General features: G+C 46.9%; 1 protein-coding gene across 1 annotated transcript; it reads left to right on the top strand.

Moving 5' to 3' along the window:
- The first annotated feature begins 26,358 nt into the window (after positions 1-26,358).
- Positions 26,359-138,736, top strand: LOC147122127 (cytosolic carboxypeptidase 6-like). The gene is made up of 5 exons (XM_085978222.1): positions 26,359-26,416; positions 28,797-28,911; positions 103,825-103,936; positions 125,882-126,034; positions 137,101-138,736. The coding sequence occupies exons 1-5, from the start codon at positions 26,359-26,361 to the stop codon at positions 137,287-137,289; spliced, it is 627 nt and encodes a 208-aa protein (XP_085834348.1). The 3' UTR covers positions 137,290-138,736.
- Positions 138,737-144,179: the final 5,443 nt, after the last annotated feature.

Raw genomic sequence — 144,179 nt, 5'->3', positions numbered from 1 at the left:
ACAGCATGGGAATGCTGACGGTTTATCGCGCCTACCGTTGCCAACGGTAGAAGAGGCACCTACAGTAGACCCAGTAGAGATGTTCCACTCTACCATAGTGGAATGTCTACCAGTAACAAATTCTGCCATTGAAAGGGAGACAAGAAATGACCCGACTCTCTCATGGGTCTATGATTTAACAGTGAAGGGATGGCCAGCACATGGCGAACCACTGTTGCCAGCATTCTCGCAAAGAAGAGAACAGCTGCCAGTGTGCCGAGGAACCTTGATGTGTGGATCCAGAGTGGTGATTCCACCCAAACTCCAGGATAAAGTGCTAAAGGAGCTTCACGAGGGGCATCTGGGTGGAGTGAAAATGAAGAACCTAGCCAGGGCGTTTGTATGGTGGCCAGGTATCGATGGAGACATCGAAGAAATGACCAAGGGCTGCCTAGGATGCCACAAGGTCCAAAACGCTCCACCACAAGCCCCTCTACATCCATGGGAGTGGCCCTCATCTCCCTGGCAAAGGGTACACATCGACTTTGCTGGTCCATTTATGGACTCAATCTTCTTAATCGCGGTTGATGCACACTCCAAGTGGCTGGAGGTAATGAAGATGTCCTCCACCACCACGGAAAAAACCATCACAGTATTAAGGACCATATTTGCCAGGAATGGGCTGCCAGAACAGATCTGTTCTGATAATGGACCGCAATTTGTGTCCGAAGAATTCAGGAAGTTCTTAAAAAACAATGGGGTTAAGCACTACACGTCCGCCCCATACCATCCCGCCACCAATGGATTGGCTGAAAGGTTTGTTCAGACCTTCAAGAAGGCCATAAAGGCCATGGGTAATGAAGACATAAAACTTCAGCACAAGGTGGATAACTTCTTGTTCGCATACAAGAATGCAACACATATGGTTGCACCAACCAAACTCCCGCCATGATGTTCTTCAATAGAAACCTAAGATGCCGGCTGGATTTGGTCAAGCCCAACATCAGAAGGGACGTGGAGAACCGGCAGTTTCAAGGCATGAATGAAAGGCCAACTAGAACCTTCCAGATAGGTCAACAAGTTTTGGCCCGGGACTACCGTACCGAGAAATGGCAGCCTGGAACTATCTGCACACGACTAGGACCACTGATGTATACCGTGGACATCGGAGAAAGCATAATAAGGCGCCATGCTGACCAAATCATAGAGTCATCCGAAAAGGGACAACCTGCACCACAACTCTATACGCCTAACGACGAAGTAGAGATACCCATATCTACCTCCGATCCAGTGATACTGGAACCCGATGAACCCGACACTGGCATTCAAGCCGAATCAGCCTTGCCAAAGGAACCTACTACACCACCAGAAACTACTACACCACCGAGTCGTTATCCGGACCGAGTCAGGAAGCCTCCTGAGAGACTGACTTATAATTAATTAACTACAGCAATGTGTATATTATTTTTCTTATAACATGTAATTAATAATTACTTAAAATATGATGTACTGATTAGCTAAAAGGGGAGGAATTGTAGTGTATGTGCCTTTAAGAGCCCCATGTGTGCTGTAATGCCGGTAATGGCCACTCAGGCTATATAAGCCTGTATATTGTGTTATATCCGTTAGTACCCCCCCAGACTTTGCTTAGTAAACACCTATGAACCAACTCCTGTCTTCAGTGTCTCTATCAACACACGGACACTCCAGCTATGACTCTATGATTAACCTCTTAGCTTTTCTCTGTCTCCGGTGCTTCTTTCTTGGCAACCAAAATTGGATGCAATATTTAAAGGCCTAGAAATTCAGTTGGGCGCGGCAGCCGTTAGCGCCTTAGGAGGAGTAGATTTTGAGCGATAGGCGCTTAGCGGCCGGGCGCAGCGCGATCTGCGCCTCGCCCCAACTTCAGTACACATTTAATGCCGGCGCAAAGTCTTAGCGCGCGCCCTGCTGCGCGCGCACATCATGACATCATTTGCTAGTGCAACGCCTTTTGTGCGCCCCGAACCGGAACTTCACTCGCAGCGGCCCATTGTGCGCCGGGCGGCCCGAGCGACTGTGAAGTGGAACGGTACACAGCCCAGCCGGGCTGCGGGGAGCGCAAATTAAAGGGCACTTACCCAGCAGTATAAAGGCCAGCCATTTTGCAGCATTCACTCTTGTGCAACGGTTTTTTGGACAGAGACCAAGGAGGAGAGTTTACTGGTTTGGACCAACACTTGGACAGGTATTTTTGGCTCAGGCCAGAGCTTACCAATTATCTTTGCCTTCATTCAGAGCTCAGTGTTTGCCAGCATATAATGGGGGCTGCATTGGGTGGCAACGCTGAATTTCAGCCTTATGCCAGAAGGGCTTACAGACGCCGTGAGAGAGTGGCAGCCCTGGCTAGATGCAGAGGGGGCAACAGGCGTCGCCAACTGAGGCCTTACCCATGCAGGGTATACCGCCAGCAGACCTCCTATCTGACCATGTCTGCCGCGATGTGTGTTAGGAGGCTGCGATTCCGAAGGGAGGTGGTTGCAGACATCTGCCGGCTGCTTCAGAGAGATCTGCAGCCACAGCTGATGCGCAGGACGTCTCTGTCGGTGGCAGTGAAGGTGACGGTGGCTCTCAACTTCTATGCCTCCGGCTCCTTCCAATCCGCTACTGGGGACATCGCTAACATCTCCCAGTTCGCCGTGCATTGCTGCATCCGCCAGGTGACCGAAGCCCTTTTCAGAAGGGGACATCAATTCATCTCCTTCCCCATGACCCTGGACAAGCAGCAGCAGCGTGCAGTGGGGTTTGCAAGAATAGCGGGCTTCCCCATGGTGCAGGGCGCCATTGACTGCACGCATGTGGCTTTGCGGGCACCTCTTGAGCATGACGAGGATTAGCACAACCGGAAGGGCTACCATTCCCTCAATGTACAGCTGGTGTGTGACCACAGGCAGCGCATCCTAGCTGTCAATGCCCGCTTTCCAGGCAGCAGCCACGATGCCTTTATCCTGCGACAGACAACTGTGGCTGACATGTCCCAGGCACAGCCTCCCCCAAGAGGGTGGCTTATCGGGGACAAAGGCTATCCTTTGTATACCTGGCTCATGACCCCGCTCCGCGCGCCCACGACCCCTGCTGAAGAGGCATACAACGAGAGCCATCAAGCGACGAGGAACCTCATAGAACAAACAATCGGTGTGCTCAAGCAACGGTTCCGCTGTCTCAATCGCTCCGGGGGAGCCCTCCAGTATTCGCAGGATCGAGTCTCCCAATTCGTCGTCGTTTGCTGCATGCTGCACAACCTGGCTATCCGCAGGACTCAGGCACTGCCACCTCACGTTGGACCACCACCTCAGCAGGAGGAGCAGGAGGAGCATGAGGACGACGAGGACGAGGAGTACCAGCCCAGGAGGGAGGCACAAGGTCCAAGGGCCGCCCGTCGGCGGCTTATTGAACGTCACTTCTAGGCCCCCTGTCAGGGAATGGCTTGTGCCAATGATAGAACATGATTGCAGCCGCTCCACAAGCCCTCAGCCGGTTAAGGCAACAAACACTTCAAAGATCAAACATGGACAATGTGAATAAATAAAATGGTTTATTGTACAAACTCTGGGCCCTTCCCACATGAAAACCAAAAACAGACGAAACCCCCAAAAAACACTCAAACACATTACTCGCTCCCACAACCTGGAGAGGATTAACAAAATAGGGCAACTAAAATGGCCGTCATTCTCGGCCTTCGTCAAAAACAAACATCACATCATCGGCCTTCAAAAAACAAACATCCAATTCTCGGCCTCAAGAAACAAACACAAATGGCCACACATTCGGCTATTTGGCCCGCTAGGGCGATGCCTTGGCCATCTTTGGGTGGCCCCTGCCCGCCCTGCTGCTCCGCCTCAAAGTAAGGCCATTGGCTGCTGCAAGGCTGGGGGCAGGCTCCAGAGGGGCACATGTCGTGACGGCAGATGCCCTTGGGGGTCGGCCTAGCCGAGGTCTGGCCGTCGAGCGGGCGGCTGTTGATTGCTGCAGCTGTGGCTGGCCAACATCAGTCGCTGCAGCAGCTTCTGGCAGCTCCACTGGGGGACTGGCTGTGGCGGCTGGAGGATTGGCGGCAAGCTGGCGGATGGCAGGCGCTCGCTGGTCACCTGAGACACTGGCACTCGCCCTGGCCAGCACTGCAGCATGCGCACCAATCTGCTGAGGGACAGACCGCTGTGCTGCTGCAGCGCGCCGGGTGCCGTGGCGATGCCTGGCTGACACAGCGAGTGTGGCAGCAGTGAGTGCCCGTGTTGACCTGTTCACTGACCGCATCAGAGCAGCCAGTGACTGGATGGCACCACTGATCACCTGGCCAGTCGCTGACAGAGCTGCCCCGAATTCCGCCCGACTCGCTGCCTGATCTGCCCGGTATTCTGCCCGACTGGTGGCCTCTGAGGGCCCGAACTCGGCCACACTCCGAGAGAGGGAATCGATGGACTCAGGCAACCGTGCCACTGCCGCCATGAGCTCCGTGTGCCGGCGCTCCGAGTCCGCGGACAAGTCTTCGAGGCGTTCCATCTCCTCAGCGAAGAGCATCTCTTGACTGGAGGCCGGACTCTCCCTCTGGGGAGAAGGCCGCCGAGCTGGCCGACCCTTCCTGCGTTGCTGGAGGCCGCTGGGCCCAGCAATTGGACTCCCCTCCGACGCTTCCCCCCTCTGGGGAGAAGGCCGCCGAGCTTCCACCCCCCTCCCGCCTTTCTGCAGCCCGCAGGTCCCAGGAGCTCCCCTCCCCTTCGACACCTCCGCCACGCTGCCCTCCAGGGAAGACGTGTCCCCTACATTGGCCTGGGTGGCCGCGGCTGAGGGTTCCCCTGATGGGCCGCCTTCCTCTTGCTCCTCCTCCTGCTCCTCTTCGGAGGGTCTGTCACTGGCAAGTTCAGGGACCTCCTCTTCACCATCTGAAAGCAGGAAGGCACAAGAGTAGCTTTAGAGTGAGGAGAGGGCGTCAGTGCGGGATGCATGAGTGGTGGCATTCAGCGCATTGGTCGGACAGTGGCAAAGGATGTAGATCTGATGCGCAAGTGGGACGAGAGAGGTGCAAAAGGTGATGTCCTTACCATTGCTGCCCAGAACAGGGTCGGCATCTCCACATGCAACGGGCCCAATCACCCGGCCACCCATGAGGCGCTCCACGCGATGTTGCAGGTCGGTGAGTGGCTGGATATGGGGTCGGCCTCCCCCGGTCGCAGTCCGGCTCTTGCGATTATTCGCCAGCTTGGCCTGTAAGAGAAAGGACGGCCTCTAAGTACAGTGTGTCGCCGTGATCTTGTGTGCATTGCCTCCCATGGTGGAATAGCTTGGCCAGTGTGTCGCCATGATCTGGTGTGCACTGCCTCCCATGGTGGAATAGCCTGGCCAGTGATGTCGCCATGATCTGGTGTGCACTGCCTCCCATGGTGGAATAGCCTGACCAGTGTGTCGCCATGATCTGGTGTGCACTGCCTCCCATGGTGGAATAGCCTGGCCAGTGTGTCGCCATGATCTGGTGTGCAATGCCTCCCATGGTGGAATAGCTTGGCCAGTGTGTTAAGTGCAGAATGTGCAATTGATGCTCATGTCTGTCCCATAGCTGCTGGATGAAGGCTGGCCATTAGAGCTTTCAGGTCCCTTTGCCCATAATGTGAGGTGCACATGCAAGGATGAGGAGGTCACTGGAAAGGGTACTCACCCTGACAATGCGTGTGAGGTCATTTAACTTTTTGCGGCATTGGGCACCGCTCCTGGGGACGTCGCTGTTGGCTGACAGCTTGGTGGCGACATGCCTCCAGGCTCTCCTGTAGACGCGGACCGTCGCCTTCTTGCCAATGTCCGGGTACAAAACATGGCGCCTCTTCTCCACAGCAGCAAGCAGCACACTCAGATCACGCTCTGAGAAGCGCTGCGCACGTTCACGGGCCTTCTCCATGTCTTCAGGCGCTATTTGGGTCCAGCAGCAGTGTTCAGGCCTAGCTGGAGGGCTCCACTATCCAGGGCGTGGCAGCAGACACAGTCGACCCTTCCCCCTTAAGAGCTGGCCGGCGCCAGGGTGTCTGCTGTCAATCACGAGATGGCCGCACCTGCGCTGCGCCCGGCCTCGGCGCTATCGATCACCACCTCCGGCTTAGCGCCCAAAGAGAGGCGTCCAGCAGCAGTTTTAGCGCTCGCCCGAACTCCTAGGGCGAAGCTAATGAATATCGGAGAAGTGGCATCGATTTGGCGGCGGCCGCAAACTTTAGCGGACGCCCCACTTTAGCGCCCCAAAAGTGGCGTCAATGAATTTCTAGGCCAAAGTGTGGTTTGACCAGGAACTATAGTTTGATCATAGAATTATAGGATCATAGAAATGTATGGCACAGAAGGAGGCCATTCGGCCCATCGTTTTTGTGCTGGCTGAGAAAAAGTTATCTAGCCTAATCCACTTTCCAGCTCTTGGTCCGTAGCCTTGTAGGTTATGGCACTTCAAGTGCATATCTAAGTACTTTTTAAATGCGATGAGGGTATCTGCCTCTACCACCCTTTCAGGTCGTGAGTTCCAGACCCCCACCATCCTCTGGGTGAAAAATTTTTCCTCAACTCCCCTCTAATCCTTCTACCAATTACTTTAAATCTATGCCCTCTGGTTATTGACCTCTCTGCTAAGGGAAATAAATCCTTCCTATCCACTCAATCTAGGCCCCTCATAATTTTATCTCTTCTTAGGCAGTCCCTCGTGTTGTGTATGTAACCTGTTCCACCTTAAGAGAGCTTAAGCCTGTTCCACCTTAAGAGATGTACTACTTTCTCAGGCTGCTGTAGACGTAATACCGGGGGTGAACACACCAGTATATAAGCACTGTGCAGTAATCTTGTATTCAGTATAGTCCCTACCTCCAACCAGTAAAGACCTGTTTTTATTGTTACTCATTAGTCTGTGTCTTAATTAACTAAATAATTCACAGACTTAACACTGGCGACGAGTCAGGTTCTTACCCTGCGGCAGTTATTCCACGGCGGTTGAAGAGAGGTTTCAAACCACACCACCCCACTGGAAGCGACAGGCATTAGGGCCCTCAAGCCTCCATCAGCTTGTGAACCGGAGTAGAAGACAGGGCTGGGGAAGACAGAGGTACAGGGCGATAGCGATCGGCAGATAAGGGCCGGGCCGCTTTGAAGTGAGGGGCGCAGCTGGGCCATCGATCGCAACCACCGATAAGGGCTGCACTCGGGCTGAAAGGGCAGCAGCTGCAGAAATTGAAGGCGCGAGAGCCGCGGTGCACAGCGCGGGCCATCGATCGCGATCGGGAGATAAGGGCTTTGGAGTGCGAGGCGCAGCCGGGCCATCGATCGCAAGCACTGATAAGGGCCGGGCCACTTTCAAGTGCGAGGCGCAGCCGGGCCATCGATCGCATCCGCTGATAAGGGCCGCACTCGGGCGATCGCGGCGAAGATAAGGGCCGCACTCGGGGGCTGAAGGGAGACGGTGTCGGGGGACGGGTGAAGACCGCCAAGCGCGGGAAAACCGCCATTTTGTGGGCGGAGGACGACGGCAAGAGCGGGAAGCCGCCATCTTTGATAACAAGTAAAGAAAAGAAAATCTGAGAAATTGCAAATCTACAATGCCTAAACACGGGAATATTAGCACCTTTGATAGTGACCTCGAAGATTGGGCCATATATGTTGAAAGAGTAAAAAATTATTGTAAGGCCAATAAAATTCGTGACCAAGATAAAGCTCTAACATTATTAAATTTAATGGGTGCGAAGACATACGGGCAATTGAAACACCTGTTATCACCAGATGAACCGGCGGATAAGACGTTCGATGAGATTGTTACTGTCCTGAAAGATCATCTAAACCCCACGCCGCTGATGCTAGCGGAACGATTTAAATTTTACGACAGAAGGCAGCTACAGCATGAAAGCAATGCTGAATATTTGCTGGAATTGCGTAAATTAGCGAAATATTGCCAGTTTGGAATGGGACTGACAGATGCACTACGAGACAAATTTGTGTGTGGTTTATTTAAACAGGATACACAAAAGCGACTACTCGAGGAGAATGAGCTGACGCTTGAGAAGGCGGTCACTATGGCAGCAGCACACGAAGCCGCAGCGAGAGGCACGGCAGTAATGCAGCTACGGTCACCGGAGCTCAGTGCACACAAATTGGGTGTGAGTTCTGGCAAATGTTATTGTTGTGGAAAGACAACGCATGATCAGAACCAGTGTTGGTTTAAAAACCAAGAATGTAGAACTTGTGGTAGGCTTGGACACATAGCTAGAGTATGCAGGTCAGGGAAGAAGACCAGCAACAAGAAGTCACCGCAAGGAAAATACGCAAAAGTACACAAGGTGGCCGAACAGGAGTCCGATTCAGACGCTAGCAGTAATGAACTGGCTGGCTTAAGCAGTATTGAACTGGCTAGCTTAAGGGTACTCAACATTGGTAAGGGTGCAGACCTCCAGACAATTTGGGTTACTCTTCAGATAGAAGGAGTCCAAGTAAAAATGGAATTGGACACTGGATCGGCATTGTCGGTCATGAATAAGAAAGATTACAGAAGGTTATTCCAACATATTCCCCTACAGGATACGGAGATTATATTGACAACCTACACGGGGCAGAGAGTGTACCCCATCGGGACAATAAAGGTTGCAGTGGCCAACAAGGGCGAAGGAAGTCAAATAATGGACTTATATGTGCTACCGGAGGGAGGTCCACCACTACTAGGCCGGGAGTGGTTTAGAAACATAAATATGGACTGGCATTCGCTAAAAGCCATAAAGAGTGAGAACTCGGTGCAGATAATCAGCCCAGACTCTAGAACTGATGATGGTAAGACCAACCCATGTGCAAAAGACAAAGTTTCAGCACAGAATTCCACTGAGCAACAACAACATAGTTTAACAGAGAATTCTGAGTCTGTCAAGTCTACTGATATGCACATTTTTGAGGGACACTGGGCTCGAACTCAACTCCATTTCAAACTACAACAGCAATTAGAACAAATGATTCGCCGTTTTGAGCAAGAGATGAATGAAATAAAAAAGTTCTTTGTTACAGAGTGGGAGAATCTGGAAAGGCAACAGAAGCAACTGATGGAGAAAATGGAGCAGGAGCACACCAACCATCTGCGCGAGGAGGCTGAACGAATCAAAGCTGATTCCGGTTCTGAAGGTGCGTGCCATAATCTGGTGTCAGAAGAGTTAACGGTCAGCCAACTCCTTCATATGCTGAGGGACAAGACTCTGAAATGGGAAAAACTTGAACACGAGCTGCGATCTTCAAAGGAAAAGGGTTCGGAGCTCTCAAAAGTCATTGAGATGGCTGATGTGACGACACACACTGAAACGACTGCAACAGAGCAGCCATTGGATGCCAAAAGTACGCTGACTCACGTCAATGTAGAACAACAGACCGCTGAAACAGCTGCTCCGGTAGAGGGATTGCATAGTCCGATCAATCAATCTCCAAAGGAAGTTAAAGTATTAAAATCACAAATGAGGTCACTAGTAAACGACTTGCTGAAAGCCCAGAAAAAGCTGGATGCAGAGGTACACGTGAAGAAGTCTCTTCAAGAAAGATGTCTGGATTTGGAACAAGAGCTGGCTAACGTCCAGCTGGGTATGGAGGAAATAGACGACTCTCTCACTGGTCTAGCTCAGGACGACACCGAATATTACCATGACCTGGTGGACGACACCGAATATTACGATGTCCTGTCCTGCCCAGCTTGTAACTTCGACTCCCAAAGTGCAGAAATCATGGAGGAGCACCAAAAGTCTACGGAACATCGGGAGAAGCTGGCTCTACGACGGAAACAGGAGGAAGAGAAGGAGGAACTGCGCATGCAGCTGGCAGCTGTGGCAGCTGACAATGGAGCCCAGAGAGTCTCCAAGAAGCAGAAAAGGAAAAGTAAAAACAGAAGATGACCCATCTGAACCATTATCACCTCTACCAGATCACACACGTGGTCCCTCCGAACGGAGCCAAATCAGTTCGGAAGTTCAAGCTGTTAAATCCATGAAAGGACTATTGAATGAGTAACGTGAACCGACTACACCACAGAGATTGAATCTGTGAACTGTTTTCCGCAGAGACTGAATCTGTGATATGTTACGTTAAACATGAAGTTATATATGTATATATGTTATTACGTTATGTTAAATGGGGGGATGACTATAAAGCTAAGAAGGGAGGAGTGTTGTGTATGTAACCTGTTCCACCTTAAGAGAGCTTAAGCCTGTTCCACCTTAAGAGATGTACTACTTTCTCAGGCTGCTGTAGACGTAATACCGGGGGTGAACACACCGGTATATAAGCACTGTGCAGTAATCTTGTATTCAGTATAGTCCCTACCTCCAACCAGTAAAGACCTGTTTTTATTGTTACTCATTAGTCTGTGTCTTAATTAACTAAATAATTCACAGACTTAACACCTCGGAACCAAGGATGACTTGCTTCCACACTAAAAATGAGTTCTCAGGTAACTGATGAGTCCAATGCGGGACCTACAGTCTCTGTCACAGGTGGGGCAGACGATGGTTGAAGGGGCGGGTGGGTGGGATGCTTGGGTTGACGTGCGCTCCTTCTGCTGTTTTCCCCTCTATCTAGGCCCCTCATAATTTTATACACCTCAATTAAGTCTCCCCTCAGCCTCCTCTGTTCCAAAGAAAACAACCCCAGCCTATCCAATCTTTTATTCATAGCTAAAATTCTCCAGTCCTGGCAACATCCTCGAAAATCTCCTCTGTACCCTCTCGAGTGCAATCACATCTTTCCTGTAATGTGATGACCAGAACTGTATGCAGTACTCTAGCTGTGGCCTAACTAGTGTTTCATACAGTTCAAGCATAACCTTCCTGCTTGTGATGAAATATTCCATTCATCACTGCCTGTGACTGTGGTTGGTTTCAGGTTCCCCCTTACCATTGTATTGCCTGTGACTGTGGTTGGTTTCAGGTTTCTCCTCACCATTGTATTGTGTATTGGAATGTATGGAATGTGTTGTGTGTAGGGCTCCGCCCATACCTGGCCTCTATGTAAGCCAGCTCAGTCTGGCCTCACAGCCAGTACTGCAGACCTCCAGGGAAGATATCTCTCTCCACTGCGTGTGATCTTCTAAGTTAATAAAAGCCTTGTTTTGTTTCGCTAACATCGAGTCTCGGGATTATTGAGGCACATCAATCCATTTCAACACTATGGATCAACTCCTGAAACCCGAACGTTTGGATTTGGATCAGCATGCTCCGGACGCATCAGCACGCTTCGGACACTGGTTTATGTGTATGGAATTCTTCCTGGACAATTCCGCAGCCGCCAAAGACGCTACGGACGCTGCGAGTATGAAACTCGGAATTCTGCGGAATTGGGTAAGCCACCGGGTTTACCCCCTCATCCAAGACGCCGACACGTACCTGGCCGCCTGCGACATCTTAAAGGCGCATTACCAGCAGCCTACGAATGAGGTGTATGCTAGGCATCTGCTCGCCACTCGCGCACAGCGACCTGGGGAATCGGTGGAGGAGTTCCTAGGCACCCTGAAAATGCTTGGCAAAGACTGCAAGTGCCGAGATGTAAAAGCCGCAGTGTACACCGACGAGCTTGTTCGCGATGCCTTTATCACAGGCCTCAGCTCCACTTACATCCGGCAAAGACTGCTGGAAAAAACAGGATTGGACCTGAAACAGGCTGCGGACACCGCGCGATCCCTGGATGTGGCCCAGAGAAACTCTGACGCCTACTCTTCAGCCCGCGCCGTCCACGCCGCCACGTGTGCACCAAGGGCGCCGCCATCTTGGAAGGCATCTTCCCCGCCCGGCAGCCCGACACCGTCGGGGCCCCGCTCTCCCCCCAGAAGCCCTACGACAGCCGCGACGCGGCGGGGACCCAACTGCTACTTCTGCGGGCAGCCAAAGCACACCAGAAACCTGTGCCCGGCGAAAGGCACCACCTGCTTTAAGTGCGGTAAGAAGGGGCACTTTGGGAAGGTGTGCAGAGGGAACCCCGCTGGAAAACCAAAACCCGCCACCGCCGCGTGTGCGCCGTGGGAGCGGCCATCTTGGACGCCATCTTGCCCGACCTCGTGGGGTCCGCCATCTTGTGAGCAGACAGCGCGGACGCCATCTTGTCTCGATCAGGGCCCTACAGTGGCATCGGTCACAGTGGGCCAGACCAGGCCTCACCCGCTATCCAAATCAATGGTGGACATCGAGGTAAACGGGTGCGGGGTTAAATGTTTAATTGACAGTGGAAGCACGGAGAGTTTTATCCACCCGGAACTGGCACGACAACTCTCCCTAAAGGTGGTCCCTACTCGGGGTACCATCTCTATGGCTGATAAAACCCAGACATCGACCATTCTGGGTTACTGCACGGTACAATTGTCCGTTAATGGGACTGTATACGATAATTTTAAAGTATTAATCATGAAGAATCTATGCGCGAGCGTGATCTTGGGCCTGGATTTCCAGTGCAACCACCAAAGCATCACGCTCAAGTACGGTGGGTCCCAGCCGCCCCTCACAGTGTGCGGCCTGGCTACCCTGAAGGTAAAGCCGCCTTCGCTATTCGCGAACCTTACCCCTAACTGCCGGCCAATAGCGACCAAAAGCAGGAGGTACAGCTGGGAGGACAGGCGGTTTATCGCAACCGAGGTAGACAGGCTCCTGAAAGAGCGCATTATTGAATGCAGCAATAGCCCGTGGCGCGCCCAAGTGGTGGTGGTAAGGGGTAGCGAGAAGAAACGGATGGTGATCGACTATAGCCAAACGATCAACAGGTACACCCAACTAGACGCCTACCCGCTACCCCGCATATCAGAAATGGTGAACCAAATCGCCCAATACCGGGTGTTCTCCACCATCGACCTCAAGTCAGCATACCACCAGCTCCCTATCAGACCAGAGGACCGCCCGTACACCGCCTTCGAGGCGAACGGACGCCTCTACCAATTCCTCAGAGTCCCCTTTGGGGTGACGAATGGGGTCTCGGTCTTCCAGAGGGAGATGGACCGCATGGTCGATGACCACCACTTGCAGGCAACCTTCCCCTACCTCGACAACGTCACCATCTGCGGTCACAACCAGCAGGATCACGACTCGAACCTCGAGAGGTTCCTGAAAACCGCACAAAAACTCAACCTCACCTACAACGAGGACAAGTGCGTTTTCAACACCACGCGCCTCTGCATACTAGGCAGCGTGGTGGAGAATGGGGAAATCGGACCAGACCCCGACCGATTGCGCCCCCTACGGGAGCTGCCCCTGCCCAACACTCCCAAAGCCCTGAAAAGGTGCCTGGGGTTATTTTCTTATTATTCCCAATGGGTCCCCAACTACTCCGACAAAGCCCGCCCCCTCTTGAAAGCATCCTCTTTTCCGCTCTCTGCTGAGGCCCACGCCGCCTTCAAAAGCATTAAGCAGGATATTGAGCGGGCCACGCTACAGGCAGTGGACGAGAACACTCCATTCCAAGTGGAAAGTGATGCGTCTGACTTTGCCTTGGCGGCCACCCTCAACCAGGCGGGGCGGCCCGTAGCTTTCTTCTCGAGGACCCTCCAAGGGCCCGAGATCAGACACTCCTCCATGGAAAAGGAGGCCCAAGCCATCGTGGAGGCAGTGCGCCACTGGCGCCACTACCTAGCCGGCAAACGCTTCACCCTACTTACCGACCAGCGGTCGGTAGCGTTTATGTTCAATAATAAACAGAGGGGGAAGATCAAAAATGATAAGATTCTTAGGTGGCGGATCGAGCTCTCCACCTTCGAGTATGACATCATTTACCGGCCAGGGGCCCTTAACGAATCCCCAGATGCCCTCTCACGAGGGATGTGTGCCAGCGCCACCGGGGATCGGCTACAGACCCTCCACAACGACCTCTGCCACCCAGGGGTCACGCGGCTGTTCCACTTCATAAAGTCCCGCAACTTACCCTACTCGATTGAGGAAGTTCGGTCTCTGACCAGGAACTGCCGCACTTGCGCTGAGTGCAAGCCTCGGTTCTACCACCCTGATAGAGCCCACTTAATCAAAGCTACACGGCCCTTTGAGCGGCTCAGCTTAGATTTCAAGGGCCCCCTCCCGTCCGTCGACCGCAATGTTTACTTCCTGAACATTGTGGACGAATACTCCCGGTTCCCATTCGCCTTCCCCTGCCCAGACATGACCAGCGCCACGGTCATTAAATGCCTCAACAGCCTGTTCTGCCTGTTCGGTATGCCGAGCTACATCCACACGGATAGGGGGGCGTCCTTCATGAGTGAAGAGCTACGCCAGTACATGCTGTCCAGGGGTATCGCCACGAGCCGTACCACCAGCTACAACCCCCGGGGTAACGGTCAAGTGGAGCGAGAGAACGGGACAGTATGGAAAGCAGTCACTCTAGCTCTAAGGACCAAGGGCCTCCCTATCTCCCGCTGGCAGGAAGTCCTCACAGATATGCTCCATTCGATACGGTCGCTATTGTGTACTGCCACTAATGCCACGCCTCATGAACGAATGTTTAGCTTCCCCCGGAAATCCACCTCAGGCGTATCCATGCCGTCATGGCTCTCCACCCCGGGTCCGGTATTCGTGCGAAGGCATGTGAGGGGCCATAAGACGGACCCTCTCGTGGAGCCAGTGCACCTACTCCATGCCAACCCCCAATACGCGTATGTCCGGCACGCCGACGGAAGGGAGGACACCGTGTCAATAAAAGATGTCGCCCCAGCCGGTAACGACAACAACCACGGCAATAGCAGCAACAACGACCACAGCAACTCTTACCCACCCACTACTCTTTCATCACCCCCGGAAGAACATCGACCAACGGCACCCCCACCAACTACCCCTTCAACAACCCTGGCGGCACCCCCGGCAGAGACCCAGGAGGCCACCGGGGACACCCAGCCGACACCCGCGACACCACAACAGCCACGTCGGTCGCAGAGGACTACCAAACCCCCGAACAGACTAAATCTATAGAAGGGGTGAATGTGATGAAATATTCCATTCATCACTGCCTGTGACTGTGGTTGGTTTCAGGTTCCCCCTTACCATTGTATTGCCTGTGACTGTGGTTGGTTTCAGGTTTCTCCTCACCATTGTATTGTGTATTGGAATGTATGGAATGTGTTGTGTGTAGGGCTCCGCCCATACCTGGCCTCTATGTAAGCCAGCTCAGTCTGGCCTCACAGCCAGTACTGCAGACCTCCAGAGAAGATATCTCTCTCCACTGCGTGTGATCTTCTAAGTTAATAAAAGCCTTGTTTTGTTTCGCTAACATCGAGTCTCGGGATTATTGAGGCACATCACTGCTCTTATATTCTGTGCCTCCGCTAATAAAGGCAAGTATTCTGTATGCCTTCTTAACCATCTTATCTACCTGTTCTGCTACTTTCAGGGATCTATGGACATGTACTCCAAGGTCCCTCTGTTCCTCTACATTTCTCAGTGTCAGCTGTGGCTCAGTTGGTAGCACATTCGCCTCTGAGTCAGAAGGTTGTGGGTTATAGTCCCACTCCAGGAACTTGAGCACATAAAGCTAGGCTTTCAAAGAAAAGTAGGGGAGTTATCCCCGGTGTCCTGGCCAATATTTATCCCTCAACCAACATAACAAAAACAGATAATCTGGTTATTATCACATTGCTGTTTGTGGGAGCTTGCTGTGTGTAAAATGGCTGCCACGTTTCCCACATTATAACAGTGACTATACTTCATTGGCTGTAAAGCGCTTTGAGATGTCTGGTAGTCATGAAAAGTGCTATATAAGTGCAAGGCTTTCTTTTTTTCTTTTTTTTAGTATCCTACCATTTATTGGGGCAGTAAATCCTTCCCAAACGCGTGAGTACGGAAGGGGTACTCACGCATCTGGCCGGAGGAAATGCCAGTTTTCAGCATGCACAGCGCATGCGCTGAAAACCGGCATTTCCTCTCCTCTAACCCAAGAGGTGAAGAGGCTAGCGCGTGCGCTGTACGGGGCAGCGCGTGCGTCTTGGATTTCCTCTGTTTTGGGGGATTTGCGCATGTGTAAAGGCCTCCGGTCTTTACGCTTGTAAAAAGCACACGTAAGTATTTATTTTTACAGGTAAGTGGTGTTTTAGTGCAATTTAGAATTTTTTTTCCCACAGGTTTATTATTTTAAAGAATCTACAATAAGGTAAGTTTAGTTTTAGACCCTTTTTATTAAAAATTTATTTTTTTCAAAAAGGAAAATTATTGTTTAAATTATTTTTTTAAACTTATTTATACTTAATTTAATGATTGGGATGTTTTTTAAAATTTTATTTAAAGTTTAAGTAGTGTTTTGGGGTGCAGTACTTCTCATGAGTTTGACAGTTCTTACTCTCAAACTTATGAATTAAGTTTCCCCTCCCCTGATTGGCTGAACAATGCTAACCTGATCCCAGCCGGCACATCGCACTAACTACGCCGCTGGTTCAGGTTAGCACAGCGCGCCGACATCAGAACCGGGCCACTGACAGGAAATCCACTGCGGGCCAGGTTTCAGATGTCGGCGCGCCAGGTAAGTGCACATCGGGGGCTTGCATGCGCGGCAAGCCCCCGACACCAAGTTCTGGGCCATTGTGTATCCCCTTGCCTTGTTAGCCATTCCTAAATGCATTACCTCACACTTATCCGGATTGAATTCCATTTGTCACTTTTCTTACAACCTGACCAGTCCATTGATATCTTCCTGCAATCTACAGCTTTCTTCCTCACTGTCAACCACACGGCCAATTTTTGTATCATCTGCAAACTTCTTAATCATGCCCCCTACATTGAAGTCTAAATCATTGATATATACCACAAAAAGCAAGGGACCTGGTACTGAGCCCTGCGGAACCCCACTGGAAACAGCCTTCCAGTCACTAAACCACCCGTCGACCATTACCCTTTGCTTTCTGCCACTGAACCAATTTTGGATCCAACTTGCCACATTCCCTTGGATCCCATGAGCTTTTACTTTCCTGACCAGTCTGCCATGTGGGACCTTGTCAAAGGCCTTGCTAAAATCCATGTAGACTACATAAGACGTGCTACTCTCATCGACACTTCTTGTTACCTCCTCAAAAAATTCAACCAAGTTAGTCAGACACGACCTTCCCTTAACAAATCCATGCTGACTGTCCTTGATTAATCTGATAGCAAAATACTGCGGATGCTGGAAATCCGAAATAACAACAAAAAATGCTGGAAAAACTCAGCAGGCCAGGGCAGCATCTGTGGAGAGAGAAACGGAGTTACCGTTTCAGGTCGAAGACCCTTCGTCAGAACTGGGAAAAAAAGCAGGAAAAGGGATAGATTTTAAAGCAAGTGAGGGCTGGGAAAAGGGGGAGGGGATGAAAGAACAACAGGGAAGGTCAGTGATAGGATAGAAAGCAGGAGAGATTAAGAGACATTAATCTGTGCCTTTCTAAATAACAATTAATACTGTCTCTCAGAATTTTTTCCAATAATTTGCCCGCCACTGACGTTAGGCTGACAGACCTCTAATTAATCGGTCTATCCCTTTCTCCCTTTTTAATCAACGGTACAATGTTAGCAGTCCTCCAGCCCTTCAGCACCACACCTGTAGCCAGAGGGGATAGGAAAATGATGGTCAGAGCCTCCGCTATTTCGTCCCTTGCTGCTCTTAACAGCCTGGGATACATTTCAGCCGGCCTGGCGATTTATCTACTTTCAAAGACACTAAGCCCCTTAATATTTCCTCACTCACTATGTTTATCTCATCTAATATTTCACACTCCTCCTCCTTAACTACAATGTCCACATTGTCCCTCTCTTCTGTGAAGACAGACGCAAAGTATTCATTAAGAACCATGCCTGCGTCTTCCGCCTCCACACACAGGTTACATTTTTGGTCTCTAATAGGCCCCACTCATTCTTTAGTTATCCTCTTGCTCTTTATGTATTTATAAAACATCTTTGAGCTTTCCTTGATTTTACTTGCCAATATTTTTTCATGCCATCTATTTGCTTTCCTAATTTCCTTTTAAATTTCACCCCTGCAATTTCTATACTCCTCTAAGCTTTCTGCAGTATTTAGCTCTTGGTATCTGACATAAGCTTCCCTTTTTTGCTTTCTCCTACCCTGTATGCTCCATGACATCCAGGGGATTCTAGATTTGGGAGTACAACCCTTTCTCTTTGTGTGAACGTATTTGCTCTGAACCCTCACTATTTCCTCCTTGAATGCCTCCCACTGTTCTGACAATAACTGTTTCCAGTCCACATTTACTAAATCACATCTCAACTTAGTAAAATTGGCTTTTCCCCAGTTCAGAACTTTTACTCCTGGTTTATATTTGTGCTTTTCCATAACTACACTAAATCTAACTGAATTATGATCACTACCACCAAAATGCTCTCCCACTGATACCCCTTCCGCCTGCCCAGCTTCATTCCCTAAAACCAGAACCGGCTCCATCTCTTGTTGGGCTTGCTACGTACTGGCTAAAAATGTTCTCCTAAATGCATTGTAAGAATTCTGCACGCTCTATACCTTTTACACTGATTCTATCCCAGTTAATATTAGGGTAGTTGAAATCCCTTACTATTACTGCCCTATTGTTTTTGCACTTCTCAGAAATTTGCCCACATATTTGCTCTTCTATCTCCCTCTGACTATGTGAGGGTCTATAGTACACTCGCAACAATGGGATTGCCCCTTTTTTTTCTTCAGTTCAATCCATATGCCCTCATTTGATGACCCTTCTAACATCATCCCTCCTCACAGCTATAATTGTTTCTTTAACCAATATTGCGAGCCCTCCCCTTTTTATCCCCCTCTCAATCTCGTCTGAAAACCCTGAAACCAGGAATGTTGAGCTGCCCTTTCAACCATGTTTCAGTAATAGCTATGATATCATACTTCCATGTGTCTATCTGTGCCCTCAGCTCATCTGCCTTATTTACTGGACTCCTTGCATTGAAGTATATACCAGTCAGCACTGCCAAACCCCTTTGTTGTCTATTTTCTAGCTTTTATTTCCTCTGTCTTCCAAGTTCACTTACTAATTTTCTGCCTTCCATTTCCAGTTTTGCTTCTCTCCCTTCTGAATCTACGTTCAGGTTCCCATCCCCCTGCCAAGCTAGTTTAAACGCTCCCCAACAGTAGTAGCGTACCTCCCCGTGAGGATTTTGGTCCTGGCCCTGTTAAGGTGCAACCCGTCCGCTTGTACAAGTCCCACTTCCCCCAGAACTGGTCCCAATGCCCCAGGAATCTAAAGATCTAAAGCCCCCCCTCCTGCACCATCTCTCCAGCCATGCATTCATCTGCTCTATCCTCCTATTTCTGTACTCACTAGCGCGTGGCACCAGGAGTAATCCAGAGATTACTATCTTTGAAGTCCTCCTTATTAATTGCTTTTCTAGCTCCCTGAATAACTCCTCTGACTTGTATTCTATTGTTTTGGTTATGTAGTTCAACATTCTGTTAGCTGTGTTGAATACTGCTCTCCATTGCAAAAACAAAATACCTGTGGATGCTGGAAATATGAAATAAAATCAGATAATGTTGGAAATACTCAGCAGGTCAGGCAGCATCTGTGGAGAGAGAAACAGAGTTAACGTTTCAGGTCTGTGACCTTTTGTCAGAACGGAAAAAGTTAGGGATATAACAGGGTTTAAGCAAGTACAGAGGCTGGGAAAGGGCGGTGGGGAGGAAAGAAGAAAAGGAAGGTCTGTGATGGGGTGGAAGGCAGGAGAGATTCAAACATGAGAAGGGAAACAGAAAGCAATGAAGGTGAACAAGATAAAAGAGATGAACAGAAATCCCGTCGGAGAAATTGGTTGGACATATTTAGTGTCAAGTCTACGACGACTGCTGGATCGCCTTCAACTTTATCCTTGGCTATTACAACTTCATTGGAGTATACATGTTGTCTATTTTTCCTTCTTATGTGTAAACTTGTTTGCATTAAATTAGATCTGCCATTTTTCTTTACCCTTACATATTTTGCCCAACTCATTCTGTAATTTCTGCACTGCCTCGTTCGATTCCGCATCCCCATCTAATTTGGTATCATTTGCAAATTTGACTACTTTGTAATGTATTTTTGAATCTAGGTCATTGATATAAATTAGAAATGTAGTGGGCCCAGCACCAAGTCCTGAGGGACTCCACTCAGTATTCCCCCACCCCCAATTTTAACATAACTGCTCTAACGAATGTTCATTGTTTCCTACCTTTCAACCATTCAACCAGTTTTAAAAAAATCTATTCCCATTGTTTATCATGAATCTGCTCAGCTTTGAGTTTAATTCATAGCCTCTCATTTGGAATTTTATCAACAACATTTTGGAAGTCGAGGTAAGCCATGTCTTAGGTTTACCACAGTACACATAGGTTGTCGCTTCCTCAAAGAAGTCGAAGAGGATCTTCCCCTTCAGTTTCCATGCTGACTGCTATTAACTAGGTTATTGTTGTTCAGATGATCCTCACGTTTACTCTGGATAATCAATTTCATTACTTTACACGAAATGGAAGTAAAAAAATAATGTGTCTCTAGTTGCCTGTGTCTGTTTTGTCATTCTTTTGCTACATGTCACCACTTTACCCAGTTTTCAATTTACTGGTACCTCCTGTAAGACATTTAAATTCACCCTTGTCCTTTAACCCGTCCAACAGTTTCCAAAGTTCAGACCCTTGGAGCACAAAACACAAAACACAAGAATTCGAGAATAACTTTCTTTATACTTAAATTCAGCAAGAGGTTACAAGTAAGCTCACACAAAACTGTTGCATATAATACTCCTGATTACAGTAAACTCTTGTTTAAATGACACTTAATCATCCGGAATTCTTTAATAACCAGCAAAATAGATAACCGGTAATCTTGCTGAACCCATCCATTTTTTGTTTTTCCGAGTCCAAGTTTCCCGCGGTGGCTGAGTTAGTCCGTGGTTTAAATTTTTTTTGTGTTAAAAATTGTCTACCTCTCTGTTATCCGGAATTTTTCATCAACTGGCACCATTCCGGTCCCGTAGGTGCCGGATATGAAAGAATTTACTGTATATCTAAGCATACACAGGTTTATTCCCTTACTTTAAAATCAAGCGAAAATAAGTTACTTAAAATCAGCAAGAGGTTACAAGTAAGCTCACACAAAACTGTTGCATATAATACCCTTGATTATATCTAAGCATACACAGGTTTATTCCCTTACTTTAAACTCAAACGATTATAAGCCAACACTACATACATACTAACACTAGCGAGTGGTCAGTTCGGCGATGGCTAGAGGTAGGACTTTAGCTGGCAACTGACCAAGTTGCCTTCCCCGACTGCAGCAGACCCGAGTGTCTTAGAATAGCCCTAACAACCTGGGCAGACTCCTCAATGCATATGTGTTCCAAACTGTGACAAATGGTTGGCAGTTGTTATCCTCTTCTTATTAGTGGGCCCCAAAGCCATTCACACCTTTTGCCTGAAGATGTTCTTGTCTTTGTAACGCCCAACCATTTGTTCTTGCTCAGGGTCTGTCGCTTCCATATCTGATTAACAGCTTTCGTACAAAGTTCCCACAGGAACCAACCTCTCAACCTCCCGAAACATGCTAGGATATTAAATTTGGTCAACTTTTTAAGTTTGGTCAACTTTTTGCAAATTCTTACAGCAAATGGCTTATTCTTACACTCCCCAGAGTCTATTGAAACCCTCATAATAATCATCAGAGCCTCACAAACCTACTCCCTAGCTTTTCTCAGCACTCTGGCGTAAATACTATCTATCCCTAGGGATTTATTTGTTTTGAGCCCATTTAACTTGTTTTTTTATTTAGTTCCTGGGATGTGGGCATCACTGGCAAGGCCAGCATTTATTGCCCATCCTTAATTGCCCATGAGAAGGTGGTGGTGAGCCGCCTTCTTGAGCCGTTGCAGTCCTTGTGGTGAAGGTACTCCCACAGTGCTGTTAGGCAGGGATTTTGACCCAGTCACGATGAAGGAACGACGATATATTTCCAATTGAGGATGGTGTGTAACTTGGAGGGGAACTTGCAGGTAATGGTGCTCCCAAGCACTTCTAGATGGTAGAGGTCGCAGGTTTTGGAGGTGCTGCTGAAGAAGCCTTGGCGAGTTGCTGCAGTGCATCTTGTGGAAGGTGTGCTGGTGGTGGAGTGAATGTTTAAGGTGGTGGATGGGGTGCCAATCAAGCGGGCTGCTTTATCCTGGATGGTGTTGAGCTTCTTGAGTGTTGTTGGAGCTGCACTCATCCAGGCAAGTGGACAGTATTCCATCATACTCCTGACTTGTGCCTTGTAGATGGTGGAAAGGCTTTGGGGAGTCAGGAGGTGAGACACTCGTCGCAGAATACCCAGCCTCTGACCCGCTCTTGTTGCCACAGTATTTATGTGGCTGGTCCAGTTAAGTTTCTGGTCAATGGTGAACCCCAGGATGTTAATGGTGGGGGAATTCGGCGATGGTAATGTCGTTGAATGTCAAGGGGTGGTGGTTGGACTCTGGCTTGTTGGAGATGGTCATTGCCTGAATGTTGTCCAGGTCTTGCTGCATGCGGACATGGACTTCTTCATTATCTGAGGAGCTGCGAATGGAACTGAACACTGTGCAATCATCAGCGAACATCCCCACTTCTGACCTTATGATGGAGGGAAGGTCATTAATGAAGCAGCTGAAGATGGTTTGGCCTAGGATACTGCCCCAAAGAACTCCTGCAGCGATGGCCTGGGGGCTGAAAGGATTGACCTCCAACAACCACAACCATCTTTCTTTGTGCTAGGTATGACTTCAGCCAGTGGAAAGCTTTCCCTTTGATTCCCACTGACTTCAATTTTACTAGGGCTCCTTGATGCCACACTTGGTCAAATGCTGCCTTGATATCAAGGGCAGTCACTCTCACCTCACCTCTGGAATTCAGCTCTTTTGTCCATATTTGGACCAAGGCTGTAATGAGATCTGGAACCGAGTGGTCCTGCCGGAACCAAAACTGAGCATCGGTGAGCAGGTTATTGGTTATTGTTCAGTACTTCTACCTGTCTTATAGTAAAGTAATTGATTATACTTGGAATATACTTTGTTTGGAGAGAGCACATTGCTCATGTTTTCCCCTGACACAGATTTGAGGTGATTGGCAAAAGAACCAGATACACTGTGAGGAAAAAGAATTTACGCATTAAGTTGTGATCTGGAATGCATTACCTGAAAGGGTGGTGGAAGCAGATTCAATAGTAAGTTTCAAAATGGAACTGGATAAATACTTGAAGGGGAAAAAAAAGTACAGGAAACTTTGGTTTATCCGGAGGTTGTATGGCCGGAAACCTCGATCTAACGGCAGAAATCAGCAGCCATTTTGTTAGGTTTTTTTTCGTTTTTTTTCTTCTCCTAGCATTTTTTTAAACAGTCAGTCTCTGGAAAGCCTCTCTGAAGCTGTTGCTAAGCTACAGAGACGCTTGGGCTGACTGTTTACAAGCTGTTGCTAAGCAACAGTGTTTGTTGTCAGATACGGAGATGAAAACCTCCGTATCCTTCAACATTAGCGCTGGTCTGTCCGGAAGTTTTCATAGATCGGCATCACGCCGGTCCCGTCGGTGCCGGATATCGCGAAGTTTCCTGTACAGGGCTATGGGGAAAGAGCAGGGGAGTGGGCTGAATAACCTCCTTCTGTGCTGTAAGTTTTCTATGGGGGTAATTTTAACCCCCAAAAAAGGGTGGGTTTGGTTCGGGTGGGATGTTAAAAAGCTTATAAATCTGAAACAGGAACCAAACCCACCTTGACCCCGTCCACATCTGGTTCAAATGGAGGCGGGACAAAGAGTGGGTGACCAATGCACTCTCAGGAGGCAGGTTGATCATTTAAATATTTTAATGAGGCTACGTTCCTTCATTTTAACAGTACAGGAAACTCTCTTTTAACCGGCAAAATTCGGGAGTAGTTTCAGGTAAGTTTTACTATATATTAGTGGCCGTGTAACCAGGGTTCCTGCACCTGTGGCCATGTAACCAGGGTTCCTGCACCTGTGGCTGTGCAACAGGGACTCCTGGATCTGTGGCCGTGTAACCGGGACTCCTGCACAAGTGCCGTGTAACCATAGAAACATAGAAACATAGAAGATAGGAGCAGGAGTAGGCCATTCGGCCCCTCGAGCCTGCTCCACCATTCAATGCGATCATGGCTGATCATCCAAACCGGGGCTCCTGCACCTGTGGCCGTGTACGGGGCTCTTGTACCTTGGTAGGTATACCTCTCTGTAATCCGGACTTTTTGATCAACCGGCACCACGCCGGTCCCGTTGGTGCCGGATAAGAAAGAGTTTCCTGTAATTCTATTTTTAACCATAACGGGTTTCCCTAACCTCGGGAAACCTGGCAGGTAAAAGGAGGCAAGGAAGGCTGGATCCATGAGACAACAGCAATGCTTGTGGGCCAGGAGGAGCAGGAATGTTTCCTCCAAACCCAAAAAGTTTACCAGTAACGCTCCTCACCCACCCCACCGCACCACCCCCCCCCACCCCGCCACCCCACTTTCTAATGAAGTGATGTTGAACAACCTTCCCCAATTTATTTGTTTTGCTTGTTCCCCCATATGATTGAATTTAGCCCTTTTAGTCTTAGGTATTTTTGACTTCCAAATCATGTTAAACTTTATAATTTCTGTCCTTCAGGGATGACTTCCATGTCTTGTACGTGTTATGAGTTATTAACATGTCAAGTTGAGCATTTGTTTTGTGGATTCCTTGACACATGGGCTGAATCTTTAACTCCCTTGGCCCAGTGTAATTGGAGCGGTATCGCCCAAAAATACCGCCCTGTTTAGATTCGCACTCTGGCAGCTGCCATTTTGGATAGGGTCCAGAGTTGGGGGGCCAAAGAGCCTTCCAGTTTCAGGCAGGAGACCACTTGCAATATGCAAATTGAGGTCCTAGAAGCTCCAATGCATGGCCTATAAACCACTAAATATTGTATGAATCAGATATTTTTGTCCTCTAAACCATCAGATGGTTTGGACAAATCAGGAGGCCTCCGCAAAAAAAATTGGTTTGGACACAGCGGTCGATTTTCCAGCCATTACCATCACATTTGTACCAATTCAGCAGGTGTCACATTGTGGAAGCAGGGGCATAAACATATACCGACCTGAAACATTAACTCTGTTTCTCTCTCCACAGATGCTGCCTGACCTGCTGAGTATTTCCAGCATTTTCTGTTTTTATTTCAGATTTCCAGCATCCGCAGTATTTTGCTTTCATAAACATATAGGGCTGGATTTTCTGAATGGGAAGTTTTTGGAGGCGGGACTCCCACTTGTCGGGTTTCAGTCCCGCCTCCATCAGCTTCTAGCCAACCAGCGGGATTTTCCCCTGATTGACCTTGTTAAGCCTGCCGGCGGGCTCCACAGGCCAATTAGGGGGAAATCAGTGACAGAGCGCGTATGACGTGTCATCTGTCAAGAACTTTTGAAAGAAGATATGTCATCATTTGACAGCTCTGTGAAGCTGTCAAACACTGACATTCAGTGTAGTTTGATGAGTCCTTGGGCAGGATTTTCATTGGGCCGTGGAGGCGGGGTTGGAGGCGTGTGGGGGGTTAAAATCTCAAAATCGGGGGGCACGAACCCATCCCGTCCCCAACCCACCTCCATGCCAGTTTCAAAGGAGGCGGATACCCAACCTGTGCTGGGACCCGCCTCCCCGAGGTGGGAAGGGGATTAGTGCCAATTAACTGCCTGTTAACAGGTAGTTAACAGGCAGTTTTCAGCCGAATCTCTATTTTTATTGCTGAAGTGTGGGATTCCCGACGGCTCCAAACCACGCCAAGTTAGCGAGGCGGGCCGTCGGGCTGAAGGACTTGGAGGGTTCGAGATGTCCGGTGTTCAGGTGAGTGATGGGTGCATGAGTGAAGAGGTAAGTGTGTTTGGTGTGTGTAAAGTGTTTAAAGAAGTTTTACTTACCTTTACTTACCTTTACAGCCTTCCTTCCTTCAGGTCTCGGGAGTCCCTCATCTCACCGGCACAGAAAGCAGAATGGCTGCGAGCTGTCAAAAGTTGCAGTATTCAGCTTTCTGTTCTGGAGAGATCTCTAAATCAGCCTGAGAGGAAGGAATTAATTTAGTGTACAGATTGTCAGTGTTTGACAGCTTCAAAGAGCTGTCAAATGCTGATATTTCATCTGTCAAAAGTTCTTGACAGATGAAATGGCAATCTGTGACGTCACCTGTTGCCGGGTGGCCCTTAATTGGCCTGCTGAGCCCACTGGGCGGGCTCAACAAGGTCAATCAAGTGAAAATCGCGTGGGTTGGCCACAACTCGATGGAGGCGGGACTACAACCCCGAAAGTTGTAGTCCTGCCTCCAGAATCAAAATCCAGCCCCAAGTGTTCAGGACTCATCAAACCTTTCTACTTTGCAAAAATCAGCTGGCTGTTGGATTGGAGGATGCATCAGCCAGTCTGTGATCTCTACAATGGAGATGTCGGGGGCTCAGGCTCCATGGTGGCTGTTGGATGTAGGTAGAAACAAAGGTAAGTTAACATTTTCTAACACTTTACACTCACCTCACATACTTACCACTCCACACTTGCACCCATTACTCACCTCTACGTCGCACTTTCAGACCCCTCCGACTCCCGCAGACCTCCAACTCACCTCCTACACCCCGGCAAGGTTCCCCCAAGTCGGGAAGCTCGCACTTCAGGACGAAAAATGGGGATAATCCTATTTTCTGCCTGTTAACTCCCTGTTAACAGGCAGTTAATAGGCTTTAATCCCTTCCTGCCTCCAAGGAGATGGGACCCGGGGCAGCACGGCTTCCCACCTCCTGGCAAGAGGGCACGGAGGCGGGTTGGGGGCGGGTTTGCCACCCGCCCCCAAATTCTGCAACTTTCCCGGCAGTCCCGCCTCCATACCTGCCTCCTCGGGGCTGAGAAAATCCAGTCCATACTGTTGGGTCTGCACCACTTTTGTGTATGATTCACATTTCCAGTGGTTGAATAGGAAGCTCCCACCTGAAATAGGATTAAGCTTATAAATCATGATAATGCCACAAAAGTGATCTGGTAATGTCTTGTGTGTCATTTTGCACCCTTTACACTGAGCACTCAACACTTTTAATTGCTGCCTAATAAATGAGCACCCACGGTTGCTAGGTGGTAAACAAATCCATTTAATCATTTCTAGACCAGTTTTGGCCTCTTAATTTTTTGTCTTTTCTTGCTGAGACCCAGGCTTTGACTTTTAAAAGGGGGCGGGACAATGCGTGCGAGCCCCAAAGCGGCGGCGACCCAGAGTTTTTGGGATGTAGAGGCCCCGATGATCTTAACAGCAGAGTCTGATGTAAATAAATGCTCCTGGAATGTCACCCGAACCCAGCCAGAATCATTACCTGGTCGGCAGGCAAGAGTGAGAATTTTGCGGCAGGAGGCTGCAGTCAGGGACCCATACGAATGGTCCCTGGGAATCTGGAGGGGAGGGGCAGTTGGGAGGCGTCCATGGTTTAAATGAGGCCCAGTGGTTAAAATCACACAAATTAAAATGTGTCTTGTTGCCACTGGTGGACAGGAAATAAACTCGCACCAGAAACACGCTCCAAGTTCAAGCTCACTCCGCTTTTACCTGCCCCCCCACCCCAGTAAGTCTGTAGCGACTTTGAGTGGTATACTTCTGGTTTGTGTGCTCTGTGAAATGACACTGATGACTTCTGAATGTACTGTCTACTAGGTGCACTTCTGAAGCAGAGCTATCTGATCAGCTGATATATCTCTGCAACTGTGCCCCAGTACTACTATAAAGCACATTTATTCTCCAGTCAGTGCATACAATTCTTGTATTTCACAATTGAACCATTCAAAAATGAAAGAAAAGAAGACATTGAAAAGTGAAAGAAGGATCAAAGCTGTTATCTGTTTACTGAAAGAGAATTTTTTGTTATGGGTACTTGATCTTAGCAAAGGACCACGTACTCAGTATTTTGATATAAAATGATGGAGTGATTCTGTTGTATTATTTTGCTATCATTCTTAAGTTACATTAAACTAGTTTGAATAAAAGTGTTGCGTGTCTAAATGTAAAAGAAGTGCATCACTCATCTAGAATCCATCTGTTATTGCAGCTAGATTTTTTTTACATTGTGTGCAGTACAGTATTTCATTTTAAATAGAATAAAGAAGAGCTTCATATACAGTACAAGATTTAAAACTATAGTTCTGTTAATGTCTTAGAAGTGTGAGAAGAACTTTTTAAATATACAAGCGAGTGAAAGGATCCTAATAAAATAATAGAATAATTCTAATTTTAAACATTTTAGTTTAATTTTAGCCAGTTTCTAATTGTGTAAAAGAATGATATGAATTTTTAGTATTGCTGATTAACAGGAAAGATGAGGGCTACAATACACCACAAATGATCTGTTGCAGCAGAGAAGCAAAGAAAGAAGCCAAAAATTAAAGATAGAGGAATAAACACTAATGTAATTTGCAAGCTGGAAATTTGCTTTGTTTTTCAGCTGAAAAGTAACTCACTGTTGGCTCAGTGGTATTTTCCAGCTCTCTGTTGAACTCTATATTTGATAGATTTCAATTGCAAGGCAGGTTAAGTTTTCAGTCAGCATACCTTGCCACCACTAACACAGCTGAAATATTTAAAATCTCTTGCTACATGACTTTTCTTTCAAGGACTGATTCCCATGGGTCTGTTAGGTTAGAAATTGTGCAACTTAATGTGGATAGTGTATTCCTCATGAATTTCAGTCTGCAGCAAGGTCAATCCTTTATCTGAAAAAAAAGCAATAACTTTCCAGATTAGTCAGTAATCTCAGAAAAGGTCTGATATCAGAAATTTGTGTACAGTGATAAGGGCCATTGTTACAATACTGTGAAAAATATTATACTTTTTTGTTCCTTCTAGGTTTTATTGATTTTCTTGTCAGTCAGCACTCAGTAGCCAAGGGTCTACGGGATGTTCTGGTCTTTAAAATAGTACCTATGCTCAATCCTGATGGAGTATTTTTAGGCAACTATAGGTGAGTAAAAATCATTACATTGCATATTTTAAACAAAACACTTCTCATTTTAACATTTTACTGCTAAGTTTCTGTGTTGGAAGTTAGAAGAAAATGTATATTTTAGGTGACATTCACACTCCACAAGTTTAATATTGGTGCAAAGCTGAAACCACTCCACACTGGCTAGTCAAGGGTGGACAGCTTTAAGTTCCTCAGAGTCCACATCACGGAAGACCTCTCCTGGTCCCTCAATACCTCCTCTCTGGTGAAGAAGGCCCAGCAGCGCCTATATTTCCTAAGGAGGCTGAAGGGATGTAACCTGTCACCCCTGATCCTCTCTAACTTTTACCGCTGCACAATAGAGGGCATCCTGACGAACTGTATCACAGTATGGTATGGCAGCTGTAGCTACTATGACCGGAAAACCCTGCAACGGGTAGTCAAAACTGCCCAACGCATTACCGGCACCCGGCTACCGACCATAGAGCACATATACCAGAAACGCTGTTTACGGAGGTCACGGACCATCATCAAAGACCCTACCCACCCCAGCCACAGTCTGTTCACCCTCCTGCCATCTGGGAGACGCTACAGATGCATTCGCACCCGAACGGCCAGATTTAGGAACAGCTTCTTTCCCAGGGCTGTCATCCTACTGAACTCCACAAATAAACTCTAAAGCCTGCACATCTGCCAATGCACTTTATTATGGTTATGTTTATGTTAATGTATTACAAGCCAAATGAATGTTGAATGTTTAAATGTCTTAATCTAAATGTACACTCTCGGGAGCCGCAAGCCTACATTTCGTTGTACTGCACTTGTGCACTAACAATGACAATAAAGTTAATTATTATTATTATAGTCTTTGAGTGTAAATCAGCTACCAAGGCCCAAACTGACTCTGAAGGGAAGTAGAATGATACTATTTCCTCCAGGTAGTCTCATTCAACTTGTTTTAGGTATCTAATTGAACACTGATGCCAGGGCTGCATTTACTCTGTGACTCTAGAGTTGGTGCAAAGGAAAACTGATTTGCAGTGACGCTACAGTTGTAGCGTGAATGAATTCTTAGATGTATGGCTTTCATTTTTAACCCTTCATATACTTATGTTAGAAATGATTAATCATAAAGGTGCTGTAAAAAGCAAGCCAGTACATAAACAACTTCTGAATTGTTAAACTGTGCTAATTTGTCTTAATTCCAAGAATTCCCCAAACATTTACATCCAGTAATTGATGTAAAATGCTTCATTCTAGCTGTTAAATTATAAAGCAGGAAATAGTAAACTGTACTAAACAATTCATTTGTTCTCATAAGTTACCATTTGGTCAATAACTGATACTGAAAGAAACAATTGCCCAGAATTTCCTCATTATTTTCGGCGCAACTATGGCGTAAGACTGCATTGAACTGGTTATTACTGAGGAAATTTGCATGAAAGTGACTTGTGCTGGAACCTTACATGCAAATTTCCTCAATCATTTGTGCCGCTCCCAAGTTATGTTTACACCCATACTATTGCCACTTTTGATGCCGCTGCATATGTGCTTGTATAACGCCAGTTTTTATGTTACAACGTAGGCAAATAAGTTCTATAGGAAAGTTAAGTGTATGTTACCATGGACAAGATCGGCATAGAAACTGGCGTAAATTTCAGCGTAATTTCGGTGTAAATGGGATTGATGAAATTTCGGGCTAATGTTCCCTTTCTCAGCAACTAGCTCTAAGGCTGTTCCAAATACTGATGCCATAACTTTTAACATCCAGTGGATTCAAAGCTGTTGAAAATTTCTTGATGATTGAATACATAAAGTTATTAAAATCTCATAATATGAGAAAACAAAAACATCTGGACTGCACTGAATCACAGCATATGTGGACAGTAATTATTTTAATGCTGAGCCTAATTTAACATTGTTCCCCCTTTAAACAGATTTATTTTTTGATTCTGGATGATCAAGAACTGGCAGCTTTAAATGTTCAGCTGAATCATATCCTTATAGGAGCAGTAGTGTTTATAATGGAACGGAAATTATGGCCGGAGGCTTGCCGCGGGCGAATGCCTCTGAATTGCAAGTAAGATCCGTACTTACCTGATGGCCCTGGACCTATGAAGACTCGCACTCCTGGGCCTGCAGGCATACGCCTGCGTAAAGGCCCACATATCCCAGGAGTGCATGCGTTTCGCAAGCGTCCCTGGGATCACGTGGGCCGGCCCAACCAATCAAAAAGGGGGATTCCCATTATGCTTATGGCGATTGCATTTACGTACAGAATCCCTATAAGCATAATAGGAATCACATAAAAAATACATTTTCACACAACCTAAATAAAAGTAAATCATCACATGTTTAAAATTAATTAAAATACAATTTAATTAAACATTTAAAACAAATTTAATTTTTTGAAAAATAAATTTAAACATCCTTAAAGGGGCCAAAAATAACCTAAAGTATTTTTAAAGGCTTTTGAATGTTTAAATGATTTTTTAAAAATTATTTTAATATTTATTTAAACCCTTAGACTGGAAAAAGAGGGCCTTATGCTTGCTTTTACCAGGCGTAAGAATTTCTTGGGCATTTGCTGGACAGTAGTTGGGCAAATAGCCCAACGCTGCGCTAGTGAATGTCCATTTCCTTCGGATTTGTATGACCTGTCAAGCTGAAACTTGACAGATCGCAGGTTCTGGGTTTTCGTGCATCTGGATCGCATGTGGAAACCCGAAACTTGCGGGGCACTTATGACTGCGTACACGGTCATAGGCCCCAGAAAATCCAGACCAATAAAATTAATGTTGCAGCTATAGTATATATAATTTTATCTTGCTTTGTTTAGTGTATGCTTAATTATTTATGCATAAGAAGCCCATATTAAATGTGTTTGCCTTTTTTGAAAGAATTAATTGATTAACAATACAAATAATTTTCAAGAACAATTTAGTGTCTGCATTGGTTTGCCAAACAGTAGCTACCGTTGACAAGCTCGTCTTTGATTGTAGCCTGCAGTTGAACGGCCATGAGATTAGCCTATGACTGGCAGAACTGACTATAGGATGTTTGTCATTCTTTGACATAATTGCTAGCAGATATGTTGGATTCTGTGCCATTGACACAAATGATCAGATAATGCCACAACCAATCTGTTGGGTTTAACTCTGGATACTGAGCAGACTGTTTAACTACACTGATCTATTTCTTCTCTCTGATGTTCTCCACAAGCAGTAGGGTTTGTTTGATGTCATTGTCATGTTGTATTATGAAGTAGTTCCCCAGATGCAATTGTGTGGTTCTGGTAAATGTGCTTGTGTTTGTCTGTAAAGTGAAGGTGGCATAGTGGTTAGCACTGTTGCCTCACAGTGCCAGGGATCCGGGTTCAAATCTGTCCTCGGGCGACTGTCTGTGTGGAGTTTGCACATTCTCCCTGTGTCTGCGTGGGTTTCCTCCAGGTGCTCTGGTTTCCTCCCACAGTCCAAAGATGTGCAGGTTAGGTTGATTTGGCTATGATAAATTGACCCTTAGTGTTAGGGGATTAAATACGTGGGGTTATGGGGATAGGGTGGTGATGTGTCTCAATTATTCCGAGACTCGAAGTTAGCAGAACAAAAGTAAGGCTTTTATTAACTTAGAACATAACACACGTAAACTAGAGAGATGCCTTCCTTCAGGAGGCTGATGCCCGACTGACTTAGATTACAAAGGAGCCAGGTATGGGCGGAGCCCTGCACACAACCAATTCCAGCACATTCCAATACATAATACATGAGGACTGGGGGAAGGGAAAAGACACAGAAAGCAGGCAGTTACAAGACACAGCAAACAGGCAGTGATGAATGGAATATATTTCATCACATTCACCCCTTCTATAGATTTAGTCTGTTCGGGGGTTTGATAGTCCTCTGCGACCGACGTGGCTGTTGTGGTGCCGCGGGTGTCGGCTGGGTGTCCCCGGTAGCCTCCTGGGTCTCTGCCGGGGGTGCCGCCGGGGTTGTTGAAGGGGTAGTTGGTGGGGGTGCCGTTGGTCGATGTTCTTCCGGGGGTGATGAAAGAGTAGTGGGTGGGTAAGGGTTGCTGTGATCGTCGTCGCTGCTATTGCCGTGGTTGTTGTCGATGCCGGCTGGGGCGACGTCTTTTATGGACACGGTGTCCTCCCTTCCGTCGGCGTGCCGGACATATGCGTATTGGGGGTTGGCGTGGAGTAGGTGTACTGGCTCCACGAGAGGGTCCGTCTTGTGGCCCCTCACATGCCTTCGCACGAGTACCGGACCTGGGGTGGAGAGCCATGACGGCATGGATACGCCTGAGGTGGATTTCCGAGGAAAGACAAACATTCGTTCATGAGGCGTGGCATTAGTGGCCGTACACAATTGCGACCGTATCGAATGGAGCACATCCGAGAGGACTTCCTGCCAGCGGGAGATAGGGAGGCCCTTGGTCCTTAGAGCTAGAGTGACTGCTTTCCACACTGTCCCGTTCTCTCGCTCCACCTGGCCATTACCCCGGGGGTTGTAGCTGGTGGTACGGCTCGTGGCGATCCCCTTGGACAGCATGTACTGGCGTAGCTCCTCACTCATGAAGGACGCCCCCCTATCCGTGTGGATATAGCTCGGCATACCGAACAGGCAGAACAGGCTGTTGAGGCATTTAATGACCGTGGCACTGGTCATGTCTGGGCAGGGGAAGGCGAATGGGAAACGGGAGTATTCGTCCACAATGTTCAGGAAGTAAACGTTGCGGTCGACGGACGGGAGGGGGCCCTTGAAATCTAAGCTGAGCCGCTCGAAGGGCCGTGTAGCTTTGATTATGTGGGCTCTATCTGGGCGGCAGAACCGAGGCTTGCACTCAGCGCAAGTGCGGCAGTTCCTGGTCAGAGACCGAACTTCCTCAATCGAGTAGGGTAAGTTACGGGACTTTATGAAGTGGAACAGCCGCGTGACCCCTGGGTGGCAGAGGTCGTTGTGGAGGGTCTGTAGCCGATCCTCGGTGGCGCTGGCACACATCCCTCGTGAGAGGGCGTCAGGGGATTCGTTAAGGGCCCCTGGCCGGTAAATGATGTCGTACTCGAAAGTGGAGAGCTCGATCCGCCACCTAAGAATCTTATCATTTTTAATCTTCCCCCTCTGTTTATTGTTGAACATAAACGCTACCGACCGCTGGTCGGTAAGTAGGGTGAAGCGTTTGCCGGCTAGGTAGTGGCGCCAGTGGCGCACTGCCTCCACGATGGCTTGGGCCTCCTTTTCCACGGAGGAGTGTCTGATCTCGGGCCCTTGGAGGGTCCTCGAGAAGAAAGCTACGGGCCGCCCTGCCTGGTTGAGTGTGGCCGCCAAGGCAAAGTCGGACGCATCACTTTCCACTTGAAATGGAGTGTTCTCGACCACTGCCTGTAGCGTGGCCCGCTCAATATCCTGCTTAATGCTTTTGAAGGCGGCGTGGGCCTCAGCAGAGAGCGGAAAAGAGGATGCTTTCAAGAGGGGGCGGGCTTTGTCGGAGTAGTTGGGGACCCATTGGGAATAGTAAGAAAATAACCCCAGGCACCTTTTCAGGGCTTTGGGAGTGTTGGGCAGGGGCAGCTCCCGTAGGGGGCGCAATCGGTCGGGGTCTGGTCCGATTTCCCCATTCTCCACCACGCTGCCCAGTATGCAGAGGCGCGTGGTGTTGAAAACGCACTTGTCCTCGTTATAGGTGAGGTTGAGTTTTTGTGCGGTTTTCAGGAACCTCTCGAGGTTCGAGTCGTGATCCTGCTGGTTGTGACCGCAGATGGTGACGTTGTCGAGGTAGGGGACGGTTGCCTGCAAGTGGTGGTCATCGACCATGCGATCCATCTCCCTCTGAAGGACCGAGACCCCGTTCGTCACCCCAAAGGGGACTCTGAGGAATTGGTAGAGGCGTCCGTTCGCCTCGAAGGCGGTGTACGGGCGGTCCTCTGGTCTGATAGGGAGCTGGTGGTACGCTGACTTGAGGTCGATGGTGGAGAACACCCGGTATTGGGCGATTTGGTTCACCATTTCTGATATGCGGGGTAGCGGGTAGGCGTCTAGTAGGGTGTACCTGTTGATCGTTTGACTATAGTCGATCACCATCCGTTTCTTCTCGCTACCCCTTACCACTACCACTTGGGCGCGCCACGGGCTGTTGCTGCGTTCAATAATGCGCTCTTTCAGGAGCCTGTCTACCTCGGTTGCGATAAACCGCCTGTCCTCCCAACTGTACCTCCTGCTTTTGGTCGCTATTGGCCGGCAGTTAGGGGTAAGGTTCGCGAATAGCGAAGGCGGCTTTACCTTCAGGGTAGCCAGACCGCACACTGTGAGGGGCGGCTGGGACCCACCGTACTTGAGCGTGATGCTTTGGTGGTTGCACTGGAAATCCAAACCCAAGATCACGCTCGCACATAGATTCTTCATGATTAATACTTTAAAATTATCATACACAGTTCCGTTAATGCACAATTGTACCGTGCAGTAACCCAGAATGGTCGAGATGGTACCCTGAGCAGGGACCACCTTTAGGGAGAGTTGTTGTGCCAGTTCAGGGTGGATAAAACTCTCCGTGCTTCCACTGTCAATTAATCATTTAACCCGGCACCCGTTTACCTCGATGTCCACCATTGATTTGGATAGCGGGTGCGGCCTGGTCTGGTCCACTGTGACCGATGCCACTGTAGGGCCCTGATCGAGACAAGATGGCGTCCACGCTGTCTGCTCATAAGATGGCGGACCCCACGAGGTCGGGCAAGATGGCGTCCAAGATGGCCGCTCCCACGGCGCACACGCGGCGGTGGCGGGTTTTCCGGCGGTTGGTTTTCCGGCGGGGTTCCCTCTGCACACCTTCCCGAAGTGCCCCTTCTTACCGCACTTAAAGCAGGTGGTGCCTTTCGCCGGGCACAGGTTTCTGGTGTGCTTTGGCTGCCCGCAGAAGTAGCAGTTGGGTCCTTGACGCGTCGCGGCTGTCGTAGGGCTTCTGGGGGGAGAGCTGGGCCCCGCCGGTGTCGGGCTGCCGGGCGGGGAAGATGCCTTCCAAGATGGCGGCGCCCTCGGCGCACACGTGGCGGCGTGGGCGGCGCGGGCTGAAGAGTAGGCGTCCGAGTTTCTCTGGGCCATCTCCAGGGACCGCGCGGTGTCCGCAGCCTGTTTCAGGTCCAACTCCGTTTTTTCCAGCAGTCTTTGCCGGATGTGAGTGGAGCTGAGGCCTGTGATAAAGGCATCGCGAACAAGCTCGTCGGTGTACACTGCGGCTTTTACATCTCGGCACTTACAGTCCTTGCCAAGCTTTTTCAGGATGCTTAGGAACTCCTCCACCGATTCCCCAGGTCGCTGTGCACGAGTAGCGAGTAGATGCCTAGCATACACCTCATTCGTAGGCTGCTGGTAATGCGCCTTTAAGATGTTGCAGGCGGCCAGGTACGTATCGGCGTCTTGGATGAGGGGGTAAACCCGGTGGCTTACCCAATTCCGTAGCATTCCGAGTCTCATCTTCGCAGTGTCCGTAGCGTCTTTGACGGCTGCGGAATTGTCCAGGAAGAATTCCATACAGTCAAACCAGTGTCCGAAGCGTGCTGATGCGTCCGGAGCATGTTGATCCAAATCCAAACGTTCGGGTTTCAGGAGTTGATCCATAGTGTTGAAAATTTAAGTTAATAATATTGATGTGCCTCAATTATTCCGAGACTCGAAGTTAGCAGAACAAAAGTAAGGCTTTTATTAACTTAGAACATAACACACGTAAACTAGAGAGATGCCTTCCTTCAGGAGGCTGATGCCCGACTGACTTAGATTACAAAGGAGCCAGGTATGGGCGGAGCCCTGCACACAACCAATTCCAGCACATTCCAATACATAATACATGAGGACTGGGGGAAGGGAAAAGACACAGAAAGCAGGCAGTTACAAGACACAGAAAACAGGCAGTGATGAATGGAATATATTTCATCACAGGTGGGATATGTGTCGGTGCAGGCTCGATGGGCCGAAATGGCCTCTATCTGCACTGTGAAGATTCTGTGATATGAACATATGGGGCCTTGATGGTAATAAATACTGGCTACTATCACAAGGCCATAACCGAAAAAGAAGGTTCATTTTGAATTTTCTGCTGTACCAGAATTCGATGAATCATTGCACATCTTCTCTTATCAACTTAACTCTTAAGGGAGAATTTTTCGGGGGTTCAGTGGGCACGTTCGGTGGCGGGTTGGGTGGGAATTTTTTTTTATTGACAGCGGGTCAGGACCCTGCTGTCAACACGCTGCCATGCAACTTTTCCAGATATCGGGTCTGTCAGGGTTGAACAGACCCAACACGCAGCTGCGGGTGTGGCAATTCAGGCCATTATGACCTTGTTAAAGCCCATTATAAAGTATTTTGAGCTCACCTTACCATTTCACAAGGTCACTCACAGGGTCCATGCTGATCGAGGATCACGTCAGGTAAGGAGATCGAGAGTTGTATGACCATGGAACCATCTATTTACTTGACAGCTGAAAATGTGCTATAACAGCTCCCATCTCACAGCTGTTCACTTCCCAAGCTCAGAAGATGTTGCTTGCTGCATTTGGAAGACAGATTGAGCTTTATGCAGGTAGCAAGTGTTTGGAGCAAACTCTCTATCCAGTGTCACCTCATTGGAACAATCTCTCTCACCATTGACAGATCGCTTTTGTCATCTCAAGTTCACCTGCCATCTATTACATCAGCATCAGTGCCCTTGAAACTATCTCACCTTGGTCCTGAGAATCCCACCACAATCAGCCCCAACACCAGCAGCACCAACAACAACACCAACCTTCTCCACAATCAACTGATGCCACACAGGACAGAGGGCACCAGCACCTGACCCCTTTGATGCCCAGGATGCCAGGGATGGCCTCGCCATGGCCAGATTTACTTCAATTGACGCTGTACGCCACATGATGCGCCAGGTTGACACCACCCCACACCAACACCATAAAGCATCCCTACAATGCCCAAGCCATTCCTTTCATACTCATGACCATTGCGGGGGTACCGTTATGTCTCATCATTCACTGCAACTCACTAAGCCACTTCCAAAGGTGCACACAGATCTGTAAAAGAACACAACATGTTGAAAATAAAAGTTTCAATGTTTGACACCACATTAACAGAAACTTTACATGAACATTGGCTAAAACACAAGTGCCTACCCTTGTGTGTTGTTAGTTGGTATGATTGGACTAGGATGAGGGTGCGTGTGGAGGGTGGCTAGTGTGATGGGGAAATGATAATGTAGATAGAGAGGGATGAGTGGAGGTGCAAGATAAGTTGGTGTGAGTAAGAATGTGCAGGAGTAGGGTAGGGAAGGCAGCGTGATGGGGTGTGATGAGTGGCTTTGCAGTAACGTTTCGTGATCTACTGAGATCATTGAAAGGTTTGCGCCACTGCAGCTAGGTCCTCCTTATGACATCCCTCCTTGTATCCTCCTGTGCAATGTGCAACCAGGCTGCCTTGGTCTCCTGGGGAGGTCTCTTCCACCCATTGCAAGGGAAAAGAACCTCCCTGCATGCAGTGACTCCCTCCATAAGCATATGGAGGGAGTCACCGGAGAACCTGGGTGCAGCTGTGCACCTCTGTGCAGTGCTTGTCAGTGCTTGCAGCACCTCAATGCTGTAGAACACTGACAGCACAACTGTCAAAATAAATTTGTGCATGGTTCCTTTAAGGAAACCGGCTGATGACGCGTCATTAAATGACATCATCAGACCTACTTCCTTTAATTGGCCGGCAAACGCGCTGGGCTGGCTAAACAAGCCCAATCAACGTAAAATCATTCTACACAGTGGGCTGGAGCCAGCAGCGCGGTCAGGACCCGCCACTGGCGTCGCCCGCTGATTTTAGGGGAAATCGCGGCCTTAGAGTTTGTAACATTGACGCGCGATAACCAGACCTTATTGACACTCCTCATGCATCTTTTGCCTCACTGTCTACACATTGATCTTAGTTATCCTATAATTGTTTAGCAATCTGCGTTCGAAAAGGTGTCCATTTTTATTAAGCATGCACTTTATCATTCAATCAGTGACCACAGTGTCACTAAGCCAGGTCACAAAGCCAACATAGAACTATAGTGACATTACACTGGATGATCTAATTGCCATTAGGGTTCTGCAGCTCAACTCTATAAGCTCTTACACCCTGAGACAGTCTTGAGCACTTATAACAAATGAACCTGACTTCTTTTGACTTCCAGTTGAAAGCAAAAAAAACAAAATTCAGAGGTGACTCTTGTTTCTAACAGACATTCTAAAATATCTTGTATCTGTAAGTTGAAAAATTATATCTGAAAAGCTGACAGTGACCAAGTCACAAATGAGCAAATATGTTTGTCGGTGCAGTCACTGCAGCCTCTGCAGCTGATTGCTCTGTGTAACATTTAACTAAAAATTGAGTGCAAAGTAGCTGATGCAGAAATTATTACTGAAAGATCACATATTGTATTGTGCACTGAACAAGTGGCACTTAATTTGACTTTGATGTCCATTTCTTAAAATAGATTGTCTATCTGTCAGTGGCCAAATACTTCTGTGACTCATAGTTCACATCCCAGTTGTTTTAATTTATTTTGATCTAACAAAATCATTTTTATATAATATTCAGACATATAAAATAAAAGGTAGAAAAAACACTGTCGCAATGCTGTCAAATAATATTTGTTACCAATAACAAAAGAAGATGATGATGTGGTAAACCACTTTTATCGTTCACTATCGTTACACTATAGTTATCACTGTTGTATTGTTCTCACTGTTCTCACTGTTGTATCACTATACGAGGTCGCCTCTTGTCGCGCTGTTATACCTGGGCTGACCACCTCCGACTCCGCCCATGGCTCCACCTACCTGCCCAGGTATAAAGGTAGTCGACTGGCTGGTATTCCTCCTTGTTGGACCCGATCACCCACGAGGGTGGGCTCTGTTATTTAGTCAATAAAAACCTTTAGTTACGTTCCTAACTCGTCGCTTTTTATTGGACGAATTGATAGGTATATCAATTTTATTGACTAAATTTTAAAGATGTCTACTACTGGCCAGCCAGAAGCCCTCCCAGAAGCACAGCCACAGCAGCTTTCAGACACCGGGCTACACCAGCCACACCAGCCGGCTTGGCTACAAGCCCTCAAACCACCGTACCTGGATCTAAACCCACAGGCAGCAAACTCAGCCCTCGACTTCAAACACTGGCTGGGCTGCTTCGAATCCTACCTGGAAGAATCCGGCGTCCCTCAGAGATCCAAACTAAGAGTTCTGAACGCCCAAGCGAGCCCGAGAGTATACGCACTCATCCAGGACACGACTACATACGAGGCCGCTATCAACCTACTGAAACAGCAGTACCGGAGCCCGGTAAATTACATGTACACCAGGCACCTCCTAAGATCCCGCCCGCAACAGCCAGGAGAGTCTGTAGCTGAATTTTTACGGGCGCTAAGAGCACTCGGCAGGAACTGTGACTTTAAAGCGGTGACGGCTGTTGAAAATACGGAAGATAATATCCGCGATGCCTTTGTGAAAGGCCTACGGTCCGACCACTCACGGCAAAGACTGCTTGAAGCTAAAGACCTCGACCTGGACAAAGCTGAAGCCCTCGCTCTCTCCCTAGAGGTGGCCCATCAGGACCAGGAGGCGTTTTCCAGGTACTGCTCGCGACCCTGGGACTCGGGCCCGACCCCTACCGCAATACCCTTCGCAGCACCGCCCCCGGGACCTACCTCAGCGTCGGCGTCCCGGACCCGACCGGGACCGCCACCCCCGGTACCGGCTCCGACATCGGGCACCCGCGATCGGGCCGCCGGCTGCTTCTTCTGCGGCCAGGAGAAGCACCCGAGGTCGCGCTGCTCAGCCAGGAACTCTACCTGCTCAACCTGCAGGAAGAAAGGCCACTTCTCTAAGGCCTGCAGGAGCGGATCTTCAGAGGCCAGCAGTGCCTCATGCGAACTGTGGGGGCGGCCATCTTCTTTCAAGGCAACTGAGGCCAGCATCCCCACACGTGAGCCATGGGGGTGGCCATCTTTGATCAAGGCAACCGACCCCAATAGTGCCTCATGTGAGTTATGGGAGCAGCCATCTTCTCCGCCATTTTGTCCTACCTCGTGGGAGACGCCATTTTACCCACCACGCCCGACTGCCACCGGGCCTCCGGACCCGACGACCGCCTCGCCCGCAGACGACAACGACTCACTTACCTACACACTAGCCTCCGTCACTCTGGATCAAGCCCGCCCACACCACCTGTCCAAGTCGATGATGGACATCAAAGTAAACGGCCACGCCACGACCTGCCTGTTCGACAGCGGAAGCACGGAGAGCTTCATCCACCCAGACACGGTGAGCCACTACTCCCTCCCTGTCCTGCCAACGCGCAACCGAATCTCGATGGCATCGAGGTCCCACGCCACGGACATTAGCGGCTACTGTGTTGTGACCTTGTCGGTTAAGGGTACGGAGTATAAAAATTTTAAACTCCTCGTCCTCCCCCAGCTCTGCGCTGCCGTCCTACTAGGGCTGGACTTCCAATCCCACCTCCAAAGTGTAACCCTAGCATACGGTGGACCCCTCCCCCCACTCACAGTCGACAACCAGCGAATGTTAAACCGCCCACCGCGTAACACCTGCAGCCTATCCACCCTCAAGGTGCCGCCACCTTCCCTGTTCGCTAACCTCACCCCCGACTGCAAACCCGTCGCTACCAAGAGCAGGCGGTACAGCGCTGGGGACAGAGCCTTCATTAGCTCTGAGGTGCGGCGCCTCCTGAAAGAGGGCATTATCGAGGGGAGCAACAGCCCCTGGCGTGCCCAGGTCGTGGTCGTTAAGACCGGCGATAAAAATCGCCTGGTCATCGACTACAGCCAGACCATAAACAGATACACCCAGCTGGACGCATACCCCCTTCCCCGCATATCTGACATGGTCAATCAGATTGCACAATACCGCGTATTCTCGACCATCGACCTTAAGTCGGCCTACCACCAACTCCCTATCCACCCCGAGGACCGCCAGTACACCGCCTTCGAGGCGAATGGGCGCCTATACCACTTCCTTAGGGTCCCCTTCGGTGTCACCAATGGGGTCTCGGTCTTCCAAAGGGAGATGGACCGGATGGTTGACCAGAACGGACTGCAGGCCACATTCCCCTATCTAGATAACGTCACCATCTGCGGCCGCGACCGGCAGGACCATGACGTGAATCTGGAGAAATTCCTCCGTACGGCCCAACGGCTGAACCTCACCTACAATAAGGAGAAATGTGTGTTTAACACCTCGCGCCTTGCCATCCTTGGCTGTGTAGTAGAGAACGGACTCATCGGCCCCGACCCCGAAAGAATGCGCCCCCTCATGGAGCTACCCCTCCCCCACTGCCCTAAGGCACTTAAGAGAACCCTGGGGCTCTTCGCCTACTATGCCCAATGGGTGCCCAATTATGCGGACAAAGCCAGACCCCTCATGAAGTCCACATCCTTCCCCCTCATGGAGGAAGCGTGCGCGGCCTTCTCCCTCATCAAGGGAGACATAGCCAAGGCCACAATGCACGCAGTGGATGAGTCCATCCCCTTCCAAGTGGAGAGCGATGCATCCGACTTCGCCCTAGCCGCTACCCTTAACCAGGAGGGGAGGCCGGTGGCCTTCTTCTCAAGGACCCTACAGGGCCCCGAGATCCAACACTCGTCGGTCGAGAAAGAAGCCCAGGCAATTGTGGAGGCGGTACGGCGCTGGAGGCATTACCTGGCAGGCAAACGATTTACCCTCCTCACCGACCAACGTTCGGTTGCTTTCATGTTTAATAACAAGCTGAGGGGCAAAATCAAGAATGACAAGATCTGGAGGTGGAGAATCGAGCTATCCACCTACGATTATGATATCTTGTACCGGCCAGGTAAGCTGAACGAACCCCCTGATGCTCTTTCACGAATTACATGCGCCAGCGCGCATATTGATAGACTTCAGACCCTCCACAACGACCTCTGCCACCCCGGGGTCACCAGACTTTACCATTTCATTAAGGCCCGCAACCTGACCTACTCCATCGAGGAGGTCAGGACCATGACCAGGAACTGCCAGACCTGCGCCGAGTGCAAACCGCAGTTCTATAGGCTGGACAGAGCAAGCCTGATCAAGGCCATCCGCCCCTTCGAGCGCCTGAGCATCGACTTTAAGGGGCCTCTACCGTCATCTGACCGCAATGTGTACTTCCTCAACATCGTTGATGAGTACTCCCGTTTCCCTTTTGCCTTCCCCTGCCCAGACATGACCAGTACCACGGTCATCAAGTGCCTGAACGACCTATTCGTTCCCGAACTATATACATAGTGACCGGGGCTCCTCCTTCATGAGCGAGGAACTCCGTCAGTTCCTACTAGCGAGAGGTATTGCAGCAAGTAGGACCACCAGCTACAACCCCCGAGGGAACGGCCAGGTGGAAAGAGAGAACGCGATGGTATGGAAGGCCGTCCTCTTAGCCTTAAAGTCTAAGGGCCTCCCAACCTCCCGCTGGCAGGAAGTCCTCCCGACAGCGCTGCACTCCATCCGGTCACTACTTTGCACTGCCGTTAACGCCACCCCCCATGAACGAATGTTTGTTTTCCCCAGGAAGTCGACTACGGGAACCACTCTACCAACCTGGCTGACCTCTCCGGGGCCCGTCTTGCTGCGAAAGCACGTGAGGGCCCATAAAATGGACCCCCTGGTCGAGAGGGTGAACCTCCTGCACGCCAACTCCCAGTACGCCTACGTGGCATACCCAGACGGGCGGGAGGACTCTGTCTCCTTACGAGACCTCGCACCCTCGGGCACTCCGGAGACACCACCTTTACCCCCCCCCACCACCCCCCCAATTCCAGCCCAGGTAGACGGCATGCCGGAACCCCACGAGCCTTCGCCGACCACGCAGACACCAGCATTAACACCGGATAATGCAGCACTGCTGCTGCGACGATCGGAGAGGCTTACGAGGCCTCCGGACAGACTGACATACCAGAACTGGTAGTACACTTCACCCCGCCGGACTCAAATCTAAACAAGGGGTGAATGTGGTAAACCACTTTTATCGTTCACTATCATTACACTATAGTTATCACTGTTGTATTGTTATCACTGTTCTCACTGTTGTATCACTGTACGAGGTCGCCTCTTGTCGCGCTGTTATACCTGGGCTGACCACCTCCAACTCCGCCCATGGCTCCACCTACCTGCCCAGGTATAAAGGTAGTCGACTGGCTGGTATTCCTCCTTGTTGGACCCGATCACCCACGAGGGTGGGCTCTGTTATTTAGTCAATAAAAACCTTTAGTTACGTTCCTAACTCGTCGCTTTTTATTGGACGAATTGATAGGTATATCAGATGACAAAACACAAACTGTGTGTTCCACTGAAGAAGTTACCTGTTCGTGAGTAAAACTCAGCAGTGTTATTGATTTAATCTTATCTGTGTTATATTGGGGGAGAAATTCAGCGGGGCGCTAACTTTTGAAAGCTGTAAAAATTAGCGCCAGACCCTAATGATTCTCAGCTTTCTCTAAATTTGGTTTTAGCACTCCAGGAAGGAAGTGGAGCACTAAATCAAGCGCTTCACTTCCTTCCTGGAGCGCTAAAGGGGCGGTAGTGATGCAGTGCTGCACAATGTCCCGTGCAGTGCTGCCGAGATCCGAGGCTCCTTCCCTCCCTTAAAGGGAAGGGCCATCGCTGCAGGCTTTGCATTGGGACCAGTTAGCTGGTCCCCGACGACAGCCGCAATCCGGCCCAATCAGCTCCATGCACTCCAGCTGATCGATCGTGGCCGAAGAAAAATGGAAAAAATTGAAATAATGCATTGCAACAATTTTTACACTTACCGCGGCAACATCCCCTTTAACTTGCACCCCCGAAGCGCCCGGCCTCCCGAACAACATTTCCTGCAGCTGTCGGTGTTGTTGCCCGGCGATGCTGCAGGGGGCAGAGCCGAAGTTCGGGTTCGGGGCAATACGCAGAACAATAATGTCATGATCTCTGGGCGCAGGAGATCGTGGCACAATGTGTTACTGCCGTCGCAAACCTCTCGGCCAATTTAGCAGGAGTCATTCATTTCGCCACGCCTGGTCCGTAAGTCGTTAGCGCCCCATTATCGCCCCCGGAGGCGATAATGGGAGGTGCTAAGGAGGCCAATTTTTAGGCCTATGTTTTTAAAACCTAAAGCTACCAAATTATTGGCACTGTTTGAAAGTCACTGCCACACATTCCCCAATTCAAAATCAGCTGACATGCACCTTTCTGAAATCAATCACGATAAACAGACCATTGGCGAAACCCTTCTTCCATTACACAATTTACTGCTAAGCTTCAGTTCAAGTCTGGGCCTTTTCTAATCTACTTCCTTGTTGTCAATGCTTCTCTCAGATTAACGATCATATGTCATGGGCAAAATAAAGTTGGACAGACAATAGCAAAGGGAGAAACTGTTGGAGATAAAATATAAAAGAAGAAAGTAAAACAAATATACAAACTGAAGAGATAAACTCCAGAAGAGGAAACGATTTAGAGAATGGGATGGGCGGGCCAACCTGTATTGGTGCTGTCAATGTCATTCATTGGTCAGCTACAGGAAGCTCATTTCAGTGGTACAAGAAGGAATCTTTTCTAGATAAAATCTCAGTAATGAAAAAGTATTTTACTTTCATCTTCCACCAAATGATCAAGTAAAGACTGTAGGGGGTTTTGCACAGGCATGTTCGGGTCAGTCGGCTTTGCCTCTGACTACCTTCTTTGAGCGGTTCGAATCGCTCGCCCCCTGGGTTCTGGACACCGGACTTAGATACAGGCAGCGATGCAGAGAAGACTTGAGTAGACAGGTGGTTGGATGCAAACAAAACCAAGATTTTTATTGAAGAGGAAAACTTGAAACAATCTTATGGAAAATCACTAGTGTATACTTCTACAGGCAAAAATTACAAGAGAGCCATAATAATACTAATACTTATACAGAGAAATGGGGAACACACGGCGCATTGAGGGAAAACAATTATCTTAACAATCCCCTTATCCTTATCCCACCCCCTATACCTAACTAGGTTAAGCTATGAGGGGTCAGAATTCATGCTCACCAATCAAAAGGGTTTTTTTAGACTCAAAACAGCAGTTCGGTTCGGGGTTCGCTCTTGGTGCTTTCTGGAGCCTGCCGTCATCACGTGGGCTCCGGGTGCTGCAAGGGTGTTGTCCAGGTTTGAGTACCCCAAAGTTAAAGTCTCTGCTTGGGTACTTTACCTTGCAGGGATGGTCCTTCGTCGACAGCTTGAGTTTGCATGAAGGTAGTCGCAGGTCAGCTGGGGCTGAAGGCCCGATGATTCGAAGCCTACCCTCAGTTGGCCTTCCCTCCGGTGGTCTACCCTCCTCCTCCCCTCATCGCGTCCCGCTTCACCTGTCCTGAATTGCCCGTGTTCACCCGACCCGGTGCCGGGGCGAGTCCAGATAGAGTGGGAGAGGGCACGGGCAAAGGCCAGGGGGTAAGCGCGGGACGGGAGAAGAGCAGCAGCCATGAGGGCGAGGGGCCGAAGAGCCGGGGAGCGGCAGTACCGACACCAGCACAGCAGCAGAGCAGCAGGAGAGCAGAGCAGGAGTTCACCGATTGCTACCTGGGGGCCTTCAATTATACCTTCATCGAAAAACCCTTATCTGCACGCCAAATCAGGTTAGTTCTTTGTTTTAATTTTGGCGGGCTAGTTAAAATAATGGTAGCAATCTATACTGACGGTTTTCAGATGGCCGGTAATTGCATCTACCGGTGCGATAATTGACTCGTATTGTCCTGAAAGTCCTTGATGGGCTTGTCCAGCCTCGATGGATGTGCTTAATCTGTTTCCGATTATGTATGCAGACTGTTTGATTGCTTTAACTGTAGGCCTCATTGAATTTAGATCTGTCTCCAATTCGGTCTAATACATAATTCACAGTTCTGTCTGGGTCCCATAACACAAAGGGCTAGATTTTCAGTTGCTTGCGCCAGCAGTTAGCGCCTTAAGAGAAGTGATTTTCGGGCGCTATGCGTGTAGCGCCCGGGCGCAGCGCAGTTTGCGCCCCGCCCCAAATTAAGTTGCCCGTTAGCGCCGGCGCAAAGTTTAGCGGCCGCCCGGATGCGCGCGCAGAAAATGACGTCACATCCTCATGCAACGCCCTTTGGCCGCCCCGAATCCAAACTTCAGTCGGATCGCCCCATTGTGCGGCTGGCGTCCAGAGCGTTTGTAAAATGGAACGCAACACACCCTGGGGAGCGCAAATTAAAGGGCACTCCTCCTGCACTATAAAAGGCAGTCTGCATGTGTTGTGTGGAAGGATCCAGTGTGTTGTTGTGAACGGTGTATTTATGTTTCCGGCCACCACCACCACCACCACCACCACCTCCTCCTCCTCCTCCTCCTCCTCCTCCTCCTCCTCCTCCTCCTCCTGTTTTCCCCCCCAGACTCTGCCTTTGAAAAAAACACATGCACCCTTCCCCTTTAAGAGCTCACTGGCACCAGAGTGTCTGCCGTGCGCTGCGCCCAAGCTCGGGTGTTGCGCTCTGCACCGCCGGCTTAGCGCCTAAAGATAGTGGTGGAACGCCTCTTTTAGCGCTCCACCAACCTCTTAGGGCGAAGCCACTGAATTTCCGGCAACGGGGCGCTACTTTGGGGCGGGCGCTAACTTCGGGCGGGCGCTAAGGTTAGCGCCCCAAAACTGTCTATACTGAAAATCTAGCCCAAAGTTCTTTTCACAGGAAACCTGCAGACTTAGTTTCGATTTCCCCCAAGCTGTCTGCGCTGCAGAATCCATTTTGGAGACTCATAAGCTTTCTGCCACGAGGCACGGACGCCATCTTGGGTACTCTTTTTAATTCAAAAATGTCCTCGCAGGGTCCCTTTTACCGATAATAACCTTCGGGGAGATGCACAAATTTTGCAAATCTTACAAGACTGACAAATTGACCCGTAGGAAAGACAAAAGGCAGGATTTTCATTGGGCCGTGGAGGCGGGATTGGAGGCATGTGGGGGTTAAAATTGCATAAACTGGCGGGCAGGCCCAAGCCCGCCTCCATCCCGCCTCCAAGCATTTTTAAATAATTCATGTCTAGTGGTCCCATCTCCGTCCCGCCTCCAAGAGGCGGGATAGGCCGTTAAGGCCCTTAACAACCACTAAATTGGCTCTATAATGCCATTTTAAAAGGCCTTTGTGAGTTTAACCCTTTTCCCACGTGAAGCTTGCCTGTTCTGAAACACGACGGTGAAACCTGGCGGGAGCACAAATGGATTGCTGACTATCAGCTGCAGCTCAAACATTAAAGAGGAGATTTGATCAGCCATCATTTGCAGGTGGCAGGACTTAGTTGTCTCAAGTCTGGGGGAACTTTTAGAAGGCATAACCACAGCTGTGGCAGTTTGGAGCCTGACACCAATCTCCAGTGTGACCTCCTGGGAAACCCCTCTCGCCACCTTCACTCAGAGCTTCCTCAACTGAGGCATATACCAGAAGCATGGGAGCCATTTATTTCCTTCCCTTCTGGGCATTAGATGAGGAAGAAGACCAGCCACGGCACCGGCAGAACCAAGAACAACAGCAGCACCAACAACAGCAGCACCAACAACAGCAGCACCAACAGGAGCGCCATGCTGCTGCTCACCCAACTGAAGCTGCACAGGCCAGAAGGGGCCATTGCATGGAAGCCCGTCGGCGCAGGAGATACCCCCCAAACAGGGTCTACAGACACAGGGTCAGCTACATCAACATGTCTGAGCAGCAGCACCAAAGGCGGCTCCATCTTTCGCGAGAGGTAGTGGGTGACATCTGCGCAATGCTGCAACAACATCTGCAGCCCAGAAGACAACCCTTACCAGTGGCCGTCAAAGTCACCACCGCACTCAACTTTTTTGCCTCAGGCTCATTCCAGGGATCAGCAGCAGACACCAGCGGCATCTCCCAGGTGGCTGCACACACTTGCATCACGCAGATAACCAATGCCCTCTTTGCCATCACGCACAATCACATCCATTTCACCAAGGATCGAGCAAGTGTCACGGCGCGTGTGGTTGGATTAGCTAATCTGGCAGGCATTCCAAGGGTGCAGGGCATCATTGACTGCACACATGTGGCCCTTAAGGCACCCCATCGCAATCCAGGTATTTTTGTCAACCGCAAGAGCTTCCACTCCCTTAACGTTCAGCTGGTGTGTGACCACAAGAAGCAAATTTTGCATGTTTGTGCCAAGTACCCTGGCAGTTGCCATGACTCCTTCATACTGTGCCAGTATAGTGTGCCTCTGCTCTTCAGTCCGCCAGACCAACTTAACAGATGGCTACTTGGAGACAGAGGCTATCCCCTGAGGACGTGGCTAATGACGCCATTGAGGAGGCCAGCCAACGAAGCTGAGGAGCGCTACAACTCCAGCCACATGTCCACCAGATCCATTATCGAGCAAACCATTGGTTTGCTGAAGATGCACTTCAGATGCCTGGATAGATCAGGTGGAGCCCTGCAGTACTCAGCAGCCAGGGTCTCCAGAATTGTTGTGGTTTGCTGTGCACTTCACAACATGGCACAGCGTCGTGGCTTGCAGATTCCTGAGGACCAAATGGCTCCTCAGATGAGGAGGAGGAGGAGAGCGAAAATGAACATCTTGCAGAGGCCCATCAACCAGCGGCAGCAGTACGCGAGAACATAGCTGCCCGGGATGCAAGGAACGCACTCATCTTTACCAGATTTGCTTAGCCTAGCCACTCAAGGACTTTTGCCTCGCATCTTCTTATCTGAGCATCGACAATAAGAACATAAGAACATAAGAACATAAGAAATAGGAGCAGGAGTAGGCCAATTGGCCCCTCGAGCCTGCTCCACCATTCAATAAGATCATGGCTGATCTGATCCTAAGCTCAAATCTTCTATCACTCTGCATCCACCCGAACCCATGTGATCTCCCGGGAGAGGCGAAAAACCAGATAAAGACCCAATGGCCAATTTGGGAGAAAAAAATCTGGGAAATTCCTCTCCGACCCATCTAGGCGATCGAAATTCTTCCAGGAGATCACTCTGTCCCTATATTTTCTACAGTACTTACCTTCTGTAAAGGCGATCTCCACACCAGCCAGGAACAGGAATAAAACCATCTCCTGAAATCTAACACAGAATTAGAACACAGTAGGAGCAGAACCAGGCTACACGGCCCCTGGGCCCACTCCACTACCCACAGGGCCATGACCATTCCGAACCTAGACTCATGTCCAATTTCCTGCTCGCTCCCCGTAACCCTTAATTCCCTTTACTTCTAGGAAACTATCTATTTCTGCTTTAAATTTATTTAATGATGTAGCTTCCACAGCTTTCTGGGGCAGCAAATTCCACAAACCTACCACCCTCTGAGTGAAGAAGTTTCTCCTCATCTCAGTTTTGAAAGAGCAGGCCCTTATTCTAAGATTATGCCCCCTAGTTCTAGTTTCACCCTTCATTGGGAACATCCTCACTGCATCCACCCGATCAAGCCCCTTCACAATCTTATATGTTTCAATAAGATCGCCTCTCATTCTTCTGAACTCCAATGAGTAGAGTCCCAATCTACTCAACCTCTCCTCATATGACCACCCCGTCATCCCCGGGATTAACCGAGTGAACCTTCTTTGTACTGACTAATGGCCAAGAACCAGCTGACTCCTAGCAATTTGACCACCATAATGACAATTCTAAGTAATCCTAAGCCCTCAATGTGAAAGTCCCATTCGCGAAATGACACACGCCACAACTACAGCAGTAGCCATCAGATTTTTTATTAACATTATTGATCTGATGGCTTTTTCACATAAAACATCAAATTTCACCCAAGTGACTACCCTTGTGACTATTTGTGCAGTATCTTTCTCTTACGCGTGCTCCTATGTGTGCTTCCCCTGTGGCTTCAGCAGATGTAGAGGCCCCTTGCTCACTTTCCTGCTGCTCCTGTCTCAACACCTTTGGCGGGCATCCTCTGGGGTTGCGAACTTGTGAGGGCTCGTCAACAGTCTGCTGCTCCTGCGGCTGTGCAGGGGTTGAGACACCGATCTCAGCTGGGTGTGGACACTGGTGGGGCTCTGACCGAGGGCTCTGCAGTGGCATGGAAGTGTGAGCGCTTGGAGATGAGCCCCCACTTCCTTGATGTCTGCCACCAACTTCCCTCTCATGGGTCAGGTCCCCCTCAGCGCTTGCAAGTGGCTTGAGAGCGCCTTGCTGCACATCAGGGGGGCCATGGGGACCCGTATCTGCACTGGCAGTCCTACTCAGAAGGACTTGCATGAAGGTCTGGTTTCTCTGCTCAATAGATGCCCATCGCTCCTCCAGAGATGTCATTCTATTCTGAGCACTCACCATGTTTTCTGCACTCTGGCGGCTTATCACCTCCATGGAGGTAGCCATCCTTTCCATGGTGATGCGTTCATGCACCAATGACTCCACAAAGGCTCTGCTCATGTTCGCTATGGACTCCTCCATTTGCCCAACACTCGCAGCGACCCTGGAGAAAAAACCTGCCAGAGACTCCTGCATCTGTTCCTGGAGTTCAAGCACCGCTGATCTTGTGGATGGACCCAGTGGCAGAGGGTCGACATGCAGCTGAGCCGAGCTGGCAGCGTCCTGCGCCCTCCGAGGACTCTCCACTGCTGTCCCTGACTCCACAATCTGCTGATGCTCACTTGTGAGCTGCGATACACCAGGTGACAACACTACTCTATGTCCCGAAGGTCCCACCAAGGTGTGAGTGTCTGCGCTGGTGCTGGGTGCGGTGAATTCTGCTGACGCTGCGCCCTCAGAGGTTGCAGCTTCCTCTGAGGAGTCTGGAAGCTCAGGCTCTTCCTCCTGGATGGTGGGGACGGGTGCTTGCGATGGTCCTGTGGGGGAGTAAAGGAAAGAGTTAGAGATGTGAGGTCAAGGTTACATGCACATTACATATTGCAGATGATCATAAGCCCATCTGTTAGAGCTTCAGAATCATTATCAGCAACTCATGCAATGTCAATGAGAGAGATGTAAAACTATTTTGTCACCAGCTTGCTGTGATGCACCCTTCTGTCCGTCCTCCACTTGCGCATCATCTTCCACTCCGACGATTTCCATAGAAACATAGAAGATAGGAGCAGGAGTAGGCCATTCAGCCCTTCGAGCCTGCTCCGCCATTCAATGCAATCATAGCTGATCATCCAAGTTCAGTACCCGGTCCCTGCTTTCTCCCCATACCCCTTGATCCCTTTAGCCTTAAGAAATATATGCAACTCTTTCTTGAATATATTTAATGAATTGGCCTCTACTGCCTTCTGTGGTAGAGAATTCCACAGGTTCACCACTCTCTGGGTGTCAGGGTCCCAGCTACACGTTCCTCTGCTGGCCGCCAGAGGGTGGTTTAGGATGCCTCAGTACACTACTGCCATGTCTCTGTACCTCTCTCCTCACCTGTGTCTCATTAGAGTAATTGTCTCATTACAGTAATCAGGCCTGTTATTTAAGCTGACTATTTCCAGCCCCAGTCACTCAGTCTTGAGTTCTCATGCCTGCAAGTCACAGGTTAGTTTATAGTCCTTGTCCTGCATTTGGTATACTCGCTTTTGTTTCTTTGAATTGTTACTTTGATCTTTTGTTTGAAGTATTCTCTATACGTCCTGTATTTGAAGAGCCTTCTAGTAAAGCATCTTTTGAGTTTTACTCCATCTAAGGTCTCTGGCTGTCTGTCTGCATTTGGGTCCACTACCACACCCGTAACACTGGGTGAAGAAATTCCTCCTCATTTCTGTCCTAAAAAGCCTATCCCTTATCCTTAGACTGTGACCCCTGGTTCTGGATTCCCCGACCATCGAGAACATCCTCCCTGCATCTAGTCTGTCCAGTCCTGCCAGAATTTTATAAGTTTCAATGAGATCCCCTCTCATTCTTCTAAACTCCAGCGAGTACAAGCCCAATCGACCCAATCTCTCCTCATACGTCATTCCTGCCACCCCAGGTATCAGCCTGGTAAATCTTCTCTGAACTCCTTCCATGGCAAGAATATCCTTCCTCAGATAAGGCGACCAAAACTGCACACAATACTCAAGCTGTGGTCTCACCAAGGCCCTGTTCAACTGCAGCAAGACATCCTTGTTCTTTTACTCAAACCCTCTCGCTATGAAGGCCAACATACCATTTGCCTTCTTAACCGCCTGCTGCACCTGCATGCTTACCTTCAGCGACTGGTGCACAAGGACACCCAGGTCTCATTGCACTTCCCCCTCTCCCAATCTATTGCCATTCAGATAATAATCTGCCTTCCTGTTTTTGACACCAAAGTGGATAACCTCACATTTATCCATGTTATATTGCATCTGTCATGCTTCTGCCCAATCACCCAACCTGTCCAAATCATCCTGTAGTTTCTCGGCATCCTCCTCACAGCACACACGCCCACCCAGCTTTGTATCGTCTGCAAATTTGGAGATATTACATCTAGTTCCCTTGTCTAGATCATTAATATATATTGTGAATAGGTGGGGTCCAAGGACCGAACCCTGCGGTACCCCACTAGTCACTGCCTGCCACTCTGAAAAAGACCCGTTTATTCCAACTCTTTGCTTTCTATCTGCCAACCAGTTCTCTATCCAAGTCAATACCTTGCCCCCAATCCCATGTGCCTTAACTTTACCCGCTAATCTCTTATGTGGGACCTTATCGAAAGCCTTCTGAAAGTCCAAATACACCACATCCACTGGTTCTCCCTTATCTATTTTACTAGTTACATCCTCAAAAAATTCCAGTAGATTAGTCAAGCACGATTTACCTTTTGTAAATCCATGTTGACTTTGTCCGATCCTGTCACTATTTTCCAAGTGCTCTGCTATTACATCTTTTATAATGGACTCTCGCATTTTCCCCACGACCGATGTCAGGCTTACCGGTCTGTAATTCCCCGTTTTCTCTCTACCACCTTTTTTGAATAGTGGGGTAACATTAGCTACCCTCCAATCCATGGGTACTGTTCCAGATTCCATCGAATGTTGGAAGATGATCAGCAATGCATCTACTATTTCTAGGGCCGCTTCCTTAAGTACCCTAGGATGTAGATTATCAGGCCCTGGGGATTTATCGGCCTTCAATCCCATCAATTTCCCTAACACCATTTCCCTACAAATACTGATTTCTTTCAGTTCCTCCCTTTCATCAGACCCTATGTTCCCTGACATTTCTGGGAGGTTATTTGTGTCCTCCTTTGTGAAGACAGAACCAAAATATGTATTTAATTGGTCAGCCATTTCTTTGTTCCCCATTATAAATTCCCCTGATTCTGACTGCAAGGGACCTACGCTTGACTTCACCAATCTTTTTCTCTTCACATATCTATAAAAGCTTTTACAGTCAGTTTTTATGTTATCTGCAAGCTTACTCTCATATTCTATTTTCCCTTTCTTAATTAATCCCTTTGTCCTCCTTTGTTGAATCCTAAACTGCTCCCAATCCTCTTGATTACTGCTTTTTCTGGCCAATTTATATGTCCTCTCCTTGGATCTGATGCTATCCCTAATTTCCCTCGTTAGCCACGGTTGAATCACATTTTTTGTTTTATTTTTATGCCAAACTGGGATGAACAAATTCTGTAGTTCATCCATACGGTCTTTGAATGTTTGCTGTACTGGTCTCGCTAGACGTGCTCCTATCTTGTTATCCCGCCAGCTAAACACTCATTCAAATAATTCCTCGAGAAGCGGGTTTGCTGTTTTGAAGCTTTACTTGAACAAATTTGTGAAACTGTAAACAAAGACAAAGTATGTTTTCTACATAGAACTGAGTACTATACATTAGATGTTACATAAGATATAAACATGTTTATGACAATAGAATAGACTAATTGTATAACTAAATAGCACTGGAGCTAAACTTCGGTAACTAACAACTAATAACTTCTTATAGACAAAGTATTGTCAAAATACTACACTGACAAGGTTTTTCTCATGTTAATAAACAAAGATACTCACAGGCATTGTGTCTTGGCTAGCGTATGAGAAGAGATGGAACAGGATTGAGAATCTCTTATGTAGCTTTCTTCATACCAGGTTCTTCCTGGAATACTACTTCCGGGTCAAACAGGAACAAGGTCAAATAACCTAATGCTATACACTAACTACCACTAGAGGGTGCTATCTGCATATAATAAGTCCAGAACATTTGCCATTGCCTATCCACCGTTAACCCTTTGAGTGACATTCCCCAGTCAATCCTACCCAATTCGCGCCTCAGACCATCGTAGTTTCCTTTATTTAAATTCAGGACCCTAGTCTCTGAGTCTGCCTCCTCCCAGGGGGTGAGCTGGGCTACTGATGGTGCCCTCCCCCTGTCCTGGCTCTTTCCCTTTTATTGTGAGCTCTCTTTTCCCGCAATGAGGGAGACAAGTGGAGTTTGAGTGAGAATGAAGGAGTGAGTGTAGAGATTCCATAACATAGATACTTAGAAGGAGACAAAGATGGAGTGAGGTGGCAAGACCAAGGGCCCTCCCTGTGTGTTGTCAGTTGTTTTCATAGCATCACAGTGATAGGGAGTGTGAGGGCTGCATAGTCGAATAGTTAGGTGAATGTGAGGATAGAGAGAAAGGGAATGGATAAGGGTGCATGGATGTCAGTGTCAAGTGGGATGTGGAGGAAGAGATTGCTAAAGCTGAGTGCTGGTGAGGAAAGGCAATGGGGATCAGATTGAGGGTGATGGGAAATGCATACTCACTTTTCCAGTATGCGCAAGGTCATGAAATCTCTTCCTGCACTGTATCCAGGTTCTGCAGGTATCTGTTAAGGAGTTGACCTCCTCTGCCACTTGTAGCCACACAGCCTTGGTCTGCTGGGGAGGCTTCTTCCTCCCTGATGAAGGGAAAAGCACCTCCTTATGAGATCCAGCACCCTCAACCAGAGCCTGCAGGTCAACGTCGTCGAACCTGGGAGCAGCCCTAGGTCTGTCACTGGCCATTGTGACTCCAGGTTCCTCTAACAGTAAATGCCAAATGGTTGGCATCCTGCAGAATAAGCAAGGCTTGTTGCAGACCTTAAATGCAGCAGCAATGATGATGTCATAAAATGCGACTTTCTGACTGGAATAACTCATTTGCCATGGGTTCCCACACGCTGGAACTCAATTGGACAATTAAGTTAAAATAGCATCAATCTCCCACATCGATTTATATTCGTGTGGATAACACGAAATGCAGACTTCACGACACCAACCCGCCCCTGAATGAAAATCCAGCCCAAAGTACAAATATTATTTCAGTCTGGGTTACAAACTTGGGGAGCTGATTTCTCCTGGTTAGTTAGCGGCAATGCAGGGTATTGCTTGCCAAAATGAATCTACCACTAACCCAATGCAATTTCCTCCCTGGGCCTTCATTTGCCACAGAGGGTGAGTTTGGAGCAGCAGTACTGTTCCTGATCAACTTACTGCTGCTGTGAGGGTGGGAAATTCAGTTCTGGTACTGTCTTTAAAAGCTTCAGCGAGTTAAAGGAGAGCATTCCTGTCCTGAGCAATGAGAAGAACAGCAGTAATGTCTGAAGCAGCAGCAGCATCAACGTCATTGAAGGGAGAGGCAACAGCTGTGAGAGCCCCCAGATTCTCAGATCGCTCTCAGGAGGTGATGCCGGTTAAAACAAGGGCGTGAAGAGGCAGACAGCTGGGCACCAAGGGCAGAGAGCCTGATAAGGTGGTGAGGGTGTCTACAGGAAGTTGGCAGAGGCAGTCAGTGCATCCTGCACTACCTTAAAGAACTGCCACACAGTGCAGGAAGAGGTTCAGTGATCTCACATTGAGAATTGAACATGTTTGTGTGGAGTTACATGAATTTTTATAAATTTTGCTGTTGCATATTAGTTAGGAGATGTTGAATAATTTCCTTCAGTGCATATTTTAAATGCTGCATCTTAACAGTGTGTACTTTTTGAGAGTGGAAAGTGGATGGCAAACAAACATTTAACATAATCATAGAATCATAGAATGATTACAGCACAGAAGGAGGCCATTCAGCCCGTCGAGCCCGTGCCAGCTCTCTGCAAGAGCACTTCAGCTCTTCCCACTCCCATGTCCTTTCCCCATAGCCCTGCAAATATTTTTCCTTCAGGTACTTATCCAATTCCCTTTTGAAAGCTACGATTGAATCTGCCTCCACCACCCTTTCAGGCAGTGCATTCCAGATCCTAACCACTCGCTGCGTAAAAAAGTTTTTCCTCATGTCGCCTTTGGTTCTTTTGCCAATCACCTTTAATCTGTGTCCTCTGGTTCTCAACCCTTCCGCCAATGGGAACAGTTTCTCTCTATCTACTCTGTCTAGACCTCTCATGATCTTGAACACCTCTATCAAATCTCCTCTCAACCTTCTCTGCTCTAAGGAGAACAACCCCAGCTACTCTAGTCTATCCACGTAACTGAATACCCTCATCCCTGGAATCATTCTCATAAATCTTTTCTGCACCCTCTCCAAGGCCTTCACATCCTTCCTAAAGTGCGGTGCCCAGAATTGGACACAATACTCCAGTTGAGGCCGAACCAATGTTTTATAAATGTACATCATAACTTCCTTGCTTTTGTATTCAATGCCTCTATTTGTGAGGCCCAGTATCCCATATGCTTTTTAACTGCTTTCTCAACCTGCCCTTTGTGCACATATACCCCCAGGTTTCTCTGTTCATGCACCCCATTTAGGATTGTACCATTTAGTTTATATTTCCTCTCCTCGTTCTTCCTACCAAAATATATCACTTCGCACTTTTCTGCATTAAATTTAATCTGCCACGTGTCCGCCCATTTCACCAGCCTGTCTACGTCTTCTTGAAGTCGATTGCTATCCTCCTCACTGTTCACTATACTTCCAAGTTTTGGTCATCTGCAAATTTTGAAATTGTGCCCTGTATACCCAAGTCCAAGTCATTAATATATATCAAGAAAAGCAGTAGTCCTAGTACTGACCCCTGGGGAACACCACTGTATCTCTTCCTCCAGTCTGAAAAACAACCACTACTCTCTGTTTCCTGTCACTTAGCCAATTTCATATCCATGCTGCCACTGTCTCTTTTATTCCATGGGCTTCAACTTTGCTGGCAAGCCTATTATGTGGCACTTTATCAAACAGCTTTTGGAAGTACATGTACACCACATCAACTGCATTGCCCTCATCAACCCTTTCTATTACCTCATCAAAAAACTCAATCAAGTTAGCTAAACACGATTTGCCTTTAACAAATCCGTGCTAGCTTTCCTTAATTAATCCACACTTGTCCAAGTGACTGTTAACTTTGTCCCTGATTATCATTTCTAAAAGCTTCCCCACTACCGAGATTAAACTGACTGGCCTGTAGTTGCTGGGTTTATCCTTACACCCTTTTTTGAACAAGGGTGTAACATTTGCAATTCTCTAGTCCTCTGGCACCACCCCCCGTATCTAAGGAGGATTGGAAGAGTATGGCCAGTACCTCTGTGATTTCCTCCTTAACTTCCCTCAGCATCCTAGAATGCATCCCATCCGGTCCTGGTGACTTATCAACTTTAAGTACAGACAGCCTTTCTAGTACCGCCTCTTTATCAATTTTTATCTCATCCAGTAACTCCACTACCTCCTCTTTCACTATGACTTTGGCAGCATCTTCTTCCTTGGTGAAGACAGATGCAAAGTACTCATTTAGTACCTCAGCTATGCCTTCTGTCTCCATGCGTAGGTCTCTTTTTTGGTCTCCTTTTTGGTCTCCAATCGGCCCCACCCCTCCTCTTACTACCCGTTTATTATTTATATGTCTATAGAAGACTTTTGGATTCCCTTTTATGTTAGTCCCATTCGTTTCTCAAGTCCTTTTTCTCTACTGATCTTAATCACTTTAAGTTCCTCACTCTCAATAGCCGATTGGTTCCCCACTATTTTTGCTATGCTTTCTGTGTCTTCTAATGTGAAGACAGATACAAAATATTTGTTTAAAGTCTGCCATTTCCTTATTCTCCATTATAATTTCTCCTGTCTCAGCCTCTAAGGGATAAATGCTTACTTTTGCTACTCTCTTCCTTTTTACATACTTGTAGAGGCTCTTGCAATCTTTTTTTTATTTCTTGCTAGTTTACTATCATATTCTATTTTCTCCCTTTTTATCATTTCTTTGTCCATCTTTTGCTGCTTTCTAAAGCTCGCCCAATCTTTAGGTTAATACTATTCTTTACAACATTATAAGCCTCTTTTAATCTAATACTATCCTTAACCTCTTTACATAGGATTACATTACATAGGCAGCACGGTGGCATAGTGGTTAGCACTGTTGCCTCACAGCGCCAGGGACCCGGGTTCGAATCTGGCCTCGGGCGACTGTCTGTGTGGAGTTTGCACATTCTCCCCGTGTTTGCGTGGGTTTCCTCCGGGTGCTCCGGTTTCCTCCCACAGTCCAAAGATGTGCAGGTTAGGTTGATTGGCTATGATAAATTGACCCTTAGTGTTAGGGGGGATTAAATACGTGGGGTTACGGGGATAGGGTGGGATATGTGTTGGTGTAGGGGTTACGGGGATCGGGTGGGATATGTGTCGGTGCAGGCTCGATGGGCTGAAATGGCCTCTATCTGCACTGTGGGGTCTGTGTGATTCTGTGATTCTGTGATATATGGCACAGAAACAGGCCATTCGGCCCAACCAGTCCATGCCAGTGTTTATGCTCCACTCGAGCCTCCTCCCGTCTTTCCTCATCTAAATCTAACAGCATAACCCTCTATTCCCTTCTTCCTCAAATGTTTGTCCAGCCTCCCCTTAAATGGATCTATACTATTCGCTTCAACCATTCCCTGTGGTAGCGAGTTCCACATTCTCACCACTCTTTGGGTAAAGAAGTTTCTTCTGAATTCCCTATTGGATTTCTTGGTGACTATCTTATATTGATGGCCTCTAGTTATGCTCTTCCACACAAGTGGAAACATTCTCTCTGTATCCACTCTATCAAAACCTTTCATATTTTATAGAGCTCTTTTAGGTCACCCCTCAGCCTTCTTTTATCAAGAGAAAAGAGATCCAGCCTGTTTATCCTATCCTGATAGGTATACGCTCGCATTTCTGGTATCATCCTTGTAAATCTTCTCTGCACCCTCTCCAGTGCCTCGATATCCTTTTTATAATATGGCGACCAGAACTGCACGCAGTACTCCAAGTGTGGTCTAACCAATGTTAGACTGGTTTAGCATAACTTCCCTACTTTTTAATTCAATCCTTCTAGAAATAAACCCTAGTGCTTGGTTCGCATTTTTAATGGCCTTGCTAACCTGAGTCGTAACTTTTTGTGATTTGTGTATTTGTACTCCTAGATCCCTTTGTTCCCCTACCCCAACTAGACTCGCACCCTCCAGGTAATAAGAGCCCCCTATTCTTCCTACCAAAATGTAATACCTCACATTGGTCTGTGTTGAAATTCATTTGCCAATTATTTGCCCATTCTGCAAGTTTATTAATGTCCTCCTGTAATTTGTTGCAGTCCTCCTCAGTATTGACTATTTGGTATCATCCACAAATTTAGAAATTGTGTTTTTGATTCCAAAGTCTAAATCATTAATGTAAATTGTGACCAGCAGTGGACCCAGCACTGATCCTTGTGAAACACCACTGCCTACCTTCTGCCACTGTGAATAGCTACCCTTTACTCCCACTTTGCTTTCTGCCTTGAAGCCAGCTAGCAATCCATTCTGCTACTTGTCCCCTGACTCCACATTCTCTGACCTTATTCATCAGTCTATTATGGGGTACCTTATTGAAGGCCTTTTGAAAATCTAGATAAGTTACATCTACTGCATTACCATTGTCGACTCTCTCTGTTACCTCTTCAAAAAATTCAGTAAGGTTGGTCAAGCAAGATTTTCCCTTTTGAAATCCGTGTTGACTATTCATTATTATACTTTTTGTTTCTAGATGTTCTTCTATTCTCTCCTTTAGTATGGATTCCATTATTTTTCCTACCACTGATGTTAAGCTGACTGGTCTATAATTCCCTGGACATGTTCTCTCCCCCTTCTTAAATATAGATATTACGTTAGCTATCCGCCAGTCCTCTGGCACTACACCTTTTTCTAATGAATTATTAAATATGTGTAGTAATGCCTCTGCTATCTCTTCCCTAGATTCTTTTAAAAGGGGTTTTATCCTCTTTGAGTTTGATCAGTTTATTTAATATGTCCCCTTTTTATTTTAAATGCACTTATCTCATTACTCATCTCATCATCCGATGTCATGTCCACCTGTTCTACCTCCCTGGTAAATACCCGAAGCAAAATAATGATTTAATACTTCTGCCATCTCCCTATCGTTACCTGTGCTATTGTCCTGTCCATCCCTTAATGGCCCTATTCCCATCCCAACCTTCCTTTTTTATTGATGTACCTGTAAAATATTTTACTATTTTGTTTTATGTTCCTTGATAATTTAATTTCATAGTTCCTCTTTGCCTTCCTAATTGCTTTTTTGAGTTCTCTCCTAATTCCTTCATATTCTCTCTTATCATGCACTCCTCTGCTGTCTATGTACTTAATGTATGCCTCTTTCCTTACCCTCAATTGTTTCCTTGTGTCTTTATTCATCCATGGAGTCTCATTAGTGTTTAGTTTGTTTTTTTAGCGGAATATATTTTTCCTGCACTCTGTTGAACACCGTTTTAATGTTTCCCAGTGTCGTTCTACATCGTTGTTTGCCAATATTGTTGCCCATTTTATCTTCCTAAGTTCTATTCTCAGCCCCTCAAAATCAGCTTTTCTCCAATCTAGTAACTTGCTTTTTGTCATTCTTATGTCCTTCTCTATTGTCATCTTAAAGCATATTATATTATGGTCACTATTGCCCATATGTTCCCCTACTTTTACTTCTCTTATCTGCTCTGGCTCATTCCCCATAACTAGATCCAATAGCGAATCCTCCCTTGTTGGGCTTTTTACATATTGTTTAGTTAGCAAAGGATGGATCACTTTCCCAGGGAGTTTTTATTTCTCAGTGGAATGTATATTCATTGAGAATTTTGGAATATTTCTTTAAATGTTTGCGACTGCTTATCTACTGTCATACCTTTTAATCTAATTTCCCAATGTACCTTAGCCAACTTGCCCCTTATACCTATGTAATTTGCTTTATTTAAGTATAAGACTCTAGTTTCGTACTTAAGTATTTCACTCTAAAACATATTATGATCACTCTTCCCCAGAGGATCCTTTACTGTGAGATTATTCATTAACCCTGTCTCATTACACAATACAGGACCTAAAATAGCCTGTTCCCTCATTGGTTCCATAACGTATTGCTCTAGGAAACTGTCTCGAATGCATTCCATGAATTTATCCTCCAGACTACTTTTGCCAATTTGATTTGTCCAGTTTATATGAAGATCAAAGTCCCCCACAATTATTGCATTACCTTTGTTACAAGCTCCTATTATTTCTCGATTAATACTCTGTCCAATGGTATAGCTACTATTAGGGGGCCTATAAACTACTCCCACCAATGTTTTCTGCCCGTTGTTATTTCTTATCTCCACCCATACTGATTCTACTTCCTGATCTTCTGAGCCAAGATCCTTTCTCATTACTCTCCTTAAGTCATCCTTCATTATCAGGGCTACCCCTTGCTTTTCCATTCTGCCTGTCTTTTCAAAATGTTGAGTATCCTGGAATATTTAGCTCCCAACCTTGATCACCTTGAAATCACGTCTCTGTAATGGGTATTAGATCAAACCCATTTATCTCTATTTGTGCCACTAATTCATCTATCTTGTTACGATAAATAACCTTTAATTTTAACTTTTTACCATTATTCCCTGCTTTCATCTTATTCGCTGATGCACTATTACCGTTAAGCTCTCTGTCCCTTCCTGTCACACTCTGCTTACCTTTACCCAAATTGCTACATTGCTCCATTGCCTTGACTTTTTTCTTTAGATTTCTAAATTTCCCCTCACCTGACACCTACACACCCCCCCACCCCCTTTTTGGTTTTAAGCCCTATCTACAGCCCTAGTTATTCGATTCGCCAGGACACTGGCCCTAGTTCAGAGTAAGTGGAGCCCTTCCCAACAGAACAGCTCCCTCTTTCCCTAGTACTGGTGCCAGTGCCCCATGAATTGAAAATTTCCTCCCACACCACTCTTTGAGCCACGCATCTAACTCTCTGATCTGCTTGTCCCAATGCCAATTTGCATGTGGCTCCGGTAACAATCCAGCGATTATTACCTTTGATGTTCTGCATTTTAATTTATACCCTAGCTCCTCAAACCCTCTCAGCAGAACCTCATTCCTAGTTCCACCTATGTCGTTGGTTCCTATGTGGATCATGACAACTGAATCTTCTCCCTCCCACTCCAAATTCTTCTCTAGCCACGAGTCGATATCCTTAACCCTGGCATCGGGCAGGCAACACAGCCTTCAGAACTCCCGGTCGCGGCTACAGAGAACAGTATCTATCCCCCTGCCTATACTGCCCCCTACCAGTACAACATTCCATTTCACTCCCCCCACTTGAATGGCTTCCTGTACCATGGCGCCATGATCAGTTTGCTCATCCACCCTGCAGACTCTGCCCTCATCCATACAGGCAGCAAGAACTTCATACCTGTTGGATAAAGGCAGAGGCCAAGGCTCCTCCAGCACTGCACCTGGGGTCTTCTTACCTGCCTGAGTCACAGTCACACCCTCCTGTTCCCGACCGCAAATCAAACCTGTACCACTACAGAGGTGTGACTGCCTCATGGATCAAAGTGTCCGGGTAACTCTCCCCCTCCCTGATGTCCCGCAATATCTGCACCTCGGACACCAGCTCAGTTGAGCAGAAGTTCCTTAAGATGCAGACACTTACTGCAGACGTGGTCGTCCGGGATCACGAAGCTCTCCACAAACTCCCACATGCTGCAGTTGCAGCACACCACCTGCACTGCCATCGCTATATTGTTTTATTTATTTATTTAATTAGAATTTATGTATTTAATTAACTTAGCTTATAGTTTTTTTTAACTAATTACTTGATCTAGTTTAAGTTCTAGGTAGATGAAATTAAATATTTACCTGTAATACAAAGCACTATAAGTATTGGAGGCAAAAAGCAGCACCTCCTTCCCCCTCTGCTCTGAATTCCCATTCTTTCCAAATTCCCAACTTTAACACTCTGTTTAGAAGCAATCTTTTTAAGACACTCTGTGCAGACCACGCGCCATGGCCTCAGTAATCCTCCGATTATCTGCAGCACTGTCTCCTCCTTGGGGGTGAGGACATCGAGCCTTGTCTGTCCCCGGTTGGTTCGCTGCTGCTGTCTCCTGTTATGAGCCACCTTGGCCTGCAAGAGAAAGGGAAGTGTGTCAGTTAGTGTGGTGCAATGTGTTTTGGTGATGTGCCTGTCATGCTTGAATAGCTGACAGTGTGTGCATGGTGTGGGATGTGGGTGTAAGGCTTGCAGCAGTGATAAGTGTGTGTGGGTGAGGTGAAGCTTGGTATGTGAGCTGTGCCTCTTGTGGTAGGTAAGTGATGGGGAGTGTGGTGCTTTGAGCAGTGTGTGAGACTAGTGGTACAGTTGGTAGGAGACAGCTTTTGAAGATGCATTCACTGATCTTGACAACTCATTTGAGGTCATTAAACTTCTTTTGGCACTCGAGCCACGTCCTGGGGGCGACTGGCAGTGAGCGCCTCGGCGATCTTGCTCCACATCCTTCTTACAGTGTATTTGGAGGGCCTCCTGGACTCCTATGGATAGAGGACCTTTCTTCATGTGTTCACCCCTGCACAAAGGCCTCGCTGGATCCGAAAACCTGCGTGCCTTTCCCCTGGCCTGTTGAGCCATTTCAGTTTGTGCTGAAGCAGTTTTACAATTTTTGAAAACCAGAAGGCAGCTCAAATTTAAGAATTGCAGACTGCCTTTAAGATGCACAGGCTAACTTTAAATAAATAAAGCTAGCCTCGTGCGAACTTTGGCCCCCTGCTAAGCACACAACCACTCAGCAGCACACTCAGTGCTGGTCTTTGCGCTATTATTATCATTATAATTAGAAGGCAGCATGAAGTTTATGTGCTGCCTGCACACCTTTCAAATCACGCCGATTGACGTCACAATCTGTTTATTTAAATTTGAGAGGCCAGTGCTGTCAACGATAGCGCTATGACCCTCACCAATTTTTTCAACAAAACCAGCATTAACAGCCGGTGCTACATCAGGGAATTTCTAGGCAATAGAGATTAAAATGAAATAGAAAAAGGATGCTTATGATAAATGTTGAGTTCACAATTCAGTAGAGAACCAAGCTGAATACAGCAAATACAGGAAGAACTGAAAAACAACATAAGAGGGGAAAAGAGAATGTATGAGAAATAGATTAGCGGGTAACATAAAAGGGAACCCAAAGTCTTTTATAAACACTTAAATATTAAAAGGGTGGTTAAGGGAATGGTGGGGCATTCTGTTTTTACTTGTGAACTTTTATTTCCCATGTATGCCAACAAAAAGCATCAATGAATACTGGGTCCTGAAGAGATATACGTATGGATTCATGTCCTGATTGTCAGGGTGGCTGTCACGGGGCCGTGTAGATACAGGGCCGTGCTGTCCGGGCAAGGCTGGTTCTGGACCCAAGTGCAGACAGACGAGGCGAGAAGCAGGTATGCAGCTTTAAATAACAGTACTTTACTAGATTCACACAGGGAAAACAGTAACACACATAAGAGCTCAAGACAAGCTACCAAACGGCTAGTCAAGATAGGGACTCAAGACAAGCTTCCATGAGGCAACCGACTTGTCCAGACTGAGCTCGAGACAACCTACCACGTAGGCAACCGGCTTGTCAATACAGAGCTCAAGACAAGCTACCACAGGGTAACACGCTTGTCCAAACTGAGCACCTTATCAAGACTGAGAACAAAGGGAAGAACCACAGACTTAAATACAAGCAGAAACATAACACAGATAAACAGTTATAGACATAGGAGCTCAAGACAAGCAACCACTAAGGCAACTGGCTTGTCAAGGCAAGCGGCAACAGGCTTGTCAAGACAAAGCACCTAGTCAAGTCTAACTCCCTTGTCAGGACTGAGCCCAGAGTGAAGAAACCACAGAACTTAAATACAAGCAAAAACAGGTGAAACCAATAAACCAGATGAAAGGCAGTTAAGTAATAAACAGGAGGAACAAGTAACAATTAACAAAGGGAAACCCACCAGTGAAGGTGCCATCTAGGGGTTAGTGAAGCAACTGACCGGCACCCTCAGAGGAGCTCATTGTGTTGCAGCAGTGAGAGGAGAAGGCTGTGCTGTTCCTGAGCTCCTGCTGCTGTGGGGAGCACCACTACTACTAGCAGCCTACATCATTTACAGAGGTGCCTGGAGAGGACGGAGGAGAGGACAGAGGAGGAGGCCAGCATTCCAACAGGAGGGGCTTTTTTTTCATCACTGCCTCCCAAGTCGGCCTCCAGCCCAGGAGAGGGAGAGAGGAGACCAAACAGCTCCACGTGGAAGGAGGGGAGGAGCTGCAACTCGAAACATCTGCAGGTGGGTGTCTATGTGCATTCCCCCCTAAAGACTTTACATCCTAGGCGGGGGGAGGAAAGAAGACGGGCCGAAAGCCTGGCCTGGGTTGGCTGGAGCCTGCCCAGGTGAAGTTTTGTTTCCTCCATACCAAGAAGACCTGGTGTGGGCTGAGCCTGGGTTTTTTTCCAGCCTACCCAGGTGAAGACATCTTCTCCCCCTGCCCGAAGACCATCGGGAAAGACTTTTTTTTATTCCATCGGGGGAGTGCACCCAGCCGACGCCCACCCACCGACCAACACCTTAAGTGGGGACCCTGCCTTTGTGGCCCCCCCTCCTTCCCAACCCCCTCTTTCTCTCTCCTTGTCCTCTCTCTGCCTCTCCAAAAGGCACCTCTTTTATTTTTTCTAATTACCCATTGAGCAGAGGGAAGGAAGGGCCCCCCTCCCAATTAATACCATCAGGGGGAGAGGCGGGCCAGTTAATTTACACTCCCTCTGCTCTGGGAAAGACACACTTACTGAGGCCATTAACATCTTGGGGCCTGTGACTTTTGGGGTGTGTGTAGCTCTTCCTTAAAAACCGCCCCATGATGGCGAGCACTTCTTCGGCGGTGACGGGGTCAGCAATGACCTATGCGGCGGCCAAGGCCGGGGCTGCTCCCGCTGCTGCTGCGGCCCCGTCGCCGTTCCGACTAATGACCATGAAGCTCGGGGTGAAGAGCTACACCCACCCCAACATGACTATTGAGGCGTGCGTGAAGGCTATGGCCGGGGTTGTCGGCCCTCCGGCCATAGTCGCCGCCTCAAAAATGTACGGGAAGGCTGTCTTCTTCCTGGAGTCCGAGCGGGCGGTGGCCCTGGCCATCGCCCAGGGGCTCACCGTGGGCGGGACTTTCCTGCCGGTGGACCCGCTGGAGGCCACCGCGCAGAGGGTTGTCCTGTCGAATAGCAGCAATGTGCTCGCATGCTGCTGGAGCTGGCTCATCCGCCTCCGCAAGGTCCTCCTCCTCCTCTTCCTCCTCCTCCTCCTCCTCATCTGAGGAGGCTATGCGCTGAGCCACTTGTTCCTCAAGCAGCTGCGAGCCACGATGCTGTGCGATGTTGTGCAGTGCATAGCAGACCACGATGATTCTGGAGACACTGGCTGCTGAGTACTGTAGGGCTCCACCTGATCTGTCAAGGCATCTGAATCGCATTTTGAGCAAGCCGATGGTTTGCTCGATGATGGATATGGTCGAAATGTGTTTGGCATTGTATTGCTCCTCTGCTTTGTTCAATGGCCTCCTCAGCGGTGTCATTAGCTACGTCTTCAGGGGCTCCAGGTAGCCATCCGGAAAGTTGTCTTGGCGGATTGAAGAGCGGAGGCACGCTAGATTGCCGCAGGATAAATGAGCCATGGCAACTGCCAGGGTACTTTGCACAAACATGCATAATGTCCTTCCTGTAGACCCTCTCCCCTCTGCCAGCGATGGGGGGGAGGGGGGAAGGGGGAAGGAGGGGGAGAGGGGGGGAGAGGGGGGGGGGGGAGTCCCCGAGCCCCGCCCCCCGATCTCCCGATGTCCCGTCCCCCGATCTCCCGATGTCCCGAGCCCCGCCCCCCGCCCTCCCGAGGCCTGATCTCACGAGGCCCGATCTCCCGAGCCCCGCCCCTCGATCTCCCGAGCGCTGATCTCCCGAGGCCCGATCTCCGATCTCCCGAGCCCCGCCCCCCCATCTCCCGAGGCTCGCCCCCCGCTCGATCTCCCGAGGCCCGATCTCACGAACCCCGCCCCCCCCCCCCCAAGCCCCGATCTGCCGAACCCCGATCTCTCGAGCCCCGCCCCCCACCCGAGCCGGCTTCAAGAGCAGAGAGAGACGCCGCCGCGCAACCTATCGCGTGAGGCCCGGCTGGACTCAAGTCACGCGCGCTGACTCCTGTCCCACCCGCCTTTACTAAGATGGCGGCGGTGGCGACGCTCGGCTCAGGCCCGCCCCCTCCAGCCTTCACAAAGATGGCGGCGATCGCGAGCCGCTTGTTGAGCGCGACGGGTGGTGCCTAGCTCGGGCGTGGCTGGGCAACAGAGGCCCAGGCTTACAGGCCTGGAAAAACGGTGAAAGGTAGGAAAATTCTAGATGTTAGAGAAAAGATTTACAAATTAATTAACTTTTTTAAAAAACAATTTGTGTTTTAAAAGCAACTTTTTTTTTGCTGGAAATGTAGATTTGAAAAGAAACACGCAGAAAGTGGGAAAAAGAAATGAAAAGTTTGGAATCAAGATGGTGGCGACTCACCTCGGTTCAGAATGATAAGGCCCGCCCACACATGCACCGATTGGTCAACTGTCAGGTCACTGAACTGTAGGATTGGTCAATGATCACGTCACTCAACTGTAGCCCGCACACACAATGAACCCACCCCCACTCGATGCAAATGAGCGGATAATGAGAGGAATTTTGAAAGTTTTTTGGATACCGTCCGAGCAAAAAGTAAATATGCTTACAAGAGTCCCCTAATGATGAGCTTTCTTTTGATATAACATATGTGTAGGTACGCTCTATAACTTTTGATTGTATAGCCGGCCAGAGAGACAGGCAGAGAGACAGGCAGAGAGACAGACAGATAGACATATCCTTTTATATATATAGATGAAAGTCTATGATAGAGTTTGTCATCGATCCAGGACCAAGTAATGGTTGAGGAAATCCAAACTTAATGGAAAAGTGTTCTTTCTTCAGAATTAACATCCCTTACCTGGATAAGCACAAAAAATCACACAAAGGTTTACAATTTGAAATGTTTATCTAAAATGGAGCAATTCAATTCAATTCAATTCAATTCAAATCACTTTATTGGCATGACAAGTTACATCTTATGTTGCCAAAGCATCGAAAAACATTCATGTTTGTACACAAAAATACAGATCTATCCATACAGTGTATAAACAGATATATCCCTGAGTGTATAAATATACTTTCATATAATTTATATATACTCTTTTCTTATATTTAGTGGTTGTCCCTCTGTTTATGGCAAGCTGTAACATAGTGTGCATAGTACTCAAGTTATTCAACATCATATTACGTTCAGGCTGTTTTCCCGATATCTGGTGCCAAGGACTCATCTCTCCCATATATAAAAGTGGAAACAAATCAGACCCAAATAACTACCGTGGCATCTGTGTCAACAGTTGTCTAGGGAAGTTATTCTGCAGTATTCTAAATAGTAGATTACTGGATTTTCTTAACAAACATAAGATCCTTAGAAAAAATCAAATAGGCTTTCTTCCAAAACACCGCACCACCGACCATATCTATACCCTTCACACTCTCATTGAAAAGCATGTACACCAAACAAAAAATGGGAAAATATTCGCTTGTTTCATTGACTTCAAGAAAGCCTTTGACTCTATCTGGCACGAAGGGCTCTATTACAAACTTCTTCAGTGTGGAATAGGGGGCAAAGCCTATGACCTTATTAAATCGATGTATCTGAAAAATAAATGCGGTGTCAAAATTGGAGACAAACGCACCTGTTTCTTTACCCAGAGAAGAGGCATCCGGCAGGGCTGCAATTTGAGCCCGACCCTGTTCAACATATACATAAATGAACTAGCAGACATGCTGGAGCAAAGCGAGTCACCGGGTCTATGTCTCCTGGATGGAGAAGTGAAATCCCTGTTCTATGCGGACGACCTGGTTCTGCTGTCTCCCACAGAACAGGGATTACAGCAACAACTAGACCTACTCGACAAATACTGCCAAAATTGGGCCCTAACAGTAAATCTAAAGAAAACCAACATCATGATTTTTCAAAAAAGGCCCAGGTGTCAGGAAAACAAATACCAGTTTACTCTCAGTGATACCATCATAGGACACACTATGAGCTACACTTACCTTTGTCTAACCATTACAGCATCAGGGAGCTTCAGCATAGCAGTGAATGCACTAAAAGAAAAAGCCCGAAGAGCCCTATATGCAATAAAAAGAAAATTCTACAACATCCAAATCCCAATCAAAATCTGGCTAAAAATATTTGACAGCGTAATCCTGCTGATTGCGCTGTACGGTAGTGAAGTATGGGGCCCGCTCAATCACCATAGCTACACTAAATGGGAAAAACACACAATAGAAGCCCTACATGCAGAATTTTGCCGAAGCATCCTTCGCACCCAAAGGAAAACACCAACAAATGCATGCAGAGCCGAACTAGGCAGATACCCACTGATAATAAACATCCAAAAACGAGCACTAAACTTCCTACATCACCTCAAATCTAGCTCCCCAGACACCCTTCATTTTAAAGCCTTCCAGACCCAAGAGCTAAACCCAGAAAAGAGTCCCCTGAGTCAGCTGCTACTGAAACTAAGTACTCCTACTCAGCCGGACCCTGACCAGTCCCAGACCAACACTGCCGTCCAAACACCAATCCAAGTGAACCAAATCATTAAACAAAGCAAAGAAACCTACCTGGAACATTGGAACAAAATAACCAAAAGCCAAAGCAGATTAGAATGTTACCGGGCCCTAAAAAGAGAATATAAACTGGCAGACTATCTCTCGACCATCAGAGACACAAAACAGAGACAGACCCTCACCAGGTACAGACTAAGCGACCACCAACTGGCAATTGAAAAAGGAAGATACAAAAAATCCTGGCAGCCTAGAGAGAATAGAATATGTGATCAATGTCTGGCCGGCGAGGTTGAGACAGAGATGCATTTCCTCCTAAAATGCGAAAAATTCAACACATCAAGAAACATATTATTTGACAAGCTCAGCCAAACAACCCCAGATTTCAAGGAATTGGATGACCTGTCAAAATTAAGATTAGTCCTGGGAGAAGGAGACAGACCATACCTTGGTGCCAAATATGTAACAACATGTCACAACCTGAGGACTGTTTAAAATTAATACTGAATGTACCCACTGATGTACAAAGACTGTTTAAATTAATATTGTTTAAAGTAATATTGTATGTACCCAACGAAGGTCAAAATTGTTTGACACCTACAGAATGTTGGAAAACTGTACTTTTTGTTATGTAAGCTTTGGCAATATGGTTCCCTGTAAACTTTCATGCCAATAAAGCATTTGAATTGGAATTGAATTGAATTGAATTGAATTGGTGTGCCGCTAGTGTTACACAATTTCTCTCTTCCCCTAGTAGGTATGGGAGTTTTTGGTCATCATTCACATTTCTGAATTCCGGGCATATTTTTGTGAATTTTGGGTAGAAATTCTCCCTTATGCCCTGATATTTTCTACAAGCTGTGAGGAAGTGCACCTCTTTCTCCACCACTCCCTGACTGCAGTGAGAGCATATCCTGTCCTCTCTTGGTAGCCGGGTCTGCCTGTGTCTACCTTTTTCGATCGCCAGGCTACGTTCACTAAGTCTGTACATTGTCAAGGTTTTTCTCAGTTTGTTATCCTTTACCATGGTCAGGTAATCAGCCATGTTGTATTGTCTGTTTAGGGCCAAGTAGCAATTGAGTTTGCTTTGGGTTTTTGTTGTTTCTGCCCAATATGACAGATATTTTTCCTTTTGCTTAGCGACGATTGTGTTGGGTCGAATTCTTTGTGTTATGCTGTCACTGTCCTGGGGTTGGTTATTGTTAGTAGTGTTAGTAGTTACTTCACTGAGTCCCAAGACTAGTTGACTGAGGGTATTCTTCTTTATGGTCCTCTCTTGGCATTTCAGGGCTTCGTAATGATAGCATTGGGGGTTGCTCATTTCTAGGTGTTTCCAAAATTTGGTGGCTCTTTTTTGGATAGTGATTATTAATGGATATTGGCCTAGTTCTGCCCTGCATGCATTGTTTACGGTTTTCCTTTGAGTCCGGAGGATACTTTTACAGAATTCTGCATGTAGGATCTCAATTGGGTGTTTGTCCCATTTTGCAAATTCTTGTTGTGTTAGTGGTCCCCACACCTCACTGCCATAGAGTGCAATTGGTTCAATTACTGATTTGAAAATTTTGAGCCAAATGCTAATTGGGATTTCTATTTGGATTGATTTTTTAATGGCATAGAAAGCCCTTCTTGCTTTCTCTTTCAGTTCATTCACAGCCAGTTTGAAATTTCCCGTAGAACTGATTTTTAAGCCCAAGTATGTGTAGTTAGTGGTTTGTTCAATTTTTGTTGTTCCTAGTGTGAAATTTATTTTGGGTCCCTGATGTCTGGATCTTTGCTGGAACACAAGGACTTTGGTTTTTTTGGGATTTATTGTCAGGGCCCAAGTCTGGCAGTACGACTCCAGCAGATCCAGGTTCTGCTGTAGACCCTCCTTAGTTGGTGACAGCAGAACCAGGTCGTCTGCATAGAGGAGGAATTTAACCTTGGATTCATATAGGGTGAGGCCGGGTGCTGTAGATTGTTCAAGTAGTTTTGCCAATTCATTTATGTAAATATTAAAGAGTGTCGGTGAGATTGGCGAGCCCTGCGTCACCCCCCGCCCCTGTGGGAAGTATTTTGTTTGTTTGTCTCCAATTTTAACTGCACATTTGTTGTTTGTATACATTGATTTAATTACATCATATGTTTTTCCCCCTACCCCGCTTTCGATAAGTTTCAGGAATAAACCGTCGTGCCAGATGGAATCGAAAGCCTTCTGGAAATCTATAAAGCATGCGTAGATTTTGCTTTTGTTTTGATGAATGTGTTTGTCAATTAGGGTCTGTAGTGTGAAGATATGATCTGATGTTCTATAGTTTGGCAGGAATCCAATTTGGCTTTTACTCAAGACATTTTGCTCCTCAAGGAAGTTTATAAGTCTTTTGTTTATGATACAACAGAATACCTTCCCCAGGTTATTGTTTACACAGATGCCTCGATAGTTATTTGGGTCGACTTTGTCCCCACTTTTGTATATGGGCGTTATGAGTCCTTTGTTCCAGATATCAGGGAAGCAATCGACACTCAGAACCAAGTTGAAGAGTTTTAGGATAGCCAGTTTCATTTTATCATCTGTGTGTTTAATCATCTCGCTTAGTATGCCGTCTGCCCCGCAAGCTTTTCCTGGTCGCAGGTCCTTGAGTTTTTCAAAAAGTTCTTTTTCTGTTATTATGGAGTCTAGCGGGTTTTGGTTATCTTTTATGGCCATTTCGAGTTTTTCCAGTTTTTTGCATATTTGGTGTTGCTCTGGGCTTAGTGTGTTTTTCTGGTATAATTTTTCAAAGTGGTTTTCCCATGTGTCTCCATTTTGAATGGCCAATTCGTCGTGTTGTTTTTTGTGTAATGTATTCCAGTTGTCCCAGAAACAATTGGAATCAATGGATTCCTCAATGGAGCCGAGTGTATTCTTAATATATTGCTCTTTTTTGGTTCTGAGTGTGTTTCTGTATTGTGTTAGTGTCTGACAATAAATAAGGCGTAATTCCTCGTTTTCTGGATGTCTGTGTTTTTGGTTTGATATTTTTCTAAGTTTTTTCCTCATGTTATGGCAATCTGGGTCAAACCATTTTTCATAGTTTTTTGTTTTGGGTTTGTTCTTGCGAGCTTTCAAGTTTGACCTTGTTGCCAAATTATCAAAAATATTGTTTAGGTTATTCACTGCCCGGTTTATGCCTTCTTTATTGTGAGTGTATATGTTATCCAGAAAGGTGTACAAGAGAGCTTGAGTTGATTCATTGCTAATTGCTTTCTGGTATTTTTCCGTGTCGTCTTTGGCCCATCTGTACGATTTTTTGGTGTTGTACAGTTTACTGGGTTGTGTTTCTGTGTTGTTTGTTTCTGTCTTTTTAAGAGACATAGTAATTTGACTGTGATCTGACAGTGTTGTTTGTGGTTTGACTGTGAATGCTCTGAAAGAGGATGGGTCCAAATCTGTAATCATATAGTCTACGGTGCTGCAGCCAAGAGGTGAGCAATAGGTCGGTCTTCCTAGGAGGTCTCCTATGAACCTACCATTGACAATGTACAGACACAGGCTTCGACAGAGCTGCAGGAGCTGTTTTCCATTGGTATTTGTCTGCTTGTCGCAGTTATGCCTATATGGAAGGGAAGGGATATCGAAGTGGTTATTCCCGAATATGTAATTGTTTCCCTGATTATTGGTGAAGTCTGGTTCTTCGCCAGTTCTTGAATTGAGGTCACCACAGATCAACACGTTCCCCTGGGCCTGGAATTGTATAATTTCCCCCTCAATGTTGGAGAAGGTGTCCTCTTTAAAGTACGGGGATTCCATTGGGGGGATATAGAGTGCACAAATGAAAACATCTTGGGTGTTAGAGATAATCCCCCTCTCAATTTTGAGCCACATGTGGTTTTCGCCCTTTTTTATAAATTTGATGCAATTCTTAAGCTCTGTTTTAAACCAAATCAGTATGCCTCCGGAGTCTCTGCCTTGGGTTACTCCTGGTAATTTATTGGAGGGGACCACCAGCTCTGTGTACCCTTGGGGACGGCCAGTGTGTCCTTTTCCTTTATACCAAGTTTCCTGTAAAATGATAATATCTAGATCTTTAGTTTCATCTATGAACTCTGGGGTCCTACTCTTCACGTCGAGCACCGAAGAGCGTAGCCCTTGGATATTCCAGGTCGAAATATATAAGGATTTCATGTTAAGTTTGATCTTTTACTATGATATGTTAAAGAATGATATGTGTTTGTCGTGTCTAAATGTGGGAAAAAAAAGATCATCTCAGTTGTCTATAAATGCTAATACTACTTGGTTACAATTCTTTCTATTAATTAGACCTTGATTTTTTTCATTTTCTGATCCATAAGGTGGAAGTAGATGCTGCTGCACGTCTGCTTATTGTCTCTTAATGGATTGTCTCTGTCTGAGGTATTGCGTACGCCCTGTGCATCTCTCCCTCTGTCTGGCTGGGAGCGGTCCTGTTCCCTTGTGGGACAGGAGTGGTGCAGGTCTGATATTGTTGTTGTGCATGGGGATCCTCTCTGGTCCCGGTTGGTGTGGTGGTGGTGGTCTCTGTAGTAGTCCTGGTATGTACCCCGCTGATCTCTGGTGGTCTGGGGGGGGTCCTCTTGGAGTCTGGGTATGGACCCGGTTAAAAGCGACGTCCTTCAGGGCTTTAGCAAAGATCGATATTCGTTTCCTGTGGATGTGGACACGGTCGTAAAGACATTCCACATCGAGGGTGGGGTGTTGGGCCAGGTGCACGTTGTGTTTTGATTCACAGTCTCTTGCTATGCTGGCATTTATCTCATGAATTGTGTTCCTGTTAAAGTCTGTTCTCGGCAATATTGTGGAAACAGTGATTCTAGTGTTTGGAAATGTATTGCTTGCCTTCCTAATCACTGCTCTGAGCGATGTTGCTACCCCTTTCTGCTGGGCCTTTAGGTCATTTGTGCCCGTGTGTATTATTATGTGTTGGGGGGAGCCTAATCGGGTTTTGGTCAGCCATTCCAGGGCTCTGTCTGTTGTTGGGCACCAGATCTTTTCTAGTTTACTTCTAGGGAAGAGCTTTTTCTCCCATAGAAATTTCCCATTTGAGTCTATGTGTATTACGATGTCAGCCTTGTTTGTGTTTACTGTCTGGTGGCTTTCGCCTGGACTCATAACGTGTGTGTTGGGCTGGGGTGGTCGTGTCTGGTGTGTGCGCTCCTCTTGTGAGCGGCTCGCTTGTGGTTCCACGGTGGTGGGGGAAGACTGAGCTTCAGTATGCTGGTCAGTCTGTGTGGCACCCCTTATATTGTGTGTCTGCTGCTGTTGTTCAGTGTGGGAGTGCAGCTGTTCAGTCGGGCTCTGTATTGTCTTATCTCTAGCCTCTGACTGCTGGTCTAATGGTGCTATCTCTCCTCTATGGCTCTCTTTGTTTTCCTGCAGCTCTTTCACCTGATTCTCAAGTCGATTCAGCTCTCTCCAGTATCTCTCCCTCTCTTGCTTTTGTTCGTGTTTCAGTTTAAGGACCTCCTCTCTAAGTTTAACCATCTCTGTCTCTAACTAATTAAATTTATCCTTTAGTTGTATCTGGCTGTGTGATCCCGGGGTATGTGTCTGGTTGGCCCTGGAGGGCTCACTCACTTCCTGGCTAGGCTGCTCTTCTCTTGGTGAGCTGGAATTGGTAGGGGGACTATGTGTGGCTGCCTCCCTGGTAATTACACTGGGGTTAGTCAGTTGTATCATGTGGTTGTGGGGCCCCAGGGTTAGTGTCTGGTTAGAACTGTGTGGCTCGTTCACCTCCTGACCAGGCTGATTTACTCCTGGTGAGTTGTCAATGGTGGGGGGAGTGCGGGTCGCTTTTCCCCTGTTAGCCACTCTGGGGCTGTTCCTTCCCCTCTCAGTTATTTCTTTCAGTGTCTTGAAGGCCGTTTCAAAGTTGTCGAGGTTGCCTTGCACTAATATTGTTCCGTTATCGTACATGTTGACAGTCGTGGTTGCCCTGTCCCCTGGTTTCTTAATTTTCATTTTGGACCCATTAGCGGTTCTTTCCTGCTTAACCCTGGTATAGTGTGATTTTATTGCTGTGATCCAAGCCGCTGGCTGATCTGAGTAAAAAATGAGATTACATTTTTTCCCAGTGCTGTACCGGTCAGCAAAAAGAGTTTCTGGTTTTTCTCTCAGCTGCTCATGCTTGATCGATTTTATAGCATTTTTTCTGGTGTTGGGGGGAATCTGGAAGAGGTTGCTCTCAGTGTGCCTCGGGAGCTGCTGTGGCTCCTCTGATTCGCTCATTATTGGTAGTGTAGAGGTAGAAAGTATTGTTGATCTTAGAATAAGCTTTTCTGGGGCCCCGGGTTTGGTGTTTCCCTCTCCCTACTCGCGACCTTTCCCAGTCCCCGGACTCGCTCGCTCTCCAGGCCCTCCCCAGGCCCCATACTCTGTCCTGGTCTGTGTCTGGGATTTGCTGATTCCTGGTGTCTCCCGGCTGCTCCCCTCCCTCTCAGAGGTCTCTGGGCCTCTGTTTTGGCCCGGCTCCTCGGGTCTTTCCCTGGCTTCAGGCTCCCTCCCCAGGACCCGTACTCACTGTCTGCTCCTGGGAGCCGCTGCCTCACGGTGCCCTTGGGCTGCTCCCCTCTCCCTCAGAGGTCTCCAGGCCTCTGTCTCGGTCCGGCTCCTCCGGCCCCTCCCCGGTCCACGGTCCTGTGTTCCGGCCGCCGCTCTGGAGTCGCGCTCCGACCCCCTGCCGCTGCGGCCCCATGCGGCCGTTGTTGAGTCGCCGCTCTCCTGCTGCTGCGGCCTCCGCCGAGTCACCGCGCTCCGGCTGCCAATGCGGCCCTGTGCGGCCTCCCCGAGTCACCTCGTTCCGGCTGCCGATGCAGCCCTGTGCGGCCTCCCTGAGTCACCTCGCTCCAGCTGCCGATGCGGCCCCGTGCGGCCTCCCCGAGTCACCTCACCTCGGTTGCCGATGCGGCCCCGTGCGGCCTCCCCGAGTCACCTCGCCTCGGTTGCCGCTGTGGCCCCGTGCGGCCTCCCCAAGTCACCTCGCTTCGGTTGCTGCTGTGGCCCCGTGCGGCCGCTGTTCGGATTCTTCTTTGGTTTGTATATTCCTCTCCTTTCTTTTTGATTTGGCTTTTCTTTGTTTTCTACTTTCCTCTGGTTTTTTTTTTTCCTTTCTTTTTTCGGGTCCCGTCTTTGGCGCTCTTTTTTTTTTCTGGGTTTTTTCTTCTTTTCTTTCTGTGTTTAAACTAACCTTAAACTTAAACTAAATTAAACTGAACTAACTTAGCAAAAATTAATACTTCTTAAAACTTGAAATGTAACCTTTTTTCCCCACTTTAGACACTAAAAAACATTAAAACTCAGCAGCTCGTCTTTTGTGCGACCTCCTCTCTCTCTCCTCCTCCCTCTCCCCATTCAAGAGCAATGCAATTGGCCCCCACCTCAAGATTAGGGAGAGGGAAATTGGCCAGGGTTTTATTCCTAACCACTGCGAGAAGTGTGCATGTGTAAATTTTGGGTAAGGACAAAATTAGACTTGGTTGTTTATTAGCATGAGAGCAGTCTGGATGAAGGTAGCAGAAAGACTGAATGCTGTCTCACCTGTGAGCAGGTCCTGGGTGAGGATGAAATGTCCTGGCCTCTGAAAGGTTGCCAAGATAAATATGATCACATTTTGCTGAATGTTATAATGTTGCCTTGCAATGCATCTCAGCAATACTTCACTGCTTGCTTGGTGAAGCATCAAAGATGGAAAATGCACAGCATTCTGGCAACTGTTCACCTACTTTCCAAATCCACAGACATGCCCATGTTTTACTACTGCACTCTGTATTACTGTTATGTTAATGCATTTGCCCTGTGGCAAGTGATAAACACCAAATATGTGGGCCAACACTGCACGCTATATGTTTGCAAAGTCACATCGGGTAGCTGATGGTCGGGTTCCTTAACGATTTTAATAGTGATCTGGTCTGAGCTAAAATCAACAGTGTTGAAGATTTCAACCAAATCTATTTTGAATAGAAACAATATGCTGGGATTAGAGATTGATTCGTTTTTTTAACTATAATTGACAATACTCTCAAACAGTGTTTAATTTTACAATCTAAAGGTTGAAATTTCAGCAGAAACCAACAATTGAAATGAATTCTTAACTATCTATTGGCTGCGCCACTCCCGATCTGCTGCTATGCTCACAATGACATATTCTAATTATTTTTCCAGCGATTTTGTGGTGTAACTTCTGCAGTGGACAATCAGGGAACACAACGGTCTAACGTATAGCATTTGTCGCCATTGCAGCAATGTGATTCAGAGAATTTATTAACCAGAATTTTAAAATGTTTCTTTCATTTCCGTAATCAATATATTTGCTTGTGGATCACAAAGAAAAACCTTAAGTAAGACTTTTCCTGTAGCTTGCCTGTCTTTGTAATCTAATAAGGTTGTTTATTAAGAAAATCTCATCTCTTACAAATTTCCAAAATAAAATATTCTGCTTTTCAATGCAACCAAGTGATTTAAAGTAATTGGATACTCAGTATAATTACAATGCAAAATGAGTTAGTTCACTGTGCTTATAATCTTGTGATTTCACACTCTTTAATGTATGTAAAATTGTACATCAATGTCCTTGTTTGTGCATGCTTTATCTTACTGTATGGTTTGCCAGCTGTCATTTTATTTTTACTTCAAATGCCATTGCCATTGTATTATCCCTGAATGTAATATGGCAAAGACAAAAAAAACCCTTCTGTACTTGAGTGCTGCAGCTTCTTAAATTTCAGAATCCTACTTCCATGCATGGGGGTGTTCCAAGTGGTAACCCACTTTCCAGGCAGAAGCTCACCTTGCATGCATAATTTGGAGTCAAATCAGAAGTTATGGTAGAACAGCTGTGCGCAGTGCCATGAATCTTATCATGACTCATGAAGTAACACTGGGCGGCCAGCTGGTGGCGCCGTCCAAGGAGTATAAATACTCGGGCGTGGGCCCAGCTTGCTCAGGGTGTTTCTGTAACCAGGAACTAGTGATGTAACTAGAAATCTCATGGTTTTGAAGCAGTTGATTAAAGCCTTGTTTTATACTCAAACCAAGTGCTCAGTAGTCTTTTTACATCAATTTAATCAACTGACCTGCTCCACGCTCTGAGTGGTCTTGGGAACAGAGGGTTACGACTCAAACCGTAGAAGGGAACTCGGACGAAGTAATCGATCCATCATGGAGAAACTACTCAGACCCGCCCGTCTCGACCTGGACCCGAATTCACTTACAGCTGCTAAGGTATGGAAACACTGGTATCGTACCTTTAGCAACTTCCTTGAGGAGTGTGGTGAGAATGTTCCTAATAAGTTATGAATGCTTGCCAACTATGTATCGCCTCATGTGTTTGACTATATCGAAGACTGTGTAGACTATAATGTCGCTATCCAAATACTACAGCAACTATATGTTAAGTCTTCAAACAAAATTTTTGCTCGGCATCTACTGGCCACAACTCGACAGTAACCCGGGAAATCACTTGACGAATTCCTTCAGAAACTTCGCAGGCTCAGCAAGGATTGTAATCTTAAAGCTGTCACAGCTGAGCAGTACCAGGAGGAGTTAATTTGTGATTCCTTTATTAATGGGATTGCATCTCCCTTCATACGTCAGCGTCTGTTGGAGAATAAAACCCTCAAGTTACAGGCTGCCTATGACCAGGCATGCTTTCTGGACTTAGCAAAGAGGAATGCAGATACCTATCTTTCACCACGTGCATGGGCTGCTGCTATCACTTTTAGTGACTCCTTCGACAGGCCTCGGGCGGAAGCCCTCACTGATGATGACTCCCACCTGGTTGATGACAACCCTGCCCTAGAAGCCTTCACTGATGATGACCCCGCCCTTGCGGCATCTTGGCAATCTGGAAGGAAGTGTTTCTTCTGTGGAGGTGCATTCCACTACAGGAAATTTTGTCCTGCTCGTAACGCAGTCTGCAATCATTGCAGTAAAAAAGGTCACTTTTCTAAGGTATGCCAGTCAAGAGCCTCTGTTAGTAAGAAAGGCCACTTTTCTAAGGTATACCGGTCGAGAGCCCCTGTTAGTTTTGCAGCTGCAATCTATAAAACTGCTCCTCCCCCAAGAACCACTACTAAGGTTACAGCTGTCAAGGGTAAAACTGCCCCTCCTCCCATCACAGCTGTTTTTACCCAAAGTCTGTCCCATGCAGCCACAAAGGTTTCGGTAAATGGACACATTTTCAGTGCACTAATCGACTCATGCAGCTCTGACAGCTTCATTAGTGAGCGGGCTGTCAGTAAGTTAAAACTGCGTAATTACCCCTCGGACAGGGAAATTGCAATGGCTCTGACGACACTGACCACCAACTCTTACGGCTTTTGTCTTGTCGACCTTATTCTCAATGGCCGCACTTACTTCTCCACCCGGCTCGGGGTGCTCAAAAACCTATGCAGTGATCTGCTCCTGGGACAGGATTTCCAGAAACAACACAAAAGACTCACTTTCAAGTTTGAAGGGTCAAAGCCGGAGCTTACTATTTCCAAAGTACTGTTTTGTGCGCTTTCGGCGGCTTCACTCGACGAGCCCTCCTTGTTTTCCAATCTTTTCCCCCGATGTAAGCCCATAGTCACTAAATCACGATGTTTCAGCCAAGATGATCGGTCCTTTATCGAGGCAGAAATCTCTCGCCTTCTAGCTGATGGTATCATTGAGCCATGTTCATCTTCCTGGCGGGCTCAAGTCGTCGTTGTTAAAAATCCTCTGAAGCAACACAAGAAACGTCTTTGCATCGATTACTCACAAACTATTAACCAGTATACCGACCTGGATGCCTACCCACTACCACACATCAATGACATGGTCAATAACCTTGCCAACTACAAGGTATTTTCAACTTTTGATTTAAAGAGTGCATGCCATCAAGTACCATTAAAGGACTCTGACAAAAAGTATACGGCCTTTAAGGCCAATGGTCAACTTTATCAGTTTTGTCGCCTTCCATTTGGGGTCACCAATGGGGTCTTTCAACGGGCAATGGATAGCCTAGTCAAACAGAAGTACTTAACGGACACTTTTCCATATCTGGATAATATCACCATTGCTGGTCATGACCAGAAGGAGCATGATGCCAACCTCCAGAAACTTTTGGACGTTCTCCGTCGTCGCAACTTAACCTTAAATGAGTCCAAATCTGTGAAATCAGTACCATCAGTCAACATCCTTGGCTATTGGGTGGGCAACGGTGTCATCAAACCGGATCCAGAGCGACTTCATCCACTTCAGGAGCTCCCTCCCCCTACGAATCTCAGCTCTCTTCGTCGGGCACTCGGCATGTTCGTCTATTATGTGAAATGGATACCCCACTTCTCCGACAAGATCCAGCCCCTGCTTCACGCGAAGTCATTTCCGTTAGAGGCAACGGCTATTTCAGCTTTCAACCTCCTCAAGCGACAACTGGAAAAAGCCACGCTTCATTCCATCGATGAAAATCTTCCTTTCGTGGTCGAGTGCGATGCATCGGAGGTGGCGATCTCGGCTACCTTGAATCAAGGTGGTCGACCCGTGGCATTTCTGTCCAGAACTTTGCAGGGTAGCGAGCTCCATTATCCTCCTGTCGAGAAGGAGGTTACGGCTATCATCGAAGCAGTACGTAAATGGAGTCATTTTCTCGCTCGTTGCCATTTCACGCTTATAACCGATCAGCGCTCCATGGTCTTTATGCTGGATAACCAGAAACGCACTAAGATCAAGACTAACAAAATACAGCTCTGGAGGATGGAATTGGCTGCCTTTGGCTACACCGTACATTATCGATCCGGCAAAGAGAATGTAGTCCCGGATACCCTCACGCATGCATTCTGCTCTTCTACGTCAACTTCGACTCTTGCAGATCTTCATACTGACTTATGCCATCCTGGCGTTACCCATATGTTGCACTTTGTGCGATCTAAAAATCTCCCATTTTCTACGGAAGATGTGAAAAGAACATGCTCCACCTGTAGAATTTGTGCGGAATTAAAACCGCAATTCTTCCGTCCGTCAGATGGCTCGCCTATGCAGTGACTCAGCATTGACTTTAAAGGGCCATTGCCTTCCTCAACGCGAAACACCTACTTGCTTACTATGGTGGATGAATATTCACGCTTTCCCTTTGCTTTCCCCTGTCCCAATATGTTTATTTCCACAGTGATCAAATGCCTCGATCAAGTCTTTTCCCTTTGCGGTACGGCCACGCGACCTACCAGACCAGCAGTGGGAAACTATGCTCCCTGACGCGTTGCATTCCATCAGGTCTCTTCTTGCTACGTCCACCAATGTCACTCCTCACAAGCGATTCTTCAGGTTCCAGCGTTGCTCCACTCATGGGACGTCCCTACCGTCATGGTTGGCAGCTCCCGGCCCCGTGCTGCTCCGAAGATTCGTCCGATCTTCCAAAAACGATCCCCACGTTGACGAGGTGGAACTAATGGATGTTAATCCCACTTACGCGCACGTGCGGTACCCTGATAGCCGGGAGTCCACTGTTTCACTCCGAGATCTGGCTCCCTGTCCAACCAGTCCCACAGACCCAACTGGTAGAGGAACCCATGGTAATGATGCCAACGCTCTGCGCTCCTTTGAGGCTGACGCCCTACCTGGGACATCAAGGGATCTGCTGGCTACTCCACCGGATCAACTCGGGGAGCCGAGCGCTTCCCATGGGATGGCCACCCGAAGCCAGGACGCCGATCAATCCCCGGCTACCAACCAAGATGACGCCAGCTCTGTGCCAGTGGGGACCCGCACCCGGAGTCACGATCTCCCCAGTCTTCCGCAGGTCGATCAAGGCTACACGGGCCCCATTGATCTACCAGTACGGACCAAGCAACCCAGGGACCAAGACACGGTCCGAGGAGACATGCCTTCCAGCCACAAGTGAAGATCTAAAAGACTGCGCCTATTTGTGGTCTGCCTAATCCACTAGAAGGAAGTCGTCGGACTTCCAAAACATTCAGGCGGGAAGGATGTCATGAATCTTATCATGACTCATGAAGTAACACTGGGCGGCCAGCTGGTGGCGCTGTCCAAGGAGTATAAATACTTGGGCGTGGGCCCAGCTTGCTCAGGATGTTTCTGTAACCAGGAACTAGTGATGTAACTAGAAATCTCATGGTTTTGAAACAGTTGATTAAAGCCTTGTTTTATACTCAAACCAAGCACTCAGTAGTCTTTTTACATCACGCAGTATGTCAGATGGATGTCCAGATGTGTGCCAAATATGCATGGGAATGTCCATTCCAGAATTTTTAACCATAATGTGCAAATAAGTTCAGGTTCTGGCATGAGCAGCAACAAAGGGCATCACTCTACTGTAGGGAAGCCCTCCTTCCCACAAACGTAAAGGTGAAGTACCTACGAGATATTTGCCAATTGGAGCAAATAGTGTTTTGCCTTCACCTAAGACTTGAAATGTGCCAAGCATTCTGCAAGACTATACAATATGCCCATTCTTGGACACCACAGCACACCTCAATAGAGGTTGACAAAAGAGGAAGACGTACCCTCTTCACTACAAATTAGTGACCCAACCCAGTAGCACACTTCGATAAGGTTTGGAAGCTTCTCATAGAGTCATAACGGCACAGAAGGAGGCCTTTCGGCCCATCGAGTCCATGCTGGCTCTCTGTAGAACAATCCAGTCAGGCCCATTCCCCCGCTCTATCCCTGTAGCCCTGAAAGTTTATATCCCTCAAGTGCCTATCCAGTCTCCCCTTGAAAACATTGAGTGTGTCTGCTTCCACCACTTCCGACGGCAACGAGTTCCAGGTCCTCACAACTCACACTTCTCTGTATTAAATTCCATCTGCCACTTGTCTGCCTGTTCTCTTAGCCTTTCTATGTCCTGTTGCAGTTGATTGGTATCATCCTCACTGTTTGCCACACCCCCAAGTTTGGTGTCACGGCAAATTTAGAAATTCAATCTGTATTCCAATATCCAGGTCATACCACAACTCGTTGTTTACTGTCCTTAAGCCAATTCCTTATCCAAACTGCCACTGATCCACTTATTCCATGAGCCTCAATTTTGTTAACCAGCCTTCTATGTGGTACTTTGTCAAATGCCTTCCGAATATCCATGTAGACAACATCCATTGCATTCTCTTCATCAATCCTCCCTGTTACTTCGTCAAAAAATTCAATTAGATTAGTCAAACACGATTTGCCTTTTACAAATCCATGTTGGCTCTCCTTAATTAGCTTAAACCTCCCCAAGTGCCCATTCATTTTTTCCTTGATTATTGTTTCTAAAACTTTACCCACCACTGATGTTAAACTGACCGGCCTGTAGTTACTAGGATTGCCTTACACCCTTTCTTGAACAATGGTGTCGCATTTGCCACTTTCCATTCCTCGGGCACCTCCCCGGCATCTAGGGAAGATTGGAAAATTATGGCAAGCCCTTCCGTTATCTCCTCCCCCAATTCCCTTAGCAACCTGGGATGCAAGCCATCTGGACCAGGTGATTTATCCACTCGAAGCATACCCAGCCTTTCTAGTACATCCTGTCTGAATGACATTGTAACTGCTGAGTTTTCTCGTATGACATCACATTGTGTGAGATGAGGGGATTAAAATATAAAAATGCAAACTGTCATATAACAGGAAAAGGACACCTTTACTGAAAAAAATTCCTGTTGCTACGCTGTTTATAACTAAATAATACTGCTGGAAAATATGTATGCCATACAGGTTGGGGACAGGGATGGTTAATGGGTAAATAAATTGCCAGATAATGTATTGTCGAGTTATTCACAAATGCTATAGGCATGAGTTAGTTAAAGGCTGAGGTGGTGGCCTATAAACCACTGCTCCCCTGTCAAGTATCCCATATAGCATATTGTTTGATATATAAATGAAGGGAAATGAGAAGTAAGCAGTTCAGTTTGAGTGAGTGCACAATTGTGGTGCCCGCTGTTACGTGCCGTAATATTTCCATGGAGTGCTGTTTTGTGGTTCAGTGACTTGTAGCTGAGCTACTTAGCCTCATTTGTTGAGAACAAGCATGGTGTTAACATCATGAAACATAATATATATGAAAATGTATTCAGTTTCTTGAAGAAGTTGTTATTGGTAAAGTGGGTTATAGCTTTAATAAAAATTTTCATGAGCTAAGAGTCTAAAGAGCTCCTATAATACAATAACAGTATAGTCATTACCCATATAGTTGTCCTTAGCTATACAGACCAGAAAAATTCTGGATCTGAACCCTAGTACGTGTTGAATTAACTGGCTTCAGCTGGGGCAGCATATTGGCACCACAATTATGCACTCACTCAAACTGAACTGTAGTGTTCTTCGACTAAGAGGGAAAAACAGCCAGAGTTTTGACTGCTGATTGCTTTCCTAATTGGAAAATACATGCTTATGGATGTCCAGTGTGTGAAGGATTGAGCTTGGTTGGCATAATCTCATTACAGTCCATGCAGAAAGAGGCTGTGAGTCAGTCTGGGGTGGGGTGGGGAGGGACAAGTACCCGGAGTGACAGAGGCACAAGTACCCGGAGTGACAGAGGCACATGAGTTTGGTGGAGTGAAAGCAGAGGGTGGGACAGTGGGGCATAGTGGATGTGAGCAGTTAGTTGGGTAACCAGTTGGTTCTGGGGCTGCAGCCTACATGCATGCGTTGGAGCAGAAATAAAGCAACGTTATAGCAATAGCAGCATCATCTTCGTTTTTTATGGTATGTGGGATGTGGGCAAGGCCAGCATTTATTGCCCATCTCTAATTGCCCTTGAGAAGGTGGTGGTGAGCTGCCTTCTTGAGCGGCTGCAGTCCGTGTGGTGAAGGTACTCCCACAGTGCTGTTCGGTAGGGAGTTCCAGGATTTTGACCCAGCGATGATGAAGGATTGGCAATATACTTCTAAGTCAGGATGGCTTTGGGGAGTCAGGAGGTGAGACACTCGCCGCAGAATAACTAGCCTCTGACCTGCTCTTGTTGCCACAGTATTTATGTGGCTGGTCCAGTTAAGTTTCTGGTCAATGGTGGCCCCCAGGATGTTGATGGTGGGTAATTCGGCGATGGTAATACCATTGAATGTCAAGGGGCGGTGGTTAGACTCTCACTTTTTAGAGATAGTCATTGCCTGGCACTTCTGTGGCGCGAATGTTACCTGCCACTTATCAGCCCAAGCCTGAACGTCATCCAGGTTTTGTTGCATGTGGGCATGAACTGCTTCATTATCTGAGGAGTTGTGAATGGCACTGAACAATGTGCAGTCATCAGCGAACATCCCCATTCCTGACCTTATGTTGGAGGGAAGGTCATTGATGAAGCAGCTGAAGATGGTTGGGCCTAGGACAGTGCCCTGAGGAACTTCTGCAGCAATGTCCTGGGGCTGTGATGATTGACCTTCAACCACCACAACTATCTTCCTTTGTGCTAGGTATGACTCCAGCCAGTGGAGAGTTTTCCCCCCCGATTCCCATTGACTAGTTTTACTAGGGCTCCTTGCTGCCACACTCGGTCAAATGCTGCCTTGATGTTAAGGGCAGTCACTCTCCGCTCACCTCTGGAATTCAGCTCCTTTGTCCATGTTTGGAGGTCAGGAGCTGAGTGGTCTTGGCAGAAGCCAAACTGGGCATCAGTGAGCAGGTTATTGGTGAGTAAGTGTCGCTTGATAGCACTGTCGATGACACCTTCCATCACTTTGCTGATTATTGAGAGTAGACTGATGGAGCGGTAATTGGCCGGATTGGATTTGTCCTGATTTTTGTGGACAGGACATTCCTGGGCAATTTTCCACATTGTCGGATAGATGCCAGTGTTGTAGCTGTACTGGAACACCTTGGCTAGAGGCACGGCTAGTTCTGGAGCACAAGTCTTCAGCACGATTGCCGGGATGTTGTCAGGGACCATAGCCTTTGCTGTATCCAGTGTGCTCAGCCGTTTCTTGATATCGCGTGGAGTGAATTGTATTGGCTGAAGACTGGCTTCTGTGATGGTGGGAACCTCAGGAGGAGGCCGATATGGATCATCCACTCGGCATTTCTGGCTGAAGATGGTTGTAAACGCTTCAGTGTTGTCTTTTGCACTCGTGCTGGGCTCCACCATCATTGATGATGGGGATATTCATGGAGCCTCCTCCTCCCGTTAGTTGTTTAATGGTCTACCACCATTCACGACTGGATGTGGCAGGACTGCAAAGCTTTGATCTGATCCGTTGATTGTGGAATCGCTTAGCCCTGTCTATAGCATGCTGCTTCTGCTTTTTAACATACATGTAGTCCTGTGTTGCAGCTTCCCCAGGTTGGCACCTCATTTTTAGGCACGCCTGGTGCTGTTCCTGGCATGCTTTTCTACACTTCTTATTGATCCAGTGTTGGTCTCCTGGCTTGATGGTAATGGTAGAGTGAGGGATGTGCCAGGCCATGAGGTTACAGATTGTGGTGGGATACAATTCTGCTGCTGCTGATGGCCCACAGCGCCTCATGGATGCCCATTTTTGAGCTGCTAGATCTGTTCTGAATCTATCCCATTTAGCATGGCGGTAGTGCCACACAACACAATGGAGGGTGCCCTAAGTCTGAAGATGGGACTTCGTCTCCACAATGACTGTGTGGTGGTCACTGCTACCAATACTGTCATGGACAGATGCATCTGCGACAGGTAGATTGGTGAGGATGAGGTCAAGTAGGTTTTTTCCTCATGTTGTTTCTCTCACCACTTGTTACAGGCCCAGATTCACAGCTATGTCCTTCAGGACTCGGCCAGCTCAGTCAGTAGTGGTGCTACTGAGCCACTCTTGGTGATGGACGTTAAAGTCCCCCACCCAGAGTACATTCTGTGCCTTTGCTACTCTCAGTGCTTCTTCCAAGTGGTGTTCAACTGAGGAGTACTGAGTCATCAGCTGAGGGAGGGTGGTAAGTGGTAATCAGCAAGAGGTTTCCTTGCCCATGCTTGACCTGAAGCCATGAGACTTCATGGGGTCCGGAGTCAATGTTAAGGACTCCCAGGGCCACTCCTTCCCGACTGTATACCACTGTGCCACCTCCTCTGGTGGGTCTGTCCTGCCGGTGGGACAGGACATACCCAGGGATGGTGATGGAGGAGTTTGGGACATTGGCTGAAAGGTATGGTTCTGTGAGTATGACTATGTCAGGCTGTTACTTGACTAGTCTGTGGGACAGCTCTCCCAATTTTGGCACAAGTCCCCAGACATTGGTGAGGAGGACTTTGCAGGGTTGAATGGGCTGGGTGTGTTGTGTCCGTAGCCGGTGCCGAGTTCAATGCCAGGTGGTCCGTCCGGTTTAATTCTTATTATTGTGTTTCGTAGGGGTTTGTTGCAACTGAGTGGCTTGCTAGGCCATTTCAGAGGGCAGTTAGGAGTCAACTACATTGCTGTCGGTCTGGAGTCACATATAGGCCAGACCAGGTAAGGACGGCAGATTTCCTTCCCTCAAGGTCATTAGAAGGATATAAAGGCGTTGGAGAGGGTGCAGGAGACTTACTAGAATGGTACCAGGGATGAGGGACTTCAGTTTTGTGGAGAGACTGGAGAAGCTGGGGTTGTTCTCCTTAGAGCAGAGATAGTTAAGAGGAGATTTAATAGAGGTGTTAAAAATCATAAATGGTTTTGATAGAGTAAATAAGGAGAAATTGTTTCCAGTGGCAGAAGGGTCAGTAACCGAAGGACACAAATTTAAGTGATTGGCAAAAGAACCAGATGTGACACGAGGAAGCATTTTTTTACAGAGCGAGTTGTTGTGATCTGGAATGCACTGCCTGAAAGGTTGGTGGAAGCAGATTCAATATATAGGATTACATAGGATATACATCACAGAAACAGGCCATTCGGCCCAACCAGTCCATGCTGGCGTTTATGCTCCACTCGAGCCTCCTCCTGTCTTTCCTCATCTAACTCTATCAGCATACCCCTCTATTTCCTTCTCCCTCATATGCTTATCTAACTGCCCCTTAAATACATCTATACTATTCGCTTCAACCACTCCCTGTGGTAACGAGTTCCACATCCTCACCACTCTCTGGGTATAGAAGTTTCTTCTGAATTCCCTATTTGATTTCTTGGTGACTATCTTATATTGATGGCCTCTAGTTATGCTCTTCCCCACAAGTGAAAACAATCTCTCTGTATCTATTCTATCAAAAGCTTTCATAATTTTAAAGACCTCTATTAGATCACCCCTCAGCGTAAAGAGACCCAGCCTGTTCATCCTTTCCTGATAGGTATACCCTTGCATTTCTGGTATTATCCTTGTAAATCTTCTCTGCACCCTCTCCAGTGCCTCTATATGCTTTTTGTAATATGGCGACCAGAATTGTACGCAGTACTCCAAGTGTTGTCTAACCAAGGATCGATATAAGTTTAGTATAACTTCACTACTTTTCAATTCTATCCTTCTAGAAATAAACCCTAGTGCTTGGTTTGCTTTTTTATGGCCTTGTTAACCTGTGCCACTACTTTTAGTGATTTGTGTAATTGTACTCCGAGATCTCTTTGCTCCTCTACCCCACCCAGACTAGCACCCTCCAAGTAATAAGTGACCTCCCTAATCTTCCTACCAAAATGTAATACCTCACATTTATCTGTGTTGAAATTAATTTGCCAATTATATGTCCATTCTGCAAATTTATTAATGTCTTCCTGTAATTTGTTACAGTCCACCTCAGTATTCACTATCCACGCCACCTCCCCCCACCCCCCAAATTGGTGTCATCTGCAAATTTGGCATTTGTGATTTTGATTCCAAAGCCTAAATCATTACTATAAATTGTGAACAACAGTTGTCCCAGCATTGATCCTTGTGGAACACCACTTCCCTTCTGCCACTCTGAATAGCTACCCTTTACCCCTACTCTCTGCTTTCTGTCTTGAAGCCAGCTAGCTATCCATTCTGTTACTTGTCCCCTGACTCCGCATTCTCTACTCTTATTCATTAGTCTATTATGTGGTACCTTATTGAAAGCCTTTTGAAAATCTAGATAAATTACATCTACTACATTACCCTTGTCTACTCTCTCTGTTATCTCTTCAAAAAATTCAATGGTAACATTTAAAAGAGAATTGGATAAATACTTGGAAGGAGAAAACAATTACAGGGCTATGGGGAAAGAGCAGGGGAGTGAGATTAATTGGATAGCTCTACCAAAGAGCCGGCACACACCGATGGGCCGAATGGCCTCCTTCTGGGCTGTATCATAGAATCATAGAATCACAGAAAGTTACAGCACGGAAGGAGACCATTTCAGCCCATCATGTCCTCACTGGCCATCAAAGAGCTATCCAGCCTAATTCCACTTCCCAGCTCTTGGTCCATAGCCCTGCAGGTTAGAGCATCACAAGTGCACATCCAAGTACTTTTTAAATGTGGTTAGGGTTCCTGCCTCTACCACCCTTTCAGGCAGTGAGTTCCAGACCCCCACAACCCTCTGGATGAAGAAATTTCCCCTCAAATCCCCTCTAAACCTTCCACCAATTACTTTAAATCTGTGCCCCCTGGTTTTTGACCCCTCTGCTAAGGGAAACAGGTCCTTTCTATCCACTTTATCTATGCCCCTCATAATCTTATACACCTCAATAAGGTCTCCCCTCAGCCTCCTCTGTTCCAAGAAAAACAGACCCAGCCTATCCAGTCTTTCCTCATAGCTAAGATTCTCTACTCCCAGCAACATCCTTGTAAATCTCCTCTGTACCCTCTCTAGTACAATCACATCTTTCCTGTAATGTGGTGACCAGAACTGCACGCAGTTCTCTAGCTGAGGCCTAACTAAAGGCAAGCATTCCATATGCCTTCTTAACCACCTTATCTACCTGCTACCTTCAGGGATCTGTGGACATGCACTCCAAGGTCCCTTTGTTACTCAGTGTCCTACCATTTAATGTGTATTCCCTTTCCTTGTTAGCCCTCCCCAAATGCGTTACCTCACACTTCTCTGGATTGAATTCCATTTGCCACTGTTCTGCCCACCTGACCAATTTATTGATATCTTCCTGCAGTCCACAGCTTCCTTCTGCAGTATCAACCACACAGCTGATTTTAGTATCATCTGCAAACTTCTTAATCATACCCCCTATATTCAAGTCTAGATCATTGATATATACCACAAAAAGCAAGGGATCTAGTACTGAGCCCTGCGGAACCCCACTGGAAACAGCCTTCCAGTCACAAAAACACCCATCAACACATTACCCTCTGCTTCCTGTCTCTGAGCCAGTTTTGAATCCAACTTAACACTTTGCCCTGGATCCCATGGGCTTTTAACTTCGTGACCAGTCTGCCATGTGGAACCTTATCAAAAGCCTTGCTAAAGTCCATATACACTACATTAAACGCACTACCCTCATCTACCCTCCTTGTTACCTTCTCAAAAAATTCAATCAAGTTTGTCAGACACGACCTTCCCTTAACAAATCCGTGCTGACCATCCTTGATTAATCCGTGTCTTTCTAAATGAAGATTTATCCTGTCCTTCAGAATTCTTTCCAATAATTTTCCCACCACCGAGGTTAGGCTGACTGGCCTGAAATTACTCAGTCTATCCTTTTCTCCCTTTTTAAACAAGGGTACCACATTACCAGTGCTCCAGTCCTCTGGCACCACACCTGAAGCCAGAGAGGATTGAAAAATGATGGTCAGGGCCTCTGCAATTTTCTCTTTTGCTTCACTTAACAGCCTGGGATACATTTCATCCAGGCCTGGGGATTTATCTACTTTTAAAGCTGCTAAACCCCTTAATACTTCCTCTCTCACTATGTTTATTTCATCTAATATTTCACACTCCTCCCCCGATAGCAATGTCTGCTTTGCCCTCTCCTTTGTGAAAACAGACACAAAGTATTCATTAAGAACCCTACCGACGTCTCCTGCCTCCACACATAGATTACCCTCATGATCTCTAATAGGCCCTACCCTTTAGTTATCCTCTTACTCATAATATATTTATAAAACATCTTTGGGTTTTCCTTGATTTTACTTGTCAAAGTATCACTCTATGCTTCTATAAAATCTGTGACTAGCATGACAGAGATCAAAACAGTGGCAGTGAATTTGCTTGGAGTTGTTCCCACTCTGGCGATGTAACTTCACTAGACGTGTGGAAGTAATTCAGTTTACCCGTGTAAAGGGGGTTTCTGCCATGGGGGCTGCTCCATGGACGCTCCCGGCCAGCTTGTTGTCAGAGCATTCGAGTTCTGGTGGGCAGTGAAAGAGTCTGCTGTCTGCCTGCTAGAGACCAATGCCAACTGCTGTTAAGGGAATCGGAAAGTTGATCTGAGAACTCAGTAAATACCAGAACTACCCTTGAGGGTGGAGGAAGCTATGGTTGGCAAAGTCGAAGAAGTCCAGGGCCAGAAACAGAAAAGGTCTGGGATACGAGGAAGTTGTAGAGGGTCTGTGAGGAGATCAGAGAAATGTCCATGGTCTGTGAGGAGATCAGAGGAAGGTCAAAGATGTGCAAGGAGGTTGAAGAAGAACAATAACAACTTGCATTTATATAGCGCCTTTAATGTAGTAAAACATCCCAAGGTGCTTCACCAAGGTGCTATGAAACAAAATTTGACACTGAGCCACATAAGGAGTTATTAAGACTGGTAACCAAAAGCTGGGTCGAAGAGATAGGTTTTAAGGAGTGTCTTAAAGGAGGAGAAATAGGTAGAGAGGCAGAGGTTTAGGGAAGCAATTCCAGAGCTTAGGGCCTAGGCAGCTGAAGAGACCATTTTGGCTGAAGGAGGTTGGAGGGGGTCTGTGGTCTTTGAGAGCTATACTCTGAATTGAATTTTCTGCACACTCATCTCAAATGCTGAAACTCAGTCAATGTCTTCTACTTTACTGTGGCACATCACACCACTGGACTCGCAGTCAAATTATTTTTTGTTGAATCAACTTGTGAGGGACACTGAAGGGCATCTGTGGAATTGTACCCAGAGGCAGCATCAACGACATAAATTTCTAAAGCACATCTGAAGCAGAAAAAAATTCTCAGAACAAGGAAAGAACTCAAAATTGGAATCTAAGTATATAGTGAAAAGAGAAAATAGGTGTGGGGTGGGGAGGGGGGAAGCGTGAAAGCACAAGCCAAGAGAAAGCTTCTAAGCAGGCTTTTGAAAGTAGGGAGGAAGTTGCAGAAATAGAGAGATTTAGGGAGGGATTCCAGAGGACAGGATTGTGATGTCTGAAAGCAGAGTTAACAGAGAATGAGGAATAATCTGGTGTCGGTAAAGTGGAAAGTGCATGCAGAGACATAGAGATGGAGAAGATTGCAGAGAGATTTATTAAAATGACGCAGATAATGGTCTGAATTTTGCAGTCAGCGGCAAACGAACGGCACTAGCCATTCATTACACTTACACTTGCCTGCAGACTTCCTGTGGGCTTTTGCACTGTGCTTTGTGGTTGATAGAGAGCCAAAACAGCACTACCGGGGATCTGGGATCTGTGTGAACAGTGTGTCCTTAACCAATCAGATTGAAGAATCCTTATTGAGCCACGCAGAATCTAAACCAGGAAGTGTATGTTAGAATAGTTAATTCAATGCCAAACCATGTACAGAAAGTGAAATAAAGAGAGGGAAAGAAAGATGTGAGTAAGAGACAGAGAGAGAAATAAAAGAGACAGAAAGAAAAAGAAAAAAAATGTTTTCATCTTTTTAAATCTCTAACAATAATTAAAATCTGAAGGAATGAGACTCCACACTTTTTTAAAAGTAAATTTTCAGAGAGGTTGTTTGGCAGTATTAAGATTTATCACAGCGTTAAAAATTCACTTACACTTTAATGGACAAGCCCTAACTTTTTCTGGTGTGTTTAGTGGATAACTAGTGAGTGATTACCACAAATTCACACCCAATTCCATTTACGTGAATGCCGAGTCTCTCCGCAAGATACCCTTATAGCGAAACGCCTGGAGGAGCAGAGCAACTCAGATAGCAACTTCCTGATTTCTGCATTTAACTGCGCCTGTGTGGACGCCAGAAGTTGCTGTGCCATTTACTCCTTAACAACAGTGAGCGCTGACAGCCTCACTGTTATTTCTACTGCAAAATCCGGGATCTTATATCAATCTGCTGTGGTTAGTGATACGTGACAACGATAGGAGTGATGGATGTGCTGGACTTTGTGTGGGAAGGACACAGGCTATGGATATCCCCTGGCACAGGATCGCCCCTTGGAGTGGGCATGCACCCAAATTTGGGGGAGGAAACTTAACTGTTGCTGCCTACAGAGAGGCCTACTGCAGCAGTAATGGGCGTTCCTGGGGTGCATAGCAGAGAAAAATTAGCAACATAGGTTGCAACAGATAGGACTGGAACCATGAAAGAGTAGCACCACGGAAGCAGTGCTCTGGAAGAGAGGCATTGGAGGAGAATGGAGTGGTCAGCAGTGTCAAAAGCAATAGAACGATTGAGGAGGATGCAAGGAGAGCCTTCAGGAGAGAAGGGACGAAAATTGGAGGGGGAAAAAGATATATTTTGTAGCATCCTGTTCTTCTGTAGTAGAACTAAAAGGTGAACTCTACATTGGAATGTATTATACAAAGAGACTCCAGGGCCTGAACAATGCATCTAATCTAGGCAACATACATAGGCTTTGAGTGAGCCCAACACCCGAAAACTAAAAAGATCATTGCTTCAAGGATATAATTTGTGATGTTTCTGATTAAAAGTATTTATTCCTAACGTGTTTGGAAACAACATATGAGAAATTATAACTGAGATTGAACCCTCTGTGAATACAACAGAAAAGAATTCATAAGAAAATGAGCATACCATTAATATCATGAAGCAATCGCTGCAGGTTGCCAAATGCCCTGATGTCAGCCCAAGGAACTGGGGATGCTTAGTTAACTTTCAACCTGTCTCCACTCATTTAAAAAGGTGGGCCCTGAAATTCTGCAGGGTTGGACTGGTCTCCCACTCTAACTCTGGAGGGAGACTGATGGAACCCCCACAAAAAAAGAATGAACGGCACATCTTGAAATTCCAGAGTTACAGCAGGAGATGGGTAGAACCCCAGTGGAATTTCAGGGCTGTTAACACTTTCGATTGCAGTTGAAATAAGCAGCTGGAGCGTTTATGGACAGAAATAAGTTAAAATAGAAGGATGGCTGCATATAAACTGTTGGCAGACAAAAATACGTAGGGGGCGAATTTCCACAGAGTTTCACCCATTCATCTGCCATAACTTAAGCGGAAGAATCACAGAAACTAAAGAAAAATGACGTATTTTCTGGGATTCGGTGGCTCTTCCACTGAAGTTACAGTTTCCAATGTATGTATTATGGAATTTCCAATGTTCTTGCCAATAACACGTGGAAGGAGCTCACAGACTTGTTTGTCATGAAGATTAAGACCGTCTGTTCATCTGCCTCTGCCACACCCCCCAATCCCCTTGCCCACCAAGTCAAACCTCTCCCAAGGCTCCCCTGTGACCTAGCCCTGAACCATGTCTTTCTCTAGTTTCTCCCTTACCTCCTGCTCCTTTTATGTGAATGAGATCCACTTCCTGGCTCCCTTGACCCCATTCCCACTAAACTGTTGGCCACTAATGTACTACTAGTGTTTATTTCAGTATCACTGCACACAAGCTAAAAACAAAGACAAGAGGGCCTAAAAAGTGAATCTGTGGGCGGTAAAGATTGATTAGATAAGATTAAGAAAAACTACATATGCTAGAAATTTGAAGCAAAAGCAAAAAACAAACATCTCAATCAGCATCTTTGAAAATAAATAAACCTTTTGGGACCAGAGTTCTTTAAAACTAGGGGTTGAATGAAGCAATTAGTAAGAACACAACATATCCAAGTACTTAAAAGATACTGGTTAAATAAACTTAGGCCTAGAAATTCAGTTGGGCGCGCCAGCCGTTAGCGCCTTAGGAGGAGTAGATCTCGAGCGCTAGGCGCTTAGCGCCCGGGCGCAGCGCGATCTGCGCCTCGCCCCAACTTCAGTACACATTTAGCGCCGGCGCAAAGTCTTAGCGCGCGCCCTGCTGCGCGCACAGATCATGACGTCATTTCCTAGTGCAACGCCCTTTGTGCGCCCCGAACCGGAACTTCACTCGCGCCGGCCCATTGTGCGCCGGGCGGCCCTAACGACTGTGAAGTGGAACGGTACACAGCCGAGGCGGGCCGCGGGGAGCGCTAATTAAAGGGCACTTACCCTGCACTATAAAGGCCAGCCATTTTGCAGCATTCACTCTTGTGCAACGGTTTTTTGGAGAGAGACCAAGGAGGAGAGCTTACTGGTTTGGACCAACACTAGGACAGGTATTTTTGGCTCAGGCCAGAGCTTAGCAATTATCTTTGCCTTCATTGAGAGCTCAGTGTTTGCCAGCATATAATGGGGGCTGCATTGGGTGCCAACGCTGACTTTCAGCCTTATGCCAGAAGGGCTTACAGATGCCGTGAGAGAGTGGCAGCCCTGGCTAGACGCAGAGGGGGCAACAGGCGTCGCCAACTGAGGCCTTACCCACCCAGGGTATACCGCCAGCAGTCCTCCTATCTGACCATGTCTGCCGCGAAGTGTGTTAGGAGGCTGCGATTCAGAAGGGAGGTGGTTGCAGACATCTGCCAGCTGCTTCACAGAGATCTGCAGCCACAGCTGATGCGCAGGACATCTCTGTCGGTGGCAGTGAAGGTGACGGTGGCTCTCAACTTCTATGCCACTGGCTCCTTCCAATCCGCTGCTGGGGACATCGCTAACATCTCCCAGTTCGCCGTGCATTGCTGCATCCGCCAGGTGACCGATGCCCTTTTCAGAAGGAGACATCAATTCATCTCCTTCCCCATGACCCTGGACAAGCAGCAGCAGCGTGCAGTGGGATTTGCAAGAATAGCGGGCTTCCCCATGGTGCAGGGCGCCATTGACTGCACGCATGTGGCTTTGCGGGCACCTCTGGAGCATGCCGAGGATTACCGCAACCGGAAGGGCTACCATTCCCTCAACGTACAGCTGGTGTGTGACCACAGGCAGCGCATCCTAGCTGTCAATGCCCGCTTTCCAGGCAGCAGCCACGGTGCCTTTATCCTGCGACAGACAACTGTGGCTGACATGTTCCAGGCACAGCCTCACCCAAGAGGATGGCTTATCAGCGACAAAGGCTATCCTTTGTGTACCTGGCTCATGACCCCGCTCCGCGCGCCCACGACCCCTGCTGAAGAGGCATACAACGAGAGCCATCAAGCGACTAGGAACATCATAGAACAAACAATCGGCGTCCTCAAGCAACGGTTCCGCTGTCTCGATCGCTCCGGGGGAGCCCTCCAGTATTTGCAGGAGCGAGTCTCCCAATTCGTCGTCGTTTGCTGCATGCTGCACAACCTGGCTATCCGCAGGACTCAGGCACTGCCACCTCACGTTGGACCCCCACCTCAGGAGGAGGAGCAGGAGGAGCATGAGGAGGAGCAGGACGAGGAGTACCAGCCCAGGAGGGAGGCAGAAGGTCCAAGGGCCGCCCGTCGGCGGCTTATTGAACGTCACTTCTAGGCCCCCTGTCAGGGAATGGCTTGTGCCAATGAAAGAACATGATTGCAGCCACGCCGCAAGCCCTCAGCCGGTTAAGGCAACAAACACTTCAAAGATCAAACATGGACAATGTTAATAAATAAAATGCTTTATTGTACAAACTCAGGGCCCTTCCCACATGATAACCAAAAACAGACGAAACCCCCAAAAAACACTCAAACACATTACTCGCTCCCACAACCTGGAGAGGATTAACAAAACAGTGCAACTAAAATGGCCATCATCCTCGGCCTTCGTAAAAAACAAACATCACATCCTCGGCCTTCAAAAAACAAACATCCAATTCTCGGCCTCAAAAAACAAACATCCAATTCTCGGCCTCAAAAAACAAACATCCAATTCTCGGCCTCAAAAAACAAACACAACTGGCCACACATTCGACTTTTTGGCCCGCTAGGGCGATGCCTTGGCCATCTTTGTGTGGCCCCTGCCCGCCCTGCTGCTCCTCCTCAAAGTAAGGCCATTGGCTGCTGCAAGGCTGGGGGCAGGCTCCTGAGGGGCACATGTCGTGACGGCAGATGCCCTTGGGGGTCGGCCTAGTCGATGTCTGGCCGTCGAGCGGGCGGCTGTTGAATGCTGCAGCTGTGGCTGGCCAGCATCAGTCGCTGCAGCAGCTCCTGGCAGCTCCACTGGGGGAGTGGCAGTGGCGGCTGGAGGAATGGGGGCAAGCTGGCGGATGGCAGGCGCTCGCTGGTCGCCTGAGACACTGGCACTTACCCGGGCCAGCACTGCAGCATGCGCACCAATCTGCCGAGGGACAGACCGCTGTGCTGCTGCAGCGCGCCGGGTGCCCTGGCGATGCCTGGCTGACACAGCGAGTGTGGCAGCAGTGAGTGCCCGTGTTGCCCTGTTCAGTGACCTCATTAGAGCACCCAGTGACTGCACGGCACCACTGATCAGCTGCCCACTCGCTGCCTGAGCTGCCCCGAATGCCGCCCGACTCGCTGCCTGCTCTGCCCCGAATTCCACCAAACTGATGGCCTGTGAGGCCCCGACGTCGGTCACACTCTGAGAGAGGGACTCGATGGCCTCAGGCAACCGTGCCACTACCCCCATGAGCTCCATGTGCCGGCGCTCCGAGTCCGCAGACAAGTCCTCGAGGCGTCCCATCTCCTCGGCGAAGACCATCTCCGGACTGGAGGCCGGACTCTCCCTCTGGGGAGAAGGCCGCCAAGCTGGCCGACCCTTCCTGCGTTGCTGGACGCCGCTGGGCCCAGCAATTGGACTCCCCTCCGACCCTTCCCCCCTCTGGGGAGAAGGCCGCCGAGCTGGCCGACCCTTCCTGCGTTGCTGGACGCCGCTGGGCCCAGCATTTGGACTCCCCTCCGACCCTTCCCCCCTCTGGGGAGAAGGCCGCTGAGCTTCCACCCCCCTCCCGCGTTTCTGCAGGCCGCAGGTCCCATGAGCTCTCCTCCCCTCTGACACTTCCGCCACGCTCCCCTCCAGGGAAGACGTGTCCCCTACATTCGCATGGGTTGCCGCGGCTGAGGGTTCCCCTGATGGGCCGCCTTCCTCTTGCTCCTCCTCCTCCTCCTCTTCTGAGGGGCTGTCACTGGCAAGTTCAGGGACCTCCTCCTCACCATCTGAAAGCAGGAAGGCACAAGAGTAGCTTTAGAGTGAGGAGAGGGCGTCAGCGAGGGATGCATGAGTGGTGGCATTCAGCGCATTGGTCGGACAGTGGCAAAGGATGTAGATCTGATGCGCAAGTGGGACGAGAGAGGTCCAAAAGGTGATGTCCTTACCATTGGTGCCCAGAACAGGGTCGGCATCTCCAGATGCAACGGGGCCAATCACCCGGCCACCCATGATGCGCTCCACGCGATGTTGCTGCTCGGTGAGCGGCTGGATCTGGGGTCGGCCTCCCCCGGTCGCAGTCCGGCTCTTCTTATTATTGGCCAGCTTGGCCTGCAAGAGAAAGGACGGCCTCTAAGTACAGTGTGTAGCCCTGATCTTGTGTGCACTGCCTCCCATGGTGGAATAGCCTGGCCAGTGTGTCGCCCTGATCTTGTGTGCACTGCCTCCCATGGTGGAATAGCTTGGCCAGTGTGTTAAGTGCAGAATGTGCAATTGATGTTCATGCCTGTCCCATAGCTGCTGCATGAGGGCTGGCCATTAGGGCTTTCAGGTCCCTTTGCCCATAATGTGAGGTGCACATGCAAGGATGAGGAGGACACTGGAAAGGGTACTCACCCTGACAATCCGAGTGAGGTCATTAAACTTTTTGCGGCATTGGACACCGCTCCTGGGGACCTCGCTGTTGGCTGACACCTTGCTGGCGACATGCCTCCAGGCTCTCCGGTAGACGCGGCCCGGCGCCTTCCTGCCATTGTCCGGGTACAAAATATGGCGCCTCTTCTCCACAGCACCAACCAGCACACTCAGATCAAGCTCTGAGAAGCGCTGCGCTCGTTCACGGGCCTTCTGCATGGCTTCAGGCGCTATTTGGGTCCAGCAGCAGTGTTCAGGCCTAGCTGGAGGGCTCCACTATCCAGGGCATGGCAGCAGACCAAGTCGAACCTTCCCCCTTAAGAGCTGGCCGGCGCCAGGGTGTCTGCTGTCAATCACGAGATGGCCGCACCTGCGCTGCGCCCGGCCTCGGCGCTCTCGCTCAGCACCTCCGGCTTAGCGCCTAAAGAGAGGCGTGCAGCGCCAGCTTTAGCGCTCGAGCAAACTCTTAGGGCGAAGCTAATGAATATCGGAGAAGTGGCCTCGATTTTGCGCCGGGCGCAAACTTTAGCGGCCGCCCGACTTTACCGCCCCAAAAGTGGCTACAATGAATTTCTAGGCCACACTTTCTTAAATTTGGCACACTTTCTTTGCTCCATTCTTACTCTGCTCTTTCACAAGTACACCACCCACTTGCCCTCCGTCTTTCACCGGATAATCCCGCTTCTGCCCGCACTTTATTCGTCTAAATTATTAATGACGTAGATGCAGCTCAATTTCCCCCTGCTTTGATTGGTCAGTTCCGCCATCAATCATCAGTCACTCTGGTTTGACAACATGATGGGCGGCATCACCAGCACATAACGACCAAGGTTGTTGACTGTAAACATCAGCCGCACCTATGATAACTAATTATAATCACTGAACATTTTATTTGGGGACGAGTTTCCTGAACCGTGGACTCTTCAGGAATTTGCCTGGGGACACAGTACCTTATCCAGGGAGGGACTATCCACGGAAAACAGGGACATATGGTCACACTAAGTTAATGCTGACCAAGAGGTAGGAGGAATATTGGTCTTGAAATCACATCTTGAGATAATAGAATCCGAGCACTTAACGTGCTTGTCTGAAATTCCTCACCCTGCTACGCTAACTATTTATTTGAAACATGAGTATCTCATGATGTAACTCCAAGGTCATTGTCATTTAGCATAAAGAAAGAAATGTGAAATAAGATGAAAATAAGCAAATGTTGAAATATGAGTTTAAATGCATTTATACTAATGCAAGAAGTATTAGAATTAGATAAATATTAGATACATATATAGATACATATATAGATAGAGACAGGATTGACATTAATGGCATTACAATAACATGGCAGCAAGCCAAAGATGGACAAGTGATGGAACTTGGAAGGTTCAAAATGTTTTCTAAAGATCAGTCTATTCAACTAGGTGAGGTGGTAGCGTGATTGGTAAGGCATGACATAACATCTATCGACCGAATGTAAAAAGAGAGATAGCAGAAGCAATTTGGTAGAAATCAGTAAAGATAAGGGCTACAAAGTAATTACTGGCAACTGCTATCGATCAACAGCTCAAGGTGAACAGGTAGATAGCAAGCTGTTCAGACAAGAAAAAGAGGCTGCAGGGAATTATAATGTGATAATCATGACGGATTTAAATATCTTATAAGTAAAGTGGATGGATCAGGGAAAGGGAGGAACAAAAATATTGCAATTTTATGGAGCCATATTTAGCAGTCAACCAAAATGATTAAAAATCTAGAAATAGATGCACTCTTGTGCTCTTGTAATTATTGTATAATTAGATTTGATATAGTAATAAAGGCTAAGACCAAAGATAACAATTTGTGCAAGACTTTATATGGTGGATTTCCTGTGGTTGGCACTCTGGCAGCAGGAATGGTGCACAACGGGCTGTGTACCCGCTTGTGCTATGCATGGACATCCCTGCTGCTACTTCTGGAGTCTGCCTATTTATATATAGCGAGATGTTGAATTCAATCAGCCTATGCTGGGAGGTTCCTGAGTTGGGGGAGGGGAACAGTAATAACTTAAAGGGCTGCAGCAGCTATTTAAAAGGCAAATGACCACTTAAAGATAAATGACCAAATGGAGAGGCTGGCAAAATCAAGTGAGTGGAAGCAAATAAAGAGGAACTTAAAAAATAATGGAAGCAGCAAACGGAATCTGAGCAAGTGATAAAGTACCACAGGACCCACCTGTTTGATAATAGGTGAAATGGAGACACTACTGTATGAGGTTGGTGCAAGGAAAGTTGCCCTATTTGGCATGCCTGGGTACTGTTACAAAGTGAAGTATAACATGCCTGCTAGGAAGTAGCCGCTAGGATCAACAATGTGTACCTTAGCTGCAGGATCTGGGAACTGATGTTAGAAGGAGATAACAAACCTTGAGGAAGCTGAAGGTTAGACTATCCAACAATACCATATACTAGGTAGATGTTCCAAGTAGGTGGGGCAGAAAGTGTTTTTTGTCCATCCATTTTACATCTACTGATGGCCAACTTTACTACACTTGCATTGCATATCCTTTTTTTTTATTATTCATGCCAATAGCTTTCTCAAATTGTTATACTGTAATAAGGTGACACCCTGGGACCGCTGGCATCAGCACTTTTCCAATTGGATGGGCGATAACCCCGCTGCATTCACTTCCTATTGGGCTTACTCATAAACCTGAAACTTTGAGCCAATATTGCATACAACAGAGAGCCATCGAAAGACTTGATCTATTATTGTTGAGAGAAAAACCAACAGGTTTCTGAAATTCTGACAAATACAGATGACAGCAGAAAACATATTAATAATTTAAAATGTGACTTGATGCAAGATAACAGAAGGAACATTGTGCAGTGGACAAACACAGTGGTATATAGCTCCAGCCCACCTGATTCCCACTCCAGTTTAAAATCAGGGCTATTGGCTGAGAAATGAAACTGGTCGGAGTTGAACAGTGTAGGTTGTAATGTTGAGTGACGTCTTGGGGTTTCATTCAATTATATTTGGGGGTAAGTGAAATTTATCTTCTTAGAAGCTTCAACTGCAGTTGGTCACCTTGTTCAGGAGATTGGGTAGAGTCTACAAGAGGACAAATTATACATAATCTATGGAAGGAACAAGCTTGGTGACATAAAAAGCCAATCCTCATTCAACACTTTCTTGTATAGAGAAAAAAATTGCAGGCGCTAGTGCGAGGTATACAAAAATGTATGTATTTAAGAAAATTTAATCAAATAAATGTTAAAATAAAAAGATTTGTTCTGAATTTAAACAGCTAATAATTGAAAATGTGTAATTTATGATGATGTTGCTCATGTGTAGCAGATAATTAGTGTTATCCTTTTGTTCAACTACCTCAAACAGGAGTACAATAAATATACAAGCTTTCCTTTGATAAATCCTGCCTTACTGTTTCTTTAGGTGCTCTTTAATGGGATTTGATCTAAATCGACACTGGCAGGATCCCTCTGCTTGGGCTCACCCTACACTTTATGGCGTAAAGCAGCTGATTGTGCAAATGTACGATAACCCGGTGAGTAATAATGATGAAAAGGTTGAGACCATATCATTTCAGTAGAACAGGAAATGTAATTTGTAGTTTGAATATAACAAACTACAAGTGGTTTTCTGAAAACTGCTGCCAAAAGTGTAACCAATCATTTTTAGGAAGGTTTGCACAAAAGCCACACTGATTTTCTGTGAAAAACATTTTTGATTTTTTTTCTGGGGAAGGTAGGTTTTGCTTACAGTGTAATGTTTCATTTCCTTTTCCATTTTCAGGCCCTGGAGAGAGTTTATACTGGGCACATATTGATTATTTGAATAATTGATAAATCCTGTAGCTGAGTGAAATTTTGGCAATAGCATAATTGCTCTCCCATTTCCTGCAATTTACTGGAGACAGCTGTATAAAAGTCTGCATTTTCCCAAGACCTTTCTGTATTTTTGATCTCCCTCTTAACCTGATATTGTATTCTTATTTCAGATTTTATTTCAACTCTCACTCTTCCACTTCCTTTAATTCAGCCTCCTACTCAGTTAAAGCACCAGGGACCAGTCTTTTGACAGCATTGAATATTTTTAATCCGTAATTTGCAGATATAGGTATATGGAAAGGATAACAGTGATATAATTTTGTCAATATTGCATGAGATCTAAAGTTTCACATAATCATTGGCACTCTGGTAATATTTTAATTTTCTTGCTTGTGATAGCTGAGTGCATTATGCAGGAATCAAGCTGCAACAGCATTCTTTTCTTTTAAATTCAAAATTTCATTCATTAAAATGTATGTAATAATAATTTTCAATGCAATATCTTTAAAATAATTTTCATAACTTTTTATGCTGAATTTTACATTGTTATGTAACCCTCAGTAAAGGAAAATGAAGTAGCTGACACCTGATTTTTAACTGCTCCATATTCCAATTATACATGTCCTGTACCTTCATTGCCAGAGCTCCAGAAATAGATATTTTCACCGTAATTGGGGTTATTTTTTGTTTCATTCATGGGATGTGGGCGTCACTGGCAAGGCCAGCATTTATTGCCCATCCTCAATTGCCTTTGAGAAGGTGGTGGTGAGCTGCCTTCTTGAACTGCTCAAGTCCGTGTGGTGAAGGTACTCCCACAGTGCTGTTAGGTAGGGACTTCCAGGATTTTGACCCAGTGACGATGAAGGAACAGTGATATATTTCCAAGTCAGGATGGTGTGTGACTTGAAGGGGAACTTGGAGGTGATGGTGTTCCCATGCGCCTGCTGCCCTTGTCCTTCTAGGTGGTAGTGGTCAGGGGTTTGGGAGGTGCTGTCGAAGAAGCCTTGGCGAGTTGCTGCAGTGCATATTGTAGATGGTACATACTGCAGCCATAGTGCGCCAGTGGTGGGGGGGAGAGAATGTTTTTTAAGGTGGTGGATGGGGTGCCAATCAAGCAGGCTGCTTTGTCCTGGATAATGTTGAGTTTCTTGAGTATTGTTGGAGCTGCACTCATTCAGGCAAGTGGAGAGTATCTCATCACACTCCTGACTTGTGCCTTGTAGATGGTGGAAAGGCTTTGGCGAGTCAGGAGGTAAGTCACTCACCACAGAATACCCAACCTTTGACCTGCTGTTGTAGCCACAGTATTTATGTGGCTGGTCCAGTTAAGTTTCTGCTCAATGGTGACCTCCCCCCCCCCCCCAAGGATATTGATGGTGGGAGATTCGACAATCGTAATGCCATTGAATGTCAAGGCGAGGTGGTTAGACTCTCTCTTGTTTGAGTTGGTCATTGCCTGGCATGAATGTCACTTGCCACTTATCAGCCCAAGCCTCGATGTTGTCTAGATCTTGCTGCATGCGGACATGGACTTCTTCATTATCTAAGGAGTTGCGAATGGAACTGAACACTGTGCAATCATCAGCGAACATCCCCACTTCTGACCTTATGATGGAGGGAAGGTCATTAATGAAGCAGCTGAAGATGGTTCTTCAGAATTTGGGGCGGGCCTTGGTTCTGCCATGTCTTTGCCACTTTTGTTCAAAATCAATGAATTTCACTGGAAATGAGGATGGGCACGTTTTGCATCTGCTCTCAGTGCAGACATTGTCAGAAGAGGGCGAGACTGGCAGGACGACGTTGGCTATCAGAAATCCCAGCAGTTCTGCCTTCAGTTCCCTCAGTACTAAGTGGGCTCTGTTGTGTATGTAATATGTGTGCTACTTTGAACCTATGGACAGGACTGCACTACTTGTTGGGCGTAGTGATACGCAGTACCACTCCTGGCCATAGGGGTATAAATAGTACTGTGGGTACTGATCCCCCTCAGTTCCCGCCTGTGGGCATGAAGTAAAGACCTATGTATAGTCCCTACCTCCAACCAGTAAAGACCTGTTTGAGTTATACGTTTAAGTCTTTGTGTTAATTGTTCAATACAATACACATACTTAACACTGGCGACGAGTCGGTTCGAACCCTGCGGCAGTTATTCCACAGCGGCTTCGTCCAAAGACAGGACGTTGAAGAGAGGTTCCAATCCTCAACACCCCACTGAAAACTGAAGGGCAGCAGAAATCCTGACAGCTTCCAGCGACTGGAAGCGACAGGCATTAGGACCCTGAAGCCTCCATAACCTCGTGGGTAAGCCAGAGCCCGGGAGGGCGCGAGCGGGTAAGCCAGAGCCCGGGAGGGAGCGAGCAAGAGCCGCCGAGCGGGTGAGCCAGAGGCCGGGAGCCGCTTCAAGCGGGAGGCGCTTAGCGGGCCAGCGATCGCACCGGTGATAAGGGCTGAGAACCGTTTCGGGCGGGCGGCGCACCAGCGATCGCACAGGAGATAAGAGCCGCAGTCGGGCTGAAAGTCAGCGACGAGAAGCGCGGGAAAACCGCCATTGAAGTGGGCGGGGAGAGCGAGAAGCGCGGGAAAGCCGCCATTTTTCGTGGGAAAACCGCTGGGGAAGAAGGCAGAAGCGGGAAAACCGCCATTTTGTGGGCGGAGGACGACGGCAAGAGCGGGAAGCCGCCATCTTGGATAACAGTAAAAAAAAAAAATCTGAGAAATTGCAAATCTGATAAAGTACTACAATGCCTAAACACGGGAATATTAGCAACTTTGATAGTGACATCGAAGATTGGGCCATATATGTTGAACGAGTTAAAAATTATTGTAAGGCCAATAAAATTCGTGAGGCTGATAAAGCACTAACATTATTAAATTTAATGGGTGCGAAGACATACGGGCAATTGAAACACCTGTTATCACCAGATGAACCGGCGGATAAGACGTTCGATGAGATTGTTACTGTCCTGAAAGATCATCTAAACCCCACGCCGCTGATGCTAGCGGAACGATTTAAATTTTACGACAGAAGGCAGCTACAGCATGAAAGCAATGCTGATTATTTGCTGGAATTGCGTAAATTAGCGAAATATTGCCAGTTTGGAACGGGACTGACAGAGGCACTTCGAGACAAATTTGTGTGTGGTTTATTTAAACAGGATACACAAAAGCGACTGCTCGAGGAGAATGAGCTGACGCTTGAGAAGGTGGTCACTATGGCAGCAGCACACGAAGCCGCAGCGAGAGGCACGGCAGTAATGCAGCTACGGTCACCGGAGCTCAGTGCACACAAATTGGGTGTGAGTTCTGGCAAATGTTATCGTTGTGGAAAGACAACGCATGATCAGAACCAGTGTTGGTTTAAAAACCAAGAATGTAGAACTTGTGGTAGGCTTGGACATATAGCTAGAGTATGCAGGTCAGGGAAGAAGACCAGCAACAAGAAGTCACCGCAAGGAAAATACGCAAAGGTACACAAGGTGACCGAACAGGAGTCCGATTCAGACGCTAGCAGTAATGAACTGGCTAGCTTAAGCTGTAATGAACTGGCTAGCTTAAGAGTACTCAACGCTGGTAAGGGTGCAGACCTCCAGACAATTTGGGTCACTCTTCAGATAGAAGGAGTCCAAGTAAAACTGGAATTGGACACTGGATCGGCATTGACGGTCATAAATAAGAAAGATTACGGAAAGTTATTCCAACATATTCCCCTGCAGGATACGGGGATTATATTGAAAACATACACGGGGCAAAGAGTGTACCCCATCGGGAAAATAGAGGTTGCAGTGGTCCACAAGGGCGAAGACAGTCAAATAATGGACTTATATGTGATATCTGAAGGAGGTCCTCCACTACTAGGACGGGAGTGGATTAGGAAAATGAATATGGACTGGCATTTCCTACAAACAATAACGAGTGAGAACTCGGTGAAGATAGTCGGCCCAGACTCTGGAACGGATGATGGTAAGCCCAACTCAGGTGCAAAAGACAAAGTTTCAGCACAGAATTCCACTGAGCAACAACAACATAGTTTAACTGTGGATTCTGAGTCTGGCAAGTCTACTGATGTGCCCATTTCTGAGGGACATCGGGCTCGAACTCAACTCCATTTCAAACTACAACAGCAATTAGAACAAATGCTTCGCCGTTTTGAACAAGAGTTGAATGCAATGAAAGAGTTCTTTGATATAGAGTTGGAGAATCTGGAAAGACAACAGAAGCAGCTGATGGAGAAAATGGAGCAGGAGCACACAAAACGTCTGATGTCAGAGGAGTTAACGGTCAGCCAACTCCTGCATATGCTGAAGGACAGGACTCTGAAATGGGAAAAACTTGAACATGAACTTCAATATTCAAACGAAAGGGGTTCGGAGCTCTCAAAGGTTATTGGAAGAGCTGAGGTGGCAACACAGACTGAGATGACTGCAACAGAGCAGCCCTTGGATGCCAAAAGTACGCTGACTCACGTCAACGTAGAACAACAGACCGCTGAAACAGCTGCTCCGGTAGAGGGATTGCATAGTCCGATCAATCAATCTCCAAAGGAAGTTGAAGTATTAAAATCACAAATGAGGTCACTAGTAAACGACTTGCTGAAAGCCCAGAAAAAGCTGGATGCAGAGGTACACATGAAGAAGTCTCTTCAGGAAAGATGTCTGGATTTGGAACAAGAGCTGGCTAACGTCCAGCTGGGTATGGAGGAAATAGACGACCCTCTCACTGGTCTAGCTCAGGACGACACCGAATATTACGATGTCCTGTCCTGCCCAGCTTGTAACTTCGACTCCCAAAGTGCAGAAATCATGGAGGAGCACCAAAAGTCTACGGAACATCGGGAGAAGCTGGCTCTACGACGGAAACAGGAGGAAGAGAAGGAGGAACTGCGCATGCAGCTGGCAGCTGTGGCAGCTGACAATGGAGCCCAGAGAGTCTCCAAGAAGCAGAAAAGGAAAAGTAAAAACAGAAGATGACCCATCTGAACCATTATCACCTCTACCAGATCACACACGTGGTCCCTCCGAACGGAGCCAATTCAGTTCGGAAGTTCAAACTGTTAAATCCATGGAAGGACTATTGAATGAGTCACTCCAGCAACGTGAACCGACTACACCACAGAGATTGAATCTGTGAACTGTTTTCCGCAGAGACTGAATCTGTGATCTGTTTTGACATGAAGTTATCTATGTATCTATGTTATTCTGTTATGTAAACCTGAAGTTATATATGTATATATGTTATTACGTTATGTTAAATGGGGAGATGACTGTAAAGCTAGGAAGGGAGGAATGTTGTGTATGTAATATGTGTGCTACTTTGAACCTATGGACAGGACTGCACTACTTGTTGGGCGTAGTGATACGCAGTACCACTCCTGGCCATAGGGGTATAAATAGTACTGTGGGTACTGATCCCCCTCAGTTCCCGCCTGTGGGCATGAAGTAAAGACCTATGTATAGTCCCTACCTCCAACCAGTAAAGACCTGTTTGAGTTATACGTTTAAGTCTTTGTGTTAATTGTTCAATACAATACACATACTTAACAGGCTCCATGGTCCAAGCACACTTGTGTGCCTGCACCAGGTCATGCCAGATGTGGGGCCCATAATTGCAGTAAATACCAGTTCCCTAATGGTAATCAATGGCAATCGATTGCTGTTGAGAAAATGGCAACATTAAACAAATTATTTTTTTAAGAAACTTTTTCCAGTATATTTAGCCACATTGTGGCAAGGTGCTGCCATGAAATTCCTGCCCTCCCAGCAGCAGATCCCCAAGTAATGCCTCAAAAAGATGCAAAACTATGAGGAAAGAGTGGGATGAGTTTTGGATTGCTGTAGCAAATAGCCAGCACAGATTTGGTGGGCAGAATGGCCTCCTTCTGTGCTGCAAACCTCTATGGTCCTTCGGTTACAGGTGGATCCTGGAGTGACTCTAGTTAGATATATGGAGGTTTGGACTGGCTTGGATGTTGATCTGGAGATGCCCAATCTGGAAAAAATTAAATGGCGGCATATGCAGTTTGCCCAGCTAGGATTAATTTATGATAGGGTAGCGGTTCATGTAGATCGCCACTAAATAAAAGAGTTTGACTTCGACGAACTATTAACAAGTTGTTTATTTACAGGAACAGACTAATTACATCAGGTAAGATGGCAGGTAAGATGGCTGACTGTAGGATGACCGTGGTATAGGTCTTGTCCCAGCGGGGACTCCACGAGGACTAACTAGAAGTTTCCCAGCTCAACTGCCATCAGGTTCCAAACTCAACTGCCAGCAGGTTCCGAACTCAACTGCCAGCAGGTTCCGAACTCAACTGCCAGCAGGTTCTGAGCTCTACTGTTGGAAGGTTCTGAACTCAACTGCTAGCAGGTGCTGAGCTCTACTGTTGGAAGGTTCCGAGCTCTGACGTCATGACGTCATGACGCAGAGAAGCCTGAGTATAGTAACAGACACATACCGTAAGGTAAGTTAAAGGGAATTATGTATCTCAATGTGAGGGACAACCAGTGGTACCGCCACAATAGTGTGGATGTACCTAGCATCAGAGCAGCTCCAGATTTACATGGAGTAGTGAGTGACTAATTTAAAGATAGCTCACCAGTTTAGAGAGTGAGGTATAGGGGTCTGCATGTGATGAAACACCTAGCACCAGTGAGCAGCATCAGGTATTGGGGGCAGGGACAGCCAAGAAGACATCTCGCCGGAGGACAAGGTCATCTCCCAACTCCGCTAAGGTGGACAGAGATTATGGGCAGAATCTTACCTGGAAGGCCGAGCTCAAGGTGGGACTGCTGGTTTTCAGTCCCGCCCCCAGCGACGTCTGACAAGCTGACGCTATTTTCCCCTGATTGGCCTTGTTAAGCCCGCCTTGCGGGCTTGCCAGCCAATTAAAGGAAAGCCGGTGTCAGATGACGTCAGTTGATGATGCTTTATCTGCCGGTTTTCTTAAAGGCATATGCACCACACTTGTTTGACAGATGATTTGACAGTGTTTGACAGCATTGAGGTGCTGTCAAACACTGACAATCACTGTCCAAAGGTGAGTTCTTTCACCCAGGCTCTCCAATTACTCTCTCCTTAGGATAACACAGATGGCAGCTGCAGCTGAGATTGCAGAAGCCATCTGTCACTTCTCCCGATGAGCTGAGCCAACACAAACACTTCACAGCTTGTCACCTACAGAAATATCTAAACACATTAAACATTACTTTCATAACTTTTCCTTGCCTCTGATACTCACCATTGTCCAATTTCATCCTTTAAACCACATCTGCAGCTGTCATATATACACAAAAATTACAGTAGAACCACATCACGCCTCACTTACCCTGGTGGGGTTCCCTGACATCGGGAAGCCCGCAGCGGCAGTGGAAAAATGGGAAAAAGCCAATTAAGTGGCTGTAATCCTCTTCCCGCCTCTAGGAGTCGGGACCCTGCACAAATCGGGGACATGACTCCCGGGAAGATTGGTTGGAGGTGGGTTGGGAGTGGGTTTGGGACCCGCACCCATTTTTGGGGATTTTCCCAGCAGTCCCGCCTCCAGACCCACCTCCTCAGGGCTGGTAAAATCCAGCCCTAAGACTTCATGGGTCCTGCAATGAGAACCAAGCTGCTTGCTTCACACAAATTGTTATGTCAGATTTTGGGAGGCTTGCCAAGGAATTTCACAACCAAAGCTGAAAGTTTAGAGGAGTCTGCTGTCAGCCTGTGTGGTGTCATCTCTGCAGAGTAAAAATGGCGGCTGCCAAGTTTCCGGCAGAAATGGGGTTTCTTTCTCTGATTTTTCTCCTATCTTCCCTCATGCCCTCTCTGAGCACATGTTTTCCATGAGACCCACTGTAATGTATGTACCTTTAAGGGGAGAACTACTTTTTACAGCTCCTGTATACTGTAGTACCGGCAGTGACCACACCTGTATATAAACCCTGAGTAGTGATCTGTACAGCTAGTTCTAGAGTAACCCTCATTCAGTAAACACCCGATGAATCGTTCCCTGCAGTCTGTTGTCTGATTATTGAAGAACACAACATTAAGATACACAGATCTAACAGTGGTGACGAGCAAGTTCGAACCTACCTGCAACTCTGCATCACCTCCCAGGGATTCGCTCCTGGAGAACAGTGGAAGAAGGTCGAGTCCAGAAGCACGGGCGTCGACCACGGGCAACTGCCCAGTCATCCAGCAGAGATTTGAGCATTGCAGGGGAGGCTGTCGAGAGCCAGGCTTGGCTTTCCAGTCACGGTGGTCCAGCAAAATGGGCTGGCAACAGGTACTGCGCAGACCCTTCCCGGACAGCGATGGGCTAGAGCCCGACCGAGCGGCACAGAAAAAGACCGAGCAGCGTCGACGGGGGAGAGAGAGAGAGGGCAGAGCGCACAGGGCGCAGCCAGTGTTCAGGACCGAGTGGCGTCAACGGGGGAGAGAGACGAGAGAGAGCAGAGCGCAGCCGGTGTTCAAGGGCCGAGCAGCATCAACGGGGGAGAGAGATGAGAGAGAGCAGAGCGCAGCCGGTGTTCAAGGGCCGAGCAGCGTCAACGGGGGAGAGAGGCGCGCAGGAAAACGCGAGGCGCTGCCATTTGCCACGAGGACCGCCGAGAGCGGCGTTGGCAGCAGCGCGGGAGACGCCATTTTAAGCCGCAGCAGGGAAGAAAGGAAAGCCCGGGAGATGCCATTTTAAGCCGCAGCGGGGAAGAAAGGAAATCACGGGAGACGCCATTTTAAGCCAGTCTAACCACATCCAAAAATGCCGAAGAGTGGCAGTATCACAGCGTTCAACAATGAAGTCGAAGATTGGACGACATATGCCGAACACATAGAAGTATACTGCAAGGCGAATGAAGTGCCAGATGACAAGAAAGCACTGGTATTGTTGAATTCAATGGGTGCAAAAATGTATGGCTTACTACGAAACCTAGTAACCCCAGAGAAGCCAGTAGAAAAGGATTTTGAAAACATAGTGTCAATCCTACAGGGCCTCTTAAACCCCACACCGCTGCTGATAGCAGAAAGATTTAAGTTTCACAAAAGGAACCAGCATAAAGATGAAAGTAATGCTGAGTATTTAACGGAACTGCACAAGCTATCGAAACACTGCCAGTTTGGAACGGGACTAGCAGATACTTTAAGGGACAAGTTTGTGTGTGGGCTTCAAAGTGAAGGAACCCAGAAATGGCTTCTATCAGAAAAGGATCTTACGCTGGACAAGGCTTTCAGCATTGCAGTATCACACGAAGCAGCAGCACGGGGCGCTGCAGAGATACAACGGAGACCGCAAGAATATGGCACAAATGAAATGTCATACGGAACAGTGAAGTGCTATCGCTGCAGCAGAACAACACACGACCATAATGATTGCTGGTTCAAGGACAAAGTGTGCAGACAGTGTGGAAAAGTAGGACGCATGGCAAGAGTCTGCAGGTCGGGAAAGAAAACCAGCAGCAAGAAATCTCCACAGGAGAAGTACAAGAAGATACATAAGGTGACTGAGAGTAGTTCAGACGAACAGAAGAGTGATACAGACTCCGGAAGCAAGGAGCTGGGTTGTCTGAAACTACATAATGTGATCAAAATGGAGGATCACCAAACTATCTGGGTCATGCTCAAGATAGCAGGAGTCCAAGTGAAAATGGAATTGGACACAGGATCAGCCCTAACAGTCATAAACCGAAGGGACTACAAGCGGCTATTCTCACATATACCCTTGAGAGATACAAAGATTGTCTTGAAGACGTACACGGGGCAAAAAGTCTACCCCAAAGGAAAAATAAGGGTGAACGTTATATATAACGGCAAGGAAACACCAAAAATGGACCTATGTGTATTGCCAGATGGAGGACCACCACTACTAGGTCGTGAATGGATCCGGAAGATACAGCTAGATTGGCATTCCATACAGGCACTGACTGTGGCTGACAAAAAGGATGACGACGTCACACCTGGGCGACTGTCAAAGATCCTAACTGACGCGAAAGAACTGTTCCAGCAAGGACTCGGAACACTAAAAAGCATGACAGCGATGATTAAAATTGAAGAAAACGCAAGCCCAAAATTTTTTACGGCCAGACCGGTACCTTATGCAATCCGCCCAGCCGTCAAAGCAGAGCTGGAGAGTCTGGAACATTCAGGTGTACTGTCCAATGTCGACTGGAGCGAGTGGGCTACACCCATCGTCCCTGTGATGAAAAAGTCGTTGAGCAGCACACCTGGGGAACCAAGGAAGGTTCGCATCTGTGGGGACTTTAAGGTAACAGTGAACCCGGTCCTTCACACCGTACAATATCCACTTCCACGGATTGAAGATATTTTCGCCTCGCTATCTGGAGGGAAACGCTTCACTAAGATTGATCTGGCCCAGGCGTATCTGCAAATGGAGGTAGAAGAAGCATCAAAAAAATACCTCACAATCAACACCCATAAAGGTCTCTACCAATACAACTGGCTGGTATTCGGGGTAGCATCAGCTCCGGCCATTTGGCAGAGGGCAATGGAACAAGTCCTGCAAGGGATCCCAGGGACCCAGTGTTATTTGGACGACACCCTGGTCACGGGCGAAAATGACAGTGATCACCTTGCCAACCTGGAGCAGGTGCTCACTAGATTGCAGGAATATGGGCTCCGAGCTAACCGCCCCAAATGCGAGTTTTTTAGAAAACAGATCTCGTATTGTGGCCACGTTATCGATAAAGAGGGGTTACATAAGTCCCCAGAGAAGATTGAGGCAGTAGTCAAGGCTCCAGCACCGGAAAATGTGTCACAACTGAGGTCGTTCCTCGGGCTGGTAAACTACTACCATAAGTTCTTGCCAAATTTGTCTACAATACTACACCCACTGAACACCCTACTGCAAACTGGGGTGCCATGGAAGTGGAGTGACGAATGTAGACGAGCTTTCCAGAAAAGCAAAACACTAATCACATCGAAAGAGGTATTGGCCCATTACAACCCGGCATTACCAATTCGGTTGGCATGTGATGCGTCACCCTACGGCATTGGAGCGGTGCTGTCGCACAAATTCTCGGATGGCTCAGAGAGGCCAATAGCCTTTGCGTCACGATCACTAACCTCAGCCGAGCGTAACTACGCCCAGATTGACAGGGAGGCCCTCAGCCTAGTGTGGGGAGTGAAAAAGTTCAATCGCTATCTGCACGGGCAGAAGTTCACCTTGCTGACTGACCACCAACCACTTGTCTCCATCTTTAATCCAAAGAAGGGCGTTCCGGTGATGACTGCGCAACGGCTACAAAGATGGTCCCTTTTTCTAGGGGCGCACCAATATGAAATCGAGTATAAGGGCATGAAACAGCATGGAAACGCTGATGGGCTATCACGCCTGCCACTGCCTACTGCAGAGGAAGCACCAGCAGTGGATCCTGTCGAAATATTTCATTCGACTATAATTGAATGCTTGCCAGTAACTAACGCTGGTATAGAGAAGGAGACCCGAAATGACCCGACGCTGTCTCGGGTATATGATTTGACGGTGAAGGGATGGCCAGCACATGGCGACTCACTGTTGCCAGCATTCTCATCCAGAAGAGAACAGCTGTCAGTATGCCAGGGGACCTTGATGTGTGGATCCCGAGTGGTAATTCCACCCAAGTTAAGGGAGAAAGTGCTCAATGAGCTTCACGAAGGTCATCTGGGAGGGGTGAAAATGAAAAGCCTTGCTAGGGCTTATGTGTGGTGGCCGGGGATCGATCAGCAAATCGAGGACCTGACAAAGAGCTGCTCAGGATGCCAGAAGGTCCAAAATGCACCACCACATGCCCCTGTACACCCATGGGAGTGGCCCTCATCTCCATGGCAACAGGTGCATATTGATTTTGCTGGTCCATTCATGGACTCAATGTTTTAATAGCCGTGGATGCGCACTCGAAATGGCCTGAGGTGATAAAAATGTCCTCCACCACCATGGAGAAAACTATTGCAGTCCTACGGACCATTTTTGCCAGGAACGGCTTGCCAGAGCAGATTTGCTCTGATAACGGACCACAGTTTGTGTCCGAAGAGTTTCGAAGATTTATGAAAAGGAATGGGGTAAGGCATTACACATCCGCCCCGTATCATCCAGCCACAAATGGATTGGCTGAGAGGTTCGTACAAACCTTTAAGAAGGCAATAAAGGCTATGTACAATGACAACATTCCGCTGCAGCACAAGGTGGACAATTTCCTGTTCGCCTACCGGAATGCGACACATGCAGTCACCAACCAGGCCCCAGCCATGATGTTCTTTAACCGAAGGTTAAGATCTCGCCTGGATTTGCTCAGACCAAACGTACGAAGAGATGTTGAGAGTAAACAATTCCAGTACATCCATGAGAAGCCAACAAGGAGCTTCGATGTAGGGCAACCAGTCTTGGCCCGCGACTACCGAACAGAAAAATGGCAGCCAGGAACGATATGCACACGGCAGGGCCCACTAATGTACACAGTGGACGTTGGGGAGAGCATCGTGAGACACCATGCTGACCAGATCCTAGAGTCACAGGAACAAGTCAACCCCATGCCTCGCCCATACGTACCTGGTGATGAACCCGACGTACAGGTAGCATCTACCCCAGAAACAGTAGCATCGGAAGCTGATGAACCAACCGACGACAGGGGGCCAGAATCGCCTCCGCACCAAGAGCAAGACACTCGGGAAAGGCGCTATCCAGAAAGGATCAGGAAGCCTCCCCAAAGACTGAATTTATAAATAGGCTATTTTCAGCTAATGTTGCATGTTAAAAGTGTTAATTGTAATTAGTTTGATATTTAATTGTTAAATGAGTGTTATGGTACTGTTAATCTAAAAGGGGAGGAATTGTAATGTATGTACCTTTTAAGGGGAGAACTACTTTTTACAGCTCCTGTATACTGTAGTACCAGCAGTGACCACACCTGTATATAAACCCTGAGTAGTGATCTGTACAGTTAGTTCTAGAGTAACCCTCATTCAGTAAACACCTGTTGAATCGTTCCCTGCAGTCTGTTGTCTGATTATTGAAGGACACAACATTAAGATACACGGATCTAACACCCACCTCCTGCTTTCTCAACCCTATTCACACTAAACTGTTAACTGCACAACTTACCTTCCCTCCCCCATGATAGCTGATATTGGAAATGGTTCACTCTCCTCGGGTACAGTCTCCCTCCCTTTCAAATCTGTTATTATCACCCCCTGCTCAACAAACCCACCCTTCACCCTTCTGATCTTGCAAACTACCGCTCCATCCCCATCCTCCCTTTCCTCTCCAAAGTCCTTGAGCGTGATGTCACCTCTGAAATCCGTGCCTCTCTTTCCTACAACTCCATGTTTAAACTTTCCAACCAGGCTCCTGCCCCTGCCACAACACTGAAATGGCTCTAATCAAAATAACAATTTACATCCTCTATGACTGTGACCATGGTGCACTATCCCCCCTCATCCTTTTCAACCTGTCTGCAGCCTTTAACATGGTTGACCACACCATCCTCCTCCAACACCTTTCCTCTGTTGTCCAGCTGAGTGGGACTGCCCTCGCCTGGTTCCACGCTTACCTATTCAGTTGTAGCTGGAGAATCTCCTACAATGGCTTCTCTTCCCACGCCTGCTTCATTACCTGGGGAGTCTTCCAACAATCTATCCTTGGCCCCTCCTATTTCTCATCTCTGTTGTCAGACAACTTGTCCGACATACAGTCCTGAAAAAGGTGAAATCTCCTCCAATTAAACATTGAGAAGATTAAAGCCAATGTCTTCGGTCCCCACCACAAACTTTGTTCCCTAGCCACTAATTTCACCCCTCTCTGTGGTCACAGTCTCAGGCTGAACCAGACTGTTTGCAACCGCACCGTCCTTTTTTAAAAATTTGTTTTTATGGGATGTGGGCATCGCTGGCAAAGCCAGCATTTATTGCCCATTGCTAATTGCCCTTGAGAAGGTGGTGGTGAGCCGCCTTCTTGAACTGCTGCAGTCAGTGTGGTGAAGGTACTCCCACAGTGCTGCTAGGTAGGGAGTTCCAGGATTTTGACCCAGCGACGATGAAGAATCGGCGATATACTTCTAAGTCAGGATGATGTGTGACTTGGAGGGGAACTTGGAGGTGTTGGTGTTCCCAGGCATCTGCTGCCCTTGTCCTTCTAGGTGGAAGAGGTCGCAGGTTTGGGAGGTGCTGCCGAAGAAGCCTTGGTGAGTTGCTGCAGTGCATCTTGTAGATGGTACACACTGCAGCCACGGTATGCCGGCGGTGGAGGGAGTGGATGTTTAAGGTGGTAGAAGGGGTGCCAATCAAGCGGGCTGCTTTGTCCTGGATGGTATCGAGCTTCTTAAGTGTTGTTGGAGCTGCACTCATCCAGGCAAATGGAGAGTATTCCATCACACTCCTTACTTGTGCCTTGTAGAAGGTAGAAAGGCTTTGGGGAGTCAGGAGGTGAGACACTCACCGCAGAATACCTAGCCTCTGACCTGCTCTTGTTGCCACAGTATTTATGTGGCTGGTGCAGTTAAGTTTCTGGTCAGTGGTGACCCCCAGGATGTTGATGGTGGAGGATTCATTGATGGTAATGCCATTGAATGTCAGAGCGGTGTTTAGACTCTTGCTTGTTGGAGATAGTCATTGCTAGGCACTTCTGTGGCGTGAATGTTACCTGCCACTTATCAGCCCAAGCCTGAACGTCATCCAGGTCTTGTTGCTTCATTGTCTGAGGCGTTGTGAATGGCACTGAACATTGTGCAGTCATCAGCGAACATCCCCATTTCTGACCTTATGTTGGAGGGAAGGTCATTGATGAAGCAGCTGAAGATGGTTGGGCCTAGGACAGTGCCCTGAGGAACTCCTGCAGCGATGTCCTGGGGCCGAGATGATCATCTTACTTTGTGCTCGGTATGACTCCAGCCAGTGGAGAGTTTTCCCTCTGATTACCATTGACTTCAGTTTAACTAGGGCTCCTTAATGCCACACTCGGTCAAATGCTGCCTTGATGTCAAGGGCAGTCACTCTCACCTCACCTCTGGAATTCAGCTCCTTTGTCCATGTTTGGACCAAGGCTGTAATGAGGTCGGCAGCCGAGTGATCTTGGCGGAATCCAAACTGAGCATCAACGAGCAGGTTATTGGTGAGTAAGTGCCGCTTGATAGCACTGTCGATGACACCTTCCATCACTTTACTGATGATTGCGAGTAGACTGATGGGGCGGTAATTGGCCGGATTGGATTTGTCCTGCTTTTTGTGGACAGGACGCACCTGGGCAGTTTTCCACATTGTCGGATAGATGCCAGTGTTGTAGCTGTACTGGAACAGCTTGGCTAGAGGCGCGGCTAGTTCTGGAGCACAAGTCTTCAGCACGATAGCCGGGATGTTGTCAGGGCCCATAGCCCTTGCTGTATCCAGTGTGCTCAGCCCTTTCTTGATATCACATGGAGTGAATCGAATTGGCTAAAGACTGGCTTCTGTGATGGTGGGGACCGCAGGAGGAGGCCAATATGGATCATCCACTCGGCATTTCTGGCTGAAGATGGTTGCAAACGCTTCAGCCTTGTCATTTGCACTCACGTGCTGGGCTCCACCATCATTGAGGATGGTGATATTCATGGAGCCTCCTCCTCCCGTTAGTTGTTTAATGGTCCACCACCATTCACGACTATTCATCCTATTCGTCCCACAGCTGAAATTCCGACCCCATATCTTCTCCATCACAATGACCGCCTACCTCCAGCTCCATAATATCTCCCATCTCTGCCCTTGCTTTCGCCTATCTGCTGCTGAAACCCTCATCCAGACCTTTGTTCCCTCTAGACTTGACTATTCCAGTGCTCCCCTGGCCGGCCTCCCACCTTGCATCCTTTGTAAACTTGAGCTCATCCAAAACTCTGCTGCCCATATTCTAACTCGCAATAAGTCCCATTCATCCATCACCACTGTGCTCGATGACCTCCATTGGTTCCAGCAATGCCTCAATTTTAAAATTCTAACCCTCCTGTTCATATCCCACTGTGGCCTTGCTCCTCCCCATCTCTGTAACCTCCTCCAGCCCTCCAACCCTCCAAGAACTCTGCATTCCTCCAACTCTGGTCTCTTGTGCATCCCCAACTCCCTTCACTCCTCTGTTGGCAGCCATGCCTTCAGCTGACTAGGCCTTAAGCTCTGGTATTCCCTTCCTAGACTGCTCTGCCTCTCTCTCCTCCTTTAAGACATGCCTTAAAACCTACCTCTTTCACTAAGCTTTCAGCCATCTGTCCTAATGTCTCCTTCTTTGACTTGGTGTCAATTTTTGTCTGGTTACGCTCCTGTGAAGCACCTTGGGACATTTGACTACATTAAAGGTGCAATATAAATGCCAGTTGTGTTATTGCTGTTGTTTCAGGAAACACCATAATGTTAATATCATTTATTTATCAAAACATTGATCCAACCCATTACATGGTGTGGAGATGCCGGAGTTGGACTGGGGTGGACAAATGCAAGAAGTCACACAACACCAGGTTATAGTCCAACAGCTTTATTTGAAATCACAAGCTTTCGGAGCGCTGCTCCTTCTTCAGGTGAAGTGGAGAAATGCATAAAGACACAGCTTATATAGTCAGAGAATCATGTCAGATGTTTACAGGTAACCTTTCCAACTGCCATTTATCACACCTCGGCAGAGAGATAATCACAGCAGTCAAAGGTGTGAATGGTGTCCAAACAGGTCAGTCAGGGAAACATTACATCAAAGAACGGTGGCATAGTGGTTAGCACTGTTGCCTCACAGCGCCAGGGACCCGGGTTCGAATCTGGCCTCGGGCGACTGTCTGTGTGGAGTTTGCACATTCTCCCCGTGTTTGCGTGGGTTTCCTCCGGGTGCTCCGGTTTCCTCCCACAGTCCAAAGATGTGCGAGTTAGGTTGATTGGCTATGATAAATTGACCCTTAGTGTTAGGGGGATTAAATACGTGGGGTTACGGGGATAGGGTGGGATATGTGTTGGTGTAGGGGTTACAGGGATCGGGTGGGATATGTGTCGGTGCAGGCTCGATGGGCCGAAATGGCCTCTATCTGCACTGTGGGGTTTCTGTGATTCTGTGAATGAGGTGGGGTCACAAGGGGACCCCACCTCATTGTTCTTTGATGTAATGTTTCCCTGACTGACCTGTTTGGACACCATTCACACCTTTGACTGCTGTGATTATCTCTCTGCCGAGGTGTGATAAATGGCAGTTGGAAAGGTTACCTGTAAACATCTGACATGATTCTCTGACTATATAAGCTGTGTCTTTATGCATTTCTCCACTTCACCTGAAGAAGGAGCAGCGCTCCGAAAGCTTGTGATTTCAAATAAAGCTGTTGGACTATAACCTGGTGTTGTGTGACTTCTTACAACAACCCATTACATGCAGTGCCCATGAGACTGGTACCGTAAGCGTTTGGGTATCGTAAACATGTCATCTTGATTGCTCATGCAAGCCTAAGCAAGACTAGATAAATGTCCCTAAGGGAGTTCCGGTGCGCTGTATCTTTATATGGTTAATTTCGTCTCCCTAACATGATGCTATTACATCAGCGCATCCTACCTATGTCTAATGGATACGTGAGTTCATTTGCCTAGCACGTCACTACGTCCAATGGCATTCCTATATTCTTCTCCCAAACGTGCCTGCAGAATGTCGTCGATCTCAGATCATTGTTCTTTCTACATGAGTAGCCACACCTGTCAGACGTGGTCTTCACTCTCTTATCTATTCTTGATATATTCCACAGTGTGTTCTATATATGCCTTACACTCCCTTCCTACACCTGAGCTATATGGCACAATGCCTGCTCGTTAACATTCCTTTCTCATCTCTTCCCATAGACTGTTATTGGGTCTTGCCTGACACAGCACTCAAACACTTACCTCGTCCTGATTAGCCCCTACAGCTACTACAGAATTGGTTTAATGTGTACACATGACTACGGCTAATTTACCTAGTGTGCCGAGCCTTACACCACCATATGTTCTTTGTTTTGTGTCATTACATGAATATAATAAGTTGTGCCGATTGAAGTAAGTGACTCTGATCATACCCATTACTCGGTACATTTTATCTTACTGTGGAATAAAGCAGCTTACAATATGAACCAAACGTGGCCTCATCTAGTGTTAACTTGGTTTGCCTTCAGAGGGATTGAAAAAATACACATACCTAAGACATGGAGATCTGGTCCACCTGACAAGGGCGTTTCATTGTTCCACTCAAGAGCCCTGCTATTGTACAAGTAGCTATAGGGAAGTGTGAGTTAACTGCCATAAGAGAAAGGCACTCAGACCACTCCCGGGAGCAACTGCCATCACTGAACCCAAGAAGGTATATATAGCAGACCTGAATTCATAACAAGTAGACTGCAAGATGTACAGACATGCTTTTAAAACATCACAGAAGGAAGCAAGTGACTCCTTAATTTGGACCTGCTGCTGTAGCTTTCTCTGTTTCAAAGCAGTATTGCTAATTTCCTTATAGGACCAGCCAGCTTGCTGCATTGCAAATCTACATTAGTGGCTTCTCACCAACCACCATTTCTGCTGTTCAGTCATCACCTCTGTTCTGTTCCTCAAATTGGTCTCCCTCCTCAATGCACTATGATCTTCTTCCAGTGTGCAAGTTTCTGTCTTGGTGCCTGCTTCAAGGAGAGGTGGTGACAGTTGGTTCTCAGGTAGCTGGTGTTTCTTGACTTCAGTTGCAGGGTGATTGTACTCTTGCTTTATGAAAAGAACAGATACACTATGAGTGAATAAGTATACTTATTCAGTGGGCACTGCATTATCATTACATGCTCTATTAAGTGGTTGGACACAATCACTTTCTGTGTTGTACAATCACTGTGTGGGTGTCGTGTAGAATGTCATGCAAATCATAGACTATTTGAATAATATAGAATGAACCAAAAATTCTCTGCTGTCGTCTAAACTCCATAGATCACACAACTTTCAAGCTATTTCTCCCAAATGGCTCGGCAATAACTTATTCATATGGAGGTCCATGGATTAAGGTATTCAGGTCCACCTGTACCACCTTGCACCCTCTGACCATGTGCCAGTGTTGCCTCTAACTATGAGCAGTATGAATTAAGACACAGTGATTTAGCGCATGACATATATAATGTATTTTGCATAACTGTGCTATTTTCACTAGCAGTACACTTGCTACATTGTTGTTAATACTTCTTTGCTTAAATTTTCTACAGCTACAACTTTCCATTATGTCCTGTGCTTCTAACTTACAGTAGTATTCGTGCCATACCTTTGTATGTACTCGTTTAAGTGTATGTAATTGTTTGCTCCCTTCTGTCCATGTCCTTTGAGTTGTTGACAGTATTCACTGCACAATGACATATTCCCACACTTATCTTACTCTTTACATATTTGAGGAGCAATTCTTCCCAGTCAAATATACTCTTATAATACTCAATTACAGGATTCATAAGGACTTGCAATTGGTGCCAAAACTAGATTGTTTCCTGATAGCATAGACCTGTTCTCTAGGATCATTCCACAGTTGGATTAATACACTTTCTGGCATTTATACTATTTAAGTAATTTTTTAGCTGCTTCATAAATGCTTTAGGTTCATTGTTTCAGGTGCATTATGATTATCTGCTATTTTTTAATTGAAGTTAATTGTTCCCATTTTCAGGAATTGCATGTTTCATTATTCTCAGCTAACAAATATGCATTTATCCAATTTTTCAGAAAAAATAGGAATTTTGACCTCTGTGTCTGAACTGCACAATATGAAATATTATTATTCGTTTGAATTAATTAAAACTGTAGCAGCAATAAGTGGACATATTACCTGACAGTTTGGTCTCTAATTATCATTCAACCAAAGTCAACATTTTTAATAAATCTAATAAATATTAACTTATCCCTAACACAATTCCCCTGAAATAGAAAAAGAAACGGTTTCCTGTTCAATAGCTTCTGCTATATTTATTGAATTTAAAAAGAATTAATTTTGATCAGTTGATTCCTAATAACATATATCATCCAAATATTATCCCGTTATATCTGACAAAACCATTTGAGATAATTTGTTGAAGGTGAAGAAATATCTGAGACTTCTATGTGGTTCATTTTGACCTTTTTTAATATTAGAAAATTAATTTCTAAGCAGAAACAAATGTATTAGGTCTGTCAAAAAAGATGAATACAATCCCTTAAAGCCATTTTGTCTTTAATTCATCAGCGTGCACGCTTGCAGGTTGACATATACAAGTCTACTGTCAGAACTTCAGATATTTTTAAGAAATGGTGTTGCATATGAAATATAAATAAGCTGTGATATGTGAAAATTTAATTTATCCCTGAACACATCCTGAATTAGCCGAGCTTATGAACATACCCTTTGTATTTTATGTCTGTCTATGCTGTGCCGTACTATACCAGAGGCGGAAATTGCACTTTATATTTCAGATTTGTCCTTTTTCCATTACCTGAGGAAATTTGCCGATTAGAAGAGTTTTACCTCTATTAAGTCTGAATCTCCTTCAAGCTGCTGATAGACTGGCCCTAACAGCAGCCGCTTTACTTCTTTACAGGCACCATCCATCAGCCTGACATGGCTGCCGATGGGCCAGTCATATTGTCTATATTTCATACACAAACATCAGAGCTGCTGACAGCACTTTGCACACTAGGAAATTGCTTCTGCTGTGAACTGAATTTAAAACAGAGTTGCTTGTGCTCCAGTACGTGTTTATGACCCTTAGGAGTAGAAGTGCTGTCGTGAATAGATAATGTCGTGATGTTCATGTATAGTATCTATCACTTGTTTTTGAGCTACAATTTTCAGTGCAGTTCTTTTTATTGATTAGAACTTCAAGTTTTTTTCATTCCTTCCAACTAAAGAAGTTTTATTCTCATAAAGAGATCTTGGGCTTTTCAAAATCTGGATTTTACTTTATTTATATATGGTGACAGATATCGCCGAGGAGGGGAAGATCATTATTTATTACTCAAAAGTTCAGAACAAATATATTAAAAAAGGGTATTATGTAAAATCCTGCATTGCAGAGCCCAGTCCAGTGATGTAGAAAGCTCAATATAGCTGTTGATACAGATAAACTCTTAATGCATCTGCACTACTTTCCAAGATAACTGCTGAAAGAACATTGGAAAATGTGTTATGAGGAAAGCCTATTTAAAAGCAGAGGAAAGTACTTCAAAAAAGAGAATGTTTTTGTATGCACTTTATGTAAGATTTCTTTATGTTTTCATAATAAATGTCAGTATGGTAAGATAATGTTCCTGTTTGGCTCATTGAATAAAAATTAGCACATTATCCTCTGTATTTGGAGTCCTATCATTTGCAGGTAATTACAGTTTCAGTAAACTCTCTCCATAGCTGATGCACAAGTGACACTTCTGGGAATTAAGCATCAAGACGATTTCTATAAAGTATCTATTGCATCATTTCATATTTCACCCCAAACCACAAAATGATGAATTTAATGTGACTGTAAGTCGCAACTCCCTTAAAATTCATACACCATACCAATTCTCAGAATTTCACAGCCAACCAGTTATCACAGTTTACTTTGATTCCCATTTGGATTAATCTCCCAAAGCCTTGACCTTTATTTATTCAGGAAGGCAAAGTTAAGTCTTTTCATAAAACATTGCAGCTTTGGAGCTTGTTTATGTATTTTCAAGTTACATTTGGTACTGACTTTTATCCTCTCCAACAGAAAGCAAGCATGGAATTCTACATTGACATCCATGCTCATTCAACTATGATGAATGGATTTATGTATGGAAACATCTTTGAGGATGAAGAGAGATTCCAGAGGCAAGCAGTCTTTCCCAGGCTTCTTTGCCAAAATGCTGAGGATTTTTCTTTTGTAAGCAGTTTTTCTTTAATTACTAGAATTGTTATTTAAACGGCTTACCAGATTTTTACAGATTTGTTTTCACTTCAGCAAAGGCAACTTTCTTAGCTTGAGGTTTTGCCTATTTAGGAAATATTTCATTCATACATCAGTACAGTACTGTGTTTCAGATTTACTGGATATGCCTTTGCTAAAGTAACTCCCATTACATAATAATTAGTAAGTAACCATCAGGAAGAATTTATTTGGATCTTTGGTATAGCTAAATCATCAATACATTTTTTAAGGTTTGCTCTGGTTGGTATTTCTGAGAAAATTGCAAACATGATCAGAAAGAATACGTTTATGATTTTGCTGGAAGTGCTGACCAGAGGTAATCCTCATGGACACATTTATGGTGTTGCTACACATAGCACCCTTAGTAATTCCTTTCCCTATATCATTCTTGTTATAAATCTCATCATTCATCAAGAAACTACTCGTGAAATAACGCTGGACGGCCAGCTGGTGGCGCCGTCCAAGGAGTATAAATACTCGGGCGTTGGCCCCAGCTTTCAGGGACATTTTGTAAGACAAGGAACTAGTGAAGTACAACTAGACCTCCATGTTCTGAAACAAGTTGATTAAAGCCTTGCTTTATGCTCAAACCAAGTGCATAGTGAGTTTTATTACGTCAATTCTTAATTAGAATTATTCCAGTCTTTGGTAAAATGTTTTATTCTCATTGCAGTTTCACAATGATTGGATTTGTTTACGTCAAAGTAAATCTTTTCTCTCAGATCTTGAAATTTCTGGGGCCCACTCCACTGGTACAAGTATGGTGAAGCAGAACCCCCATCACCCTAACCTAAAGTTGATGACTCCAAACCTAAATTGTGGGGATGCGGTCATTCGTATGGCTGGGGCAGATGCATTGGACCAGCAAGGAAGCTTCAGTGATGCCAGCCCTGATACGCCCTTGGAAGGTGGAGTAGCCCACTGCTGCTCCACCTGGGATGTCCAAAGGTACTTCTGGGCCAAAGATAAACCCTAAAAAAAATTGTTCAGCTCCTAGCTAAGCCTTTGTTCTTGCAAACTAAAGGTAATCATCTGGGTTTAATTATCTTCGTTAAGTATAGGTTTGAGGTCGTTCTAAAGCCACAAGTGAACTTATACCAACTCTCAGTCCGCGTAAGTTGAGGCTACTGACGACATAATGTGCAAAATGCCCACGCCCTCCCCTCACTGGAATTCAAAGTGTCAATGTTAACTTGGTGGAATCTTGATGTAACCAAGTTGTGTGTCAAATTTCTACCCTCTCCCAGGCATAAATCGTCTTTTCTTCCCTCTTGGACCCCAGGAATTTCCAGGCCTCAGAGCTTATTGAGTAAGGGTATAATTTTTCCACCTTCATAAAAGTGATAATGCACTTATTTAATGTATTATTTTTCACAAAATTACCCTCCAGCATTCCCATTAAGTGAGATGGAAGCTAATTTTTAAGTTGCTGCCAATGCCACTCTTGAATTGGCTGCCAGAAAGTGCATGAACTGACCAAGCATACTCAGCTTCTAATTTTCACTCTTATTTAGCAGAGGAATCTCCTCCAGTGTAGATCAGTACATTAAATGTACAATACATTAAGTCATAGACATCAATCCAACAACAAGCTAGTTTTTCTATAAATGGGCAGTGGAAAATTTACATGGTAAGGGAGCCATTGTCTGCCTGTTCTACTGAAGTACTGTGTTGATCTGTTTCCATGAGGGGTATCTGGTGCTTTTTTGTTTGACTTTAGTTATTTTTTATTTTACACAAAAACATAAGGTGGTCAAATTTCTTCAGTCTTTTCAACATAATAACACCATATTCAGGGAATGGAAGTTAGGATGTGACCCAATTATGTTGGTTCGCTGCCCCGTTTTCTGCCTGTCAAAATTTCTGGCACATAATACACCCATCCACAAATGGGTGGGCACATGACAATGTGGGAATTATATTATATGACATAATTCTCACATTTGCAATGTTGAGGCACAAGGGATGCCTCTGCTTCCCTGGTGTCCAGCATTGCTAGGGCAGCAGAAGCATTAAGTGCATGATTGTGGCACAAATATTAGCCTCTCCTTTTTCTTTGAATTTCTCCAGGCTGGCACTATTTCACTGTGGCCAAGCCCCACAGTGAGTTTCATGAGGTCGGAACTCCAGTTGAACCATTAATAGTGTCGGTACCTGACCCATCCATGCAAATGTCCCTGCCCTCAGACCAGTTCAGGGATGCAACTAATGGGTGGTGGATGAACCATTACTTCCCAGATTTACGTTTGAAAGGTCTCACACGCAAGTTAGGTCTCATGAACTCTTAACAGAAGTTCTGTTCTGCTGAAGTAGTAATGAGGTCAGCTTCTACATGATTGTGTCCAAGCAGATGGTAGCAACAAGAGTCAAAAAGCAAATTACCATTATTGCCAATCTATCTCCTTACAAACCAGAATCCCTTCTTCTCCAAGCAACAGAGGCACCTCTTTACTCCTACAAGTAAAGGGAAACTACAAGTCTGTCTACAGGGTATTTCAGCATTGCTGGTGGTAAAATGCCAAATCATAGACTCATGTTCCCTTACCCTAGCACCTCGGAGATGGAGTGGGGGGGGGGATTAACTTCCACATTCAAAAAAATCATTATTTAAACTCCATTTGTGTGTATGATTAATCACTTAACATTGTGCTGTACCAAAAGTAACTAAATACTTAGTGCTAGTACTGAATGTACTAACATAGCTACCAAACAGCAAAATAGTAGAAAAGTGCTTTGCCAAAAGCACTAAAGCACATTTATAATTCATTTTTTATATTTGAGTTCTTTTTCGTTTACAATGATATTTGCAAAACTCTGTATATTCTCCCCGGAATGTTTTGACTGCTTCTTTAATAATGTTCTGAATGTGCTGTGCCAAGACTTTCACAAAGGGATTTTTATGGGTGTTGCTGTATTTCTAGTTGAATGTTTAATATGCAGATTGCAACTCTGCAAAAGCCTGGAGCACATAGATTTGAAGTTGACTCTTAGATTGGACATGTCACTGAAGTGTAGCATTTTACCTTGAGGGGAGAAAAACCTGATCTAGTGCATTACACTCACAGCCTGAGCACCAGGTTGGCAGTGGAGTCAAAGTCTTAGCAAAGACAACAGTTCTGGAAAGGTACACACAGACAAAAATACCTAGGAGAAAGGGAAATAGATATCTGGATGTTAGAGGGAGAAGTCAAGAAAATTGTATACAACAAAGTAATTTGAAATTTGCTCAAATCCATTTTCTATGATCCTCCCTGCTTCAACAATGCAAACAGATGTGCCCCGATTTTAACCTAAACCACCCGGTGAGAGTGAGGTGGGTTTAGGCCAAATGCTCGATTTATAAGCCACCCGATTTTATGCTCCATTGATTTCAGTAGAGCCAATAATCGGGCGTGCTTGCGCCGAGTATGTTAATGAACCCGTGGATCAATTTTCATTGATAGTTGGCCTCTCTGTTCTGGCACTCGCTGGCTGTGCAGGCCCAGACTAATTTCTAGGCCAGAGTGAGAAGAACTGAGCCTTACATAGTTCTGCTGTGGCCTCATACAACAATGACCATTGGATCTTTTTGGTCGCATCAATAATAACAACTTGCATTGATACAGCGACTTCAACATCACAAAACATCCCAAAGCGTTTCATAGGAGCATTATCAAAAAAAATTTGACACCAAACCACGTAAGGAGATATTAGGAGAGATGAGATAGGTTTTAAGGAGCATCTTAAAGGAAGAGAGAGATGTAGAGGCACGGAGAGGTTTAGGGAGAGAATTCTAGAGCTCAGCGCTGAATTTTATGGACAGGTGGGTTGGCATATATCCCTTTCATGTGGTGTCCGACTATATAGGGAATGTTACCAGTGTGCCAATCAGCAGTAGATTGAGAATGGAACCAGATTTTGTAGAAGTTCTGATCATTCTGCCGGGAGTGCATGATTTTTCAGACTTCCAAAGTGTAATGATGCAAATTGATGGAATTAACGGGAGGAAAGGGAGTGGTCATCTGTTTTAACATTGCAGATGAATTTCCTCAGAGATTCTCCCACTCCGCTGCCATAACTTTGCCTGAAGTACAGTGGAAACCCCGAGAGTGAGAGAAGCTCCGAGGAAATTCACCCCCATTATTTCTAAGTCACAATGGTTAACTGTTCATGGGCTACAGGTTGAATATTGAAAGCTAAAAATTCCTAATTTGTATTTAAAATGGCATACATAAACAATTTGGGGGCTAAATTCATTGAAAGTATTGTAGGCAGCACACGTCATTCGTGCTACCTGCTAATTAACATGATTGAAGCACTGTGCCCAGTGCTGAGAGTGTTGCTGTTTGACTGAGCGCTCAACAGGGGGCTCAATTTTGTGGGAAGTGTGATCTCTATTTAAAGGTAGCCTGCAGTTTAAAACGCAGTCTGCACTTCTTAAAGGGGAGGTGCTTTTTGAAATAAGTACCTCAATGTAATTGTTGCAAAGGAAAGTGAAAGATAGCTATGGCTGAACAAAGCAGAGAAAAGGCACTTAGGTTCTCAGACGCAGCACTGGCGCCCTTAGTGCAGGGGGTCGAAAGGAGGATACAGGTTCTCTACCTGCAAGGGGCCATGGGACCCTCCTAACTGACTGTAAGAAGGCAGTGGGAGCAGATTGCTGAAGAGGTCAGTGCCATCAGTCTTTTCCCCAGGTGGTCAAAGTCAGTGAATGCATCCTCAAATACCATATCCCACCAACAGCACTATTAGCCTCACACACTGCTCAAAGCACCACGCGCCCATCACTCACCTACCAACCTCTGTCAATCATGATTCATATCTCACAATTATATCTTCACCTCACCTTCACACATGTGCCAGTGTTGCAAGCCTCACACCCACATCTCACACCTTTCACACACTGCCAGCAATTCAACCATGACATCCACATCACCCAAACACATTGCACCACACTCACTGACACACTTCCCTTTCTCTTGCAGGCCAAGGTGGTGCATAACTGGCGCCAGCAGCAGCTAACTGGCAGGGGCAGGCATGGCTGCTTAGCCTGACCCAGCTGGAGGAGACAGTGCTAGACATCATTGCAGGGGCCATCACTGAGGTCATGGTGATCGGCAAGGCTGAAACCATTGATGATGGTATGCTCATACCTAATCCTCCTTCTCACATCCCACTTCCCCCTCATCCCACAATTTCTTCTCACTTACAAGCTGCTGTTGGTGTAAGCATGCACATCTTGCTTCCCCACCCCCCAAATCATATCAACCCTGCCCTTGTGCCTTTCTCCTTTCAGATACCCAAGAACTCCAACCAACCTAGTCAGTGCAGGATGAACAAGTGGAGAGTGATAGCGAAGAAGAGACAACATCACTTGATCTGACACTCGCAGGCACCCACTCAGAAAATGGCACTATGTGTACTTTAGAGGGTAGTACAGAGGCAGGATCTGCATGTGGTGAGTCACTGGGCATGAGTGGCCTGCAGCCAGGGCAGTGGTAAAGGGTAATGCAGGTGCCAGCTCCCTGGCGGGCAAGGTTGCACACGTGTTCTGCTGCCGAGGACTCACATGAGGACTTTGGCAGTGCAGCCTTCAGAAGAAGGGTGATGTGCATGCACACAGAAATGTTTGGTGCATTGGTAGGCCTGCCAGAGCGCCTGTTGTCACTGTTAAGGAGCATGGAGGAGTCTGGCTCCAACCTTGTACAGGGCTTTGCGCAGAGCTTGGAGTCCATGATTTCTAGGATGGAAGTGATGAGCAATTCCGTTAGCACACTTGTGGACCCAACCATGATGCAGGGCAATGTCTGAGCTTCCATTGCAGCACAAGTGGAAGTGACCCAACGTCTGAGTGCTGCAGTGGAAGCTCAGACTTCTGTCATGCAAGCTCAGCTTGCTGCCACGCAAGCTCAGACTGCTGCCATCGTGGCTGCATTTTCCAGTGTCGAAACGGGTTTGCAGGGCATCGCAGCAATCCAGCAATCTGTCCTCCAACAGATTACCAGGATTGCTGAGGCACCGCCCCGGGGGAGTGGCAGTGGCTCCATGGAGCACGAATCTGCTGTCCTCTCTCAGGATGACAGCATTCGTATTTCCACCACTTCCACTCTGCCAGTGCCCTTGCTGTTGCCCGTCAGCCAGCCAGCCCAGGCTGCTGCCGCCCATGCCGAGGTGCTGCAGGCTACAGCCGGGCCTTCTAGGCCCAGAGCTGCTTGAGGTCATCCTGCAAGGCCATATGCAATCTCACCCACTGAAAGTCAGCAGCCTTCCACCAGCCATGCTGCAGCCACTTGGGTAGCACTTCGTAGGAGCACTAGGATAGGCAAAGGCACACAATAGACAGGCACTAAGGGAATGTACAAGGATGATTAGTTGACTTTGTTATGTAGTTTTGGAATTAATCATTTATAAGTTATGTTTGGAATGTTTGTTTTGTGGTGGCTTTCATTTCAGCATTGTAGCCAAGAGGACGCCGTGATGTTCCGTGCCCAAGGGATGGTAAGGTGGGGAAGTGTTGAGCAATGGAGATCTGGGATTTTATTCAGGGGAAGTGGAGTCTGATGATGTGCACATGGACAGCTTGTCTGGAACGTGGATTTGCAGGTTGCCCCCTCCCTTCCTCCACCTCCCCTCAACCTCTTCCTCTTCCTCCTCCTCCTCCTGCGGTGGTCGTGGAACCCGTGGTGGCAAGGGCTGCGCCCTCATGCTGGGCAAGTTGTGGAGGATGCAGCAGACCACTATGAATTGGAACACCCGCTCCAGTGAGTACTGGAGAGCTCCTCCCGAGCGGTCAAGGCAGCGGAACCGTTGTTTGAGCACCCCGATGGTCTGCTCGATGAGGTTTCTCGTGGCAGCATGGCTCTCATTATATGAGTGCTGGCCATGAGTGGTGGGTTTGCGGAGGGGAGTCACCAGCCAGGTGTAGAGCGGATAGCCTTTGTTGCCTAGCAGCCACCCTCGGGTTCCACAGGGTGGCTGGAAGATTGCTGGCACGGTGGACTAGTGCAGGATGAAAGCATCATGACTGCTGCCAGGATACTGGACATTCACGATCATGATGTGCTGGGCGTGGTCGCACACCAACTGCACATTAAGTGAGTGGTACTCTTTGCGGTTATGGAACATTTCACCATTGATATGCGGCGCTCGCAAAGCCACGTGTGTGCAGTCAATGGCGCCCTGCACCATGGGAAGATCGATATCCTGGCAAAGCCACATGCGCATGCCTCCTGCTTCTCTCTGTTTAGGAAGAAGACAATCAAGTTCCCTCTCCTAGCGTACAGAGTCTCTGTGACCTCCTGGATGCAGCGATGGACGGTGTAAGAATTCTTAAGGATTCGGACTTGATACCAAATGGTTACAGTAAATCTTTTATTAGCACACACAACAGAGATCAAGACCTTTGAGTGAATGATGGCAGTAATTTACAGTTCTGAATGGTTATTACCCATTCAGTCGCTGGACAGAGTAGCGTGCGTCGTCTTCTTCTTTAGCATTACATCCACCTACACAAGCGCGACATCCCTCGTGGATCTTCTAGCTGTTCGCAATCCCTCTTCCTTTATCCTTCAAAGTTACGATCACTTGACTAACAAAACCAATCGTGTCTGTTCATGCCAGGTTCACTTAACAAGCAAGTCGACACGTAGGCACATATCTTCGTCTAGCATCTTGAACAAAGATACTCTAATGTCTCCTTCTGTTCCTCTCGACCTCGTGTGTGACATAGGCTTCGCAATGACATAGGCTTTGCCACAGTTTTAATCGATAACAGGATGTAGCCGTGGTTTACAGCTTACTTTTGCAAAAAACTGCCCATTTAGCAAGATAGCTTATAGTTTTTGCATTAACCCTTTACATTCTGACAACGGTGAGCTGCAAGATGGAAGGATCCGTTGATGGAAACGTTCAGGGCCACGGTCACCTTGAGGGCCACTGGCAGCACCATCGTCGCCCTACTCTGAGGCTGCAGGTCTGGTTCCAAGAGGTGGCAGAGTTCTGTGACCACCTCCTTGGTAAAGTGGAGCTGTCAAACACACTGCTCCTGGTTTAGGTGCAGGTAAGGGTTATGCTCCCTGAAGACCCTAGGTGGGCAAGGCCTCCTGCTGAGAGCCCTCCTCCCCCACCTGCTACTGCTCCCTCTGCGAGCAGCTTGTCTTCTTTGCTGTCTCTGCTCCATCTCCCTGTCATGCTACAGCGCAAGGGGGAACTGCAACTATAGCCCCCATGACTATAAGTGGTGTAATCAGAGGTCTTCCAGTAGCAGCCAATGCCTTCCCAACGTCCAGTATCACTCCCTGCACACTTTAACAACTTTATAAATGTCTTCCAGCAACCCAGTATTCATACAAATTCTGCAAGAGTCAGTACAAGAAAAATAATCAACTTACCTGCAAGTTCGATTTTTCCATTTGAATAGCGCTGGTGGGTCCCTCGTGCAGCTGAAAGCACATTCAGCTGTGTGTCTTTAGGAGAGGGTGTTGAATGGAGCAGTGACGTCAAAAATGGCAGCTTGTGCGTCAAATCAGCGTTACACACTGACTGATGTCACGATGTGCCTACTCTGCATACTGCCGGCATACGCACATACCACCCAAGCTATCGTCCTCACCAAGATGGCGCACAATGCGGGCTGCGCCAGAAGTGGGCAGAAGTGAGGCGGATGACATTTTAAAAAAAGGCCATAACTACTGGCACTAAGGTGCCCAGTTTCGTGACCATAGAAAATGCCGGTCAGACAGTGCTTCCCACTGTGTTTGGTCATGAGACTGTTGACAATCATGAGTTAAAATCTCCCGGGCCTCATGCTGAGAAGAGCTGAATGGTTTCCTTTCCACCTCAACCCCCTGCCACACCAATCCTGCTCACCATTAAAATCACCCCCTACATATTTCTATGATATACCAGCAGTCATTTTACTGTGGAGAACAGAATTAAACAGACACATCAAAGACTGCTATATGGTACAGATTGTTGCTGACATTATAGCAAAGTGAATGTTATATTATCTGTCTTTAGAAATTAGCTTGAGGGCTTTTTTTTAATAGTCATGACAGCTTATATATCAGTGCATTGTCGAGTCTTAATGCCACATTACTTTAAAAACAAAAAGGACATTATGGAGATTACAATGACAAGCATTTGAGCAACTCAATAATTGACTTGTCTGACCTTAATTGCGATCCTTATATAACATGATTCTATTTTAACATACTTGAAAGAAGCATTAAAATTATTCTCCATCATGTATATCTACCTTCTGCAATTCTCTGTTTTAAATGCTGTCCCATAAATATGTGTTTTAGGGAGGTCATGGTTGAATTTTGTCACTAGCTAGCAAGATCTTGATTTCTTCTAGAAATGAATTGAAAAATGTTATTCTTTGACACAAATAACATCACATGAAACATAACACAATAATAAACAACATGAAATAACATTATAAAATTCATGATGCCCATTTATTTAAAATGAATTTTAGCAGTTGGTGGATGATAAATGCAGTTACTTTTTGTTTTATTATTCCCTTGGGTTAGATTTGTTCTCGGGGAAATCTCCAGCATAAGCTGGCAAATCTAACATGTATGGTCAGACCTCAGAATCAAAGCGGGAAATGTTCTTTGAAAGAATGCCTTCTGGTATCACTTACTCAAAACTGTGGCCCTCTGGGGGTAATTTTGGCAAAAACTGAAAAATATTTGTCACACGATGGCAATCTGTCTAATCAAATGTTGCACAGGGCTATCATTTTGAAGAAGCTTTATTTTAATTCCATATATCTAAGAGAAGCAAATAAATTTTAAGGTTTTCTACCCAAAACTATATACTTGAAAAAAACTTTGATCTTTTTGGTTATAAAAATATGATTTATAGTATGTTCAATATTCCATATTCAGAAACATACTTTTTAAATAATTATTATTTGAGCAAACTAAATAATGTTTTAGGGATTAGATTGTAAAAATATTTACTTGAATAAATATGAATTGTCATAAACCAGACTGAAGAAAATGAACCGATTTGCATAGTTTCATCAGATACCTTCTTTTCATCCAAGTACTGCCAGGATCTTACATTATTGCTTTTTGTTTAATGCACAAAATTGTCTTGTGATTGAATATGGCACAATATGACTAAAAGAAAGCAGCAATAGCAATTAATGACAGAAAGGTAAATAGAATGGATAGGGAATCATAACAATTAGAATCTCCAATAACTGCTTTCAGATATGCATTCTCCATATCAGAATTCTCCTTTTAATTCAGTTGGGTAAAATGTCAACTTAATTTAATATGGTTAGAATAGAGCTGTTTACTTTGCATCTGTTGTGTTTCAAATATCTGTTAACATTTCTGATTATCCAGCTTCTTGGTCTGCTACTAGTAGACAGAAATCGCTATATATAAAAGGATTAAAGCAAAAAGAAAATCAAAGTTAAAAAATAAATACTTTATGATTTTGTCATCTGATATTTGTATCTGTAAGTTCCACTTCAGTAAAGTAATTATAGGTAAATATTCCACAAGTAAGAGTGTCCTGTTTCAATGATTTCTTGGGGCAGATTAAGATTTCGAAGATATATTTGGGGACCAATGGTTTATGGAAATTAAACCACTGGCTGTCACAGACGACATAACTAACAAACACTGCTGGCAAAAGTGAGTTGTGTCACCCACCACACAAGTTTGTTGTCGAAGCCACTGATCCCAAACGTATATGTTATTTATCCAACAAAGGTGTTTAGTAAGTACAACATTTTCACTGATCATGATAACTCTGAGGAATATATATTCTTGCACAATCCTTTTTTAAACAAACACAAAATATAGTGTTTTCCAATTCTGTCTTTCAAAGGTATTGCTAAGGGAATTCTGCAACAGGGACATTTTCATTACAAGAGAGTGTGATTCAATTTTTATTGATTTCTCAACAATGTGGAATAGTTGCAGCATCGCAGTGTTGTGCAGTACAACTGTTAGTGATAGCATTATTTGCATTGATTTGTTTTTAAAGTTCTTAATTTTGAAATGTTTCATTTTTAGTCTAGTACTTGCTTTAACCGAGATGCTGTGAAGGCAGGAACAGGGCGTCGCTTCCTTGGTGGTCTTCTGGATGACACCTCCTACTGCTACACACTGGAAGTTTCCTTTTACAGTTATGTAGTAGGAGGAACTACCAGCACAGTTCCTTACACTGAAGAAGCCTGTATCCTTTTAATGTACAAAGTTTAATTAGATGTTATCCCATGAGTGAATACAATAACTGTCGGGGACAATGTCATTGCGAAGTTGTTTAACTGCAAGCAATAAGAGTTATCAATTAATCGAATCAAGTTAATAAACTGTTCTGATTATTACAGTTGCTGCCTTGAAAATATCTTCATGGCATAAAATGGTGAAGGCAACAAGTATATATAAAATCATGGAGGAACTAAATTGTAAAACAGATTAGCGGCTTTATCAAGAATATCTGCTTGATAAAACTTATCTATTTGGGGTTTAAGAAACCTGTCTACTTTATCAAAATTGTTCATGATGATTAATACCTTTTTCATTGGGAACCAACTATTACTTTAACTGGATACTATATTACAGCCAGTAAATTTGTGTTCAAAGTTAATATAAGTCCATAATTTTCTTGAGATGTTTAATAAAGGCATGATTTCAAATTCAAGTAATATATACACAACACCCAGCTCTACATCTCCACCGCCTCTTTCAACCCTTCATTACCTCTGTGTTGTCAGACTTCTTGTCCAACATCAAGTCTCAGGTGAGCCACCATATCCTCCAGTTAAACACTGTGAAGACCAAAGCCACCATCTTTGATGTTCACAACCTTGACATCCTATTCAATCCTACTGACATATCTGGGTGAAATTCAACTTTTGCACGGGTGCAAAATGGCCGGACTTCAATGCAGTGAAAAATTGAGTGGGGTGTATAACGGGCCACCGATCTGCTATCACCTGTTTTGTACCCCCACTAAAGTTGAATTTTACCCCATCCTCTCCATCGCAAAGCTCGCCTACTTCATCCCCTGCGTCAGCCCATCTGCTGCTGAAATTCTCATCCATGCCTTTCTCACTTCCAGATTTGACGATTCCAGTGCTCTCCCGGCTAGCCTCCTATCCTTCATGCTCTGTAAATTTCAGCTCATCATAAACTGTGCGTCCCACATCCTATCCCACACCAAGTCCTGCTCACCCATCATGCCTGTGCTCGCTGACCTACATTGACTCCCAGTCTTCCAATGTCTCCAATTTAATAATCTTGTCCTTATGTTTAAATCCCTTCATGACCTCTCCCCTTCCATTCTCTGTAACTTCATCCCTACAACTGCCTTCAAACTCACCGTTCCTCTGAATCTGGCATCCTTCCCCCACCATTGGCAGCCATGCCTACAGTTTCCTAGATCCCAATGTGATGAAATATTCCATTCTTCACTCATTGGTATTCTCTGCCTGTGACTGTGGTTGGTTTCAGTTTCATTTCCCTTACCTCAGTTCCGTTTCCTCACCATTGTATTGTACTGTGTGTAGGGCTCCGCCCATACCTGGCCCCTATGTAAGCTGGCCCAGCCTGCATCACATCCAGTACGGCAGACCTCTGGATGGAAGATACCTCTCCTCTGTGTGTTACCTTCTAAGTCAATAAAAGCCTTGTTTTGTTTCGCTAACATCGAGTCTCGGATTTATTGAGGCACATCAATTTTATTGACTTAATTTTCAACACAATGGATCAACTCTTGAAACCCGAACGTTTGGATTTGGACCAGCATGCTTCGGACGCATCGGCACGCTTCGGACACTGGTTTATGTGTATGGAATTCTTCCTGGACAATTCCGCAGCCGTCAAAGACGCTACTGACGCTGCGAGTATGAAACTCGGAATTCTGCGGAATTGGGTAAGCCACCGGGTTTACCCCCTCATCCAAGACGCCGACACGTACCCGGCCACCTGCGACATCTTAAAGGCGCATTACCAACAGCCTATGAATGAGGTGTATGCTAGGCATCTGCTCGCTACTCGCGCACAGCGACCTGGGGAATCGGTGGAGGAGTTCCTAGGCACCCTGAAAACGCTTGGCAAAGACTGCAAGTGCCAAGATGTAAAAGCCGCAGTGTACACTGACGAGCTTGTTCGCGATGCCTTTATCACAGGCCTCAGCTCCACTTACATCCGGCAGAGACTGCTGGAACAAACGGGATTGGACCTGAAACAGGCTGCGGACACAGCGCGATCCCTGGATGTGGCCCAGAGAAACTCGGACGCCTACACTTCAGCCCGCGCCGTCCACGCCACCACGTGTGCACCAAGGGTGCCGCCATCTTGGAAGGCATCTTCCCCGCCCGGCAGCCCGACACTGTCGGGGCCCCGCTCTCCCCCCAGAAGCCCTACGACAGCCACGACGCATCGGGGACCCAACTGCTACTTCTGCGGGCAGCCGAAGCACACCAGAAACCTGTGCCCGGCGAAAGGCACCACCTGCTTTAAGTGCGGTAAGAAGGGGCACTTCGGGAAGGTGTGCAGAGGGAACCCCGCCGGAAAACCCGCCACCGCCGCGTGTGCGCCGTGGGAGCGGCCATCTTGGACGCCATCTTGCCCGACCTCGTGGGGTCCGCCATCTTGTGAGCAGACAGCGTGGATGCCATCTTGTCTCGATCAGGGCCCTACAGTGGCATCGGTCACAGTGGACCAGACCAGGCCGCACCCGCTATCCAAATCAATGGTGGACATCGAGGTAAACGGGTGCGGGGTTAAATGTTTAATTGACAGTGGAAGCACGGAGAGTTTCATCCACCCTGAACTGGCACAACAACTCTCCCTAAAGGTGGTCCCTACTCGTGGTACCATCTCTATGGCTGATAAAACCCAGACATCGACCATTATGGGTTACTGCACGGTACAATTGTCTGTTAACGGAACTGTATACGATAATTTTAAAGTACTAATCATGAAGAATCTATGTGCGAGCGTGATCTTGGGCCTGGATTTCCAGTGCTACCACCAAAGCATCACGCTCAATTACGGTGGGTCCCAGCCGCCCCTCACAGTGTGCGGTCTGGCTACCCTGAAGGTAAAGCCGCCTTCGCTATTTGCGAACCTTACCCCTAACTGCCGGCCAATAGCGACCAAAAGCAGGAGGTACAGCTGGGAGGACAGGCGGTTTATCGCGACCGAGGTAGACAGGCTCCTGAAAGAGCGCATTCTTGAACGCAGCAACAGCCCGTGGCGCGCCCAAGTGGTAGTGGTAAGGGGTAGCGAGAAGAAACGGATGGTGATCGACTATAGCCAAACGATCAACAGGTACACCCAACTAGACGCCTACCCGCTACCCCGCATATCAGAAATGGTGAACCAAATCGCCCAATACCGGGTGTTCTCCACCATCGACCTCAAGTCAGCGTACCACCAGCTCCCTATCAGACCAGAGGACCGCCCGTACACCGCCTTTGAGGCGAACGGACGCCTCTACCAATTCCTCAGAGTCCCCTTTGGGGTGACGAATGGGGTCTCGGTCTTCCAGAGGGAGATGGACCGCATGGTCGATGACCACCACTTGCAGGCAACCTTCCCCTACCTCGACAACGTCACCATCTGCGGTCACAACCAGCAGGATCACGACTCGAACCTCAAGAGGTTCCTGAAAACCGCACAAAAACTCAACCTCACCTACAACGAGGACAAGTGCGTTTACAACGCCACGCGCCTCTGCATACTAGGCAGCGTGGTGGAGAATGGGGAAATCGGACCAGACCCCGACCGATTGCGCCCCCTACGGGAGCTGCCCCTGCCCAACACTCCCAAAGCCCTGAAAAGGTGCCTGGGGTTATTTTCTTATTATTCCCAATGGGTCCCCAACTACTCTGACAAAGCCCACCCCCTCTTGAAAGCATCCTCTTTTCCGCTCCCTGCTGAGGCCCACGCCGCCTTCAAAAGCATTAAGCGGGATATTGAGCAGGCCACGCTACAGGCAGTGGACGAGAACACTCCCTTTCAAGTGGAAAGTGATGCGTCTGACTTTGCCTTGGTGGCCACCCTCAACCAGGTGGGGCGGCCCGTAGCTTTCTTCTCGAGGACCCTCCAAGGGCCCGAGATCAGACACTCCTCCGTGGAAAAGGAGGCCCAAGCCATCGTGGAGGCAGTGCACCACTGGCACCACTACCTAGCCGGCAAACGCTTCACCCTACTTACCGACCAGCGGTCGGTAGCGTTTATGTTCAATAATAAACAGAGGGGGAAGATTAAAAATGATAAGATTCTTAGGTGGCGGATCGAGCTCTCCACCTTCGATTATGACATCATTTACTGGCCAGGGGCCCTTAACGAATCCCCCGACGCCCTCTCACGAGGGATGTGTGCCAGCGCCACCGGGGATCGGCTACAGACCCTCCACAACGACCTCTGCCACCCAGGGGTCACGCGGCTGTTCCACTTCATAAAGTCCCGCAACTTACCCTACTCGATTGAGGAAGTTCGGTCTCTGACCAGGAACTGCCGCACTTGCGCTGAGTGCAAGCCTCGGTTCTACCGCCCAGATAGAGCCCACTTAATCAAAGCTACACGGCCCTTTGAGCGGCTCAGCTTAGATTTCAAGGGCCCCCTCCCGTCCATCGACCGCAATGTTTACTTCCTGAACATTGTGGACGAATACTCCCGTTTGCCATTCGCCCTCCCCTGCCCAGACATGACCAGCGCCACGGTCATTAAATGCCTCAACAGCCTGTTCTGCCTGTTCGGTATGCCAAGCTACATCCATACGGATAGGGGGGCGTCCTTCATGAGTGAAGAGCTACGCCAGTACATGCTGTCCAGGGGGATCGCCACAAGCCGTACCACCAGCTACAACCCCCGGGGTAACGGTCAAGTGGAGCGAGAGAACGGGACAGTATGGAAAGCAGTCACTCTAGCTCTAAGGACCAAGGGCCTCCCTATCTCCCGCTGGCAGGAAGTCCTCCCAGATGTGCTCCATTCGATACGGTCGCTATTGTGTACTGCCACTAATGCCACGCCTCATGAGCGAATGTTTGTCTTTCCCCGGAAATCCACCTTAGGCGTATCCATGCCGTCATGGCTCTCCACCCAGGGTCCGGTATTCGTGCGAAGGCATGTGAGGGGCCACAAGACGGACCCTCTCGTGGAGTCAGTGCACCTACTCCACGCCAACCCCCAATACGCGTATGTCCGGCACGCCGACGGAAGGGAGGACACCGTGTCCATAAAAGACGTCGCCCCAGCCGGTAACGACAACAACCATGACAACAGCAGCAACAACGATCACAGCAACTCTTACCCACCCACTACTCTTTCATCACCCCTGGAAGAACATCGACCAACGGTACCCCCACCAACTACCCCTTCAACAACCCTGGCGGCACCCCCGGCAGAGACCCAGGAGGCCACCGGGGACACCCAGCCGACACCCGCGGCACCACAACAGCCACGTCGGTCGCAGAGGACTATCAAACCCCCGAACAGACTAAATCTATAGAAGGGGTGAATGTGATGAAATATTCCATTCATCACTCATTGGTATTCTCTGCCTGTGACTGTGGTTGGTTTCAGTTTCATTTCCCTTACCTCAGTTCCGTTTCCTCACCATTGTATTGTACTGTGTGTAGGGCTCCGCCCATACCTGGCCCCTATGTAAGCTGGCCCAGCCTGCATCACATCCAGTATGGCAGACCTCTGGATGGAAGATACCTCTCCTCTGTATGTTACCTTCTAAGTCAATAAAAGCCTTGTTTTGTTTCGCTAACATCGAGTCTCGGATTTATTGAGGCACATCACCCAAGATCTAGAATTCCCTCCCTAAGCTCTCCACCTCTCTTTTCCTTTAAGATCCTCCTTAAAACCCACATCTTTGACCAAACTTTTGGTTACCCTTTCCACTATGCATTGTGATGTTTTTCTATATTAAAGGATATATATATATACACACAACTTCCTGTGGCTGTATATCATATAACTATAATAAACAAAATAAGCTTATAGATGCACAAAGGCTGATTTACTGTTGGTGATATTAGCAAACAAATACTTTTGAATGCTATTCTTCTGTCTGCTATTTTAAGGGCGATGTTAACCTGTTTAAAATAAAATAAACAAATTAACATCTCCATTAAATTGATGGACAGCTGAATGCCATATAACCACATTGGGGTAAATTTCATGATTTAACGCTCCCAGCCCAGAGCTTCATGCAATCGGCAAACCATATCAGGAATCCAGCCACAGAGTTCAGCATGCTCAATTCATGATCCATGTGAATTTCTGTCCATTAAATTCTGATGTATGTTACTCCATTAAGCATTTGTCCACTCGTGTCAACAGTAATTTTTAGCCTATAATTTCTTTCCTTATCTGACGAAAGAAACATTTAAAAAAAATGTTTTGCCCTTCAGTGTTACCAGATTATATCCTGAGTAATTGTTGCCATTTAATTACAAATATAAATCTAATGTAGAAAGTAAAACCAGAGGTCAACAGAAAATACCTGCATACTCCATAGTAACAGTTATTGCCAATTATTAAAACAGGGATGTGCAATCAGCAACCCATGTGAACCCTGAGCCCTGGCAAAATCCCACTACCACCCCCTCCCCCTCAGAAGTGCCGAACACCCATTCTACACAGTCAGGCCAGTGATTATGTGGGGGAGGGAGAGGGTGGTGCATGGGACAAGGACCCTCTATTGGAACACTCTGTGGCTGGGTGACCTGCAGCCTTGTTGTCAACCTGATTTTTTTCTTCTCCCAGGTGTCTGTGCTGTTGGATCCTGCTCTGCTTTGCCAGTTTTTCATGCTTCCATTTCTACCTACCTCATCCCTCACCTCCTTCAGCTAGTCATCTGTTCTCTTTACTTTATATTATCTTATTATGCCTCCTAGTGTCTCATGCTTATATCACTTCTACCATTTAACTATCTTCTGCTTTCCACTTAAACACTTTATAGATCATTCTATTTGTGTGTGTGCATGCGTGTCTGTGTGTGTTTTCCTTTCCCTTCCCTTTATTCTGTCCTTTTTAAAAAATATTAACTCATCTGTTCTCGCCATAAATGCTGCCTGACCTGCTCAATTAAAGTGTCTTTTTTTTGTTATTTTAAACAATTGTAG

The sequence above is a fragment of the Somniosus microcephalus genome, chromosome 3, assembly GCF_052327205.1.
Source record: "Somniosus microcephalus isolate GS21.2 chromosome 3, FLI_Smic_1.0, whole genome shotgun sequence".
Taxonomy (NCBI): Eukaryota; Metazoa; Chordata; class Chondrichthyes; order Squaliformes; family Somniosidae; genus Somniosus; species Somniosus microcephalus.
Note: the sequence above shows the minus strand (reverse complement) of the source record. Positions and strands in the feature narration are given on the sequence as shown.

What these genes read in the sequence shown, in the direction of transcription:
- LOC147122127 (XM_085978222.1), top strand. Translation starts at nt 26,359, where the DNA reads ATGGAGATGTCGGGGGCTCAGGCTCCATGGTGGCTGTTGGATGTAGGT. An exon ending in GTATTTTTAGGCAACTATAG is followed by an intron (nt 28,912 to 103,824) that starts GTGAGTAAAAAT and finishes CTGTTTCTTTAG; the next exon opens with GTGCTCTTTAATGGGATTTG. An exon ending in ATGCTGAGGATTTTTCTTTT is followed by an intron (nt 126,035 to 137,100) that starts GTAAGCAGTTTT and finishes TTTCATTTTTAG; the next exon opens with TCTAGTACTTGCTTTAACCG.